At 41.3% G+C, this 141504-nt stretch overlaps 11 protein-coding genes across 15 annotated transcripts; 6 read left to right on the top strand and 5 right to left on the bottom strand.

Moving 5' to 3' along the window:
• Positions 1-25103: 25103 nt before the first annotated feature.
• Positions 25104-34466, top strand: LOC119723541 (neuroligin-3-like). The gene is made up of 8 exons (XM_038194246.1): positions 25104-25503; positions 26976-27067; positions 27548-27641; positions 28086-28234; positions 28846-29147; positions 29865-30085; positions 30475-30622; positions 31338-34466. The coding sequence occupies exons 1-8, from the start codon at positions 25104-25106 to the stop codon at positions 32077-32079; spliced, it is 2148 nt and encodes a 715-aa protein (XP_038050174.1). The 3' UTR covers positions 32080-34466.
• A 1528-nt stretch (positions 34467-35994) lies between these two features.
• On the top strand, positions 35995-42155 carry LOC119723540. 2 transcript variants are annotated; one of them, XM_038194244.1, is made up of 4 exons: positions 35995-36102; positions 37412-39356; positions 40151-40276; positions 41177-42155. In XM_038194244.1, the coding sequence occupies exons 2-4, from the start codon at positions 37440-37442 to the stop codon at positions 41486-41488; spliced, it is 2355 nt and encodes a 784-aa protein (XP_038050172.1). In that variant the 5' UTR covers positions 35995-36102; positions 37412-37439; the 3' UTR covers positions 41489-42155. The 2 variants fall into 2 exon arrangements, with proteins under 2 accessions (XP_038050172.1, XP_038050173.1); XM_038194245.1 differs by having other exon boundaries at positions 36025-36047.
• A 7146-nt stretch (positions 42156-49301) lies between these two features.
• LOC119723538 lies at positions 49302-54644 on the top strand. Of its 3 annotated transcripts, XR_005270552.1 has the most exons (6): positions 49302-50222; positions 50621-50911; positions 51292-51418; positions 51796-51988; positions 53724-54137; positions 54618-54644. XR_005270552.1 is itself a non-coding variant. In XM_038194243.1 (5 exons), exons 2-5 carry the CDS (start codon positions 50641-50643, stop codon positions 53907-53909), a joined length of 777 nt encoding a protein of 258 aa, XP_038050171.1. In that variant the 5' UTR covers positions 49302-50222; positions 50627-50640; the 3' UTR covers positions 53910-54232. The 3 variants fall into 3 exon arrangements, 2 of the variants coding, with proteins under 2 accessions (XP_038050171.1, XP_038050170.1); XM_038194243.1 differs by lacking the exon at positions 54618-54644 and having other exon boundaries at positions 50627-50911; positions 53724-54232; XM_038194242.1 differs by lacking the exon at positions 54618-54644 and having other exon boundaries at positions 53724-54232.
• A 6268-nt stretch (positions 54645-60912) lies between these two features.
• Positions 60913-64027, bottom strand: LOC119723537 (alpha-(1,3)-fucosyltransferase 7-like). The gene is made up of 3 exons (XM_038194241.1): positions 63855-64027; positions 63366-63446; positions 60913-62452 (listed from the first exon to the last, which is right to left on the bottom strand). Exons 2-3 carry the CDS (start codon positions 63375-63377, stop codon positions 61106-61108), a joined length of 1359 nt encoding a protein of 452 aa, XP_038050169.1. The 5' UTR covers positions 63378-63446; positions 63855-64027; the 3' UTR covers positions 60913-61105.
• Positions 64028-68566: 4539 nt separating this feature from the next.
• Positions 68567-75219, bottom strand: LOC119723536 (protein FAM122A-like). 2 transcript variants are annotated; one of them, XM_038194239.1, is made up of 9 exons: positions 75076-75219; positions 74001-74298; positions 73326-73416; positions 72694-72785; positions 71795-71846; positions 70688-70813; positions 69662-69803; positions 69106-69181; positions 68567-68949 (listed from the first exon to the last, which is right to left on the bottom strand). In XM_038194239.1, the coding sequence occupies exons 2-9, from the start codon at positions 74183-74185 to the stop codon at positions 68817-68819; spliced, it is 897 nt and encodes a 298-aa protein (XP_038050167.1). In that variant the 5' UTR covers positions 74186-74298; positions 75076-75219; the 3' UTR covers positions 68567-68816. The 2 variants fall into 2 exon arrangements, with proteins under 2 accessions (XP_038050167.1, XP_038050168.1); XM_038194240.1 differs by lacking the exon at positions 75076-75219 and adding an exon at positions 74860-74947.
• A 3080-nt stretch (positions 75220-78299) lies between these two features.
• Positions 78300-85282, bottom strand: LOC119723533. The gene is made up of 3 exons (XM_038194237.1): positions 85141-85282; positions 80755-83609; positions 78300-79796 (listed from the first exon to the last, which is right to left on the bottom strand). The coding sequence occupies exons 2-3, from the start codon at positions 83597-83599 to the stop codon at positions 79621-79623; spliced, it is 3021 nt and encodes a 1006-aa protein (XP_038050165.1). The 5' UTR covers positions 83600-83609; positions 85141-85282; the 3' UTR covers positions 78300-79620.
• A 76-nt stretch (positions 85283-85358) lies between these two features.
• Positions 85359-100058, top strand: LOC119723534 (glutathione reductase, mitochondrial-like). The gene is made up of 11 exons (XM_038194238.1): positions 85359-85636; positions 87831-87946; positions 88693-88895; positions 90230-90284; positions 90724-90823; positions 92461-92547; positions 93460-93594; positions 94670-94781; positions 95737-95868; positions 96640-96773; positions 97405-100058. The coding sequence occupies exons 1-11, from the start codon at positions 85412-85414 to the stop codon at positions 97552-97554; spliced, it is 1449 nt and encodes a 482-aa protein (XP_038050166.1). The 5' UTR covers positions 85359-85411; the 3' UTR covers positions 97555-100058.
• A 567-nt stretch (positions 100059-100625) lies between these two features.
• On the top strand, positions 100626-104312 carry LOC119723532 (interferon alpha-inducible protein 27-like protein 2B). The gene is made up of 4 exons (XM_038194236.1): positions 100626-100899; positions 101662-101806; positions 102095-102160; positions 103106-104312. The coding sequence occupies exons 1-4, from the start codon at positions 100741-100743 to the stop codon at positions 103441-103443; spliced, it is 708 nt and encodes a 235-aa protein (XP_038050164.1). The 5' UTR covers positions 100626-100740; the 3' UTR covers positions 103444-104312.
• A 264-nt stretch (positions 104313-104576) lies between these two features.
• Positions 104577-110351, top strand: LOC119723531 (interferon alpha-inducible protein 27-like protein 2B). The gene is made up of 4 exons (XM_038194235.1): positions 104577-104885; positions 106157-106304; positions 108787-108930; positions 109634-110351. The coding sequence occupies exons 1-4, from the start codon at positions 104754-104756 to the stop codon at positions 109969-109971; spliced, it is 762 nt and encodes a 253-aa protein (XP_038050163.1). The 5' UTR covers positions 104577-104753; the 3' UTR covers positions 109972-110351.
• A 2118-nt stretch (positions 110352-112469) lies between these two features.
• Positions 112470-115724, bottom strand: LOC119723530. Its single transcript, XM_038194234.1, has 4 exons — positions 115583-115724; positions 114923-115067; positions 113575-114015; positions 112470-112959 (listed from the first exon to the last, which is right to left on the bottom strand). The coding sequence occupies exons 1-4, from the start codon at positions 115601-115603 to the stop codon at positions 112799-112801; spliced, it is 768 nt and encodes a 255-aa protein (XP_038050162.1). The 5' UTR covers positions 115604-115724; the 3' UTR covers positions 112470-112798.
• A 4806-nt stretch (positions 115725-120530) lies between these two features.
• On the bottom strand, positions 120531-141253 carry LOC119723529 (multidrug resistance-associated protein 4-like). The gene is made up of 27 exons (XM_038194233.1): positions 141019-141253; positions 140112-140222; positions 137214-137334; positions 136106-136321; positions 135260-135349; positions 134761-134924; positions 134467-134592; positions 133651-133900; positions 133102-133449; positions 132773-132862; positions 132465-132656; positions 131373-131554; positions 130823-130919; positions 129899-130087; positions 129429-129566; positions 128529-128615; positions 127531-127735; positions 126740-126819; positions 125727-125877; positions 124534-124764; positions 124272-124378; positions 123692-123883; positions 123237-123392; positions 122769-122858; positions 122243-122415; positions 121998-122103; positions 120531-121672 (listed from the first exon to the last, which is right to left on the bottom strand). Exons 1-27 carry the CDS (start codon positions 141186-141188, stop codon positions 121478-121480), a joined length of 4257 nt encoding a protein of 1418 aa, XP_038050161.1. The 5' UTR covers positions 141189-141253; the 3' UTR covers positions 120531-121477.
• Positions 141254-141504: the final 251 nt, after the last annotated feature.

Below are 141504 nucleotides of genomic sequence, written 5' to 3'. Positions count from 1 at the left end.
TGGCGGTAACCTTTAAAAGAAAAAGAAAATGGCCGCCTCCCCAATTGTCATTCATTTGGAGTTGTCAATTTCAATTAACTGTGACATGGATCTCTCCATGATCAGGATCAAGCACTCCAAAAATGAGAATGTGTATTAGGCCTATGGGCCTACAGTCCGCGAGGGGCACAACCTGCTTGCAAGATGGAATGAATCTTCTGTGCTGGATGGATGTGGGACCTGGCTTGTATCAAAGTAAATGCATACGACTTATTCACTCATGACATATTCCAATTTATATTTTTAGTCCAACCTTAAAGTGTGTATTGTCATTGTATTTGCTTGCATTGATAAGTGTGGTTTTGGTCAGTTCTTTTCTTTTCATTTTTTTGGGGGGAATACAGAGACGGAATCTGAGATCTCCGAGCAAGAGTGTTAAAGAGAAACTCGAAGATAGCTTTCAGATACGTGTATCTAAACAGGAAAGTTATAATTGTGTTTTTCTGATGAGAACAAACTAGGGAAAAAAGTTCTCGATACAAGTTATATAACATAATAGAATATGGTAGAGGACCTGTGATGATAATTTCTGAACCTGTGTTTGATTAATGTTTCCGTTGGTTTGTGTAATAAGGCTGTTGAGTTCATGTGTGCTGAGTCTCTCGCAATAAGTCTTGCTCTCTTTTCTGCACGCGTCCGAGCATCTGGCGTACAATCGATGAACTCTCGTAGTCGTAAGTGCTTCTATCTATATTGATCTGGAGCTGATGCATCGTGGTACAGTCTACATCATTATAGCTGTGTCTTTCTGCCTCGGTGACTAACCTGCCTGAAACCTTTGATCAATTCTGGAAATGATTTTGTTATTTTATAAAGATATGGTTTTATCACTTGCCTATTTGCAAAACAAGATGACGTGTTCAGTTAACACCTTATGTTACGAATTTAATGAAGCGAACCTATCAAGTGTTTCAGTTTATAGAGATCAATGTTAACATGTGAAGTTTTATGATGAGGTGCTTTACTAGCAGTCGTTTATCACCTTGAATCTACAACTGCATGCTAGTCTAGGGCCAGACGACATTCCAACTATATGTTCACCCTGGAGGAACGCTAGATGGATACCAAATTGAAGGATTTGTGGATTTATTTGTAAAAGGAGCGGCCAAGTCACGTTTCAGTCTCCCCAATTACGTCTGATCCAGTTGCAATAAGTGCCTCAGTCTCGATCACGCCTTTTCCTACTGACCTTTGTCCTCCACAAGTATAATTTACATATCTTGAACCCTGACGAATGTTCCACAATAAAAAAGAGTGTCGGTATCGTATAATTCAGAGTATGTTCTTGCATATAGTTGTTTTAGGCTACGTCAGAATTACATATGGACTTATTACCACGTAGGTATTCGATAAAATATAAAGGTGACGTGCTGGCAGAAGAAGTACGCGTAGGCTATATCGGTTTCTCTTGAACTTAGATACGGTCTATAATTAAGAAACGCTAGGAGCCAGTATATTGTTTACAGAATATTGTTTACAACGGCAAAAAATAGTCAGACATTGCTAGCGTATGGCTTGTCCTGGATCTTGTGCTATTTCAAATTGCTGTTCAGCGCATTTCAATGTACACACGTTTCACAAAATAACGCACGATTTGTCAGATATTATTTTTAAAGTGTGATACTGTTTCCTTTTATACCACTTTGTGGTTTAATTTGGACTTCAAGTACAACTTATCAAACCAATTCTATATCCTTTAATTTTGAAGGGAAAATGACAACCATGATTGACGATATCACGAAATATCGATCAATCGCTAGTTTCACACGAGCATCCATCGTTTGTGCTTTATTCCTGGACTAAAATTTTAAGAATTTTTTTTCACTTTTGCGGAGGATGAAGTGCGGTGCAACAAATTAAAAAAAAACACCTCATAATGACTACATAAAATGCGACCTGTGAATTGTTATCGCTATAATCAACCTTGCTTCTTACTTTTACGGTCGTATTGGAATTATTCACGAGTGGAAACATTACCCTTTCTCGTAGCGATATTCAGAGAGGCTTGGGGTGACTTAATGGCCTTTTCGCCAATGGCTCCGCTCGTCGTTTTTTAATCTACACAAACGCGAGCGCAGTATCTGCGTGCCCAAAATAACCCTATTGCAGTAGTTTCATCTCAAGTGATGCTTGAAACGTTTTTCGAAACGGCGGTGAGCCGGCTTGCATTGGAACGCAGTTTTGATTCCTTTCGTCGACGTTTGTGAGCAACATTGTATTTGCAAGTCAAAAATAACCTGATTGCGACAACTCGAGTATGGCTTGAAACGATCAATCGTAGACATGCCACTCTTTCGTCCTTCCTTCGCCCGTTGCTCATTTTGCCATCGATGGTGCTCCACCATCTTATATACCCCTGTGTTGTAGACCATGGCCAGTTACCATGCACCCAAAAAACGACGGCTTGGTGATAACTGGCTCCCGGCGGCAATGCAATTGAATTACATACATCGCCCGTCTGGGGTGCGTGCGTGCACACTCGGGCAAAATACGAATATGAAATTAACCGTGCGATGCCGAAGGTTGATGCCTATTGATCGGACGGCTTGGCTACAGTTATTTGTTACTCTGTGCTTGAAATTTGGCACTTGTTTTCCTTCTAGACAAAACAAAACCGAGCATGCCTGCATTCTCGTGCTGTCCTCGTGTGGTAAGGAATCAACGAGAGATATTACTGTTTACGCACGTTTCATTTTTTTTACAAGAACTGCAAGCTGCTATATAAGTATATGCGTATTGTAGATTGTTCAAAACAGCCCGAATAGATTGCTCCTCTTGAGGACCATGCTTCTCTGTCGTCGTATTCTAATCATTTGAAGGGAACGCAATTGGAAAAATTGGGTCGCGCATGTAAACTAGAAGTATACCTGTTCTCGTAACAGAATGTGATTTACTCTTGGTTGTTTGTTCTGTCGGTTGGTGGGTCGGTCGATGTGTCTGGTTGGTTGGCCCAACTGAACTTGGTTTATATCTGGATCGACTTGGTGTGCTAGTGCAATAAACTGGTTGGCTCAATTTGGTTAGTTGACTTGGTCAGGTGGTTCTAATCGATAAGTTGATTCCATTTGCTTACTTGGTTTATATTATTTGGTTCGACTTGGCTATAGTGTAGCTCATAGCTCAACTCGGTATGTGCATTTTACTGGGCCGGTCAAGTCAATTTGGTTTGGTGTTTCAACTCGGTTAGAATATGTATCACTTGTCTTGTTTAGGTTGTAGAGGCTCTTCAGACGTGAAGGCTATAAACGAATGTAAATTGTTGACTGAGAAAAGATAGATTTATAGTTCTGGTATAGGCTGGAACCCCTAACATTTTTACTTGGAGTTTGTTTGCGTTGAAACCGCCGTAAAGCCCTCTTGACCAAACATTTTCCACGGGGGAAAAAAAAGTTTGTCGTTGCTTGAACCCGAAATATGCGCCTTTAGAGAGAAAAATGTAAACACAGTACCACGATATATTGCAGTCAGGTGTCGCACGCGCGTTAGTTCCAGTTGTCACTCAGGACTGAGCTAATTGACTGCAATAGCTCATCGTATAAACAGCGAAATCCACTTAGAACTTGACGACAAATCCTCAGCACTCAGACGCCAAAAAAACCCCAAAAACAACAACCGAGATTAAACCCAAATAATGCAATGAGAGCTATAATGTTAAAATAGGGGTATCAATGAGATATAAGTCTGTAATGTGGCGATCCTGGTGTGCGGATTGGTACATCATCTCCCCCACTCAATCCAGCATAGTTAACGTATAACAACTTTTTCAACGCTCATTGACTGTGTACAAAAGCATCATCCCCATCTATATCCTATCATCTTCCGACACCCTGTTCGTTAGTAAAAAGTCACACACGCGCGCGCACCATTAAATAGCGTCCATTGGATGAACGCTCGAGTTGCGTTAACTTCCGGTTCCAATGGTTCCTATGCTACTTAATGGCAGTGGGCGTGGTATAAACTGAAGTGACGTGACACTAACAACTGCAGCTGGGCCTAATTTCATAGAGCAAAATTAGCTTAAGTACGAAAAAACATTGCTTAGTAAAATTAGGTTACCGGCCAAAACTCCATGTGATGTACATTGCTTGTGAATGGTATTTAGCTGTTGTTTATTAGCATAACAATCGCATGGAGTTTTGGCCGGTAACATGATTTTTATTAAGCAAGACGTTTTTGTGCTTAAGCAAATTTTGTGCTTAAGCAGCTCTATGAAATTGGCCCCAGATAGATGATGGGTGAAGTTGAGAAAAAAATCCTGGTAATCTTACTTTTAGGCGTGGTTTATTAAAAAACGGAGAAGTTCAACATTGGACAGATAGCTTGCAAAAAGAAGTTGTTTGACTGGCTATAACGGTTATGAATTTGACATGTTTTTCTTCAAAGCGAAGCTAGGTCCCAAAGATTGCGTGAACACCCCCGAATAGAAGCAGCAACCAATAGCTGTATACAAACGCCATCGACTGCCAGAAACAACAGCAGCAGCATTTAGCAGCAGCAACCTCCTAAGCCTAAAGGCAACCGCTTTCCAATGAAATAGTTTAGGAAGTCACCTTATTAGGCTGGATGTAAAGAAGAAAAAACTGACAGGGGACTTGTGGTTTGAAGAGCCGTGTCCCTCATCTCAGTTCTCCCGTAGCCAAATCAGCTCCGGCGGTATGCCAAAGAAGAACAGGAATCTGCATAATACCAAAGGGGATGTCATGAGTCATTCAACTGTATCAAAATACCCGTGTATTCTTCTCAATCCAACCACCCTTTAATTGGGCCTGAGAGCTCGCAGCTAGCTCGTGGTGCGTTCGGATCATCACGTCTGTTTTAATAAACGCGGACTTCTTCGCTCCGTGTGTTTATCGAGGCTTGTTTTACGGCCACTCGAAAATGCGAGTATCTCCGGGCGGTGTTTATGGCGTCGCGTGGCACATCATATGGAACTGCTATCGTATCTGGCGTATACGAGACACACTGAAGGCCTCTTTTTAGAGATATTTTTATCCAATAAAGCAGAACCGCAGTCAGTGATATATCAAGACAAGCGTGGTATTATAACACAGTACCCTACAGCCTCCCGTTTTGGCTGCGGCCGTTTCCCCTAAAATGAAGTTACCGCAGGCTTATACGGGCTGCTAATCTAATTGGGTCTACAGGCTCCTGTCAGCTTGTCCCAGCTACCAGACCTTGGAGCAGAGGGGAAAAAAAGAGAGAAATGTTTACTCTTGCCGTCTGCCCACGGGTAGACATCGGGCATCTTTCTCCTCATCTTATCACGGGTGCTTCCGTTCTTTTCCGTTTTGTTTTGGGGTTTTTGTTTTAAGAAAGAGGTTAATTATATAAGACTTGGAACGCGGCTGAGGAGTTTGATTTAGCCTTGGATTAATACAAGGTGAGACAGCGCAGGGGATTCAACCTCGTTTCCAAAAGAGTAAAGGTCGTTTTCACGTTCCAGGGATTTCGCTTGCAGACATGTTTTCGTTTCTGGGGATGTAACACTATTATATGCATATAGTGACCAATCTCAGATTTCGCACAGAGTTGCACACCGATTCAAAACGCGAGATACCCGTTTTCATCTCGGCCATAAAGACGGTTTAGTACGGCAGATAGGTGATGGGATTGTGCCTTTCATGATACAAGCATGGAATTGGAATTAAAGTTAAAAACAAAATGGGGTAGGGGGAGTCCCGTTGCCCCCCTCCCCCTACATTCGCCAATATTTGAGGTGTACACTCCTAAAACTTGTGTTCAAATTGACCCGAAATAGGTCACATTTGACCCGATGACACTTGGGTCGAATTATGAAAGGATGATACAGACATGGGCGGGTACATTTTATGTGCTGAATGATGTCAACTTTAACTTTTACTTTAATGGTGGGAAAACGGTTATTCATACTTTCAAGGACACGGACGAAACACGATGTAATCACAAGTATCTGGTTTTCCAGAGCTCCCCGCCCACTCATTCACTAAACAAGGAAAAGAAAAATAAAATGAGAAGATGGAATGAATTTGACAAACTAACGCACCCGGCCTGATAGGTAATCTGAAATCTCAGCCAATATCCGTTTCAGCGGTGTATGCCAGGAAGCACTTCGTGCAACCGTTCAGGCACTGCATACCGTACCGCAGTCCGCCTGCGCTAGACTTCGCTGGGTGCCCTTATGTCACGAGAGGGAAATTTAATTGATCGAATTCCCCAAATCATTTAATGTATTTGTTCACTCTTGATTGGGAGGGCACCAGACTGCGTTTTAAATGATTGCATTTGTTGGCCTCGCTCTTGATATGACTTTTCGCCCATTGTTTAAAACTATAGCCTTTAGGTCACAATGACGTTAATCTATATTTTAAACATAATTGCATCATATTTTGTATACCCTTCTTAAGTTGCGAAAATATAAACAAGATGTGAAACTTTGCATGGTGGTAGTGTATACTAGTGAGGTTTGTGGTATTGTGTATAGTGAGGTTTGTGGTATTGTATATAGTGAGGTTTGTGGAGGTGTATACTAGTGAGGTTTGTGGTGGTGTATACTAGTGAGGTTTGTGGTATTGTATATAGTGAGGTTGTGGTATTGTATATAGTGAGGTTTGTGGTGGTGTATACTAGTGAGGTTTGTGGTATTGTATATAGTGAGGTTTGTGGTGGTGTATACTAGTGAGGTTTATGGTATTGTATATAGTGAGGTTTGTGGTGGTGTATACTAGTGAGGTTTGTGGTATTGTATATAGTGAGGTTTGTGGTGGTGTATACTAGTGAGGAGTGTGGTATTGTATATAGTGAGGTTTGTGGCGGTGTATACTAGTGAGGTGTGCAGTAACACCATGTGTCTCCTGAAGACGATCAGAGCATACTGATCGGAACGTCAAGTTTCACAACCAACCGGTTCTTTCCAGAGCCACACTTCTTCTCAAAAGATACTGTTCCGCATTGTGTTACCGCAAACCTCACAATGTTTACGAAAATATAGTTTTGCAGATTTCGGCTCGCCTTCGATTCAAGATGGCCGACTCGTAGATGAGGCATTTGATTTTTCTGATGCATTTTGGTTGCAACTTAATACACTCCACTGGTCGAGCATTACAAAACGGCGCCTCGGTCGATCGTTAGAAATAAAAATTAATGTGTTGCTTTTCGGGACGTTACGGGGGCACATTCATCATCTGGCCGCAAATGTGGCACATTTCACGCCCTAATAGCACTGCACTATCGGGCACGGCGATCGATCTGTCATAGCTGAAGGCAGATTGTAAACAAACGCAGTCTCATTCGCAGCTCGTTATGTGATAGATGCGGTAATTATGATGGTAACATTTCAAGACTGGGCGAACGAGCTTTTGAATCGAGGTTTAGAGGGAAGAATGGTAGCTATGATACTTTCGGAAATTGCTCTTTGAATGTTTCGTGCAGTAAAACGTCGCAATGCATTTTGCATTTTAAAATGAAAATCTAGTACGTTTAGGTTTTTTTTCTCAAACGTATTAATGCAATTGGTTTCCATTTTGCAATGACCTCATCGGATGTGTATGTGTTTCTTCCATTGCAAATCGTGAAAAAAATATATATGTAAAAATATTTTGCTAACAGGACTAGGCCTAAATTGTATATAACAATATATCGTGCTTTACTGTTCTTAATTGGAATTTCAGCATTTGACTCCATGTGTCAACTTTGTTAGTTTTATACTTTTGCATTTGATTAAATCATTCCTTTTTTTTTTTTTACTTTTATGTAAAGTCACGTTATTTATGGAAGATTATCTCCCATAAGTAACCGTGTAATTCCACAATATTTGTCATAAGCCTAAACCAGTACATATGACCTCACAACTTGGAAATGTCAATACAGTAAGCCTTCAGTTTTTATATTGGCTTGTTACCATAGTTTAAAGGAAATTCCCTATAATAGCTATATCTTGATTTTCTCATTTTTATTTATACATTCTACTTTATGTTATTTTCTTTATTCATACGGCCATAGTTATCCGACATCTTTATAGGTTATTTAAACCTGAACCAGAATCGCGAATTTATGACGGCTATGACCTTTCAAAAAGTGACAAAAACAATCCCGAGGTGTTTAGCTTTCCGTTGACCTGCCGTCATTTCCCATCTCCAAGCCAAATAGAATTAACGATGATGCCCAGAAATCGGTATTTGCCCAAACTGTAAAGAGATTCTTTCTTGCACAGAGTATTGACACTGTCAACATTGTGTGTGCATACTTATATTGCGGGCAAGACGCATCATGGCGGAAGCACAGGATGTGCGTATGGAAACGATGATGGGCTTTGCTTGCGAGTCAGTCTGCCAAAGTGTACCCTGGACACAAAAAAGTCAAATATTGTCTCCCTCATACGCCAAGAGGAGACGGTGACGTCAGCAGGAGTGGGGGGGGGGGGGGGGTTGAGAGAGACGGACTGCAATAAATTAGAAACGCGTGTTGCACTTCCGCTGTAATCAAAAGGTGATATATGTTCTGGCTGAAAAAATAAAACATCGCTCGTAGAGAGCAAAACCCTTCTTGTATTCGCCTGTGAGCGCATATCATGCTGGTTCAATTATCATTTCTGCGGAGATTGAAGTGCCCCTTAGAGCTAGGAATGAAAAAAAAACCAGAAAGATGCACAGTGATGTTAAATTTAGCATGTATCAATCCCCCATTAATGTAGCCAGTTTAAAAAGTATATAGTTTTGCATATACTGGGTGTCCCCAACAAGTTATGCAAGCAGATATCCTATAATTTTTCAAAAAAACTGTACTTAACATGAAGATTTCATCTTGATGGAGCATGTTAATTATACTCTTATGTATATTTAGCAAAAATGCCATGGAAATCCGTTCAGGCAAACCAGAGATCTAATTACAGATTATAAAAGGCTTTGTTTTTTTCACCCATTCCAATGGGATGGGATTTACACAGGTAACTATATTTACATCAGTGTGAAAAGGCCCATGACAATCTGATGCCCTGACATCACTATTAAACTGTGTAAATCCATTAGAATAGGTGACAACCCCATAGGCTTTTACAATCTGTTAGATCTCTGGTGTGCATGAACGGACTTCCATGGCATGTTCACTCATTATACACACGAGTATAATATATGCTCCATCAACATGAAATGTTCAGTACTTTTTAAGAAACTAAAGGTTATTCTGCTTGCACAACTTTTTCGGGGATAACCTGTATTTTCAACAAAGTATATCACTTTTCCAATAATATTATCCATTCATACCACATGGGAATGTAGTTTGTCCCTCGGATGTGTGACACTTGTTATCATCCTCCACCCCCCCCCCCCCAAATTAAAAAGGAGAAATAAACTTTTCCGTCCTCTTTTTTCCCCTGTTTCTGGATATGAAAATTAGCATTTTCAAGCGATAGACGCATGTTACCTTTCAGCTTATTTACAATTACAAAAAAAGTGTTTGATTCATTGACAGGAATGGCGGCCCGCTCTCGGGTGTATAAAGTCTGTGGCCATCAGCTTAACAACTGAGTTGAAATCTCACAGCTGCCCTCAAGCAATTGAAAAGACTGAGACTTAAGGATAAAGGATTAAGATTGATCCACAATCCTTCATCGTTTCCGTTTCTAATGCAGTGACAGGAACTTAATTGGCTTTGAATGACCCATCGCAGTTAATAGAGCTTTTGAACGTGATAGATTGACCTCTGTATGAGATCCTCACTGTTTGTCTATATATACACTTTCTGGCTGAAAATGAGATCACTGCTCATAATAGAACTCATGCATTGCGGGTGTCTCCGAGGCTGTTCTTTGTTATTTTAAAGGGTTCATGAAGTAATTGTTTTTCTGAGAAACATGTTTTGAGCAATTTTCTACTCCTCTTCTTCGTTAATTTTTATTGAAAAGTGTACTTCTTTATACATTTAAAAAATGTCCATACTTTCCGGGCAGCAGTTTAGTTTAGGGATTTTCTGTTCAAACTGTGAACCCAAAAAAGTGTTTATTGAAAAAACAAATTGTCAGCAAAGTTTGCTCATTGGCTTGCTGCCAAGTTCTGACAGTCTGACGTAACAATGAATCAACACAGAAGAGAAAATGTACGACAACGAAATTCCAGCCTACCAAATAGCTTTTGGTGCTGAAACAGCTGCAACATTGATGTTTCTGCCTGAAATAATATCACACTTTTGCTCGTGAATATGGAAATTCACGTTTGCATAAAAAACAAAAAGGCACCAAAAACACCCTTCCAAATGGCAAAACGAAAATTGACAATGGGGTTAAATGGGACACAAGGTGCATTGCTAAGGATTGCATTGAACAAATTACATTGCATGGCCTCTTTAATTTATGAGCAATGGATGCACAAGGTTTTACTCAAGCCTTTCCAAGTAATACAAAACAATCGCCCTCTATAACTGCGCCTAAACGCATACGGTTTATTTATTTAATGACCAGAATGATGGCAAAGTATAAATACAGCGGCGTATACACGGAGACTTGCCCAAGATGGCGACTTTTCCCTTCTTTTTAAGGACTTCGGAGCGCAGCACTTCACAACCGGAACTGATAAACCCTCACTTCCTTATACACTAATGAAGAACAGATGTGGGTCACCTTTCATTCAGAAATGCACCCATGTTGTCATTCCCCACCCCTCCCCTGACCCGGAAACGCCACTATAAAAGCGAAATGCAATAATGACATAAACGAAAATGTATAATAAATATATTGTTATCTGAATACATTTTATTCACAATGCAGTTTGCACCACATTAACCGTAAGCTCGACATTGTTTTTTCTATGCCTCTCGTGCCCACTTTACCACACAGTTATATATTTTAGCCTTCTGCTCTGACGTGCAGCCAAATTACAGATTATGAAAGCCAATACGCACTTCACTCTCAGATGTAATAGTACCCTCTCCACACACACAGCCTACCGCGGAATACAGGTTTTGTGTTACGAGGACTCATTTTGGGACTGATCGCGGACCTGACAAACCCTTTTCCTTCCACGCCTAGTCATCAGAGCTGGCTTGTGTCCAGGGCTTAGGGCAGCAGGCTGACCTATCCAACTCGGCTCGAGCCAAGTGGGAGGTCTGAAGTACCCTGCCGGATTTCCCTACCGAGATAGTTCACTTCGATTTCGGTTTTCCTGTGTGCGTGGGCACGTCGGGGCTGGGGTGTTTTATGGGTTTATACCTGAAAGAGAAGCACCAGTGTGACCTGGAGTGTCTCTGTGCGTTTCGATGCGTCATCGCTTCCCCCGCGGAACTTATCTTCAAGCGGCCTATTATATGCTGCGTAATATTGTTACATTCTGCCAAACAAGCTTAAAGTTTTCAAGCGAATAATTACCAGCGGATCTAGGAGGGGGTTGGCCCTCGCCTACCCTTTCCCAACAAACACACACCCACGGACCTCCAGTTGCCCTCTTGCGTATTTTTCTGTTATTTCTCTATTGTTTGCTCAAGCATTTTGGAGTTTGTTAATGAGTTCCTACTGTGGACCTGCAACCAATTGTGGACCTGCACCCAATCGTGGATTACACCCAATCGAGGACCTCCACCAAATCGTGAACCTGCACCCATTCGTGGACCTGCACCCAACCGTGGACCTGCAACCAATCGTTGACCTTCACCCATTCGTGGACCAGCACCCAATCATGGACCTGCACCCAACCGTGGACCAGCACCCAATCGTGGACCTTATTGTCCTCTGTTGTTCAAAGTCCAATATTGAATGCGGATACATACAATCTCACACCCTTGATTTTTGCATTATTTATCCATCTAGGCTACTCATCCCTACCCGCGAAATTTGTGCATCGAAAATCTGAAGTAATTAAAGCACATCTTTTGCTACGCTATGTTTAAGTCTGATGGATCCACTTTTGGCGACTGTCAAGATTTCTTAATTAATATGAGTGATCGTCATTTGATTTTACGTTTTTGAGGGATAAAACAAAAGGCATATCAGGGAAGGGGAACAGTATGTTGTCTTCATCAAGTCAGCACATCCCTTGCCATACATGCAACGGAAGTCATCACAAAGCAAGAATCAAGGAAATGCGTCATTTTACTTTCAATAAATATTACTATTTCAATTGATGGATTACTTCCTGTAATACTCTCGGGGGTCTTAAGATTTCTGGGGTTCCCGATATATTCAAACGGCTGGCTTTTTAACTGGGGTGGTTGTTGTTTTGGCTGTTTTGTTTGTTTTCATAATTACATGTTTGATTCTGTAAAAGCTGATGTGATCGTGCGGTTGTGACATGAGAATAGGGGGTATTTTTTATTTTTTTTTATCTTACATTGAAAAGGGTTCTCGTGGATTTTAGGCATGTTTCTGACTCATCGTGTTTGTTTGTCTGTCTGATGTTTTTGGCTGAAAGTAGACATACACATCTATGGCTCCCGAGTATTGTATTCTTTAGGAACCTCTGACCCTCAGGTGAGGAACCTTAACATCATGACACAGAGGCCGAATCCGGGGAGGAGGCCGAGGTTTAGAAACGCCGTATCCCCCATATGATTCATTCGAATGAGCTGATGCATATCTTTTTAAGAGGGCGCTGCACCAGACGGCGCCGTATTTGATGGCCATGTCCTAGTCTTCACATGTTTTCAGCATCAAACGTTCCATTCATTTTCAACTTTGAAACATTTCACGTGTTCGCAGATACCTCGATTTTGAATCTTGTCATCATGTTACCCGTGCACTTGTTCTTTCAGGGCTTGATTATTGTTACCCGGTATCACTGAAATAAATCTAGTGAAACTTCAAACTTGGTGCTGCGGTCTAATGGTTACGGTGTTCGACTCGTGTGCCATGGTACATGGGTTCGAAACCTTGACCGTGGGAACATGGTGCTTGTGCTCTTAAGCAAAGCACTTTACCATTATTGCTTCGTCCTTCGGATGGGACGTAAAGCCGTAGGTCCCAGGTGTGGGGTAATAGTTTCACTAAGAGAAGGGGTTTGCCCCGTGGTCCAAAATGTCTACATACCAAACTTGGTTGGGATCGGATAAGGTAAAATTGGGTTAGGTCACATTAAAGTTTGAAAACTTTTGTGCACGTTTCTATGGAAGTGTCGCCCTATTATGCAATCCAGAGTTATTAGAATTATTATAATTCTTATTGGCTTCATATAGGCTTTTCACTTGTTCATCCGATCCCTTGTCACTGTTTCTACCTTCACTCGGTTTTCCTACGGGGTAAAACATCATTATTCACCCACATGATGGTTTGCAGTCTGTCTGTTTCAATAGTGTACTCGTTCTGTTTCACTGACTTACTTTTTAAGACAGGATGAAGAGCATGTCAAGTTTCATAGAAAGAAGACTCATCAAAAACACAATTTCATTTGTATCTGTGCCATTCCGAACAGGACGCGTGAACACGCTTAGAATCCGTTAATTAATTATTTCCTGAAAAGGAAATGGCAATTTTTCCCGGCCGTGGGCGACAGTTTAGTTCATTTCGAAAGAAAGAAAAGGTTGAATTATGAATGAGGAATATTTCATCTTTTTTTCTATAGCCCCGAGACAAGAAATTTGCACATTTTTGTTTCATTTTCGTCTCGTGTTCAACCCCTCCAGTCCAATGACTGGAATCATCGTTAATTGGAGAGAGCCGGGCCGAGGGCTCTGGCGGGAGATTCCGATGAAGCCAAGGGATGAAGACAGTGGGGCTTTTGGGGAGATGAAAAGGCAAATCGCGGTAAACAAGTGATTGCATATTGTAGTTCTCATTTCGAGCGTGACTCGAACCGGCGTGCCAGGCGGCTATTTTCTGTTGACATTGCTTACTCATATTGCAGACTTAAAGAGACGATGCCTTGCTGGAACTGCTGTACAATTTGACCATAATACTCCCTGTCTCATATCTTTAAGTCGTCTTGATCAAGACTGGATTTGGATTTTTAAATTCCTAATGCAGCCAGTCCCAAGCGCGGTATAAAGCCCCCAGGGCGGTAGAGGTCCATGCTTTCAACAAGATGAATCAATTCCACTCTTAGGAATTTCGGCAGCGCTACCCAGGAATTCGATTGTTGAAAGCGGCCTCTACCATCGCGGCGGTCTTACCGCGCTTGTCTGGGATCGGCCGAAATTCAATGCAGTCTCGGACCAAGCATGATTTTGTCACTGGTTGAGCTTTCCGCAAAATATTTTGTGGACGATGTAAGCGTGAAGTAGCTGCCTTTCTTAGAACGGTGGTTTCAAGGGAAGTCCAGCTCAGGCACCTTGCGGCTGCATAGAGCATAACTGCATGCTGAGGAGATTGGGCAGTTCCGCCCCAGAACTAGATCCAGAGCCAGAGCCAGAACCACAACCAAAATCACAACCACAACTACAACTACAACTACAACCACAACCTGGACAACCACAACCACAACTACAACCACAACCGCAACCTGAACAACCACAACCTAAACAACCACAACCACAATAACAACCACAAAACCACAACTACAACTACAACCACAACCTAAACAACCACAACCACAATCACAACCAGAACCACAACTACAACAACAACCTAAACAACCACAACCACAACCAGTACCGCACCAGAACTAGATCCAGAACCACAGCCACAACCACAACCACAACCACAACCACAACTACAACTACAACCACAACCACAACCTAAATAACCACAACCACAATCACAACCACAACTACAACCACAACCACAACCACAATCACAACCAGGGCCACAACCACAACCACAACCACAACCACAACCACAACCACAATCACAACCACAACCACAACTACAACTACAACCACAACCACAACCACAACCACAACCAGGGGTACAACCAGGGCCACAACCAGGGCCACAACCACAACCACAACCACAACCAGAGCCACGACCACAACCATAAGTGAAAACTGGCCCCCCTTAACAACCTCGTCCCGGCGCATTGGCGGTTTTGTTTGTCACTTCCCAGACTGTGTGAAGAGTCTGAGCCCATGACACGTCCCCAGGGGCCGATTTTAAGGAACTGTTAATCACACAATTTCGATCCGTGCACAAAAATATTTTACCGAGCAACCCCAAAAAAGGTATAAGCAGGCCTTTATATTAAAGCAAATAGTGTGACCGGTTCTTGGCGTTTTTCAGTGTTTGTTCACGTGTAATATATCACCGAGCTCATTTTCCCCATGTCTTGTATTGATTTAACCATAAACCACACTTTTAAAGAAGTGAACTGTTCTCAAAGTTGTTTTAATTTTCTTTTTTAGTGTAATGAAATTGGCAGTTGCTCGGTTAAATTCGAACCTCCAACTTATCGGTTGAAATATTTCGTCTCGCCTCAGTTTAATGGCAAATATTCCAATAACTGAAAAATATTTGGGAAACCAGTTAGTCGAGGCTGGCAACACAAATGTCTATGTAATTAGTGACGAGGCTACGGCTGTTCTATGCGCATTTTTGCGAGGAGAGCATTTTGTTGCGTCGTCAACTGATTATCCTTCCAATCAGTCAATAAATAAAACAGTTAAGCCACAGACTTATATACCAACACGCGCCTATCACCGAACGACAAGGGTATTTAATCATGTCACAAATCTCCGTTCCATTTTCTGAATTCCTCCATTGTCGGATTTCCCACGGCGCCTTTAACATGGAATCTTTCCTCCGGAAATTGATTTCGGGGCTTCCTGCTTTATTGCTTCCATGCGTCAAGGAGGGAGAAACCGGGGAGGAAAGATGAGAAGCTCTCGGAGGTATCTTAAGAGCCGCGGCATCATAAAATGCAGGCGACCATCACGACGCGCTCTCGTGAATTCACCATCGCCAGAATTCACTAATAATCCACGTGAGGCTTCACTCTGAAATTAGCTTGCCTGCGTTCGTCGCTTAATCCACGGCCTACGCCAGATCCCCGTTTACCCCCGCCCGTTTAGTCGCATGGTTTGCCCTGAATTTACTACGGATGTCGCGCACCAAACTCCCTTTATATCTTCCTCTCTTTTATCTTGCTCATCAAATCCTAGCTGATTAAGCCTGTCCAGGCTCTCAAGGGACCACACCTGTTTATAACGGGAAGTGCTTTGGGAGCTAAAAGTTCACGTCATTGCACTTGGGAGCGTCCAGCAGAAGTAGAAGAGGTTGGCGGCTTCCCTTCTATCGGGGTCAATCTTCCGGCTGCATGGTTTCAATTTTGAGGGAATTTACTCACCGCCGTTTGGCGCACCGTCCTTGTTTATCCGCACATGACGGTCAACAGAAAAAGCTTTTAGAATACTAATGTTTAGTTGGTGCAATTATATACTGCCCATTGCATGATGGATTTTCTTTAATGTGGGAGATGGACGACTGAAGTTTTGAAGTCCGGGATATTTTAAAGGGGGGTGACCGAACTTTAAATCAATATGCCGAGATGTAAGTGCTATAAGCAATGATGTTGCAGGAGATTGCATGCAATCTAATAGATATTTAGTATTTCCAGTATATAGTTTGCCGAATGGCGGAGAGACGGGGGAGTATGGTTAGCCATCTCAATCCAAAGCTAACCCGTGGAATGTGCCAAAGACAGCTCGAAATTTTCAAGTGCATGTTAAAGTTTTCGTTTCCTCGATACAGCAATGTATACTTGATGCAACCATCTTTGAAGCATGATATCATCTTTTCAAGCCCTTTCGAGATTGTGTGGTTCTCTTTCTTTTATTCGAGTGATATAGGACCAACGTTTGGATTTGTATCTGTTTGCTATGAGTTTACACGCGAGAACCTTTTCAAAACCGTTCCACATTTTGCATCCTTAATTACCGTGGGGAATGTGGCCTAGTGGTTAGGGTTCCGGGCTCAGGATCAGCGGTTCAGGGGTTCGAATCCAGCCTGGGGTCATATGTTGTGTCCTTGGGCAAGCCACTCTACCCCCACTTGCCTCTCTCCACCCAGGAGTGGGTATACCGGCATTAGCTGGGGAGTAACCTGTGATGGACTAGCATCCCGTCCAGGAGGAATAGAAATATTCTCAGTCGTTTCATGCGACTGAAACCGGAGATAAACGCCGGCCTGATGGGCCAGATTGGCTCGTGACAGACTGTACTTCTTTTTACTACCGCAATCTACAAAAGATACCAACCAAACACTGAAGCAGCGCCTTTCAACTGAGCAACTCGTAATTAAGCACAAGATATTATCTGAGATAATAATAATAATCCAAAAAGGCTCAAGGCGTTCCCGAAGCGTAAGTAACAGAAAGGACTATCCAATGCGTGTTATTTCTGTCCTGAGATCTGTACCAAGGATGAAACTTCGCCTTATTGCTGCTTTAACAGACGCAAGAAAGAACGAATGACTCAGCTTCTGGGGCGGTCGAAGGAATTCCTTACCGCGGTGTATCCGCGAAATGAGGAAACGCGCGCAACATCGGTACGTCGCCTGGAGCTTTTGAAGTAGGTCGAAGAAGATGGAAATTATTGCAAGTTATGAATGTTATCCGCGTGGATGCATCGTGACCGGTTGGAAATACGTAACCCGCAGGGAGCTGGAGCGAGCCAAAATTAACTGTACGATTGCTACAATTTCATTGTTGATTGGCCGGGACATTTTCCCATCTCTCTGTCTCTCTCTGCTTTATCTATCTCTTCCGATCTTATCGCATTTGTTGGGTGCCCGGTTTGAGAAGTATTTTATGCGATTTCCCCCGGTGTCGATTTGGAAGTGCGAAGTTCCTCAATTGTTGGCCAACAACATCGACGGAGTGTTAATTAAAACGCGTCGTGTTCTGCTGCGTGGAGCGTGGAATTACATGGAGCGCGACGGAGCACGATGCCTGCATAGAGGACGTGATGTGAAATTGAATTTTTGCAATGAGATGTAGGTCAGCGAATGTCGGCAATTTCTCAACAACAAAATATTCTGGCGGATGTTTTAATATCAACTCCCGTAATCCATTTGAGGAAAAGTTCACCGTCTGTTGAGTGCTGCATCTTCTGGGTTGATGCATGTTTTTTTTTCCCAAAGACTTAGCACAAGATAAGGTTGAGGTACATTTTTAAAGCACACCTGGGACGAGCCGTGCAAGTGTGAATAGCCTGTATAAGTAGATTTATTGCAATAAGTGGGTTCAAAATAGATAGAAACAAACTGTATAGAGGAAAATTGCGAAGGAGATATAATAATATTTTGAAGGTAAAGGATACCAGAAACAAATTGATACTTTTGTTATTATTTCGATATATTATATTAAAATATTTTTCAAAATTTATATTTTTTCGCCCTCCGCGATAACCCTTGTTTCAGGTTGCTTGTCTCTTCAAGTTTCTTTAGGCTTTCAAGCTTGAGCGTCTATGTACATTTCAGGAACCCTTTGTTTCAAAAGCAGAAATTATTAAAATGAATGCAATTTACATTTCCACATTTACTGACACTGATTCTTAAGCAAATTCGAACCTTCCACCTTGGACCTAATGTTAAAGACTAACGTCGGTTTTTTTTCTCAAATATTTTCTTTCTTTTTTTCCTGATAAGCTTGACTTTTTTTACCCAGACTGAGCCCGTCGGACGGAATTTGGTAGAATTTATTTTGTTCGACAGTCCTTTTCTGGAATAACAAATATTGATGGATGTCCTCATATTCGCTGAGTGGGCGTTAATGTACAGTTCGTGCTCATGGTAGGAATCGAACGACAGATTTTGTTTTTCAATCTTGAAATATATAAATTAGCATCTCGTTGCCAAGGGAACCCAATGTATCCATGGTAACAATTTTCATCGACCTGATTTCCTTAGCATCTCTCTAGTGGAAGCAACACCTCATTATCATTTTTATTCCAGCGCCATTTTTGGGTCTGCTGCGGCCTTGGGCATTTGGTGATAAGAATTTCCATTTCATGCATCATTAGTATTTCCATCAAACTAAACTATATTCAGAGGATGATTACATGTATGCACTTTATACAACAGTTGCGTTTGCTGTAATTTTCAGAAATGGATGGATTTGGGGGTTAGTATTTTAAAGCAAATGTTGTTACACTGACCTGTTTAAAGTTAAGGTTTGAGTTCGTAGATGTTGGAGAAACAAAGAATAAGAGCAATTTATAGACGTCGGGAAATTGTCAGGTGATGGAACCAGACTACATGGCTTGCACCCATTCACAAATTATGTAAACGAATGCAAACAAAATGTTGACTAGCTAAATATGGTACATTGGGGGCAGTATTTAATTTTAAAAATTCAGTTTTTGCCAATGATGATCGGTCTTTGGAAATTGATAAAAAAAATACTTTTCTTGAAAATGACAGTACACCAGGTGCGATTTCACAGGATGCTTGAGACTATTACTCACTCATACAGTCAAGAAAGGTATTTCATAATGATTTGGTAGTTTTGTTTTTGATGTTTACCTTGAAACTAATGCACTGTTATTGTTGGCGTGTTACCGCTATAAACCACTGTGTTTAATTTAATATATATAAGTGCTACAGACCTAGCACTTACATTAAAATAGGACCAATGGTTCAAAAGTTCTATAATATGTAGGCTTTTATGAGAATGTTTATTAAACACACTCAGTATCTAAAACGGACTAATTTAACCAACTGTAACAAAATTACGTTGTCAAATCAACACCATGTAATTATCTGGGACAACTTTAACAGCGTCTTTTATAGGACCAATGGCCCTCTTTATGTACCACAGTGAGACGGACAATGGTCCGACAATGGTGGATAGGTAGACCCACGACACATTGTCAATTTAACACCGTGGCTTCTGCAGTGTCCTTAAAACACAGATGATTGTGCTAGAAAAGTGAAGCTTGTACGGGACCAATCTGGTCACTGCACGAACAGAATATATTGTACAGAATATTGTGTAGAAAGGTAATCTTCAAAGTTCCGCACATTTGAACAAGCCAGTATCATTCAATATACATGTACTGTTGTCAAGAAAATGCACGAGAAATATCCAACTGGTATTCCTCGTCTTGCCATTCCTTGTACATTGGAGATTGTTCTTTGTCAAACCCGGCAGTTACTAGTTCGAATTCTTGATGTAGAATGCAATGCTAATGTTATGAGGCGAGTTCGAATCTGAGGAAATCCGACCAGCCACTCGAGTTGGCCCTTAGCCCCCGGCCGGCCGAGTCGGGGCACGCGAGGCAACACAGTTGACTTAAAAAAAAAGCGGCCGCTCGCAAAAGCCCCACTCGACAGCGAGCTCGAGTGCGTGAGGCTAGTTAACGCGCATCGCCGTGTCACGCGCGGGGGCCTCGCTCCTCGCCCGATCAGACGTATCATGGTACGCGAAATGGGAGAACAAACAAACTGAGGGGCGTGCGGATGAAAAAAATGCTGAAAGGTGAGCCGGTGTCACCGCCGAATAATGACGGCGACATTACCGGCGCGCTCCCCTTGCGACCGACATAATGAGATACGATGGTTGTTGTGACTCAGTGGATGATTATACGGTTACGCAATTGGGAAACCCAGTGGATATGGATGTTACACTGAGAACAAGACATGCTACGTTCATACTGTCTTAGGATCAACGAAATTCCTGGACAGCTTCTCCTTAACTATTACCCTCCCATCTAAATTTCGAGACTAACTTAACGTAGGGCCTACCTGTTTGCTGTTGTAGTTTACCATCCATATTTATAAACAAATGTTTAGGAAAAGTCTGCATGTGTGAATACATATGCATACTTCCTTTGTAAATCCTATTTTGAGACCAAGTACCTTTATTTTACTCATTTCAAGTAAAGTTATCGCCTATGGTTTATAGGGCCTAAACCAAATGTATTAGTGTGTTCGTTACTTATGGTTCTGAAATATATAGCAACGAAATAGACTGAACCACGTAAACTAACACACAAATGAAGCTGTACATTTCTAAATTTTTTTCACAGGTGTGGTATTTCTTGAATAGCGAATGACAATCCATGATTATCTCAAAGCAAAATGTCCAAGCCCTGCTTGTTCGTGACTTCTAAGTGTGGGGCGCCTATTGCGACCTACTCGTGATTTTTGACAGAATTGATCCAAACATGCATGCTCTTGCAACATAACACCAAATAAGCCAGCCCTTGCTGTCTGTCTTTATAAAGTAAAATCACTCGCTGAGGATCATCATTCCAGAGTGCAAGGTCTCAAAGATGTTGTGCATGGCACGTCAATACTAAAAGTGCAGGAAATCAGTCCAGAGTTGGGGAGAGTGATTGCTGGATGTGTGTGCCAAGAATTCCAATTGAAGGAAAACAGCCAAAGACTTCATTTCTATAATGCACAAATCTCGGTTGTCAAATCAGGTCACGGATTGTCAAAATGGACAGGAAAGCACCTGCCTAGAGGCGTTATTGCGGTGATGCACTTGCACTTGGCTCACATTTCGGTTCAGGAAGAACCAAATTCTCCAGGGCATGAAATGACTCAAAAACGACACGGTGTAACAACTGGAACAACATCAGTCACATGCAACAAAACACCAAACTCTTTACCAGGTCCAACGCAAGGGCTTAGTTTGCCTGCATCAAACATGACACGTTCGGAACTCATGTGTAGTAACCAAATTAATTGTTGAACTCAGCGATACCAGAAAGGGAAATTAATATTAACTGATCATTTTAGTTGGTAAATCAGGCCAGTCTCTCTCCGGACCTATCTGAGGCTAGCTGGCTCGCATGCTGTGTTTCTATGCGCGACAAAATGAATGCAGTCTTGCATCGTATTTCTCGAATGTTGTTGTCAACAAGAAAGAATACAAATCCAGATTTGCAGCTATTTGGTTAGGCTTTTCACTTGACATGAGACTGGATGGCTTACTTTTGATTGACTTACGAGGACTTTTGAGGAATAGACTGCGTTGGCTATTTCGGTGCCAATATTTTAACATCATGCCCACAATTTCTGTAAGGCTGATGTCCCGGCCGCACCCATTTGTCGTCTTACGAAGTGATGCACATATCTCTTCCGCAAGGAAATACACTTTTGCGTCTACTTTAGACTCAAGATTTGCTGCGACGATGAAGAATTGTGGTTAAACTATATGCTTGAATTGGGTCTTGGTAGTGTTGTAAAATTTGCAACATTTTAATTCCAGGAGAAAGGCGCCAAGTTTTCGGAGATAGAATCCGAAAGAGGTGCCTATATAGAGTCGTGGGGGTATAGCAAAGGAAAGGGAGAAGTGTTCAATCAGGATTTATTTTTTTTCTTCTTCAGTTTCTCGAACTGAGTGGCAGGTTTGATTTTGCACGCGTTCAACTCTAGGTGGCGCTGTAACCCTTCGACATCCCGTAAAGATGTAAATTTATACATAATTGGTTGAATTTGAAAATGCAGGTTAAGATTCGTAATGTTATACGAATAATGTTTGAAAAAAGGTAAATTGTTGATATGCACAATACAAACCATGTCAGGTTATTGTGCTAAAGGCGCTAGCACATGTGATTTGCCTGCTTCTGTTGTTGCTCAACTTTACCGTTTCTTGCTTCTTGTTGCTACTGCTGTTTAACTCTGTAACCAATACTGTATCTGCTGCAGCTGCTGCCAGCTGCTATGTAGACCTACGATGCAGCATGCTGTTACTGCTGTTTAGAGTTGCTAACTGCCTATGCATTTTACACTACTGCTGCTGTTGTTGTAGGTGTTAGTGCATGTTGCTTATTGTTTGCTGCTGCGTGAGCTGCTTGTTGCTGCTTGTGCTGCTGTTGTCGCTGGTGTTGCTGCTGATATTGCTGCTAATGTTGTTCCTTTTGCTATAGCTGCTTAATAGCTGCTGTTAATACTACTATTGCTGTTGCATTTGCTGCTGTTTCCACTGTTGATATTGTAGTCGCTTTTACCCCTCCGCTGCTGCAGCTGCGTACTGAAATGTCCTCTCTCGCTGAAGATGTTTTTGCTGTTGTTATTATTATATACTGCTGCTGTTGTTCTTGGTGTCGCTTCCTGTTTGCTGCTGTGTCAGCTGCTTATTCTGGCCTTGCAGTGTTTTTTTTTATGTTGATGCTGCTGTTGTTGCTGCTAATGCTGTTTCGTTTGCTGCTGTTTCAACTGCCGACTTGGTAGTTGCTGTTACCCCCTCCTTTGCTGCTGCAGATGCTTACTGAAGTTTCTTCTTGCGCTGCAGGTTTTTTTGCTGTTGTTATACTGCTGCTGCTGTTGTTTGATTGCTGTTGTGTCACCTGCTTATTGCTGCGTTTGCTGTCCTGGCAGTGTTGCTGCTGTTGCTGCTCAATGTTGCTGCTAATGCTGCTATACAGCTGCTGCTGTATCAGTAGCAGATCTTTACTACTGCAGCTGCTTACTGAAATATCTTCTCTCGATCGCTCAAACTGTTTCTGCTGATGTTGTTGCAAATGATGCTGGTTTTTTTCTACTGACGCTGTTTAAATAGCTGTTGTTTCTTACCGCTTTGTCTACTACTTGTCAATTGCTTGTGGTGCAGATGGACTTGCTTCTGAATGATGTCGGCTCGTATTATAGTTTGTTATTACATCCTAATATCGTCTTGAACAAAAAAACCTGAAGGAAAATCCATAGCCACACTCTTTATAATCACGGCAATTGTCAGGTATTGCTCACATTTCAACACCTACTCCAGGAAAAAGTCTTACATTTCTTATGACAATGTTGCCTGCAGCTGCATGAATTGATTGAAAGATTAGAATGTTCTGCCCGGCGTGGGACCGTTCCGGGATCGTGCACGTCGAGCCGGCTGCGTGACTGCTGAGTTGCCGGATCAATAAATCTCATAATGTCTTATCTGGGACGTGAATTATGCTCTTCTGCCCGATGCTATATATTCTCCTCAGCCGTGGTATGCTACGCATGAACAACGGAGAGAGAACACTGTCTGGAGAATGACATTTGCACCTAATTAAATCAGAAGACGAATGAGGAGTAGTACTATTGAATTTTCATTCTGCGATTGTTTTTTTGTCATTGAATTCTGCCCCTTTTTGTCAAACAATGACCATGCTCCCTTTGCATTTAATACACGTTTAGGGTACGGGGATTCGGATACCCAGATTCGATTTTAGATGGCGGTAAGAACAATGGATTAAATGTCTTAAATTGTAAGTTAAATACAGACTATTACCAACATGAGCCATTCATAAAAACTTAAGACAGTTTAGCCATTCATGTTGGTCGAGAGCCCGTCACGTGACCGGTTTTAAACGATCGATAAAGGCCGGCTGCCTGGTCTTAAACACTTTTCCAGTGTCGCATGAAATTTGAACTCCTGTGGAATCCGGCGCATTTCACTGTTATATTGGTTGAACGGTCACAATGCTCACGTAGGCATGCGCAATACTACCAGTGAGTCAGTATTTCGTAGTCCTAAATGCACAATACACCGGCACAGCTGCGTTCTGCGCCACATCGCGCAGTACGCGCGACGCGCGCGCCAATCTCCATACTCGCGAGTGGGATAATTCATAATACTGCTAGAGGATGTTCCAAAAACAAAATCGTTGGAAATTGATAATTGTGGACCTTTTTGACTTTTGGACCGAAAAGTTTTGATATTTTTATACCGATATTGATATTTCGGCTCGGGTAATTATCATCATCAAGACTCCAACCGGTCTTAAACAGATTATTTTAAACCGGCCAAGCACACATTTATTCCCTTATTAAAAACAAAATCCGATGTTTTAAAATATAGGTCTAAGCAAATTATAATAGCCACTGATCAAAGATTAACTTTTAGTGCTTCTGAATTGGCCAGTAAGCTGAAGTACTGGAGAGTGAGGGGGAAATGTGAAAGTGTTGATTTAAATTCATCCGAGAAACTTTGAAGCTCGTTTTCTTAAGCAAGACACATTACTCGTATAAAGCTTAAAATATAAAAAGTGTCACCTTCTTTCGAGGACAGGAATGACAGTGTTTCAGAGTTTGAGTCGAGTCAATCAGAAGTTGATTGCAAAAACAGCAAATGGACAAAGAAAATTACATTTCAAAAACTTGCCACTTGAATGGAGACTTTATGGCTCGTGATTTAATTGCTATAGCTAGACCTAACGTACAAACCTGAAGTCTACATGAGAGCCTGGATTAGGATCAACAGGCTGTTTTTATTCAACTGAATGTTTCTTTAACGAATACATATTTTACAGAAATGAAACCAAGAGATGGCGATGGAACCGAAACAGACACAGAAGGAAGCGTCAGTTTCGCCGGCGACGCGCCCCCGGTGACCGGCAGCGAGGACCCGGCGGGCTCTTGGGACGCCGAGACGTGGAGTGAGGCCGGCAGCTGGAGCCAGCAGGGCTCGGAGGCCGAGGAGCAACCCGCGGACCAGCCCGGAGGTACCGGCGACCAAGAGGGCGGTGACCGCGGCGGTGCCGAGGAACCCATGGGGGACGACACGGGCCCGCCGGTCGATGGCTACCCGGTCATGGTCTTCATTCACGGCGATGGCTTTAAGGAAGGATCGGGGAGCATGTATGATGGCAGCGTACTCGCCAGTTACGGGGACGTCATTGTTGTCACTTTTAACTACCGTCTCGGAATTTTAGGTAAGTGTTAGCAAAATTGGCACATCACCAATAGCCTACTTGAGCAGGTGGCACATTAGGGACAGCGACCCCATTACAGCAAAAGTGCCCCCACTGGCAGCAGGAAATAGCAGTGAGACTCTTGAAATAAACTGCTCTCTCATCATTTTGTCAATGCAGTTCAGGGGCATGGATATAATATTTGCCGAAATTAGGTTTTATTCAAAAATTAATTGTTTAGTCCAATGTTCCCAGCACGAAACACGCAAACTTCTGTAACGATTTTAATAGGCCCTGGCTTCGTCTTTCCCCTTTGCCTCAAATTGTTCAGTTTTGTGTCATTAGGCCTACCTGTTTAGTATGAGTTCTTGTTTCCTTTCTTCATTCGTTGGGAGCTAGATATTTAATGACCTCGCTATAAAAAAAAAGAAGAGGGTCACCATAACTTCGCTCCGAATTAACGACCAATGCATGTTCCGAATGTGTAATAGATGATGAAGTCAATTAGGATCCTGCAGACTTAACTGTCATTCATCATATGTTTCCCAACCGCGATCTTGTTTATGCTATAGGTATTTATTATAGGCCAGATGGGCCCATCACGCACGATGCATATACCCTCAATCGCTTGATCTACTTATGTCTGAGTTATATTGATGTCAATAGGTGCGCATTGTCGGCCTAGTCTGTCCCAGCAGGATAACTGTTCATTAGAGTGGAAGAATGTATTCATCAATTCGACTTTTAGAAACTGCAGGCCTACTTGACATTTTCCTCTAGGGCAGCAAATGTGGCTGTACATAAATTATCTCTATTATTAATAGCGATATCTCATTTTTTTTTATGTAAAAGAGATATCAATATTTCTAATAGAGATATCTCTGTTTCTAATAGAGAAATCTGTATTTAAAATAGAGATATCTCTATTTCTATAATAGAGATATAGAGACATCTCTATTTCCTCGGTTAATACAGATGTCTCTATGTCTAATAGCGATATCTCTCCTCTATAGGGTACTAGGATATCTCTCCATTAGAAATAGAGATATCTCCATTTGGGACTAAATGTCAATTATACACGCCATAATAATGCGACTTTCCCTGGATGTGGGATTGACACGCTACTACAATGGATAGCCGTATAGTCACAGTTATGCCCTCACGATCTCGGTATTGAGGACTACTCAACCCAATAAAATGAGTCACAAGTCGCCAGGAAGACGTTTGAGTGTTCTCTTTTTTTGTACAATGGAGTTCAGTAAGAACAGTCAGGCGTTTTCACAATAGGCCTTTTAAAAAAAATGTAGATGTCAATGCCAGACTCCTTTCGTGTGTTCCGGTCACGTTCAGTGTCCTCAGAGATCTCTGTATTGCTAGTGAGGTCTGTCTACTGTCTGTCAATAATTTTTATTGCAACGAAACCCCGCTCCAATATATCCTCACCGTGTTTTGTATAATAATGAGACCAAACACTGCCCTTTTGTATATTACAGGTTTCCTGAGCACAAATGACGGGGCGGCAAGAGGAAACTACGGCCTGCTGGACCAGATACTGGTCTTGAAGTGGATCAACCAGAACATCCAGGTCAGTTCCTCTCTATACCAATACGATGAATCATATTATCCAGGATTAAGGTTGCTTCGTTTCTTCCCATGGAGTGTCTCAGATATACGCTGTTGTAAGGAGTAACTTCTCGATAAATCAACTTTCTGCCACTTTTCAAACGGTGGACATACGTATTACCGTCTAAAGAAGCAGAGCCTTTAATACTTGTTGAATCCAAACAAATGCTATTTCACACATGGGGTTTCAGTCCTGGATCTTCCTACAACATACCTCAAATGTTTGACAAATTAACTTATTCGTTTAACCATATCCAAGCAAACACTTAGACCAAATTATTTCCCCGATAAGTACTACCACAATACCTCGTCAACAATTGTGATGAAAATTGAATATTTCTGGTGACAATTTCTGGAATTGAAATTCCTTTCTGTAATCTGTGTTCAGCACTTGCAGACGTTTGAAACGTTAATCTCTGTTTTTCCCCTTCTTTTGGCCTAGAGTTTTGGTGGAGATCCCCGTCGCGTGACTGTGTTTGGCGTCGGCTCAGGAGCAGCGTGTGCTGGAATTTTGATGGTGTCAAATATGACTTCAGGTATACCTCTGTTTTAGAATTATGATAAATTCGATAGTTCTGTGTTTTTTTGACAATGGATAATAGTTTCTGGGCTTTTCTGGCTTTCAGAGCAGTTAGGTTAACAAAAGCTGCCTGATTTGTCATCCCATTGTAAAATAATATGTTACCACTGAAGAGTCCTAACATTTAAACGTCACAGTTAAACGATATTTGCTTTTTTCCTGGTTGAATATTTAATATTGGAAAACGTTGACACCAAAAGTACAGAGACGTCAATCACTTTGAGCCAGTGACGTTCTATCAGATACTATGGATGAAAAATGCGTCCGAGAAGCCTAATTAAGCCCTTTTCACATGAAACTGTAGCGGCAATAATGGTATAACATCTTTAAAACTTCAATCACGGTTTGCAGCTTTAATTGTAAATGTTTTTTTCTGATTATAACTTTTTTAACTTCACAGGTCTTATATCTGGAGTCATAGCGCACAGTGGTTCAGCCATTGCCCCGTGGGCAATCACGAGAGAACCTCGCAAGTTCGCCAAGATGGCGGCCACCGAGATAGGCTGCGAAGCACCAACCACCTACCAAATAGTGGACTGCTTACGACAGGTATGCCTCAGCCATACATGTAGCCTTCACTCGTACCAACGCCTTTTTATCCAATGGCCCTGGTGACTGCTAATTAATCTCTTTCACAAAAATTTGTGAAGAAACGCATTATACAAAACATTATGGGTAGTTTCAGCGCCATGATCAGTTCATGTACATTAATACGCACGCAGAAGAGTGTTGGCTCTGGGTCGCCAAGTCACCGATGAGAGCTTATGAGAGGATCATTCGTGATTGTAGTATCTGGCGAGGTCGTATTGTGTCATGCATTGGTTATTACAAAACTTTCGGGGGGGGGGCCAAGAATACAGTTGTGTATCCAGAATGTGTCGTACCACGAGGCTGACCGACCGGCCGTTTTTTGCAAATTGGTGAAGTGAGGGTGGGGAGGGGTTATGGCTCGACCTTTGACGCATGCATGGAGGCTCTTTCCCTTGCTGGTTTTCCTTCCCTCTATTAAATAATATTTCGCAAATTCCTGGAGGGAAAGGGGACGATTATAGACCACAGCATCGACTTCAATCGGTCGTCTTCAAACCTCTGGTTAAATCTATTTTCCAAGCTCCTCTGCCTTAGTACATTTACAGTGCGGCTCTACGTTTCCGCTTCAGGTCCGAGCCGAGGAGTTCCAGCTCCTGGACGTAGAGGCCCCGCTCTACTACAACGCCTTCGCCCCGACGGTGGACGGCGGCGTGCTCGAGGACCACCCCGCCGTGCTGTTCCAAGAAATCTCCCGCGGCCAGAGGAAGATGAGCTGCGCCGGCTGCTCCTACATGACGGGAGTGACCAGGAGCGAGGGGTTCATGTACGTCGGCGAGGACGCGGACGGGGCTGGTAAGCTGGACCCCGAGGTCTTCAATCACATCCTGGACGGGTTCGTGCAGAACAACTACGGTAGCAATATGCATGCTGGGTAGGTATTACAGGTTGCTCCCATTCGGAAACAAAGACTACTCCAGGATTTTGTTGCCTAACCCGGGGACATAAACACAAACTGAATCAATAATGCTAGAACCAGAACCTTCAACAACAGTTTCTTCCCCATGACAATCAAGGATAGGAATGGTCTCCCACCTGGTAGCATTGAATCTGGGAAAACATCTCACTGAACGTTTAGAGCGGAACTTCTCAAATTGTTCAGTGGTTCCAAATCTGTTGAAAATACGTCCAGCTCCATGCCCCAAACTAATCCAACAAGTTGGTTGATGTTTTCTGATGGATGCTTTGCCAACCTCATCCAGATTGAGATTCAGATAACACATGCTGGTCCGGAGCGCTTAAGCTGCTTCAGCGGCAGAGGGCGCTATGCATGAAATATATCCAGCCTTGGAAATTTCGGCACTCTGGTGCTAGATATTCTGAGCATATCTCACGTGGCTCATTTTAAGCTAATGCGTGCACGTAAAATGTATGCTCGGAATTTATGGGATCCATAGTCCCTAAATTTCTAGACTGTACAATTCATTTCACTCATCTTGTTGTTTGGCCTGGCTACCGTTAGCGGTGTACTAGGATGGGAAGACAACTAAGATGTGTATTCCATTGAGACTGTAAGCCAACAACTTAGCTTTGGAGGAACATTAATTCTATAATCTCAATTATTGCCTCCCCCCCCCAAAAAAAATGCCAGTAACGTCATCAAGAAGGCAATCTACTACGAGTACATCGACTGGGGCGGCGGAGAGGGCAACCCTTTCACGCTGAGCGAGAGCGCCATTGACATCATCACCGATGACCTCTGGGTGACCCCGGCCATCAGGTCACTCAAGATTGCCGAAGTGATGGGACTGGACACGTACCTCTACACCTTCGGCCACCGCTCCAAGATGGACGCCCACCCCAGATGGGCAGGTGAATCTCTTTGGCAGTTCAGTGATTGTTGTGCAGGGGTTGCTGTATGATTCCATGTATATATACGAAGTGTTGATAACTTCACATTCACTCCAACGTTTACACAAAAGTTGGCTGATCGTGGAGAATTTGAGGCAAGACTGTCTAAATGACAAGCCAGATCTTAATTCAATCGAAAGTCAAATCACAAGTGAGGTTATACAAGAAACACGAAAGAAGGTATATTGACAAAGTCCTTTAATTATCTAAGTTACGGTTTCAATGGCTGTCAGTTAAGACTCAGTGGCATATGATTGACTTGTGGTGACCTGTGACGACTTGACTGATACTCTGCTTGTTGTAATGTTGATAAAATCATTTTACTAAATTTATGATTTATTTGTTACCAGGATCTGTTCACCTGTCCGACATGCCGTTTGTCTTTGGTTCCCCGTTGATACCCGGCCCTCTTGGTATCTTCATGGAGAACTTCACTAAGGGCGACGCTTCGGTCAGCCTGGCCGTCATGACTTACTGGACCAACTTTGCCAAGACAGGGTCAGTCGTTCTTACAGGGGCAAACATCAAATTTCCCTGGGCCGTCAGTTTCGGGTCCAACCAGTCTTAGATTGCTTCAACCTTGTACCGCTTAGACTTTTATACACACTCGTTACAATTTTTTAACATAAGCTTTCCTGAACAAATACATAAACCAAAATTTTTTGACGTGTTAATTGGCTGGCCTCCTGCAAAGAGGAGTTATTCCGGTTCGCGCAGGTTCTGATCCCGGCCCAGCAGTTTTCTCTGATCAACATCATATCACATATATTTTGCTATTTTTGGCTTTGTATTTCAGTGGTCACCAAAGTATAAGATAAGACAGAAAAAAAGACCACGGGAGTTGTGCTTTGAAATGAAGGCGGATATGTATTGAGACGTTGTTACATAATGTTTAGATATCTTTAGGTAGGTGGTTCTGAGGAGACCTACTTCTCTATTTAAGGTAAAATCGCGTCCGATTATATCCGCAAACTTCTACAAAGTTCAAAATGATCAGGCTTATAAATTAATGTATTACACGACGGTGTATTGATTATCGGGAAAACATTCTGTATATACAACTGATTTGATTAAATCATTTATGCCTGAATCACCACAATGGGCAAATGGAAAATTCTTTGTAAAAATCCTGTCAGAAAGTAAACATCGAGAGTATCGTCTTTGGTTAACCCAGACCGTGTAACTTTTTATATTTATTTCATTTTTCCCGAAGGAACCCAAATAGACCAGTGCCCCAGACTCCTAGGAAGATCCACCGGCATTACAAGGTGGCATTCCCGTACGAGACCCTGGATCCCTGGCCTACGTACAACGACGGCTCGCAGCAGTTCATCCACATCGGAATCTCCCCGAGGATCCGAGACTTCTACCGGCTGCACAAGATCTCCTTCTGGGAGGAGCTAGTGCCAGAGATCAGCCGCGCGTTCCCGGCCGACGTGGTGCCGCACTACGTGGCCCCCACCCAGCCCGCACCAACCGGCATGACCACCATTTCGGATCCCGGCCCACTGACCACTTCAGCGGCGCCCCGGACCACTGACGCTAGCAATGAGATACCGAACAATGTACCCACCGCATCGGCGGCGGTATCACAGGGTAACGAGATACCGGTGGGCCCTGTAAAACAGGACGAACCGTCCGAGCAGAACTTCAAAGTTGAGCTCAGCGTCGTCATTGCGGTGGGAGGCTTTCTCTTGCTTCTTAACGTCCTCGTCCTAGGAACTATATATTACATGCGGGACCGGCGGAAGCTGGAGACCAAGTTGGCTGCGAAATACCTGGCGCAACAGGAGGAACGGAGGCAGCAGCAGAAGATGTCCGAGGGGGCGGGAAGCCGGCTGGCCGCCGCCAACAACCACGGAACGGCCTCGCCCGCACACCGCGGACTCAATCACAACATGAACAGGAACAGTGTTACCTTCGGCAATGATGGGGTCATTGAGTTCCAAGTATAATCTCTTCCAGCAGTATAATCGCTTCTCGTTCACACCCATCACCCGTTGGAATCCCTTCTGATGGCGGCCAGAGCATACTGCCTGGAACGATGAGTTTCCACCGGTTTTTCTTGGAACCAAGCAAGCTCACCGAATAAGGTTTCATGTCAAAGAGTGCAACCGCAAACCTATTCTCTTACTGGCTTTACCATGCAAACCTTCAATTCATATACCCAGAACGATGCTTATCTAAAACACCTCCATCACCAACACGGACCTATTCAACACTTGGAGGCAGCAAACACGTTTCCATGTTGGTTTTAGCAAACAGAGTTCTGTATCGAGGGGTTCTAAACACCAGTTTTTGTCTCCTGAATTTGCTTCCGGCTCAAGCAAATTCATGATGATAGACCTCTGAATAACCACCTGGAGGTCCAGTTACTAACGCAGTATCCAACAAGGTTTGGAAAATGCCAGCTGTTCAAAATACTCATCAAAATATAATTTGGTGCTGGATAACCACAGAAGGTAACTTAACAAACTTCATCAAGACCTGTATAAGCCTTAAACTCGGTAAGGGCAGAACGTTTTCGCTTACAAAGTAACGAAGTTCGCTATCATCTCACGATCAGTGTTTGTATTATAATAATGCTAACTGTGCCACGACAATAATACATGTGATGTAAAATTTCTCATATTTTGTGATTTAATATTATACCTGTAAGGACTATAATGCGTCGGTATTGATGCATCATTCTTGGTACAACTTTCCTGTTGATAGGAAAAGGGGTGTGACATCCGATAGTGAATAGGGGCAGAAAGGCGCCGTGCTGGTTTTTTTTTGGGGGGGGGGGATACAGCCAGTCGAAATGTGAAAAACTACAATTCAATCAAATAAACTGTTATCGTCAAATTTGTAAGTTTAGGATTAAACTTAAAATGTAACGTGTTACACTCCCCGTAATTTCGGATTGAACACTCGTTTTAGAGTTTAGTTCAGTAACCAAATGGTCAAATCGAACAACAAAATTATATCTTGCCCTGAAGCCGTCACAGTCACAGACGTTCCGGCCATTAATGAATACGGTTGGTTGTTATGCATTGTCGTTATGGTTTATGGGGCGTTAACTGTTTTTTTTTTTTAAATAATTTTGTACATAATTGTGTAGATAAGTTGTATGTAATCGCGTATACTAATTAATGTTTTGCATCTCATGGCAAGAAAATTATGTCCTTTTTATACGTGCCGATTGAAATATCTGAAAATGTTTCTATACAAGTTTCACTAAAAATGGTGTACCGTTGTTTGTATATCTTGATAACTACTTTAGTAACTTTCCAATTTATAGTGTATGTGTGTAGTCAGTAGGCCTAGAAGGTAATTATCATAGCCTCTCTTGCCTATAACCGTAACCAACCTAGCAGCAAAATCAAAATTAACTCCGTTCACATCTGTACTTACGTTTAAACACGTGTCCATGCTTGATGCTAAAATATCAGATGGATTGGCATTGCAGACGAGGGCCCCAGTGCTTCATGGTCTGTGGCGAGGATGAAAGGTTAATCTGTACTGAGAGGTTAGTCAGCTATGATGTACTTATAATCCATGCAATCCAAGCTGAAGCTCTCAGAAGCCTTGAGCATCAAAATATCATTTGATGCTCGTCTGTCATCATCATAATAATCAATATTAGTTTTGCCCTTCACCGACGTATAAACACTGTATATACTCAGTGTGTTACCTCCCGAGTGAAAGCTTGGAAAAAAAATCACCTGCATGGGTGGGACTCGAACTGTCTCGAACCCATGACCTCCTGCCTGATCTAGTGCAGACGTAGACGTCTTACAACTGACCACCGAGCTTGCAAGATGGGTTGGCTGGTTCGCATCTAGTGTAGCAGCGGGTACCGCAATTTAACCACCTATAGGCTTATTTATCATCATAATTTTCATCTCCACCATCGCCTTCGTCTTTTATATCACAATATCGCTACCTTGGGCGTATTTATGAAGCGCACATGTCCATCAGTATTGGTGCTCAGGGCGCTACATCATTACCCCCTGCTGCTTGCATGGACCCATGAAATATTCCACAGACCATCTCAGTATAGTAGCCTACCTGTCCGATATACAAGCTCGAGGTGCTGGCATTTCGGCGTAAAACAATGAGCTAAAAACTCAGTCATATAGTATAACCATCTGCACGGGTACCCATTCACTCCTGGCCGGTTGGGGAGAAGAAAGTAGTAACAAAGTGCCTGGCCTGAGGACACACGTATACCACAACCCCAGGCTGGACTCGAACCCACAACCTGCAGAATACCCCACAGAACTTTTACTAACCTCGAGGCCACGGCACTTCACCCCCTCCCCATTCATCATCATTCGAACTATCGTCATTATCCTAATTCTTAATAAAGCCCGGTTCATACTTCACGCGAAAGCTTGTGCGAAGCGAAATTCATGTCGTCAACAATGGTAGACGCGCTTCGAATGTATTGTTGACATCACGAATTTCGCTTCGCTTTCGCTTTCGCGTGAAGTATGAACCGGGCTTTAGCCGTCATTCACTGTATATCACCACTTTGACCGCTACCATCACCAGCATCCCCATCTAATCATTCCAACTCATCTTCACCACCATGCATGCTGCACATCACCATCACCGAAGTAGCCCAACCCCACACTAGTCATCACCGCCATATTCTGTGACCATCACGCGAATGACTGCCGACACCATGTAGTCAGTGCTGCACTAATGGACCGATCCAGTAAGCTCCGCCCAGTGCGCACGTGGGCAAATTAACACGTGCTCTGCTCCAATGCCACGCTGCGTTTTCCTTCTGCGCGCATCATACGCGCGTGCACGCATGTCGGACTTTTGTGCACGCACGTCGGACATAAATCACTGCTGTGATTGGTCAGAACACCATGGGGCGATGCTTACTGGATCGGTCCATTACTCACCATGCAAAGTACCTCTCGTCAATTTTGTAAAGGCAAGCTTATGGGCCTTATTCACGAGTCGGCCATATTGGATTGAGAGTGTGGTCAATAAAATCTTCATTTTTGGAACTTGTGTACAAAAACGAAAGCAGTGACGTTACAAATTAATACCAGTCTGCTCTGGTGCAATAATTTAAACTTTGTGATTAAACATACTCATCTAATTTTTAAAGCCACATAAAAAAACCCCGAAAGTGAGGCTATAGAGTGTAGTCTGCTACCATCCCATTCAACAGTTCACAAATTATGAAATACGTCCAGGAAACACTACAAAAATGGCCTATTTGTGCATAAGTCCCATAGTCTACAATTTAACACCCGTATGGTCATTGTGTCATAGCCGAGATTGGTGTTTCAGCACATGACTATGTGTGTTTACTAGATTTCATTGATTTATGCAACTTTCTTTCGTTACTTCAAGCTTAAAACAGAGAGTTATAATAATATTAAACTGTTATACCACATTTCCCAGGTTTCAAGCAACAGGACATGCGGTATTTTTTTAAGCTATGCAAAAAAAAACTTTGTGAAATGCTTCGTGTATACATTTTGGATGTAATGTAAATGTAGAAAATAAGTGTTCGGCGGTTTCATCTTTCCCGAAAGAGCTTTAATAAAAAAAAATGTATATGTATAGTTGTATGCATCTGTGTCCTTACTTTAATCCTTCAAGACACACTGGATATTGTTGGTGGATACAGAATATTAAGCCGCTTGTGTTCCTGCTAAAAACTGGTCCAAGAGTGCACACATTTCTTTTTATTCATAATGGATATAAATTAATCTTTTCAGGCTTTGGTCTGGGGGGGGGGATGTTTGATCCAATGTCCCATCACCCTGTTCAAAAAGTGTGTGGGGTATATCCCCCCCCCCCCCCCCCCCCCGGACAGGTATATCCCCCCCCCCCCAGCTCGACTGGCTTTAGTGAGTCACATGGTGGCGCTTTTTTTCAAGATGGCTGCGTAATTGTGCTGACGATTGACGTACGTACGTATGACCGACCGGTGCTGAGTCAAATTTCAATCGAGTTCACTGAAGGTAAAGACAACTTGTGTGAGCTGTCTTGACGTATGACATTTGTAAACTGTCTATTGCACAGTGTAAATTGCATAGGGGAGGGGAAACAATTGATAATCATGAATAGCCTAGGCGCTAGCCCCATTATGTAGCCCCATAAATGTGGCCAATTTACTGGACTACCTCCGTAAACATGGTAAACATAGGCCACACTTCCACATAAAAACGTGTCGCACTTTGTCACATTTTGATTTTTACATTTAGGCTTAGTTTGTAGGTTTTTTTTGCTTTAGAAGCATACTCACCCTCTTTATCATGTTTATAGGCTAATGAGAAAGTGCTGCCTTTTTCAGATGTCTAATTTTTGTGAAATTTCATGTTGAAATTTTGATACGCAAACGTGTGCAAATGAATCTGGAAATTTCACGAAAAATAGACATCTGAAAAAGGCAGCACTTTCTGATTAGCCTATAAATTATTAGAGGGTGAGTATGCTTCTAAAGCAAAAATAAACTAGGCATACAAATTACAAACTAAGCCTAAATTGTGAAAATCAAAATTTGACAAAGCTAAATTTAGTTTGACATGTTTTTGTACATGTATGTAGGCCTACATGGTGGAAGTGTGGCCTTTAAGGCTTTATTTATGGAGGTAGTCCAGTAAATTTGCCACATTTATGATTCTAGATAAGGCCGAATATAAAAAAAACCATGTTTCTTGTCCAGGTTTTTGAAAAAAAGGAGGAAGAGGGGCTTTTGCAGATTGTATACCCAGCACGATATGGGGCTGCACATGGAGTTTGTTTATCGACAGCAGGTCATGGTCGTGTCCCCTGGCCCTGCGCTTCACGTACATGTTTGTATATGTACGTGCATATAGACAATACATTATCATACTCACAGCCATAAACGTTATTGAATGATCGCTGTATGATGTCATCTGCGCTATTGTGGTTGAATTTTCACGGATTAGTTTGCAACCCAAAAAATAATCGTGAGTATCAACTATCATAACTATCATTGATGCCCCATTTTTTTGTCTCTGACATGTGGACAAGCCAGTAGGTGCTTTCAAAGGTATTTTTGTCAAGTATTTTGTGTGATTTTTGGCAACTTTTGTGGTGAACTTTGAAAATTGCAACATTGATCATTCTTCCTTATAGTGGGACGCTAGTACCACAGGCTAACATCCCAAATGTCAAAAGTTCTAGCGCCCCAGTAAGTGGGACTACACTGCCAGGGTTAGGGTCAGTCCGTGGAAATTTAGTGTACAAGACCTTACGTTCAGCTGACCAATGCATTTGATATTGTACATGTCTTTTCCTTTCTAGGAATTGCCTTCAACTATGATCAACGAAAATGGGCAATGCCAAGATGAGTCGGAGCTTATGCTTGCGGCACCGCGTCAAAATTATTGTGCTGGTGATGATATCTGTGTGCACTGTTACTGCCGTGCTGTTCCTCTACAAATCGGAGGAGTTGCATGCCAGACGTCGACCAGGCCTGATTCCTTTCACAGAAAACCACAACCCTCTTGCCACCAAATTACTTCAGGAAGGGTTTGTCATTGGGAGAAACGGCATCCGAGTTGGACCTGGGGACCTCACGGAAGGACAACTCTATGGAAAGGAAGGGCGGGAATTGCGTAAAGAGCTGGAAAGGTTAACCCTACTTCAACAGGCCAATGTGTCCAAATACAATGAAAATGTCAAGGGGAGTGATAAGAATGTCGGCGAAGGTAGCCGAAAAAAATACATGATGAGGTCCGAGGTCCGAAAGGCTCTTCAGCAGAGAGTTGTCAACGGGACCAGATCAGATAGCAAGAAGCAAGCTTGCGTGGTTCCTGAACTCAATCCCTTTGATGAGTCCATAAGGGAACACATCAGGGAGCCGGAACCCCTGAAGTGTGAGGGGATCATGCTCACCGATGTCAAGAACAAGCAGCTTGTGCTGCGGAAAGTGTTATCCCAAAAGATCAAGTATGAGACCTGCTATGTGTCGACTATCGAGAGAGTGTCAGACTTTTCCAGCCTTGTTTCGTCACCCGTCAAGGTTCGTGTTGATAACCAGCATCACTCAAAGCCGGAAGAAATTCCGCTAAGGTATAATTTGACCTCAGACTTTACCGCCGTGGTTTGCCTGGATGAAAAAAGTGACATTAGCAACTCGGAGTTTAATGACGCCTTCACTGATATAAGCAATGAGGAGGAATTCGATGCCTTCTACAGGGCAAGTCCTGGACTTTTTGGTCTGCATGCCAGTGTAGTTCCCAGGCCTGAGGTACTGCAGCGGTTGCGCAAAATCAAACCGCCCAAGGATGGTCTTGGAGTTAATGTCATTATGCTTGCCATTGAAGCCACCTCCAGGATGAACTTCATCAGGCAGCTTCCCCAAACAACTGAGCTCCTTGCAAAGTTAGGGAGCATAGTTCTGGAAGGATATAACATTGTTGCCGATGCCACAGCAGGCGCAATGATCCCGATGCTCACAGGTAAGACAGAACTTGAGCTACCCGAGATCCGAAAAGGTGAACCGCGTTCCAAATCGGTGGACACGTACCCAATGATCTGGAAAGAGTTTGCCAAGAGCGGGTATGCCACAATGTTTGCCGAGGACAGTCCAGGCATGGCCACCTTCAATCTGCGATTCAACGGCTTCGAGGAACAACCCACAGACCATTACATGCGGACTTTTTGGAATTCTGCCAAGGACAGGCGCCACTGTCTTGGTCCGCGGCCTGTTCACAATGTCATGCTGAACTACCTGTTTGATTACATGACCGAGTACAAGGACAAGCCCCACTTTGCCTTATCATTCCTGGTTGGCCTGACTCATGCTAACATCAACCCACTGAAGTTGATGGACGACGACCTGTACTGGTTTCTCAACAACGCCCACAACCAGGGTCTCCTAAACAACACGATGATCTTCATGTTTGGCGATCACGGGTCGCGATACTCTGCAATACGCAAGACTCTACAAGGGAAGCTCGAAGAACGCTTGCCCTTCATGTCAATCACCTTGCCGGACTGGATGCCCAAGCGTCACCCAGACATGGTCCAGAACCTACTGATGAACGCTAAGAGACTTGTTACACCGTTTGACATCCATCAGACTCTGCAATCTGTGCTGCACTCTAGCACCAGGCCTGTTAGCGTGAAGCAGCGTGGAATAAGCCTTTTCCGTGAAATCCCACTGGAGAGAACATGTGACCACGCCCATGTTGCCCCTCACTGGTGTTCCTGCATGACCTGGGAACCAGCTAGTGGGGATTGGGTAAGGAGACAAGGCAAGGCATGCTGGCTGGCTTATGAAAAAAAAAGTTAAGGGCGAACCCTGTCTTGCCGGCAAGACAGGGTTGACCCTTAACTTCTTTTCTTTCATAAGCCAGCTGGACTAGTGAGGAACCAGACTATTCCATGTAGCTCCTCAGGCTTTTTCACTAATCCGCAGTAGAATTTTTAAATTCTCGCACCAGAATGTCATGAACAACAATGTTATTTCCAATAATTTAGACTCGCCAGGCGGACTACTTAGGGAATGGTTTTGACCAGTCCGCCACTGTTTTTACTCTCATTTGGCGAGTGGACTTCAAGTCGAACCCTGCACAAAATTGAAGTTTAATTTAATGTTAGGCCTGCAAAAACAAATGGAAACAAGTGCATGTACTGAATGTACATAGTACAAAAATGTATGTGTATATTGTACATGTATGCTCTAACTGTTGTACATGTACATATTTATTCACAGGTCTGTACATGAAGTTGGTTAAATCTGCACATAGGCGTTCAACTTTTCCGAGGATCCACCGATTTCCTTTTTATTTTCACCTCACATATTTTTCACTTCACAAATCGTTTACTTCACAAAAACGTAAAACAAAAATGTAGAAAATCCGGAAAAGTTTGGAATTTTCATTTTTTTGTGTTTACTTCCCCGTTGCCTGCATTTATGACATTTAGGTCTATAGGCAATAGATATCACCAGCAAGCTTCATTGAAATTGGGACTATATCAAATGGGATTGCACGGGACAAGGATAAATGTATTTCATTTTCTACTTGTTCATAGGCAAGTGATCTTGCATCTGCTGTCCTTGATGATATCAATGCCAAGACGGAGGTGGTCCGACACAAGTGTGCCAAACTCCGCCTGAACGTGGCCCTACACGCTGAAAAGATGGTCCCAAATGAACAGGTACAGATTCTGTTGTTTTTCTCTTAATGAAATTTGACCTAGCTTTTGGGTGTTTTATGTTAACCAAAAAATTACTGCTTTCTATTTTTGGTGCCTTTAAAAATCTGCAAAAAGTTTTATGTGGGGTTTCTTTTGTAAGTAAACAAATCCGGTGTGCAAAAAAGTACTCTGGTTCCTGGCTCCTACATTATTGATTTTGAACTGGGGCAGGAACCAGTCTACCCTGTGAGAACAGAATTCTTGATGGGCCGCAATTTCATATTTAACATTTGTCAAGCATACAGTGGTCTTCTTTTTTCATTTGATGTCCTATTCCAAGGCTTATAACTTTGGTATTGCTAGGGAAAAAAAACATTTTGAAAAGGGGCAGTTTTTCAAAAGCCATTTTTTTTTTCAGTTACTATTTCCATAAATGGTTAGAGAGTAGTAATGTGAACAAAATACAGAAAACCCAGCTCCAAAACCATTACAATGCGCTGTAAAAATCGACATACATTTTGCAGTATGCATTTAGTTTTGAAGAGTGTCTGCATTTGGAAGATTGGTACCAGCCACACCCCCCCCCCACCCCCACCCGTTTTTTAAATTTTATGGAGGGCAAGCGTCTGGAGACAAAAACAAATGTCTACCTTTCAGCGCAGATGTGCAAGTGCAGTTGCCCCCACTGACATCTAAAGCTGGATACACCACTGCTCGTGCCTTTCCACCAAATACTTTACAACTGAATAACTAAATGTACGCCCTCCAACTGCGAAATGTAAAACAACATTGATTCATAATTTTCATCACACTTTTTTTTTTTTTTCCTCGTATCGCTGCCTCGCTTTTCTTGAAAAAAGTGAGTGCAGCTTCTGAGAAGGAAGTTCCTATTTGATTAACAAATCTACAACTTTCGTGCAGGTTTTGCGATTTAAGAACACAGATGATGACCATAGAGAAGCGGCTTTCAGCGACAACTCTACCGTTCAGGTTGATGAGCTGCCTGTTCTCTACCAGGTCACCGTGGAAACCTTGCCTGGTAACGGCCTCTACGAGGGCACGGTCAGAGTGCTGCCGCAGAGCAAGAATCAGTTCATCGTCTACCAGTCTACCGGGGACATCAGTCGTATCAATAGGTATGGTAAACAGGCCGACTGCATCCGGCGATCCCGGCCCAACATGATGCCGTTCTGCTACTGCAAAGACAACAAAAAGCCGAAACGGAGATTGTAATGTATACCGGAGTTGTGGTCAAGTGCATCTCAAGTCAAATCACAAGACGGTCACTAGCCTTGAATGCAAGGCTGCATACGTGCTTTAAGAGCTTGCGCACATTCGGCTCCATCCACACTGCGAAACTCCGATCCAAAGGTACACACAAAACCCACAATGCATACTGCAAACACACTGCCGCTGTGCAAGAATCCCAAGCATGTACTCTGAAGCAGTCTTTACAGCCTTGCATTCAAGGCTATATACAGCCTTGCATTCAAGGCTAACACAGCCTTGCATTCAAGGCTATACACAGCCTTGCATTCAAGGCTGTACACAGCCTTGCATTCAAGGCTTTACACAGCCTTGCATTCAAGGCTTTACACAGCCTTGCATTCAAGGCTATACACAGCCGTGCATTCAAGGCTGTACACAGCCTTGCATTCAAGGCTGTACACAGCCTTGCATTCAAGGCTGTACCCATCTTGCATTCAAGGCTGTACACAGCCTTGCATTCAAGGCTATACACAGCCTTGCATTCAAGGCTATACACAGTCTTGCATTCAAGGCTAGATAGTCACAAGTGAGGTTACAAGTGACTGTGGGTCAATTATGACAAATAATTCCTTCACAATTCATTTGAATAGCTTGTGACTTGATATTGAAGGAGTTATCATTTTCCATTGTTTTTTTTTTAACAACTCATCAAAAAGCTACACAAAAGTGTTTTTGTTCAACTTTTAGCAAACATTCCTCTTTTTTGCCGATGCTGCAAACATAGTGAGTTCAAAACTTTTGTGAAGGGTCATGAGAGCTGGTATCCATTTCAAATGGTGCGCAAAAACGGTATGTGCATTCAAGAAAAGAAACATGGATCCTGTCATCGTGTATAAGGCCAAATAAAAAGAAAAACTTGATTAGCATCCCCGCCCGCTTCCTTTTTGGAGGTTGCCTTTTTTTAACAAAAAAATTATGAATTTTTAACAGTGACATCATTTTGGCCGCTTTGTCTGTTGCATCTAGCCCATATAAAGCTGTTATGTCATTTCCTGACTCCAAGTGGCGGCCATTCAAAAAAAAAAGCTGGCGGCCATCTTGAAAAATAGCCCGGTCGGGCGGCCATTTTGGAGGGGGAAAGAAAGGGCCTCCCTTTTTTTTTTAAAAGGTAGGACGCTAAACATTTTTTAAAAATTTGGCCTAAGCGAAACGATGTTGAACAAGTACAGAGGAAAAGCAAGATTCACATTTGTTCTTTAGTTTTTATCATTTTTTTTTGGGGGGGGGAAATGGAATCAGAGTACTTTTAAAATAACTAAGCAAATTCAGTACTTAAAAGTTTGGAGGATATATTCAACTGAAGTGAAATCTTTTGCTTTTTACAATTGGCAAGATTTTTTAATCCATACTATGAAAAAGTGACATTTCAACTCACAAGAAAAAAAACCTTAAAGTTTTTCCCCAAATATATAGTACTTATAGATAAATTATAGTGCCATTTTATTTTATTATTCACTTAAATTGTCTAATGTGTTAATACGTTAACTCTTGCTCTTAAAGATATTTATTTCTTTTTTTTAGGTTTTTGTTTTGTTTTTGAAACGGATTGCATCCCTTGTATTTACAATTAATAGAGGGGCCTGAACCATTGAGTCCTAGATGCATACTGGTTCTGAAGACCATGCAGTTTTAGTGTACGTAGATACCTGGATGTGTCTTCCTAGGAATGCAGCCTGAGCACGAATGGCATGCTGCTCAAGCGTCCATCTTGAGGGGGTATTGTGCATGAAGGCCATTTTTGTTTCGTTTTCCCTCTGCAGGAGCAGTTGTTGGACTTGTCATTCTTGCTTTGACTCTCATTTATTGCCTCTTTCTTTCTGAATCCGTTCTGGCTGCTTTTTCTCCTTGTTCCCTCCTTTTCTTTTCCTGTCGTTTGCATTTTAGCTTCAAAAATTTCGTCTGAGGTTATTAAAGTACCAGGCTTGCGTCACACGTTTTGCATTTCCAGAATTCACAACTTTCTTGACAAGAGGCTTCCGGAAGACTACCCAGTCTGAGTGCCTGCGTTGAAAGACGGGGTAACTCTTCCAGGACCACTTCTATAATGCTGCGATGGCCATGGTTTGACGATTGCCTCTTTGTACATGTATCTGTGTCAACCTTCATTGAAACATCTTCAGATATGGAAGCAGAAGCATCTGTATATACCACAGCGCTAAAAAAAAAAGTTTCAACGTTTTATATTTTTTAAAAGTTCTGTTGTCGTTTCAATTTTGTTTGTTAAATTATAAAGTATAACTTTAATAATTTGTACTTTCAGGCATGGGCGTCGCCAGGATTTTTTCTACAGGGGGGGCAAAAAATTGTTTGGCCAAAAAATGCTTGTATTTCTCAACACATTCTCGATTTATCAGTTTAAGAAGGTGGCAGGGACATTTTGCCCCCCCCCCCCAACTCATTAAATTTACACCACTTTGTCTTCGCGCCTCTTTTTTTTTTTTTTTTTCTCTCTTTTCCAGTGGAGGGGGGGGGGGCAAGTGCCCACCCCCCCTTGTCCCCTCCCCCTCCCCCGCGACGCCCATGCTTTCAGGTACGGTTTGAGTACATTAATGTACCAGACATTAAACTTTGTTATGTTAAAAAATGGAAGGTTCATAAGTTTCGAATTTCGATTTCTTTATCATTGCCTTAAGTTGCGATGTTTTGAACCCTCAGAATTGTATTCTTTTTTTTGCTGTTTCACCATTGTTATTTCTTTCCCTCGTCATTTGGTAATAAAGCACTCAGTATTCAGTCAAGGCGTTGTATTGTGATCTTTCCTGCACTCGGTGGGCGGTGGCTCCAATATTGTTGCCATTTCTTTGTAACTGATAATCATGATTCCTGATCGGAAAATTAAAATTACCACACAGATAGTTCCTTCCGACTGACTCTTTTTTTTTGTTAGCATGAGTCGGTTTGAGTCTGGTATGACTTGGTGTGACAAATTGCTTTCTATTTGGGGTTTCCGTCCCCTCTTGTTGTTGCGCATTCCCCGCCCTTCCCCTCCCCCACCCCCCCCCCCCCCCCAAGAAAAAAATCGTGGGTGAATGACAAGAATGGTGAAATCGTTGCAATTGATGTCTTTATATTTATTTTTAGCTGGCTGATTGGTTGGCTCAATTTGGCTGGCTGCCTTTACGGCTAGGACACTCACTATATATGAACATCTTCATCCCTTAAAAATTCATTAAAAGTCAATTTCTTCGTGAAAAGAATCTTTAAGAGATGTTTCACAGACATTTCCATGGGGCTTATATAGGACTAATCCTGTAAAGGTATCACGGGTTTTTTTAATAACCCTGGCCACAGAGGATCTCCATGGGTGTTTTCACGGATGAAAAATCCGTGAAAATTTAGTTAACTGTAATTTCAAGGGAAAATGGCTCTTTTAACGAAGAAGTCTTTTAGGTGCCTTGAATGATAGTTTTCGGTCGCCGACTTGCCGTTGCTTCACTTGTTTTGGCTAGTTTTCCTCAGTAAATTTTCGGCTCGTGCCATATTTTCAATGGGGAGCGCTGATAAAATCCTACAATCAGGCACACTATACATGTATTAACTAAAAGTGTACAAATGCACCCTTTTCACGACTATTTTTTTTTACGGGGGAGACCGTTCGCTTATGTAGGCCTACATTCTTACCTTTTGCTAGTGCATTTTTTTTAATGGAATTTTTGGGGTTTTTTTTTTGGGGGGGCTAGACAACAAAAAAATAGCCCCCCCCCCCCCCCCCAGCACCCCGCGCCACTGGTTTATTGTTAACTTAGGAGTTTCATCTATGAGTTTTAGGTTAGTTTTGGGCTACGATCGGCTTCATTCGTGTGTTTATTTTTTAAGTGTGAATATCGGTTTCGTCTACTTACTTACATACATTAATTGAAGTTTCTTTTATCCCCAGAACATTTTTTTACACATAATGATAAAGGAAATCATAATCTATCAGCAGTTTTGATAGATATCTGAGCCGTCTCTATCACTGCATGTGTTCGAGGGGCGAGGAAAAAAATGATACGAAACTTTGGGGCTAGGTAGAGGGCGCTATACTTCCTTAACATTGAGGCTGGTTCCCTCTCTTTTGCTCTCACAACGTACCTAGACGTCTCGAATAATATCACGCGTAGGCCTAGAATTGTGTTGTTTCCCGACACGAACGAAGTTCATGAACGTGATTATTTTTGTCACAACTGTCATCGGCGAATTTCATCCCAGATCGTAAGTGATTATATAGGGTAAGAATCTAGCCAACAATTCCCACACACCTGCTCAGGCTGCTGCAGGACACACTTTGTGACGCGCGCTCACTCGGTCATCATCATATCATTTTACGAAGTGGCTATCGTTACGGCACTCGTTGTTTAGCGCCCTCTACGATATTTTTTTGGTACGCACGCAGGTATATAATTATTTGTTTCCACACGTTTTATCGAGCAGTGCGCCAGCTCAGCCAATAGAGGGTAGGATTTTGCACCGCGAGGTTGCGGGTTCGGATCTCAGTTTTGCACTCGAATTTGTTTCCTTTTCTAACCTGAGGCTTTGGAGGATTTTTTTTAAAAGGGAAATAAAGTCCGAATTTCATAAAGTTCAAATTCACTTTTTTCCTTCTAATTTTATATTTTCTTGTCATGTTTTTTTATAAAAGTTGCCAGGTTGCAGTCTACCGTAACGATAGAAAATGGGAAATGCATTACGGCTGCCGTAACAATAGCCACTGCGATCATTTTAATTCAGCCAACTGACTGAGAATTGCACACGTGTACGTGCACATCAAGATATGACGATTTTTCTTTCGTGCAATTTTAAAAGCGTAGCGCTAGCGGGGTACTGGTACCAGCAAAATTGAGTAAATGTAATTACTGGGGCGCTAGGAGTAGGACTCCTGTTTACGATTGTTGTTTTTGGTCGGTTGTACTAATTGTGTCTTTGGTCGGTCGTACTATCAGCTGACTATAGCTGCTACTTAATGCAATCGATAATCGACTGAAGACAAAATTCGTACAGTAGAGTTCAAACGCCCAGTTACCACTTACTGGGTCTACTCTAAATTTTACTTTGTGATTTTTTGTCCTAACAGATTGTGGCAGTGGATTCTCACTCTACTGACTACTTGGCCCCCCCTCCCTCCTGGATAGAACCCGTCCCCCAACTTGACAAAAATTTTGTTGAACTTTTTCTTCGTACTCAAATGGTAACTCCAGCACAAACATGCGCCAGCTGAAAGGCAAAGTGAAGGAGACGAGGAAGGAGAAGAGACAACGCAAGCTGGAGAACGTGGACAACAAGAGGAACATCCTGTTTGTGGTCCTGCCTACCCTGGGGGCACTCTTCCTGGCCCTGGTGATGTTCGTTTACTTCAATTCGCGACCCAAGAACTGAAGGATCGAACCAAGCATCTGGCCTTGCTGTAATGGACTGAGTGATGGCAGAGCAAGAGTTTGATGTTCATGGGCGGGGCCAGATGAATCTTAAGAGTGGGGAGGGGCCGAGGGGTGTGCTGTTACTTGCCCTGGTGATGTTTGTTTACTTCAATTTGCGACCCAAGAACTGAAGGATCGGACCAAGCATCTGTCCTTGCTGTAATTGACTGAGTGATGACAGAGCAAGAGTTTGATGTTCATGGGCGGGGCCAGATGAATTACAAGAGTGGGGAGGGGGGTGCTGTTACTTGCCCTGGTGATGTTCGTTTACTTCAATTCGCGACCCAAGAACTGAAGGATCGGACTGAGCATCTGTCCTTGCTGTAATGGACTGAGTGATGGCAGAGCAAGAGTTTGATGTTCATGGGCGGGGCCAGATGAATCTTAAGAGTGGGGAGGGGCCGAGGGGGGTGCTGTTGTTTGCCCTGATGATGTTCGTTTACTTCAATTCGCGACCCAAGAACTAAAGGATTGGACTGAGCATCTATCCTTGTTGTATATGACTGAGTGATGATATTTGATATTTTTGATATTGTCGGATCTTGTTCGTGAAAAAGAAATAATTCGACCACCGCCCATAGATAACCCCACCTCCTTGAGTCAAATTTGGACCCGCCCCTTTATGCATGGTCTATCTTAAAGGGAATATACAACATTTAAAAACATTGAAAAATAAAACTACTAAGTTTTTACGAAATACCTTACTAGGATGTTGGTAAATGACAGTCTAAAGCATCCTGTAAAATTATGGCACCTGGTGTCAAGTCATATTCAAGGAAATTGTATTTTTGTATACATTTCCAACGGTGGTCGGCCGACCACCGTTGGAAAAACCTAACTATTTTTCAACTACTGTTCCAAATTTACAATATTTTTTCAGTCCAAATTTTGTTTGCTATTGGTTACATGTTCATGAACGGGTGCAGGCCAGCTAGACTGGTTTCCTTACCTTACAATTTTCTGTCAACTATAAATTGATCCATTTTATCTTTAGTGGAGTCCAGGAACCAGACTACTTAAACATTTTTGGTTTTTCTTGGTTTTCCAGCATTTTCGAACACAAAACTTCAAACATGTCAGTGTAACAATATTTGATCTATTATACTAACCCCTCAAATAGTTCATTTCTGAAAATTACAGCCAATGACGTACATTCCCTTTAAGTTGCACTGGAAGCCCAGATAACTTGCATTCACTGACTGAGATTTAATGCATGTTAGATTTTGTGCAATAATTACACAATGTTGCTACCTCCACCATTTTTAGAAACACGTTGAGTCCTGGAATCCCTTGGTCGATTTGCCAATGTAGACATATTTAATTAATTCCCTTTTTATTTAAATCATGACCTTTATTTTCAACTGTATTATGTGGCTCGTATCTCCGATTCAGTGATGAAGTACCCAATGTTGATAATGGAATAGCCTCCCCCCTCCCCCCAGTGAAGGTCAGTCTGTGCACACACACCGGCCAAATCTTTTATGGGACAAATGGTTAATGTGCAGCTTTTTTGCCTCTTTTTCGAGAACCGCTCATCCAAACAACTTCAAACTTGACACTGCACATTCTGGGGTCCCGAGCAATTCACCTGCCGATTTTCAACTTCATTAAGTGCCCGGTTCTGGAGATAATCGACGTACAGACAGACAGACAGACACAGAGATTCCTGAAATTATGTAGGCTTTTCTGGGTGATTGCAAATGATCCTTTCTGGCTTTATATTATATTTTAATGTTTTATATCTGTCCCTCATTCTTAATTCTTCTTGACCCTGGTTTACAGGGATTTTATACTTTTCCGGTTAGGTAATTGCAGGCTAAAACAATATTGTGTAGTTTTACAGGCATGCAACACGAAATTCGTATTTTGTAATGTTTACCTGTCCCCATGCGTATATGCATGTGGCACTAAACAAGGCTGTAGATGCAAAATGGTGTGCTTATAATACGTGATATTGAGTATTGAATTAAAAGTAGCATATAAGCGACCCAAATGTAATCAAACAATAATGGTAGATTGAGGTGACCTTGTGTAGTGGAAATTCTGTGATAAGTTGGAATTAATTTATAGGGGAGCATATTCTCCTCAATATGGCCGTTAACTGTTTCCTTTTTAATGTTCTTCACATGTTTTTAATCTCTCGTATATTTTCTTCAAATGTAATAAATAATAATAATAACGGGTTTTTATTTAGCGCTTTTAGATCAAAGCGCTTTACATTATTATTACCCCTGATCATTGGGCCAATTAAACATTCCAAATACCATTTCAGCTCCATGGGGAGTATACAGCTCGATGCAGCCTGTTAGGTGCAAGGAAGCTAAATCAATCACAATAACCATCTCTGCCCTCACAGGTTCCCATTTTACTCCTGGGTGGGGAGAAGCAATGAATGACAAAGTGCCTTGCCCAAGGGCACATGCCCCACATCCCCAGGCTGGACTCGAACCCACAACCCGCAGAATTACCCGCAGACCACGAATTCAATTCACGGGGCCACGGTACTATCCGATTTTGACCCTGTTTTTTTGGTTGCTTTCAAGCCATACCTTTGCGTATGTACCGATAAAAAGCAAGGGCAGAGTGAAATATAAAGAGGAAGAAAAAATGCTGTGCGCAGAAATAAACTGCAGGCAAAAAATTGTTTTTAGTGTGTACACATCTAGGCAGTTTCCCCTTGCTTTGTTAACACCCGGAGTTCAGTTCACTGATTATAATTATAAATGCGCATATATTGCTGTGCCACTCATGCTCAATAGGCTATTACGACAAAAGCTTTACCAGAAGCAACGTTTACAGCAGAAGTGACCTTGTTTGGCACATTGTTGTAATGTTTATGGATGGCAGTGGTGACCTTGTTTTGCACATTGTTGTGAACCTGAAAGGCCCATTTTGGCCTTGTGTTGCGATAATAGGCTGACTAGCGCTAGCCGATGCTGGCAATACCGACAGTGTAAAAACCTTGAAGCAGCAGCAGTAGATTTGTTTCTGTTTCTGTTCCATAAACGTACAAACACCTAGAAGGTTGTCGACGTACGTCTGTTTCTGTTCCATAAACGTACAAACACCTAGAAGGTTGTCGACGTACGTCTGTTTCTGTTCCATAAACGTACAAACACCTAGAAGGTTGTCGACGTACGTCTGTTTCTGTTCCATAAACGTACAAACACCTAGAAGGTTGTCGACGTACGTCTGTTTCTGTTCCATAAACGTACAAACACCTAGAAGGTTGTCGACGTACGTCTGTTTCTGTTCCATAAACGTACAACGATTTGAAGGGGAAGACTAAGAATACTTCACAACAGGTATTTGATTTTGACATCCAACATTTTGAAACGTCCGGGTATCGAGTGAAGTATAGGGCAGAATGAATTGGCCACTTGGTAAAATTTCGCAGAAACTGACATCGACCAAAAAACAGGGTCCTGTTTCACGCCCGTGTCGCGTACAGCTGAGCGTGAAATTTGGATTCTATGAAATTAATGCGAATTTGTATGTTTTGCGTATCCTTGAGTGCAAGATAGAATGAGATCAGTGACGTGTGAGGTTTAGAATATTAGACTACATACAGTACAGGAACGAGATGTTATATAGGCCTAGGAGTCATTCTCACATCCACCAGAAAAAACTCCCTGCTAAAAATTACATACAACATCACTTCAGAACAACGCTGGTATAGTTTGTAAGCTTGTAAATTTGAAAGTTTCAGATCGGCACGCCAACATGTCATCTCTGAGGAAGAAAAGCATCAAGAATGTCCGCAGTCCGCGCCGCATCGCGGCGTGTGTTGAGCATCTCCCCCAGTCTTTCGTCGACCAGCTGTTGGCCCCTAAACGCAAGGCCAAGCTGATGAAAGTGGCCGACACCGCGGAGGGAGGCGAGAGGGAGCTGGCGGAGTGGCTGTGGGAGAGCAGCCAGGCTCAGGCCCAAGAGGCGCTCGATACGGGTTTCATCCAGGGGATTAAGAGTGGCCTTCTCGATCCCACTGATTATGGTGAGTTGCAATTGGATTTTGTGTTGGCTGGCTGGAAAGCTGAGCTGCCTGGCTGGCTGGTTGGTTGCGCCGGACTGGCTGGTTGACTGCATGGTTGGCAGACTGCATTGGTTGGTTGGTTGGATGGCTATTAGTTCAGTGGATGGCTGGCATGGCTGGTTGGTACGTTGGCTTTATAAATCAGCTTGAATACTTGGGTCTTAAAAGTTTTTCTTTAATTCCGTTATGTTGTTGAGTCTGTAAACTACGCCTGGCAAATCTGTTTATCAGTGCAAAAATAGTGGCTCGAGTACACTTACATAACAATAGGCCTATACATATTATAACAATATTCCTTTATCTGAGATTTGACGATTGTTTTTTTTTTTACCGACTTCCAGGTGGATACACCGTTCAGGATGCCGTGTATTGCTTCAATGCAACGAGCTACTACGGAATCGCATATGAAAAATGCAAAGAGTCTACTCTGAGGGAGTTCATCCAAGGACGCATCAAAAGTTACGCAGGGTAAGTGATTTAGTCTGAATCATTTTTTGTCGCATAGAATTAATTTACTAATAATGGTCAGTGTCGTAGGTCTCAAGTCCTGGTCCCAGATTGTGACTTTCTCCGGTTGCCAAATTTCCATTTTTGGGGAGGTGGTGGGGGGGGGGGGGGGCGCACTGGGCGTGCCCCCCCCCCCCCACACACACGCCCCCTTAGCTTCGCCGCTGCTAGTACGTATAAACATAATTTTTGGTCATTTCTTATTTTTTGCATAAAACATGGATATATTCATTTTTTGTGAGTCAAAATCTATGCCTTTTTTGTTTTGTTATTGACACTGCTTAGTCTGATTTTTTTCTGTCGGTTCTCACCAAATAATTATTTATTTTTTTTTGTAGCTACACAGAAGAGATGTTTAAGCAGTGGTACATCAAGGATCCGAGGGGTATTGCCATGGGAACCGCCGCGGCCTCTTACTCTTCCTTCGAAAAGGGCGTGGCTACGAACTCCCAAGCAATCTATCTGTTGATTGCCATGCTGCCTTGCGAGCAACTGTGGGGGTGGCTTGCTGAGCAGATTCAACCGGGCATCGTAAGGAGCGATTTCTGTTACTTTTATGACATTCCCGTGTCATTTGCCAGGGTCAAATTTACCACAGAAAAAAAAATTGTAAACGAAACAAAACAAATAAAAAACAAAACAAAAGACCATTTTGATATTCCCCAGGCCCTGCTTAGTATTATGCAATAATTGTCACTTTTCAAATATTTTTTTTAAAATTCTCTTTTCGGTTACAATTTTTATTTCGAAATTGCCTAAGGGAAGGGGCGTAGTTGAACCCTCCCCCCAGGCCCGTGCCCACCCCCGGCTGTGCCCCACTAAGAATGAGAGGGAAGGCAATTTTTTTTAATTTTTATATTTTATCCCCATTTAGTGCCCCCTCCTGGAAATGAGGCCCCCTAAGTGCCCCCCCCCCCCACCCCGCGAATTGGACCCCAAGTTTATGTTACGTTAATAACGAATGGCTGATTTGTTTATTGTGTATTTGTGTATCTCGACCAGGTGGCCAGCTGTGCACGGTAATCGAAATATTTCTGCACCACTAATAAAGATTGTAGCCTACATTTGATTCTACAGTGTGTCCCCAAAAAGTGTCCGTCTGACTATTTTTAAATAACTACGAACCCATGAGGTCAATTTTGAAAATGCTTTGATGTGCAGAGCATTGGCCTCAACCCCTACGAGTTTCATTTAATTTCAGTCACACATCACTGCACAATTGAGCACAACATTTTTGGACACTGTGACCAAATTCCTTGCCATATTCAATTGCAGTATACGTACATGTGCATGTGCTGTGTTATGTAAGCTGTGTAAAATCCTTCACGTTGTGAAAAGGGCTGCAGTTGGGATTGGAATCATTTGCCTGGCTAGCTATCAGTCATCATTGGCAAATGATTCCAATCCCAAACCACACCAGCCTTTTTTCTCAACATTACGGATTTTACACAGCTTATTACATTATAACACCGCACCGAAAGGCATGGATCTTGGTCACTGTGTTCAAAAATGTTGTTGTGCTCAATTGATAATTGTGCAGTGACGCGTGACTGAAATTAAATGAAAATAGGGGTTGAAGTGAGGCCACTTGGCTCAGGATTATCTGCACAACCAAACATTTTCATAATTGACCTCATGGTTTTGTAGTTATTTTAAAAACAGACTGACACTTTTTGGGACACACTGTATAGGTCTACATGCTCAACTCGAATATGATGTTTGAATGATCTTTTGCTAAAGAAAAGGGTTAAAGTGGTCAGAAATTGCCTCAGATCGCACCACAGAGCATCAAGAATCTTTTTTTTGGGGGGGGGGGGGCCTTAAGCGGGTCCCGAACCCCACGCTATAAGGGCTTCGCGCTTGCATAGTTCTGATCAAGGTATATACATGTCCCCCCCCCCCCATACACACACACACTTTTAAGAAGCGATTGACACCCTAGTCAAGGGCGGATCCAGGAGGATTTTTTTTATGTGACATCGCAATAAAGGCAGGCAATGAGTACACCACCATCTTTTCCTCAAAAAAACATTGGTTAAAATGATCAGAAATTGCCTCAGATCGCACCACATTGCATCTAGAATCCAACATTTTTTTCGGGGCCCTTAAGCGGGCCCCGAACCCCACGCCGTAATTTTTTTGGACCCACTTTTTGGGGGACCAAATTTTTTTTGGCCCCCCCCAAAAAAAATTGTGTTCTGGATCTGCCCTTGGCCCTAGTCACCGGCCATTGATGTGTTTGTATGGTTTTTTTCCCCGATGCTAGAATGACACGAACGTGTACAGCTTCTGGATCGAGGATAACCTTGGCGGCAGCCACAAACTGGCCAACTTCATCAACGAGCATACAGAGAGCTACGGGGTGCGCCCTGAAGTGGCCAAGGGGATCTACAAAACAGCTATGCAGTGTGAAGTGGAGTTCTTCAGATCAGCCACAATTGATGTGGTTTAAAAACCACTCCATTCAGTCACTATTCTGGCAAAGGGTGCATTAATTTTATGCAGGATAGATACAAAGAACAAAATGAGTTCCTCGAACCAACTACGTTATGTTTGAGCAATTGAATAAGACTTTGATAATGTACCGTGCCCAATTTTGACGAAAATGCAAGGTTAACCCGTTACAATTTAAAATTTACCAGAAAAGTCAAATTTTGCCCGATTTTGATGCAAATGCAAGGTTTAGGCCTACCCCTTAGAATTTTAAATTTACCAGAAAAGTCAAATTTTGCCAAATTTTGATGAAAATGCAAGGTTAACCCCTAACAATCTGAAATTTACCAGAAAAGTCAAAATTTTGCCCAATTTTGATGAAAATGCAAGGTTAACCCCTTACATTTGAAAATTTACCAGAAAAGTCAAATTTTGCCCAATTTTGATGAAAATGCAAGGTTAACCCCTTACAATCTGAAATTTCTTAGAAAAGTCAAATTTTGCCCGATTGTAATGAAAATGCAAGGTTAACCCCTCACAATCTGAAATTTACCAGAAAAGTCAAATTTAGCCCGATTTTGATGCAAATGTAAGGTTTACCCCTTGCAATTTTAAATTTACAAGAAAAGTCAAATTTTGCCCAGTTTTGATGAAAATGCAAGGTTAACCCCTTACAATTTAATATTTCCCAGCAAAGTCAAATTTTGCCCAATTTGATGTATGCAAGGTTAACCCCTTGCAATTTCAAATTAACCAGAAAAGTCAAAATTTGCCCAATTTTGATGAAAATGCAAGGTTAACCCCTTACAATCTGAAATTTCCCAGAAAAGTCAAATTTTGCCCAATTTGATGTATGCAAGGTTAACCCCTTACAATTTCAAATTTACCAGAAAAGTCAAATTTTGCCCGATTTTGATGAAAATGCAAGGTTAACCCGTTACAATTTAAAATTTACCAGAAAAGTCAAATTTTGCCCGATTTTGATGCAAATGCAAGGTTTAGGCCTACCCCTTAGAATTTTAAATTTACCAGAAAAGTCAAATTTTGCCAAATTTTGATGAAAATGCAAGGTTAACCCCTAACAATCTGAAATTTACCAGAAAAGTCAAAATTTTGCCCAATTTTGATGAAAATGCAAGGTTAACCCCTTACATTTGAAAATTTACCAGAAAAGTCTAATTTTGCCCGATTTTGATGAAAATGCAAGGTTAACCCCTTACAATTTAAAATTTACCAGAAAAGTCAAATTTTGCCCAATTTTGAAGAAAATGCAAGGTTAACCCCTTACAATTTAAATTTCCCTGAAAAGTCAAATTTTGCCCAATTTTGATGAAAATGCAAGGTTAACCCCTTACATTTGAAAATTTACCAGAAAAGTCAAATTTTGCCCAATTTTGATGAAAATGCAAGGGGAACCCCTTACATTTGAAAATTTACCAGAAAAGTCAAATTTTGCCCAATTTTGATGAAAATGCAAAGTTAACCCCTTACAATCTGAAATTTCCCACCAAGGTCAAATTTTTCCCAATTTGATGAAATGCAAGGTTAACCCCTTACAATTTCAAATTTACCAGAAAAGTCAAATTTTGCCCCATTTTGATGAAAGTGCAAGGTTATACCGCTTACAAGCTGAAATTTCCCAGAAAAGTCAAATTTCGCCCAATTTTGATGAAAATGCAAGGTTAACCCCTTACAAGCTGAAATTTCCCAGAAAAGTCAAATTTTGCCCAATTTTCATGAAAATGCAAGGTTAACCCCTTATTTAAAATTGCCCAGCAGTCAAATTTTGTCCGATTTTGATGAAAATGCAAGGTTAACCCCTTACAATTTAAAATTTCCCATAGAGGTCAAATTTTGCCCAATTTTGATGAAAATGCAAGGTTAACCCCTAACAATCTGAAATTTACCAGAAAAGTCAAATTTTGCCCAATTTTGATGAAAATGCAAGGTTAACCCCTTACAATTTGAAATGTCCCAGAAAATTCAAATTTTTCCCAATTTGATGAAATGCAAGGTTAACTCCTTACAATTTCAAATTTACCAGAAAAGTCAAATTTTGCCCAATTTTGATGAAAATGCAAGGTTAACCCCTTACATTTGAAAATTTACCAGAAAAGTCAAATTTTGCCCAATTTTGATGAAAATGCAAGGTTAACCCCTTACAATCTGAAATTTCTTAGAAAAGTCAAATTTTGCCCGATTGTAATGAAAATGCAAGGTTAACCCCTCACAATCTGAAATTTACCAGAAAAGTCAAATTTAGCCCGATTTTGATGCAAATGCAAGGTTTACCCCTTGCAATTTTAAATTTACAAGAAAAGTCAAATTTTGCCCAGTTTTGATGAAAATGCAAGGTTAACCCCTTACAATTTAATATTTCCCAGCAAAGTCAAATTTTGCCCAATTTGATGTATGCAAGGTTAACCCCTTGCAATTTCAAATTAACCAGAAAAGTCAAAATTTGCCCAATTTTGATGAAAATGCAAGGTTAACCCCTTACAATCTGAAATTTCCCAGAAAAGTCAAATTTTGCCCAATTTGATGTATGCAAGGTTAACCCCTTACAATTTCAAATTTACCAGAAAAGTCAAATTTTGCCCGATTTTGATGAAAATGCAAGGTTAACCCCTTACAATTTAAAATTTACCAGAAAAGTCAAATTTTGCCCAATTTTGAAGAAAATGCAAGGTTAACCCCTTACAATTTAAATTTCCCTGAAAAGTCAAATTTTGCCCAATTTTGATGAAAATGCAAGGTTAACCCCTTACATTTGAAAATTTACCAGAAAAGTCAAATTTTGCCCAATTTTGATGAAAATGCAAGGGGAACCCCTTACATTTGAAAATTTACCAGAAAAGTCAAATTTTGCCCAATTTTGATGAAAATGCAAAGTTAACCCCTTACAATCTGAAATTTCCCACCAAGGTCAAATTTTTCCCAATTTGATGAAATGCAAGGTTAACCCCTTACAATTTCAAATTTACCAGAAAAGTCAAATTTTGCCCCATTTTGATGAAAGTGCAAGGTTATACCGCTTACAAGCTGAAATTTCCCAGAAAAGTCAAATTTCGCCCAATTTTGATGAAAATGCAAGGTTAACCCCTTACAAGCTGAAATTTCCCAGAAAAGTCAAATTTTGCCCAATTTTCATGAAAATGCAAGGTTAACCCCTTATTTAAAATTGCCCAGCAGTCAAATTTTGTCCGATTTTGATGAAAATGCAAGGTTAACCCCTTACAATTTAAAATTTCCCATAGAGGTCAAATTTTGCCCAATTTTGATGAAAATGCAAGGTTAACCCCTAACAATCTGAAATTTACCAGAAAAGTCAAATTTTGCCCAATTTTGATGAAAATGCAAGGTTAACCCCTTACAATTTGAAATGTCCCAGAAAATTCAAATTTTTCCCAATTTGATGAAATGCAAGGTTAACTCCTTACAATTTCAAATTTACCAGAAAAGTCAAATTTTGCCCGATTTTGATGAAAATGCAAGGTTAACCCCTTACAATTTCAAATTTACCAGAAAAGCCAAATTTTGCCCGATTTTGATGAAAATGCAAGGTTAACCCCTTATTATCTGAAATTTCTCAGAAAAGTCAAATTTTGGCCGATTGTAATGAAAATGCAAGGTTAACCCCTTACAATTCTAAATTTACCAGAAAAGTCACATTTTGCCCAATTTTGAAGAAAATGCAAGGTTAACCCCTTACAATTTAAAATTTCCCTGAAAAGTCAAATTTTGCCCGATTTTGATGAAAATGCAAGGTTTACCCCTTAGAATTTTAAATTTACAAGAAAAGTCAAATTTTGCCCAATTTTGAAGAAAATGCAAGGTTAACCCCTTACAATTCTAAAATTACCAGAAAAGTCAAATTTGCCCGATTTTGAAGAAAATGCAAGGTTAACCCCTTACAATTCTAAATTTACCAGAAAAGTCAAATTTGGCCCAATTTTGAAGAAAATGCAAGGTTAACCCCTTACAATTTAAATTTCCCTGAAAAGTCAAATTTTGCCCAATTTAGATGAAAATGCAAGGTTAACCCCTGACATTTGAAAATTTACCAGAAATGTCAAATTTTGCCCAATTTTGATGAAAATGCAAGGTTAACCCCTTACATTTGAAAATTTACCAGAAAAGTCAAGTTTGCACAATTTTGATGAAAATGCAAGGTTAACCCCTTACAATTTCAAATTTACCAGAAAAGTCAAATTTTGCCCGATTTTGATGAAAATGCAAGGTTAACCCCTTACAATTTCAAATTTACCAGAAAAGCCAAATTTTGCCCGATTTTGATGAAAATGCAAGGTTAACCCCTTATTATCTGAAATTTCTCAGAAAAGTCAAATTTTGGCCGATTGTAATGAAAATGCAAGGTTAACCCCTTACAATCTGAAATTTCCAAGAAAAGTCAAATTTTGCCCAATTTTGATGAAAATGCAAGGTTAACCCCTTACAAGCTGAAATTTCCCAGAAAAGTCAAATTTTGCCCAATTTTCATGAAAATGCAAGGTTAACCCCTTACAATTTAAAATTGTCCAGCAGTCAAATTTTGTCCGATTTTGATGAAAATGCAAGGTTAACCCCTTACAATTTAAAATTTCCCATAGAGGTCAAATTTTGCCCAATTTTGATGAAAATGCAAGGTTAACCCCTAACAATCTGAAATTTACCAGAAAAGTCCAATTTTGCCCAATTTTGATGAAAATGCAAGGTTAACCCTTTACAATCTGAAATGTCCCAGAAAGATCAAATTTTGCCCAATTTTAATGAAAATACAAGGTTAACCCCTAACAATCTGAAATTACCCAGAAAAGTCAAATTTTGCCCAATTTTGAAGAAAATGCAAGGTTAACCCCCTTACAATTTTTAAATTTACCAGAAAAGTCAAATTTTGCCAAATTTTGATGAAAATGCAAGGTTAACCCCTTACAATCTGAAATTTCCCAGAAAAGTCAAATTTTTCCCGATTTTGATGAAAATGCAAGGTTAACCCCTTACAATTTCAAATTTACCAGAAAAGCCAAATTTTGCCCGATTTTGATGAAAATGCAAGGTTAACCCCTTATTATCTGAAATTTCTCAGAAAAGTCAAATTTTGGCCGATTGTAATGAAAATGCAAGGTTAACCCCTAACAATCTGAAATTTCCAAGAAAAGTCAAATTTTGCCCAATTTTGATGAAAATGCAAGGTTAACCCCTGACAATTTAAAATTTCCCTGCAGTCAAATTTCGCCCAATTTTGATGAAAATGCAAGGTTAACCCCTTACAAGCTGAAATTTCCCAGAAAAGTCAAATTTTGCCCAATTTTCATGAAAATGCAAGGTTAACCCCTGACAATTTAAAATTTCCCTGCAGTCAAATTTTGTCCGATTTTGATGAAAATGCAAGGTTAACCCCTTACAATTTAAAATTTCCCATAGAGGTCAAATTTTGCCCAATTTTGATGAAAATGCAAGGTTAACCCCTAACATTCTGAAATTTACCAGAAAAGTCCAATTTTGCCCAATTTTGATGAAAATGCAAGGTTAACCCCTTACAATCTGAAATGTCCCAGAAAGATCAAATTTTGCCCAATTTTAATGAAAATACAAGGTTGACCCCTAACAATCTGGAATTTCCCAGAAAAGTCAAATTTTGCCCAATTTTGAAGAAAATGCAAGGTTAACCCCCTTACAATGTTAAATTTACCAGAAAAGTCAAATTTTCCCCAATTTTGAAGAAAATGCAAGGTTAACTCTTTACAATTTTTATATTTCCCAGCAAAGTCAAATTTTGGATTTTGTTATGTTCAACATGCTGAAACTGTCAATAATATCATGGTGCATGTGTTACAAGGCCATTTCTGGCATGTCAGTTACATCACTTGGTGCTCAGTCATCCTTGACGGAAAAATGGAGTTTGTGATGTCAAGAAAAAGAAGACATGGTTATGTAACAGATGGTGGTTACCATTTTCCTAAACAATTAGTCATACCCATTGATCTCCATTAGTAAGACATGGAGGTAATGCTCATGCCCGAGAAATCAACAAAATAAGCTCGGTTTTTTTTTTTTTTGAAACACCCTGTATTATGTCACTTTATAGGCGATTTCTAGGAAATTTCAGTTTTGTGGGAAAGTTCGACGAAAAAAACCCACATAAATGTGCCCGAAGACGCATTTAAAAGAACTTCTCGGTGTGTACTTTTTCATTGAATGATTAGAATCATTTTATGGAAATTAAAAAAAAAATGAATTGAAAAAGTTGTTAACAAATAAAATAATTTAACGATCTTGGAACTTTCAACAACTGAATAGTAAAACTGTAATACATTGTACTACATACGCAAACAAAACTGGAAAACAAATGTTTGTAGCGCGTCAGAGAAATGCAATTTTCATGTCTAGGATATTAGCCTTATTTTAAGCTCTGTCTCTTCTTAAATGTAAGAATAAACATTTTAAACTTAAACCGATGGAAATTAAATTCCGCTATCTAATAACTGACTTGCAGACAGCTTTATATTGTGTTTGTTCACCCTGGTATTTCTCCAAATTATGAAGTATAATTTGACCAATATTGAGCAAAACTACATTGAAGATTCGTTTTACAAGGGAGGCATCAATCACTTTTGAAAGGTTTGGTGTGACTATTATTTTGTAAAAATCACTTAAGATTCATTTAGGCCAAAAAAAGTCTCCGGTTTCTGGCATGCACGCGCGTCGCCGTAGCCATGCGCGTTGGCAAAATGATTTTTTTTTCAATGAAAGATGATGTCTCAAAACCGCCAAACTCACTGGTTTGACTGGAATCCTGCTGCTGCACAAGTTTAACGTGTTTTTAGATGGGGTTACGATCTAGAATAAGCTTTATGTGGCCTCTTTGGACTTATATATTTGCACTAAGTTTAGTCGGGCACCATTTGCAGTCATCAGCCGACATTTGAAGGGGAAAAAACCGGTAAAAAAAAAGCCGTGTCGCCGCACCACTAGTTTTGGGCAAGCTCCATACCAGAAACCGGAGACTTTTTTTGGCCTTAACGGAGCAGGGACATCTATTTTACAAACACTAGAGTTAAAGTTGCCTTTTATTCTGTAAGCTTGATTTAAAATTCGTTTATTGGAGAAGGGATTAATATATATTGTACACAGTCCAACGTAACCTTTATTTTGTACAATTTTATTTAAAATTTGTTATTGGAGTTCTAAGTGATGTAATTCTGAAAGTAAAATCTACCAAGGATTCCATTTCCCCAGTCCAAAAGTTGAGCTGTAATTGTCTTCCTTATTTTCGCGACCTTTTCTACACGTTTTCGAAAAACTGCTTTCGCCCACTGGTGTCCGTTTCAACTGGCCCCGCTTCACTTTGTCAATGAAAGGAATCAGATTGCAAAACAGGGCTGGGTCATAGGACTCGTGCATAACCTGATGAACCCCTACGCTGCCTTCGTACTGCCATTTCAAGTACTCGATGTACATTTCTGGTTTGGAGTCCAAGAGTTTCAAATAGTCTGCCAGCTCCTTTATGCTTTTGTAATCCCCAATGTAAATGAATGACTTGGGAGGCAGCAACTCCTCATAGACCTTCCGTCTGGGGCCGTACACGATGGGGACCACCCCTTGCATCAACGGCTTGTTCCAGAGTTTCTCGGTAATGTAATCCTCGCATTCGGCATTCTCCAACGACAAATAGAACTTGTACTGACGCACCAGGTCCACCGTGCATTTAGTCGACCAACTGGGCGAGCACTTGAGTTTCCCGCAGGCTCCGTACACATCGACTGGGACGTATTTCTGGAGTTCGCGTACGAAGTCACTTCTCGGCCAGAAGGTACCTTTGCAGTTACTTGCCATCCACAGGGCGAGCTTGGACTTCCCCTGAAGCCACTCGTCCGCCGACTTCGTCTCCTTCGCCATGGGTGTCCCGGGATCGTAGAACCCATACGGAGTGGTGATATCGGATCCTCTGTAATACGTCCACACGGCATTGACCGGTAACTGGGCTATGGGTGATACCTCGCCACGGTTGGACCGCGGGGATTCCCACGAGAAGTATACCCAGGTCTGGTCAGGGTTCATGCTAGCTGGGGGCTGGGGCTTCGGGATCAGATTCTTCATGAAGTGAAAGACCACGGCGTCCATTCCTGCAAACTTGTTCTTCTCGCCGGCAATCGAGATCTCCACGATGCAGTCGTTCAGACAGGAAACATTGGCTCTGATGTCTGGGCTCCCTTTTGACTGCCTTACAATGCTCTCTAGTGCTGGTCTGTGCTTGGCAAGTTTGTCTCCTTTGTCGTACACTTGGATCTTGTAAAAACAATGACCTGGGGACGGTTTGCTCAATTCCCGTTTTCTGGAGACCACAGTGACATCATTTCGCATCATAGTTTTGTTCGACGCTTCCTTGACATTATCTGAACTGTGGAGTCGTCCTTCTACACGACTGATATTGCTCAGCATAATGCTTCTCAGTGGCGCTCTCCTTTTCGTGTTCGTAAGCTGGATCTTTGGCACATAATCCAGTACAAGACACACATACACAATGGCGGCAATTAATACAATCAACAAGAAGGCCCCTTTCTGAAAAGAAACAGAAATCAAACAATAAGCTTTTAAGTTAAACACTTTAAACAAAATTGTATTCCTTTATAATGTATAGTCATGGATGAATGCAGGAGCACCATTGATGAACAGTACGTATAGTAACGACCACCTTTGGCTATAGTTGGTCTGATTAAAAACCGGTTATTTATTCCCAGCCTACAAAAAGCAGGATTGACTGACTGTGACTGTTTAAGCAACTTGGTATGATGCTTTGACTCCGGGTGCATACGAGTGATAAAACAGCTGCATATCATGCCAATGTCTAAATTCGAAAGAGTGAAACTATGGACAAGACTAGTAAATTTAGTTTGAAAAATCACTCCAATTTTGGATTGAAACACTTTGAAAGAGAATCACAGCATTCGAGACTGGAGCGAAAACTCGATATTTTCTATTGAATGAATTTCACTGTAACTCGGCAGTTGAACTCTGATCACTGTTCAACTTAAAACTTAAAAGCAACATTTTAGGTCCCAAGTCTTTGGTTTTCTTTGTTTTCCATTACTGTTAATACAACGTACCTGTTATAAACAAGGTAATTTGTAAAGTCCCAAGGACCTTGTTATATAAAGGTGTTCGACTGTATAGATTCAGTCGGTTGGGGTGAATGATTATTCATTCAAGTTGAGTGGATTTTCGCTCGAAAGGAGTGGATGTACATTCTGTGAATGATAAGAGACCAACGTTGTTTCGAAATCGGTTAAGTCAGCTCATATAGTGTTTGGTAAGGTAACCTCACCATATTTTCTGGTAGTGGTACGAGTGTTCGAGCCATTGATTTAGGACTACATGATGTACGTATGGGCCTAACTTTTGTATATGCCGTGTGGCATCAAGAGAGTGAATTTCAGCCCGATTGATGGCCTAATAAAAATGAGCAAATACTTACCGGTCCAGTCATATTGCGGTATCCCCTTTCTTCAAATAAGGATAACGATCAGTCGACTACATGGGCTCCAGTCTTTCATATCTATCGGAAGAATCATAAAGTAGTCATAGTTCAAAAATTGTATTCAAATCTTCACTCATATCATCACCATTCTTTATTCTCCAGTAAATCACGCTAAGAAAATTGGTCCGTTGAAAATGCGTTATTCCTGTGTCGCGTTTAGGACCTGTAGATCGTCTTTGAGACAAAATGTAAGTAAACTTATAATCAACTGCAAGAAACGATCTGGTATCAAAAGCTTTTACTAAATGGTTTGTGAATACAGGCGTTGGCCGGACACGTAAAAATGAGAAAAATATGGTACTGACACTATGAACACCTTCATCAGATGTTCATAGTGTGAGAGTATGAAGTTGATGAGCTTGTCGGCCAGTTAACAGAATTACTCGAAACTACACAGCAGTTATAAATAAGTAATATTTCACTCACCTTATAGGCCTGCAGTTATATTACGAAAGCGGAGTTGTGTTTTGCACTTGCATAGAACGGTGCTAACAGCACATGGGAGTAAACAGAGTTTCTGCATAAGCGATACTCAACAGAAGATTCACTTATCATCATGGCCACGTCTTCACCACCATCTACACGTATACCGTTAACCAGTCTGGTGCACACGAATGAATGAGAGCGTTGTTAACATGACAAAAGATCTGAAGATGCTTAATAGGAGGCAGTACAATGGCTTGTTTTGGTTGAGCAAACTACGTACGTGGCTAGTCTTGATGCAAGTCGTTCCTTTTGTAAGGATCATTTACATGTATAAATTATGTTTAATAAATACTTCCATAACAATGGGCGTATTAAAATCTTAGGGATGGGGGGCCAATTCGCACAGACAGTAAATGATATAATTCTCTCTCACAATGACTCATTAAGATCCAGATTTTTCTCCTCAATCAATTTATTACTGGGTCAAAACTCTAAGCCGGTATTTAATAGCTTTCTGCAGCTGCTCTGCATGCATACCTTTACACAGCTGTTTTGGTAACTCATGCACATTTCTGCTAATCAATGTCAGAATGCAACCAGATACGGCCAACAAGAGTTATGGAAATTAGATTTTTTGAAGACAATCTAACCCTATTTTCACGGCATATCGGAAAGAGATAAAATCTGTCGACTATACTTCATGGTCGCACATACAAATGATTAACTACTTTCTTGCGGAATGAATGGGATTAAGTCTCTTGGAGTTGCAATATTCATTAAAGGGAAAAAAAAGCGATTTGAAAAAAGCCACCTAAATTAGCATTACACTAACACTGTCACGGCACACCAGACAATTTACAGGCAACTTATTCTGGGCGATCTCCAAGAAAAAAATAAGGAATTTCCTTAAAAATGTCAGGAAAATGTAACGTGTTCTTCTTGAGGGTTTCTTTAGTTCGTAGTTTATTTGGTTGTCTCCAGGTTTCCTGTAAACATTGACTTATGTGACTTGGCCCTAATACTTGCAAGTGCATAGTTATTTACTTTGTTGCGTCACTCTTATTATTATTATTTTTTTTAAAGCAAACTACATGTTCACCCTGGAAGCTTTCATAGAATTTCAAAGAGCTGTTAATAGAGCTGCAACCGGCCATTACAAATTTGGAAAATTCGACCTGGCCCCATTGCCCTCCAGCCCCGACCCGACCTCGCAAGCAACTATATCTTCTTTGCCAAAATAATTTCTGTGTTTTGCAGCTCCTGGAAGTTGGCAACAGCAGTTGCCGTGGTGCGTCATCAAAATTATTGTAACTCAGAAACATACAATGCCTGAATAAATACCCGTCATCTGATTGGTCGTTGATCACATTTGTCCCAACCCACGGCCTGGCCGCACTGCAAAAATAGAAGTTTTATTCCACGGTAAATTGAAGTCCCATTGCACTGTCACACTGTTTGTGGCTCTGACAAATCGGATGACGAGGATATATTCAGGTGTTGTATAAAACAATTAATGAAGGTGTCAAATTTGTACAATTGAAAGAACAATTTCATTCCGTGACAGACAGAAAATGTTCCATTCCACGAGGCGAACTCATGAAATTACTCTTACCATTGCACTCATAAACGTTCATTATTTGTATGATAACAATTACTGGGCACGCTTTAGAAGACTATCAAGTATTGACTCATAGGCTTATCCAACTCAAAAACGCAGCATAATGTACAGCTTGTGATATACAATATATATAGCCCTTTCATTTTAAAAAATATTTTTACCCTTGATTTTTCTCAACCACATATTGTGGAACCTAGGCTTCATCTAGTGGCTTCGGCTTCATCTGTTAATTCAAAATCATGTTAACCAGTTCGCGCCGGGCGACGTGTATACACGCAAAGGTTTTGCGGTATTCGGAACAGATGACAGATAAACACGCAATGAGCGAGGCCGGAAATATCTGTCTGCGGCCCGCTCGCAGATAGCAAGGCCGGAAATATCAGGGTGTGCTACCCGCAGATGACGGCCTAACCCGGCGTCTCAGGTCTGGCATCGAGGGTCGTGAAAAAAAATGCCAAGATAGTTCCGGCGCGAACTGGTTAAAAAACTTTGGTGTATAAACCATGCATCTAATATTTGGTGCTTTATTATTAGATTTGATATTTCTGAAGCAGTTTCTGGAGCCAGTCAAAGACGAAGCGTAGTTTCGAAAAACCTCTTTACATGCATGAACTACATGCTGATTACCATTAATATTTCATAACTGCTCAACGTATAGATCATGCAGGCCATCTATGTACAACTACTATCTGATTATAAATTATACATATCATCAACTCTCTGAATAGTTTGAAATTTACATGATTAATATACACTGTATTATCATTATCTACATTTATACAAGCATATTTGTACAGTTTGCACTATCCCTTTAATAACTATACAGTTGCGTTTACAAAAAAAAATCAAAAAAATTCAAGACTTTCTTTTAAACACTTCATGATTTTACCGTCAATAACGCATTAAATGTGTAATTATGGGATTTATATAAGGTTGCGCGACTGTAAAAATAGTTCTTAAAGTCTAATACTACCGGTATGTTTTGTGGCAACTACATGTAGCCATCATGTGACCTGTCATGTGACAATAGCCAATAAATGAGCCACAAGATTGGTAATTTTTTACTACACCTTCAGACTCTGTTGATAAGTTTTGCAAAATGAGAGTGCTAGTATTTGATATTATTTATGGACTGATTGCTACATTTTTATTGACACTCGCTTAATATCTTGTGTAAAATTATATCAATGCACTGTGCAATCCTTTCAAACCAAAGCACTAAAAGACAATGGCAAAACCATAGCTCTAAATTAAAATATACTTATTATTAAAATATATCGGTTTGGAGGTTAGACCCCCAAAAAATAAATAGTCGGTCTCTGGTCAGCGCGCACGTCGATTTGAATCGTGCCCGTCAACCTTTTTTTTTTCTTCAAAATTGTCTGCGGTAGCTACAATAGCGCCCTCTATTTCTGCAACTTCTCAATTTTTTGTACCAAGGAATGGGGAAACCGCACCAAGGCAAATGATGGAGGGCACCAAGGTAAATTATGGAGGACACCAATGTATATGAGGACACCAAAAAAGCAAAAAAATAGTACCCACCTTGTATGTACAATCCATGCTTTAAAAAAAAAAAAAATCAATCAATTCTGGAACTTTGGTCTGACCAGAGACCGACTATTTTCATTTTTTGGGGGCCTTAGGCCTCTGAAAGGGCTTTTAAACACTAAACTGCAGTGCTGTGGTCGAGTCAAACACAAGTCTTTAATATCGAAAGTCCGGTCAAAAGTAAGTCAGAAGTCCAGTTACAAGCAACAACGTATTAACAATACAGACATTTCTGAATACAGTGAACCACCAAGAGGATGCCATGGAGGGTCCTTTTTTGCAAGTTTACGGTCGGCAAAACCATGGCCGACTCGCCATGATTTGAACAAATGTCAGTAGACAACTTTAGGAAATTTGTTGATAGATCGAGCCAAAGCATTTTTTCCGCGTCACAAAAAACACCATATCTTGATAAAAAAAAGAGAAGAAAAAGATACTCGAATCATAAGCTTACGAACCTACTGACCCGACAAATTTGTCGACCCTCTCCCACAATGCACTGCGAAAAATGGACTCTCCGTGGAAACCTCTCTCGGCGCACTATATTGGGAATCGCCCATATTATGACTGACTAAGCACCACCCATTTGAACTATTGTGACTTGAATTCAGACTGGAGGACTTGTGATGGTCTTGCAAAGACTTGTGATGGACTCGACTTCAACACTGCTAAGCTGGCTCTAAATTATTTCAGCTAAACCCTCGGCACACCCTCTATGTACATTTACATAACGGTTTAAAGGGAAAATACAACATTTGCAAACATCACAAAATAAAACTACCAACTCATTTTGAAATACCTTGCTGGGCTGTTAGTGAATGACAGTGTAAAGCATCCTGTAAAATCATGGCACCTTGTATACTGTCATTTTCAAGAAAAGTGGTATTTTTGTATCAATTTCCAAAGCTGGTCGGCCGACCAGCGTTGGAAAAAACTGGCTTTTTTTCAAATACAGGCCCCAATTGACCATCGCACTTGTTTGCAATCGATTACACACCTATGAACGGGTACAAGCCAGCTAGACTGGTTCCCTGACCTTACAATTTCCCAATGTTTGTAAACTGCTCTGTTTCTTCTTATATGGAGTCAGGGAACCAGACTACAGGAAAATGATTGTTTTTCTTGGTTTTTATAGCATTTTCGAACCCAAAACCTCAAAAAAGTCAGTGTAACTATATTTGCTATATATTTCCAACCCCCCAATTCCATCCATTTCTGAAAATTACAGCAAAAGCAAATGATGTATATTCCCTTTAATCCAAACACATTATTCTTACCACTACCAGACTGCAACAAATACAAAGATTTCTTAAGACACACACGGACACTAGCACGTTTGTTTATGGTGAGAATCGAGGATTTCCTTTTGTTCCTCTTCCCTTTTCCTTTGTTTGTACTAACTTTTTTGCAACAGCTCTCATTGGTTTTGTACACGTTTTCTAATCGAGGTCGTCCTCGATTTGGTTCCTGTCCTCAATTCACCGATGATGTTGCGTGTGTGTGTCCTCGATTTACACCATAAACAAACACACACAAGTGTGTATTTGCCTGCAATCGTGAACCCCCTATTGTCCCTCTTTTGTTTGTACTTGAACTTTTTAGGAAGACCTACCAAATTGGGGACCTATTGGGAATTGAGGACCCTATTTGTCCTCTATTGTTCAACGTCCCCTACTGATTGCAGAAACAAACTCACACACAAAATCATCTTGGATGATCAAAAGAAACAAAGACAACCACATGTGTATACCTAGACTTTCCCCCTTTTTCAGTTAAATGGAACAGGCTTACTGTCAAAGGTGCGTGTCACTCATAGCAAAAGCAAAGACCGATCCACTCGTGGATACGGGGATGGCCAAGCTAGCCGAGGGGTCCGGGATGTTTCTCTGTGGGGGGCTGGCATCATCAGAACTCAAACTGCATAAACTAGGTATAATAAACGCAATGATAAAGTATATGAGATTGACAATCACATAATATTCAAAATGCCTAAACGCTTAAAAGATTGAGAATTTTTGACTTTTGGTGACTTGTTTCTAAACCAAACCGAAAAAATGAAAACTGAGACGAGGGATATATTACCTTTGATTACTGCTGTTGTGAGATGGAGAACATAGAAGTTGTCTCTTTGGTGGGGTAGCATCACTGTCACTGTCATCTGTATTTGGAGAGAAAAAAAATGACTGAGTCTATAAAAGAAAATTCCCACGCCTTCCAAAACTTCCCAAGCCTTAAAAGTACGCTTAAGCGGCATGTTAAATCCTTACATCCTTTTGCCAGGAACAAAATTGGCTTTGCGTACCCACTTGAGTGGGACCTTAGCGCGCTTCGAACATTTTTGATACATTAGTATTACACGTTAACGTCCTTTTGCCGGGCACAAATAATGAATACCCTCCTTCCGTCTTTTGTTTACTGTTAATTATGTCACTATGATGTAGCCCCTTGAGACAATACATATATCAAATGAAAGATATTTCCAAGCTCTATCGATTATACGAAAAATCCAAATTGGACCTTTTGACCCAACTTTCGACCTTACGACCTTCTTCCAGGCACCTGACGATTTACAAACGGCAACTTCAATCAGGGTGAATACAGATTGAATGCAACTACGCTAAAAACTTGACGGACTTACATTTCCTCTTGAGGTTAAGTAGACTTGGTTTAAGTACAGGGCTCATGCTGCGTCTTGATGTCTGTCTGGTGGGGCTTGGTATCGGGCTGGGGGTGAGAGAGTTACTGCGCATGGAGATCTGCATCGATGGTGAAAAGCATTGCTGGAAGGGGGGACAAAAAAGGGGAATACTCATCCATTCCGTCTGTGCTACCGGTATGCATAACTACACCCTAAGAAGTGAAAGTTTTAAACTTTTAACATTACCACACAGTGCTGAAGAGGCAGATAGGAATTAGGTACCTTAGAACCTGACCGCTGATGTCAGGAACTGGTTGGGATCAGGTACCCGTAACCAACTTTACACATTACTTAGTAACTTTTCAGACACAGGCATGCAGCTTGGAAGAAACAAAAAAACGAGGGAACTCCAATCTTTACAAGACTTCGTTCAGTGTTTTTTTTTTCAATTTTCAACGGTATAAGTTTGAAGTGAAAAGCAAGGAAATCAGCTGATCCGAGGAAAAGTTGCATGCCTGCAGACAATGAAAAAGAAAGCTTTTGAATGCCATTTTGTGGAGAATCTTCAAAATGAAAACCATTCTACATGGAAATTTACATTTTATGCAACCCCGCGCCAGCCAAGAGTTGCCTTTAGAAGGTGCGATGCCCTTAAGAGTCTCTGTGTGCACGCATTGTGTATGGGACAAACGCCTCTACATGTACATATTGCCCCATCATATTTAGATCCTTAAAAATCTGCTCAGTGGTACGGTTTGCAGAAAGTACATCTGGAGCCCAGTTATTGTACATACATGTACATGTTACTTTACATAAGTTATGGGGTCGTACACAACTCTTAAGTCTAAAGCACAAGGAAAGTGCCGACAGGTTCCCATGCAAAGGTGGATCGGGGAAGGTTTCTGCCAAAATACACAGGGGATTTAAATTTGGGTCGAAATTCATTCTTCTGGCCAAAATGTTTCTATACTACACTGTACTGGCCCTGTTTGATGGCATTTCAAAAATTCCAGCCAGTCAATTCACCTTTCCTGGCGTCCGGTCTCTGTTGGGTGAGGGCGTAGATGGAACAGGAAGGGATGAGGTCAGGATCCGCAGCGGCTCTGAGAATGACGTCTTACCATCCGATCTTAGAGCCTTGATGCTCTCACCCTGAAACACAAGGCACAAAACGTTCCGTTATATATTTTGTAAATCTGTCAAAAACGATATACTGCTTACTAATACAAAAAAAACAAACACAAAAATTCAAATGAAACGAAAGTGGATGTTTACACAAGGCGAGTACCAGAGATTCCTTCTTTAAATAACCATCCCTCTCTGGCTGGCAATTTCAACAAGGCCAGTCCAGCGGTCAAAATAAATCAGGTGACTATTTTTAAAATTGTGTGCTCCTTGCCTTCATAAAGCAGGATTGACTGGCTGTGATTGTTAAGAAACCTGATATAGCTACATGTACGCTTTGACTGTAGGAGATTGATAAGACAGCTTTGCCTACCAGTCACTTGCTTTTGTCTGTAGATGGAATTTGACTGTTGGTGACTAGCCTGTGTAAAAAAGGCATGGCAGGGGAACAGGATTGAATTTTTGACTGTCTGTGACTGTACAGCAGATGGAATTTTTGCGTCAGGGTGATGTAAATCAAATTAGGTTTGCCCTTCACCGATGTATAAACACTGTATACTCAGTGTGTTACCTCCCGAGTGAAAGTTGGAAAAAATCACTCGGGTGGGACTCGAACCCGCAACCTCCTGCTTTCAAAAATTCCATCTGCTGAATAGTTAATGCGGTACCCACTGCTATGTACATCTGATTCGAACCAGCCAACCGATCCCGTTAGCTCGGTGGTCGAGTGGTAAGACATCTGCACTAGAAAGCAGGAGGTCGTGGGTTCGAGTCCCACCCGAGTGAGTTTTTCCAACTATCACTCAGAGGTAACACACTGAGTATACAGTGTTTATACGTCGGTGAAGGGCAAAACCTAATTTGATGTCTGTGACTGATCAAACAAAGGGAGGATTGTGAAGAACTGAATGTGCACCGAGTATCTATCACTAAAGATATTTTTAAATTACTATCACAAAGATATGCCCATTTAGTTTTAAAACTGAAGCATATAACAGTTGTACTTACCAACTTCATTTCATCACAAGAATGACTGATCTGAAAGGCGGACTGCACTTCTCTGTAGACGAAGATGACAAAATTCAAGAGTGTGATACAGCTGAGTAAAGGCCCGTCTCAAAATCGTATCCGGACAAGTTGCGGGTAGAATCATTCACTATGTCCGGAAGAAGCTCTGCATTTGTCCAGGATATGTTCCGGGAAAATTTTCGCATGAGCAACTGCTTGACTCATCAATACTTGTGACTTCAATGCGGGAAGATTGCGGGGAATTTGTTCAGAACCCTGCAACTTATACCCGATACAATGTCCAGGACTAATTGTCCCGAACTCGACCCAGATATAAATTGAGATGGAACCTAACTATCAAATAAACCAGCATGGATGCATACAACTGACACTGATTACGTTAAATCAATGTGAGGTTGAACAATGAATTGGAGTGGGATTTGGACCTGCATTCTCTAGAAAGTTGTTCGTTGCTCTACCAACTGGCCTTGTGTTGATAACCTTAAAACATGAATCGTTACAAAGCATTAATCCTAACCTTCCTGAAACCTCCAAAGTCCTCTGGGTGGTTTTGGAGGATTATGGAGGATTGTATGAGGCTGAATGGTGTTTGAAGAGGAGGATTTTTGGAGGATTGAGGCTAAATGCGTTTTGAGAGGAAGGGCTGTTGGAGGATTTTGAAGGATTGAGGCAGTGGGTATCCTTCATTGGAACATAAGTGCAACATTTTGGAGGATTCTGGAGGATTGAGGATGTTTCCTAGCAAAAAGAACCCACGGGGTTTAGGTTAAGGCTGCCTACTCTCTTAAAAATCCCTTAGAGCACATCAATTACAAGAGAACTTTGGGATCCATGGTTATCTAAGACTTTATAAGTCCACAAAAATCTGAGGAGCTAACCTTTCGTGCTCTGCTTCTCTGCTGCGAACATCCAGACTCTCTTCCTGTTGTATCTGTCGGATGCGCGATGGAATGCGCACCGGGGTACTCGCCTGGAAATCAATTCATCGACTCTATTTAAGTCCAGATCATAAGTTACACAAACCTTATTGTTGTAGAACAAAGCTTGTTCTTTGAATTGTCACTGTGCATTTACATGTTAACAAAAGCGAGGTCCTACAAACTTGACTAACAGCTAGAAATTAACCCTAACGTACCTGTCCATCAAAATCCACACCCCTGTTCGGGAGGATTTCGGCAGATTCAGAATACCTCCACTTTGAAACAGTTGGGGATTTTGATGGATTCAGGACAGTAAGCCAAGCGGTAAACGAAAGTTCATTGAACTGCTTCAACTGCTTGAACCTAGCCAGTTGCTCAAGGTGCATTAAGCTTTGACTGTTAAGTTTGGCGTTTAGAGCAACTGCGTTCGTATGCGACACATTGCCGTACTCATTTCGATTAAGTTTTGGCACGGCAGTAGCATGGCGTCTAGTAGCACAAGCCTTACGTTTGATTGGACTTGTGACAGAATTTGTGATGGACTCGACTTCAACACTGTCGTAAACAGGAAGAATGCGAACTGTACTCACATTGGCAGCTTTGCCATTGCCGGACAAGTTGGCGCTGAATCGTCGCACTCTCTGTCTCTCTCTGATTGGTTGAAATACGGGCGACTCATCACTAAGAGAAAGAGAAGAAATAAACACATAAATATACAAACATACAACTCTTTAACCTTAATCTTCCCAAATCCTCCACAAATGTCTTTGCAAAACGGAGGATTTTGCAGGATTGTGGCTACATGGCAAAACTGTACAGCCGATTTTGGAGGATGCACTGTGTCAAGGTCTTAGGCTGGACCTTGTGTTGTTTATGCTCAGCTGTGCATACATTTAGGCCTATGTTATCCTCTGCACTGCTCCAGGATGTCACTGGCTCTGCCTCAGTCAACATATTAAAACAATGAACATGCATGTCATGCCCATATGTCGTACCCATGTTAGGCCTCAACAGCGGCATCGTCCCAACTACATGTAGAGTTAGGTTTGTTTCGACTATAGTTAGGAATTCCCCAATTTTTGTTAATTTGGACAGTTTCAACTACAGTTGGGGCCATTTCCATATAGTTGCGGTGTAACACCTAGTCACCCACAAGAAAGTGCTGACCGCTGGTCACTGGCTTTACAAAATGTATCCAATGCGAGTACAAAGATATATTAGAGGTCACCATTGCACTGGGGAGGAGAGAAGCTAGGATCTAGTACCTCATCGTTGGTCCGTCAAACATGGGGGCGCTGTTGGACCTGCGCAGTATCCCCGTCTCCCTACTGTCGTCCGGTCTGGCGTGGCTGTCCCCGTTGGGGCTCAAGACTCGTTCGATCTCCATCTGCCCCTCGTCAGCAGACTCATCGTGACTGCAAATTGAGTCCTTATCTCCCATCGTGTACATGGGAACATAAACCAGTGTTTTTTGTACGACGAACTCAGGAGCTGAGTTTTTTCAGGAGCGCGATGAACACTCTTTTGACTTTGTCAAACAAGTATGAATCTGTTGTCTGGGAACTGAGTGGAAAACAAAAAGAAACTGTAAATTTAAGCAAAACATGTAATTGTATTGAATAAAATACAGAACATTTGGAGAAAAAAATTTCCAGATTTCCAGGGCATATATTTATTTCGAAAATTGAGGTCGTAGAATGACATGTGTAAGTGTACAAACATAACATGGTTTGAGGGTGGACAGTCGATATTCGCTCCCCGAGGACTTTGAAGTTGGCAAACTACTTCCTGAAGCAAAGAGTTTGTCAACTCCCAATACTGAGAGGTGTTAACAGCACAGTTCCACGATTGTTTTGTAAAACACATGCGTAGTAGACTGTCGTACGGGTAAATATTTACTGCCTTAGCAAAATGCCTTTCAATGCCATGCTTGCCTGAGGCTGGGCTGGAGATGGAGTCTTTCCTTGACATGTTTATTTCAGGCCTTGTCTTTTTTTCTTGCATTTTGCATGTATCTAAATTGAATCAGCAAGAAGTTCAGTACGACTAACATCACCAGTAATCACTGCAGTTGTTTCAGTGTTCACATTATTACTTTTTGAAAGAAAACCTATTTTTTTATACCAGGCAACTTGGCGAAACTTTTAGCCCCGACACTTAGTGACAGGACAGGCACATGCTGCCAACACTTGTTTTGGTTGTGCTGAAAAAGTCAAACATATCATTATCAAATTATAAAGCACAATATCATCAACTTCTGTTCCCGAAATACTGCTTAATTACAATTGGCACCCACGTAACACTCACAGAAAAGGTGTTGAAACTGGGGGCAATACTCACCAACTAAGGAAAGGAAATTTTGAGAAGAACTAACGACCCCATGTCAAAGTTTTTGGTGACATTGAAAGCGCCTAGCAATATTCCCTGCTGCATGCACAGTGCAGCAGTGCAGTACGTACACAAATGTACGTACGTACATTCTGTATTATATTACTATACTAATAATACCAAAATATGAAGAAGGTCGGACAGTCGGTGTAAAAAGTGAAACAGGAAGTACTTGCCCAGAGGTCATGATGGGGAAGGGCGCTCCCAGCGTTAGATAGGTAAAAGCAATTATTTTTTGCTCCACGCACTCAACTTGACGTGATAATTAAGTTGTGCAAAGCTGCTAATAAACTTCTTGATAAAATCATCATTTTGCAGAACTGAACATTTTAAAGTAGTTTATTCTCTGAATATTTGAACAACTTCAGGAAAGTTGTAGACTTTCGAAGCACTCGACGCTGCCAGTTCCAGGTTACCTCCTCCCGCCCCCCCCCCCGGCAGTCGAACACCTTTATAATTGGGACTTTACAAATTACCTTGTTATAAATATAATAACGGATACCTTGTACTATCAGTAATGGAAAACGAGATAAAACAAAGGAAAATAAGACTTGGCGCCTAAAATGTTCCTCAGTGTTTGTATAAGCCTTGACATTCTTATTCCTCCATGCAATAACCAAGTTTCCCTGTTTTATGCATGATGACCAAATCTCAACATGTCACTATTTTATCGGACAGGCCTAGCTTTTATTTGCCCCTTTTATTCGTTCATTTATTTATCCCTTTATTCGTCTCTTCATCTTTGCAAAGTTGATTTTCCCTTTCATGAAAACCCGCTTTAGTTGGCAGATTAACTTGAAATTATTTTACGCATGAGATTATATACATGTACTACGTAGCCTTACGCGCGTTCACCTATCCAACGCTAGGGGCGCCCTCCCATAGCCCCATAAGTGACGTCTTGTGTTTCATGGGTCACTGTACAAAAAGATGTCAATACTTTTTTGTACACAGGTCGTACGCTGTACTACTACACGTACAGACATAAACGGAGCCACCATGCGCCGCCGCCGCGCGCGCCGTGTAATAAACACGTACGTACCGGAGATATCGAGAACGTCAAAGAAAGAACTTCTTTTGATTGGTCCCCGCCGAATTTGGCTGATGACCTCCTGTGAATTTTCTTCACACTAAAGGCAGTTTGACACAAACTTTAAGTCATTTTTGTGCGTAAGTATTTGGTTATACATTGTACATAAATATAAACTGAGCGATTTTGATGAGATTCTGAATTTTTAATAATCCGCTGGCACAATAAAACAAAGTTCGGGAAATCACAAATTAACGCCAAACTGCCGAAAGAGGGCGCTCGACGCGCGCGACGATATTTTTTCTTGGACAGTTGAATTAGTAGGCGTGGCCCAGCCGGGATGGCGGTGAGACTGTTTGCACAAGTTAAAAATTAATGCAAAGTTCTAAGAATGCTTTTCACAATCAGTCGTATATTTATACATTCTTAAGAATTCATATGCTCACAATGGATGAAATATACCTCTACATAATTATTACATTGTAATTCAATGCACAGCACTTCAATGTCTGTAAATGTTTAGTGCAATTGCCTGAATAAATAGGGCTTTTACAATCCATTGGACCACGTGTAGGCTACTTTTGCTACGCATCTGCACTTCTGGATAAAACAAATTCAAGATCTCACAGACTCTCTTGGGAGTTCTTTTTAAAGGATTATCAATGTATGTCTGACCAAGCAAGTAAATTCAAATACTATGACACTTCTATTACAAAGGTTATTATTTACTTACTTTAAGTTAAGAAACTTACTGTTTTTGCCGCACGATTACATGAAACTATCTTCAGACGTTTATTTCAATGTCAAACTTTCCTACATTGCTGACATTTGCTGATGCTGATTTTAGGCGAGTTGTACAGAGCACGGTATTACATTCACACAGCAGTGAAGACTCATGCACTTTCATTTACTTTGTAGGGCTTTAAAAAAATACTGGTATTTTCTTCTAAGACTTTCAAAACTTAAACAAATACATGCAACTATTTCAATAAACCTACATAAATATATTCCCTTCATCATTTACGTATTCACTTTTCCCTGGGACATTGTTCACACTTGTGCAGGGTGTATAAAAAAAGGTAATCAAAAAATAATGGTAATGTTAAAATTGTGATCTTAAACACAGTCAGTATACTTTATGGTTGCGTGCATATATTTTTTGCATAGGGACCGAGTTTACCAGAGACTGAGATGACTTGAGACCGAGTTGCCTTGAGACCTAGATGACTTGGATTGAGTTGAACAGGGACTGAGCTGACTTGGGGCAAGATGACTCGGACAGAGTTGATTTGGGATCGAGTTGACCTGGGGGACATCTCTATAGTCTAAAGTACATTATTACCATCGGTCCGACGTCCCATTGGTCCGACGTCCCATTGGTCCGACGTCCCATTGGTCCGACGGCCCATTGGTCCGACGGCCCATTGGTAGAAACGTCCCATTGGTAGAAATGTCCCATTGGAAAGAGTTGGTTTGGGACCGAGTTGACCTGGGGGACATCTCTATAGTCCGAAGTACCATTGGTCCGATGGCCCATTGGTCCGACGGCCCACTGGTCCGACGGCCCACTGGTCCGACGTCCCACTGGTCCGACGTCCCACTGGTCCGACGGCCCACTGGTCCGACGGCCCATTGGTAGAAACGTCCCATTGGTAGAAATGTCCCATTGGAAAGAGTTGGTTTGGGACCGAGTTGACCTGGGGGACATCTCTATAGTCTAAAGTACATTTGTACCATTGGTCCGACGGCCCATTGCTCTATACGTTCCATTGGTAAAAACGTCCCATTGGTAGAAAGGTCCCATTTGAAAGAGTTGGTTTGGGACTGAGTTGACCTGGGGGACATCTCTATAGTCCGAAGTACCATTGGTCCGATGGCCCATTGGTCCGACGGCCCACTGGTCCGACGGCCCACTGGTCCGACGTCCCATTGGTCCGACGTCCCATTGGTCTTAGGGTTAGGTTCAGGGTTACGGTCAGTCAACCTGAACCAGTGGAACAAAACAGTTATGGGCCTTGTGGCTGTAAATAACCCCCACCTTCATCTGGGTTCATTATCGGCAGGCAAGCCCCTAACATCACGTTTAAAACTGCCCAGTCACACTACATGTATATCCCCTGTTTTGAACAGGTTTTCTATGTCGCGATAAATCCAACAATATCAAGCGGACCTTTTTGACCTGCGCCATGAATTATAAAATCTGTTTTCTAGAAGCTGGATTCTATTGGAGGTAGCAATCCTTAAAGTTTGAATTTGGTGGCTTTTGTTTGATTCAGCATGGTGCCTACAGATATCCTAAGGGGCAAGCGGCATTGGCAATCTGCACTTTTGCTTTTGTTGTAACAACTTTGGAGTTTGTACTTGCTCACTATGTGCCTCCTACAGAGCAAAAATACTCAAGTGGTAACTTGACCAACAGCCTTAAGTTAAGTTGTAGCAATTTTACACGCAAATACTTCTCCCTAAATGTACATTCATTGCATTCCACTTTCATTGTGGACTATTGTAAAGAGATCACTCAATCATAATACTGATAATTTCATAAATAACATAATTGATATAAATAATTCATTTACATGCAGTTAAAATGTGACAGAAGCCCAAAAGTGCATGTACACACATACATTTGTGCTTTATGTGTAGTTTATACATGTACATGTACAAGCAATTTTCTCACTGTTTTACCAAAACAAGGCAAACCCAACATGCCCAACAGTGACAAATGTCAACATTTTACTGGCTGGCCAATCAACATATAAATGCACACATTAAAATCGTCACCCGCTACATACAAACATTATAAAAAGCATATTCATTAAATGAATTTGCGTTTTGAATTCATCTAAACATGTATGAATAGTTTAATTACGGTACCCGCTGCTGGCTACATGTACATCAGATTCGAACCAGCCAAGCGATCCCGTTAGCTCGGTGGTCGAGTGGCAAGACGTTTGCACTAGAAAGCAGGAGGTCACGGGTTCGAGACCTACCTGATTGATTTTTTCAAACTGTCACTCGGGAGGTAACACACCGAGTATACAGTGTTTATACGTCGTTGAAGGGCAAAACCTAATATTGATTAAAAAACATCCATAGATCATTACGTTTTGGTTACACAACCCACAATTTTGTTGATGTGGGCTACGTCTCTAGGCATAAATCTTCATTCACTTCTTTTGTCACCAAGTTTGAGAAAAAGTACCCAACTACATAGCACATGTACTTGTATGTACTATATGTAAATTGGGATTTGGGGCTGAGATCTTACCAAATCTACCCTTGGTACCAGTTATAAAAGACTGTGTGAGTTAAATAGCATGAATTAAAAGGGTGCCCTCAACTAGGAAGCTGCCACATTTGAGTCTGAAGCAAAGAGCTGTCAGAAAAATTTAAAGTGCAATTTACTTGCAAATGCTCCCATGTTTCAGCTTTTCTTTCAAATTTCATAAGTTCCTGAACTTCAATACTTAGTCTTCATCTTCCTGCACCGTTTCCTGTTTGATTGCTATGGAAACATCTTGCACACTCCCCCCGTCTTCTGTGGTCGAGCCCTCCTGAGCAGCTTGGGATGCCTCTGATTCCTTGACGGCATCGTTGTCTGTTTCCATGGCAAGAGCATCTGGAGGTTTTGGACCTTGAACTTCTGCAAAATGGCAAAAACAGGATCCATTAGAAGGAATTTTCCGATTGCACAACACATCATCAGATGTAAATATCACAACAGAATGGGTTCGGAGAGCTCTCAAAATTTTGAATCTGAAATAACCCTCAGTAAGAATGTCTTAGAAGTACTTTTAAGAATAAACGGAAAGGACAATTTACTTTTTAAAGTGAACATGCAACATTTGCTTTTGCTGTAATTTTCAGAAATGGATGGATTCGGGGGGGAGGGGTTTACAGCAAATGTTGTCAGACTGACTCATCTGAAGTTTGAGGTTCGTAGATGCTGGAAAAACCAAGAAAAAAACACTCAAGTGCCTGTGGTTCCCTGACCCCACTTAAGATGAAATGGAGCAATCTATAGGCGTCAGGGAATTGTAAGGTCAGGGAACCAGTCTAGCTGGCTTGTACCTGTTCATACATGTAGGTGTGTAATCGAATGCAAAACATATGCGGACTAACTAAATATGGTAAATTGGGGGCAGTATTTGCCAAAAAATCCAGTTTTCTTTCAATGCTGGTCAGCTGACCAGCGTTGGAAATTGATACCAAAATACCACTTTTCAAAATTACCACAAACCAAGAGTTTGCCACAGAGAGTTCATTTTTTCCAGTGCATTGTGGGAGATGGTCGACAAATTTTTCCGGTCTGCAGTTTCGTAAGCATATGATTCGAGGATCTGTTTGCCTTTTCTTTTTTTTCCAATATGGTGTTTTTTTGTAAGGCGGCAGAACGCTATGCTCCAATCCTTAACAAAATAGCTCAAGTTGTCTACTGACACTCATTCAAATGGGCCATGTTTTGTTGACCATAAACTTGAAAAATGGACTCTCCATTGCAAACTCTTGGTGGCGCACTGCATTGTGAAACGCCCAAATTAAAGGGGCAAAGACTTTTCCATTGAGCGGTATGCCAATGACATGGATTACCAAAACAGTACCTGCAGCAATGGTGTGTGTGTGGTCCACAGAGCATTCAGCTTTTCCACTGTCATCCATGTCTACAGATTTCCCATCAGCGCCACAGATGACATGCCCGTGCACGGTCTGCATGTGTAACGCCACTGCAGTCACCCTGACTGCCGTCTTGCAAATCTTGCACTCCGTGAACGAGTTCTTTTTGGACGCAGCAGAGTGCTTGTCGACAATGTGTCGCTTCAAGAGCTTGTAGTGCAGGGTGCAGTAACGGCAGACAGCACACCGAAAGAGCTGGCTGGTTTCTATGTGCACCCGCCGATGGCTTAGAAGCTGGGCTCTGGAATGACAAACCTTTCCGCAAATGTCGCAAACACGTTTAACTTTGGAGCTTTTCCTTTTGCTCGCTGCTTTTCCCCGAGCCTGTTCGGCATTCAAGAAGGCAATATATTCGGCACTTTCTTGTGGTTCACTGATACGTCTTGTTAGCAGATGATCAACAGTTCGGGCAGCATCAGCCCCGAAGTAAGTAGATGAAATAGGTACATTGGATGAGCTTACAACTGAAGTCTCTGCGAAAATGGGATGTTCATTATGTGATGAGGATAAGAATGGTTGTTTTGGCCTTAAAAATGACATTCCAACTTCACCTTGTCCATCCCCCATCTTGTTTTGTCTTACGCTTCTGATGATGGCATCTCCACGTTTCACCTGGTTTACTATGCCTGTGTCAATGCCTAGACCTCTTGACAAAGTCAATTTCCTGTTCACTGATTGCATCTGATCATCCTCATTATCCCTTGGATCCGACCGGCACCTTTCTCTCCCGAGGTAACCTTCATCATATTCCTGAGCAGAACACCTGCCTCTTCCACATCTGCCACTTCTATTTGTCAAACACTGCTCCTCGCATGATTCCGAGGGCAGATTGATCTCGCAGACATCACAGTCGACCAAGTGGGCTTTCAACAACTTTCTGGCAGCGCAGCACATGATCTTGTTCAAGTCAACCTGTATCGTCAAGGATGTTCTTGCAAGGCTTGCGGGAGAATCCTTAGGAAGACTTCCATGCTGCAACCTTTGATTCCGGTCAACGTCAAACGTTGTGTTCGGGTATTGTTTCCTGACTGGAGTCTTTCGACCATGGAAATTGGAGCTTTCCACTCTTTCTCCTGTCTTGTTTATGAATGAGGAATGATCTCTGATGTTCAGTTGGCTTGTTTTTTGGGGGGACTGCTGCATTTGATTTCTCTGACCAGAAATGTTGGGTGGAACTGCTGTTCTAGAAATCTGCTCCACCATGATCACATCTTCTGAAGCCATTTGGCCACTTCTGCCTTTATGTTCATTAACTTTACGGGCCGAGGATGGTTTCATGGTGGAAACATGTCTATGGCGGAACATGCTTGTCTGAGAGGGCAGAATGGCATCCACAGAAGGTGTGACGTCCTCCTTTGTCCCACCTGGAGTAGTATCAGTTCCAGGATAGTAAACAGTGTCTGGGCTCTCTCTAAGATGAGAGAAGGCAAGCGGTTCCACTGAGGAACCTCCATTCATGCTTCTCGGACTGAAGTCCTGGTGCTTACCCACACCCGATGGGGCAACTTGGATATCCATTCTCTGTCTTCCTTCCAGAACTTCCTCAAGATCTTCTTCAGTCTGGATGATCTTTATCCCTGATCCAGTTTTCTCAAGGTGGTCCACAGTACTTACATGTAAGCTTTTGGAGGAAACTGACGGAGGACTACCACAAGCTTTACTGCCAAGCACCAGTGGACTATCTAAGATATTTTTCAGGGTCGAGTGGCCAGCGGGTCTGCCTTGCTTCCTTTTGAGAGCTCCTGTGATCGGTTCTTTGTATATTGCTGGCTGCAGAGGACTTTCTGGTTTGATAACTGGGGTTCTGTCTGGGGATATTAAGTTTGGTACATGTATTGATGGAACTTCGTTACTTACAATACTAGTTTGGGTTTGAATTTTCGGGGTTTCCTTACTACTGTCAAATTGGTGATTGAGCACAGACATTTGTGGTGAATCAACTTTAGGTGATGGAGACGATGCAGTGGCTGCTCCGACGCCACCGGCGAATATGAATCTGCTGCCATCTGCGTAGTGTCTTGTTGAAAATTCAGTGATGGGCGTTGAGTTGTTTGCGGGTAAAACCTCAACAACATCCTCTTCCTGGCTGCTGCTGGTGGCGCTTTCACAAGGGAACACCGGTGTTACATGTGGACTTGAGGAGGCAGCTTCAGATACAGGGAAGCTCCCCCGGTCCCTGCCGACAATCTGGACCGGATCACCGTCAATCAAGACCACATCTTGAACATTGCCGTACACATTTTCAACCACAGGCATCCGTTCCTCACCGCTGGACCGGTTTCCGATGGGATATGCACACATGGCCGGGGTGGAACCGCACATGGTCACATGATCGGCTTTGTGGACTGTTGCCATGTGCCGGAAGAGGTTCTGCTTTCTTGCCGAGGCATAGGAGCAGGTGCCACACTTGTAGGGCTTCTCCCCCGTGTGTATCCGCATGTGGATGGACAGGTTGGTGGCCGAGGGGCAGGAGAACGTGCAGTATTTGCACTGGAAGGGTCTGCGCCGCACCTTAGGGAACATGAGATTTGTTACCCTGGAGCGACCTCCACTGCTGTACAGTGCCGATTTCATCGATCCTGAACTATGATGGGAGACGTCTGAGCTATCGTTACCCTGGAATACCTGTCTGTCGTGATCGAGGGCCGACGTGTAGTCCAAATGGGATGGGAACTCATTCAGATTGATGTGATCGTTGGAAGTGCTGGGAACCGAGGCTGTAGGTGAGGTCATCTCCACGTGCCCATCGCTTTGATCTTGTACATGCTGCATGGTGGCCAGTCTGCCAAAAGTAATTCACAAGCATAATTTCTGAGTTCAAATGATAGACAACAATTCCTATCAATCAAATCAGTCTGGTGAGTGGCCATAGAATGGGGCCGGCATTAGGTCCGATTTCCCTCCCCTGAATTACATGGACAGCCAAGCCTAGGCCTAGTCAATGGACTATCCCCTTGCACAGCAAGGGTCTATGATATGCAAGCAGATTCGATGATTAATTATGCAAAACTGTATACATATATATCGTGTCCTCGGTTACCCATTGTCACAGACATCTATAAATAACACCTACATGTAGACACGTCTATTAATATGATGCTTTTATGCTGTGAATTGAGCAACGAAAGGCGGCTTCACGCGGCCTGTAATGATACGTTACATGATGCACGAACGTCCTGTGGCTTTGAATGATCATCACACCATATTTCAAATACTGTGCATTTATAAGGACACTCTCTTGTGGCATTTTTTGTGCATCATGTCATTTTTTTAGTTAGAAAATTTTCTTGATTCTCCATAGACTTCGTAGGCTACACAATCGCAGAAGTGGCGTCACGTCAGGTTGCAACATTTTTTTCCAAATGAATTTCTATTTTACTCATATTTTTTTAAGAGTTGCCGAACAATTCCAAAGAAAGTCGGACAAAATAATTTTCAAAATGGTGGGCTGAAGTGATATTTGCGAATGAACAAATTTACACACAAATAGCCGTTGTAAATGTTGTTTTTAACCTCGTCCAAGCCAAGTTTGGTGAAATCGATCGTGAGTTTATTGCGAGATGCGTAACAAATTTGTTGCGGAAGTCTTACGCATGTGATGGTGCAAGCGACGCACTTTTTCGTAAACGCAGTGGCTATTGTTACGGCAGCCGTAACGCATTTCCCATTTTCTATCGTTACGGTAGACTGCAACCTGGCAACTTTTATAAAAAAACATGACAAGAAAATATAAAATTAGAAGGAAAAAAGTGAATTTGAACTTTATGAAATTCGGACTTTATTTCCCTTTTAAAAAAAATCCTCCAAAGCCTCAGGTTAGAAAAGGAAAAAAATTCGAGTGCAAAACTGAGATTCGAACCCGCAAACCTCGCGGTGCAAAATCCTACCCTCTATCGGCTGAGCTGGCGCACTGCTCGACAAAACGTGGGGAAACAAATAATTATATACCTGCGTGCGTATCAAAAAAATATCGATAGCCACTTCGTTTCGTAAAATCGGCTGCTGGCCCCATATTTGAAGTCCGAATGACAAATGGCACAGAGAACCGACTACCTTTTTCTGAATAGCCTAAACACTGCCTATTGCTGAATACCAGATTAGAAATTGACCACTTCATTAAGTTCAAGTGACAAGTTCAAGAGCCCATCCATTCCAATTTCATGAATTTCCATGCCCAGTGTTTGTTGACATCTATTAAACGATATTTCAGAAACAATTGTATAACACAGCTATGCTATTTCGAAACACATTAAACAAAACTAAAGGATTCTGAATTGTATAAACAAAAAAATGCCAAATTCGTGGACTTTTACCAGGTTTTTAACGATAATTTCGGCACTCGGTCGAGCATCGCTCCAATCTCTTGACCTTTGACATGCTTCAATCGCTGGTGATCCACTGATACATTATCAAGCTGTGCCGGTTGTGAAGGAAACCAGGGAAATTCACTCTCTGATTGGGCGCTTTAAGAGCACAAACCTACTCTCTTCAAGCCCAATTAAACCCGCTCCTCGTGCGTTGAAGTATACACGATTGGGCGCTAAGTGCTCTTTTGTCGGTCCCGCCCGAACTGCACGGTCCGCAATGTGCAGAAACTTGGTTGTAAACATTGTTTGCAAGAGAAGCTTCTCAATCTCAGCTCTTTGCCTCCGGAAAAGGACATTCAGCAGCATGCCTCCCGTAACACCGAAGTCTTTCGATTACCTGGTAATAGGAGGAGGTTCTGGAGGAATTGCCAGCGCTAGACGAGCTGCAGAATTTGGTGTTTCTGTGGGTCTGATTGAGTCAAGCCGGTTGGGAGGGACGTGTGTGAGTGAAACTGCCTAGCCGTACTGTTTACTGACCAAAGTTTAATCTTTGTTCTAATCTTAAGCTTTAACTAGGCTCAGGCATTGTCAGGAAGGGCTAGAACGGGACCGGTTTAAGTTGGGGAACCATCTCACAGCCGGGGTCGGGATTCCGACCCCCCCCCCCATGCCCCCCTCAGAACTTGGGCGTGAAGCGACAAAATGCAATGAAATTTGGCACACATCATGCACATGGGGTGGGGGGGGGGGGGGGGTGGAGGGGAGGGGGCGAGGAGGGGGTGGGGGGGGGGTTATATTTTTCAATAAATCAATTGTTGCTTTCTTGTTTTGGAATGTGAACATTATCCTGTTTATGTTACATGTAGGCCCTATGTTTTGTTTAAATTATTTTGTGGTTTTCATTTCGTCCTGGCCCATTTCTTGGTTTTTGTTAATTTTTGTTATAATTATTAATTCTTACTCCATATATAGGGGTGGAAAAAAAATCAAGCGCAAGTGCACAATAAGCGCTGGCCTGGTTCCAAAGTGTCTCACTTCATATGCAAAATAGAGGTGCATGTGCATCGATCGAGACAAAGGGGCGTGTTCCGAAAAGTTTGGCAAGAGTGCATTTACTGACGACGGCATTGCATTTGGTCCTTTTTTTGGTGAATTGGTAGAATTGACCCAAAACGAGCCCCGTAAGTTTCTCATAAAATATACATATTATGGGAAACTTAGGGGGCTCATTTTTGGTCAAGACCTACCGGTACCAACCGACCAACCGACCAACCATGAAGTGACCTATGTTGAAGCTCTAGTCAGCCAGAGCTTAAAAACATTAAAATTGGAGGATTCATGATGGTTAAGGTTAACATGGTTAACTTCAGATTGCATCAGCTACATGTACATAAAACACAATTTGAAGTTGTACTTTGTAGCCTTGACCCATAAAAAAGAGTAAAAAATACCACATTGTTTGGATTTGGCCCACAATTTACAATGTACCGGTACCTGCTGAATCTGCATGCAAATTTACATTACAAATGACAAAGACGCTGTGAACAATCATTGTGTGGCAGTTTGTTTGCAGTTTGTTTGCAGTCAGTGTGAGTTGGCAGTTTTTTTCATTTGCACTCACAAAAAGCTGGTTGACTACTTTTGGGAAGGTCAGTGAAGCACACAGGGCCTATGGGCCAAGGAGGGAATTGCCTTGTCATGGACATTTGTTGAGTACACTAAAGCAAAGTGGACTGGACTAAAGTAGGCAGATTATATAAGACTAAGTAAATAAAAATAAGTAGCTTCTCGTCCGGCCTTTTAAAAAAAATGAAGAAGGCAGGCACTCTTTTCTTCTTCTTTTATAATTATTCTTCAGATTTTTCAAGATGGCAGATGGATTCTTCAATTTTCTCGATTATTTTTCTGATACAAAATTGTTTCCTAAGGAGCCATAAGCCCTTTCTACATACTAGCTACACTTTTGTTGGAAACAAATAAAAAGACAAAATTTTGAAAATATGTGTTCAAAATATATTGCAAATGTACGGTATGAACCCCCCAAAAATGGGAGGCGGCCGGGAAGAAAGGAAGTGGGAGGGGGCGAGAAACTGATTTTTTTTTTTACTTGGCCTAATAGTGGCACCAACACATTGTGCATGTGCATAGTCCACTTACCTCAGTTCAGTGCAGTTAAAAAATTATTAAAAAAATATCACCACTTTGCCCAGCCTTGTTATTGACACTGGAATCAGTTTTCAAAACAGGCTCCAATTTTAACCATGATTTGATGAATTTGATGATGGTATTAGGCCAAGTAAAAATGAAAACAATTTTCATCCGGGCTTTTTTTTTTAAGAAGAAAGAGGAGGCAGCCCTTTTTTTCCCTTCCAAGAGGGCAGGGTTTCCAAGATGGCGGACGGATTCTTCCATTTTCTGCACTCTTTTCCTTTTGTATCCAAAGAAGCTATCACCCTTTCTACATGTGCTACCAGATTTGAACTTAAGTTTTGCTGGAAATGATTAAAATGCTGAAATAATATATTGCAAGTGTATGATCAAAAAACCAAAAAAAAACGGGCGGGAAAGAGGAAGCAGGCAGGGACGGAAAAGTAAACTGGTTAAATTTTTTACTGAGTCTCATAGGCGTGATTTATCAAAATGGCCATATTAGTTTAACAAATACATGTTTTCTTTTCATGTATTTCTACCACCAGGTAAATGTAGGATGTGTTCCAAAGAAGGTGATGTTTTTGACGGCAATGCACTCCGAGTACTTGCACGATCAACCTGACTATGGCTTTGATGTAGAGAAAAAGGGATTCTCTTGGAGGTACAATGTACATGTGATTATAAATAGCTCATCCTTACCCCCATCCCTTTGAACCCCCTCCCTGAAAACCACATCCCTCCCCTAAAAACGTAAAATAGAATGAACGTTTCTTTTTGTCTTTCGCCAAGCTTGATCTTAATACATGTGACTCAATGTAATAATGTATGATTTTTTTTCCCCCGGAACACTGTGCATGTATAGAAACAACAGCATGCAAACATACATTCTGTGCAAATTAAGTTGTCCTTTCAATCAAAAACAGTCAAGTGAATGTTTTTAACAGTTGAGTTCTCCCTGCCTACATGTACCAATACATAGAGTAGGATTAGGATTAGATTATTTAGAGTAGGGTTATTGACCTAGAAACATGTGTGGTGATAAAATCCTCCATGTGGTTACTCCGCGTAAATGTTTTGGTCTCGCAGCTCCGTTAAATATGATCTGACTGTTTGTGACTAGCCTGTACATGTTAAAGGCAAAGCAGAAAATGAGGAATGAGGATTTATTTATTTTTTGTACTGTCTGTGACTGTTCAAACAGCAAGAGGGTTAATGCCACCATCAGATGTCATGTAACTTGTACATGTGCTTGAGTCATACTGGACACCCCCCCCCCCCAAAAAAAAAATTAGAAATAAAAGCAAGACAACAATTAAATAAAATAAATTTCACGATCCAGTACCTTTAGGTTTAAGTTGTAGTTTTTGTCTTCCAATTGATTTCTGCCATTGTTCCAACTCATCTCAGCATGGTCAAGCAGAAGCGGGACGCCTACATCAAGCGCCTCAACGACATCTATTTTGGGAATCTGGAGAGGTCAAAGGTCGAGTACATCAAAGGTCGGGCCAAGTTCACCGACAATCGCTGTCTGGAAGTGGACGGGCAGCTCTACACGGGCAAACACATCATGATCGCCGCTGGAGGACGGCCGATCATGCCGGATATCCCTGGTAGGGGTGCATTGGTATTTGTGACCTGCTCCAAAAAAAGGGTATTGTTGATGTACCCTAACGTGGCGCAGCCCCTAACGTGGCGCACTTTGATTTTTCGCCTGTAGCGCCTACCTAGAGCAAAAGTTTTAACTGAAATTTCCCAGAAAGTGAAATTTCATCAAGTTCTAAACACTCCTGTTCATAAACCGCGAGTTTATTTACCCGTAACAAAGTTAGAAGAAAAAATTATTTTGGCGTGATTATCAGATTTTATTTTCAAGTGCAAAGTGAACCCTTTGAAAATGCCCCGAAAAATTAGAAAATAATTTTCTGACAAACATCTTGCTGGGTATGTAAGTAGAGATCATAATTATTTATCAGAATTTATCAAGTTTACTGAAATTCTTAAATGTTAATTTGGAATTTTCCGAGATTTATTCAAGTGCGCCACGTTAGGGAACACTCCGCCAATTTGTGCCCAATTTCGGGACGCCACCGTTTTTGAATTTCGGATTAAATTTTATGAAACTGAAATTGTTCACAGAGGTTAAAAAGCAAGCATTAATAAGGTAAAAGTACTAGTGTTTTACTGCATGAATTTGAGGTTTGTCAACAAAGAGGTTTGGCAACACTACACGAAGAAAGCCGGGTAGGCTTCGAAGTGCGCCACGTTAGGGAACGCGACTATATTCTGCCACAAAACAGTGAAAATTGAGTTATACTGTGTGTATCAAAAAAAATGCAAACAAAATATAACGGAATGCCAGACGTAGAACGTGTAACCAACATAGATAATATATGTATGGTTTAAAAGATACGCCTTTTCACTTTAAAATGAGACATCAAACATCAAAATCTGATAATTTTTGACAGCGTTATGAGAAATTTTCCAAGAGAGGTCAGATTGACCATAGGACCAAGTTTTCAGTTTCAGGCATTGGGATGCGGGTAGCCTAATGCCTCTGTGGGGATAATTGCCTGGCCTACCCAAAAATGTGATTAGCGAGTAAACACAATTCTTAACACTGTCTTGCTACCAGTTTGTAAACATATTGTTTACATGCTAAACATTTTTAGCATGAGGTTGATAGCAAGAAGGTGTTTAGAATTGTGTTTACTCGCTATCAGTTTGTAAGCATGAGGTGGATAGCAAGAAAGTATTTAGAATTGTATCGGCATTTTGATAGCATCATACAACAAAAATGACAGTATTTTAAGAAGGGTTTTAGACGGATCAGACGTTGTGTCCCCCCCCCCCCACATCTGCTGCCACCCCAAACAAAACAAACAAATTAGACAAAGAACAAATGGTCTATTCTAATGCTTTTCCCCCCCTTTTCATCTGTTTATAGGTTCAGAGCTGGGAATCACAAGTGACGGTTTCTTTGAGCTTGAGGAGCTGCCAAAGTAAGCACACAAAATAGATCTGCAAATTATTAGGTTTTTATATTGATTTTGTATTTTAAGAGTCTTCCACCTAAGTTCCCTCAAAGAGGTCAGATTGTTACATTGGGACTTCTTCTCAATTGGCAACTTCGGCGACCTGCTTTGGACCCAATGTGGAGCTTTGTGGATTTTTATTCCTGTCGGTCTCTAAAACCCCTGGTGAATTTTGTAGGGTGTGAGCGTCAGGCATTGTCAGCAATGCGTTCTCTACCAGTGGTCTCCCCCAACTGTCCCTTTCTTACCGTTGAGGGGGTACATGTGCACGGAGCCTGTATAATTTTAAAAGAAAGCTCTTTAGAGGGGAGTTGGGTGCTTGAGTTAGGAAATGAAAAGTAATTGCCTGGATTTGTTTGGGTAAGACTCGAATTCATTTCACTCGACAAATTGGTTTCATTTTCAGGAAAACTGCGGTGGTTGGCGCTGGCTACATAGCGGTGGAGCTAGCAGGAATCTTGAATGATCTCGGCAGTGATGTGTCACTTTTCATCAGGAAACAGCAGGTAAATAATTTTGCAAAGTTCCCACAGTCGTGGAAAAATGCTGGAAAAATCTTGGAATTTGAAGCTGTCATGGAAAGTCATGGAATGTTATTTTACAAGGATTCATGGAAAGTTGATATTCCAAGAAAAGTCATTGAAAAGTCCGGCCTATGTAGTAGACCATGGCGAAAGCCATGGCCTGTCATATGTGAGCAGATTCACTGATTAATTATGCAAGACAACCGCATCTTGACCTCTAGATTTTGACCAATCAGCGGGCCCTTTCTATATCGGGTCTTCGGTCATTCACCCATTGCGTGTCATAGACATGGATAAAAAATACCTGTGTCACGCACTCTGTATCATGTTCTGCGAATGTTCACTCGGCTGTTGCTATATTACAAAACACTGCATTTGAATTGACCAATCAAACCATTAGTCCTGAATTTGGGAATGAAATGATGTCACGATTTAGTAAAGTCGACTCCGATTGGCTGGCGTGCGGCTTGCATATATCTGCATGTTTAGACATATCAGACGTTATACAGGAGACTTGGCTCTGTGGATATCGGGTGATACTCAGACTAGGAAAAGTCATGGCATCCTGCACAACGCATGCATGATGATACGTAATATTTTGCTATGCAATTACCCTATATGGCAGTCTTTCAGTTTGCATTCCAGTTTACGGCTATATGTGACCTGTTTTGTCCAAAGCAGATGCTTCTGGGCAGAGGTTGAAATTGAGATAGGGCCAAAAAATGCTGTGGGGGTGATTTTTATTGATTTTCAAATTTTTGAGTATTTGTAATCCTGAACATGTCTAAAATATATTATAAAAGTTTGAAACCCTAATTTGAACTCTACATATACTTTTTTTGATGATTTTGATAAGGTATATCAGATAAAGAAATAACTGTTTTGTGACGTTCGTGGCCATTTTCTCCCTTTTCTACTTTTCGACACAATGAACTTCAAAATAGCATAACTCTGCCCAGGAATGACCGGTTTCAAAAATTAAACCACCTATTAAAAGGAAAAAGAACATATGTTAATATGTAAAAATATCATTTTCGACCTTATGCCCAGAAAAGTCTGATTTTGACAGAACAGGTCACATATCTTCCCTTCATGCAAGTATGTTTATACTTTTTGCGTGTGCAATTAATGCACCATTGTGATGCTTTTGAGATGCTTTTGTGGCGCTCAGTGGTCGGGTGTAAATTCCTGGAAGGCTGAAATTTAAACTGGTGTGGCACCCTTTTCCTCTGTGTGAGTACTGGCCAGTGTATTTTTAAAAGGCTCCTTAGATGCCAAACCAGGGTAGGAATCGGTCATGAAAAGCCCTCATTTTGTCTTGGAAAAAATGGAATTTGTTTTGGAGATTTCTGTGGAAACCATGAATTTATGGCGAAAATCTGTTAATTTTCAGTGTGCCACTTTTCTGTATGGATAGTAGTATGTCTTGCGTGTAGCATTGAAGTTTGGAACATTTGGGGACATTTTCTCAGTATTCCTAGTAAAAAATACTATAACCAAGTACAAGGATTAAAAAGTATGGACCTCGTATCATTTCTTATATCGGAGATTCTTGTCAGTTATGTTTTTGTGATATGATATGAAAAATAAACCATAAACCGTGTTGTGTTTGTCTGCAGGCATTAAGGAACTTTGATTGTATGGTCAGCGAGAATGTCACAGAGACCATACAAGCTTCTGGAATCACCTTGGTGACAGGCAGTGTGGTTAGTAGCTTTTCAGAAGTTATCATATGGTTTATTTTACGAGTAGTTGACTAAATTTCATCTGGACATGGTAGTGGACAGTTAACCAGTCTTCTGAGGTAACTTGAAATGCAAATCATCAAAGGATGGTAAATTTTTTTCTGCACTACTTGTAAGACATTAAAAAAAATTAATATCCTGTACACAAAGACATCTAAACCTAACTCTTTTTTTTTCAAAATGGTAATTTTTTTTCTGCACTTTAAATTCTTGTAAGACATTTTAAAAAATAATATCCTGTACCTGTACACAAAGACATCTAAACCTACTTTTCCTACTTTTTTTCTTGAAATTCGTACTCTTTCTTTCTTTTTCCTACTTTTTTCCCCACAACTACAAAAATGAAATCTCATTGAATATTTGTCATATGTAAATCACAAGGGCTTGGTGTCACAGGTGTATTTGACCTGTACTTCCAAGAACTTATTAGTTCATTATGGAGCACAGGTGTTGTGAGTACAGAGCGTACCGAATGAGGCTTAAGATGCTGTGGACAACTACTCTTGCAAGCCAGTAAACATCCTACTTTCATCCTGATTTTGTCCTCAAGAGTCCTACTTTTGACCTGTTTTTATTAATTTTTATAATTTTGAACCTACTGTTCTATTTTTCACCTGGGTCTGCTTGAAAGCCTGTTGCAACGAGATTAGTTGAACCATCTGCCCGATCAAGCTTTCTCGTAGATCCACAGTCTATAGCTATCCCTAAAAGTCCTGAATCCTCCAATTTTCATATGATTTTGCCCACCACTAGGGAGTTAGGGTATTATCATGTTGCATTCACCAGTGGATTCACAAGAACAATTACAGATACCGGTGCTAGTTTCTTTTAATAAAATGGACGTTCCTTTTATATTTTTGTCTAATTTCTCAGTCCAAGTCACTAGTGAAATCAGGGGATGGCACTATGACGTACGAGACCACCGCGGGCGTCTTCTCCGGCTTTGACTGCGTTATATGGGCAGTCGGCCGAACTCCAAACTCTGACATACTGGACCTTGATAAAGTAGTAAGTACCATTCGCTCGTACCCCCCACCCTGCAAACAGGGTGCTGTTAAGGGCTGATGAGCTTCACAGAATCTTGTGAAGGAAGTACAGATTGACCTTCGCATGCAGCTAGCGCGCGCTACGCATGATGGGCACCGGAAGCTAGTTTGTGTGACGCGTTCTACGTCACAGGTCACGCAAATCTATCCAATGAGAGCTCAAATGACGTCAGCCCTTACCAGCGTCCTGTTTGCAGGGCGGGGGGTACGAGCGAATAAGTACCAGTATTCTGAAGTTTTCATCTTTGTTTGCCTCGGTCAAAAGTGTTTTGAAACTTGGAATGCCCTGCTTACTTTCCCAGTGCATATTTTGGAGGAAATAAAAAGTGTTGTAGTCAAATACTTTTATCCAAGTGCAGAGTACTGCGGAGTACCAAGGTATCGAGTACCACAAGCATCAGATGAATGGGAACGAGTACAGGAACTTACTGTTAAAGAACTTGGACCTTCGAGTACAAGTTTTGAATAATAGCAACCGTGCACGCGTTTGCGTCGTGTCTACGCTTGTGCGCACACCCATTTACGGATTCGCCGAATTACAAACGGAAATTTCCCAAAATGTGCCACTTCTTTTTTTTGTTTCCTTCAGAATGACAGCATACCGTAAAGAATAATTTCACAGGAAGTTTATTGCCATTTGATCTTTAAACCTAGTAAGCTTTTGAACAATAATTTTATCAGTCACTTTTTGGATACCTGCAATTGATCTGCAGTTTAAGCACTATTTCATGGCGTTTATGTGCTAATGGGTGCACGCGCATGGAGATTTCTATTGTCACATCACTAATTTAAGCATCTTTTTCCTCTGAGGTAAGCGTGCCTTTTGGTGTGCTTACTGCTTATGGTCTCCATGAAAAAATAGACGGAGGCTCTGTTAACAGAAAATCATGTGCTTTGCAGCGCCTTGTAATTGGGCACGGGCGTTGTAAAGCAATGCGTTTGGTCTCCCCCAACTCCCCATTTGAGTGGGTACTGGAACACAGAGCCCATTGTCCTATTAAATTGTAACACTGAAATACCGCCTGTGTTTATTTCAGGGTGTGAAGACGGACAAGGCCGGCAACATCCTAGTTGATGAATATCAGAACACAGACGCCCCAGGGATCTACGCTTTGGGAGATATCTGCGGCAGGGCACTGCTTACACCAGGTAAAGTGTGCAAAAGTTGTGATATTATACCAAAAAAAGAGGGCGAAGATTTGTTTTGAGGACTAGGGGATCGATGATGGTGAGAGAGACCACATCAGTAATGATCAAGTCTATGAGATACATGTTGTAACAGACAACAGCCCCTCTCCATCACCATTTACCAGCGGCAGCTTAAATAGCTTGGACATACATCTATGCTCAGGAAACCAAAAGACGACCAGGTCAACCTCTATGCCCTCTATCAACCTATCCACGGGAACCGTAGGAAAGGCAGGCCTATTTTGTTGTACCCACAGTACATTGCCAGACAACTTTCTACAGATGTAACCCTTACATCTAAGGAGATCCATGAGGCTGCCCAAAATAGAGCCAGAAAAAGCCAGATAGATTGGCAAAAACCTTGTGACCAGCTAAGCTTCTGCGTAGCCGACTAGTAGTAGTGGTAGTAGGAGGGGAAAAAAATGCAATCATTTTGCACTTGCTGGAAAGTTTAATTTATATATTGATACAAAATGCTCTTAAGGTTTGCTTTGTTTAAATTGAGGAGTTGCTTGGATCCTCTTCTTTTTCTTTATTCTCCCTTTTTTTATACAGCTACCCTGAACTTCTTTTTGTTGTCATTTGCAGGATAATGCTATGATCATATTTCATTACAAATATACTGGGGTGATCTTACAACCTATTCCCCATCTTCCTGTCAAAAATGGATAGGATGGGCCAAAATATCCCCCTTGCAACCTCTAGGCCAAAAAAAGTATTCCCAACCTTGTTCAACATTCTGACATCATGACATGAAACCTCACACTTGTATTTAAAAGCTTTTTTTTTAACCAAATGTGGCAAAACCCAAGTGCTTTTTGTCACTACCAGCGACCAGTGTCTACCAGATAGACAGTATGTACTGTCTTGGGTGTTTTCAAACAAGAGGAGAACTTTCTTTTCATTCCTCCAACAGTCGCCATCAGAGCTGGCAGAATGCTGGCTCATCGTCTCTTTGACAACAAGCCAGACTTGAAGATGAACTACAACCTGATCGCCACCGTGGTCTTCTCTCACCCACCTATCGGGACAATTGGTCTCACAGAAGGTAGGATAATTTGCAGTTTCACTCACTCACTCACTCACTCTACCGCATAGACATCTGGGGTCCGTCGCGCTGATTTCCTGTGTCCATGGTTTGAAGCCTGGTGCCAGAGCCTGTCAACCTTGCTGGGCGGTCCCAGTTGCTCGACCCAGGATGTCCTTGGTCCGCCTCGGGGTCTTGACCAGCCAGGTGCCGGGGGAATTCTGCCTCTGCCGTTAAATGGCGATGTTAACTGCCTTCTTTGCCGGGATATTGTCGGCGAGGCGGGCAGTGTGACTGAAAACAGCCTGTTTCAGAAGTCTGAAACAGCCTTTGTTTTCGTTAAGATTTTTTTTTCTCCTTTTTTTTTCTTTTTTTTTCTTTTTTTTTTAGACTCCTGTCCATAGCATTTGTATGCGTATTATTTGTTACTGGTACTTTGCAGTTGGGCACTTTTATCAATCGCATTGACTTTAAAGAGGTTATGGAATGCTCGAAGACATGTCCATCATAAACAGGACTCCTGATGCAGCGTAGTATAAACGAGTCTATAGTGGTGCGCGTGGCACGTGTCATGTGCTCAACATTTACTCCTTTGGCAGTATATTTCTTCTTTGTATTATTATTGAACATCACAGCTATTTTATCTTTTCTTTCAAACGGTTTTATCGGTGCCCTACTTTTCAAGTAGCAAAAAAACCAAACATGTTTAGGCCCATTTCAGGCCAAAGTTCCCCCCTTCATTGTTCTTTGGTAATAGAATGTCTTTTTCTTCTCACTTTTTTTTTCATGCAGCTGAAGCGGAGGCTAAATACAAGCGTGAAAATCTCAAGATCTACCAGTCGACTTTTAACAACATGTACTTTGCATTGACAGAACGCAAAGAGAGGACCAAGATGAAACTAATCTGTGCTGGACCGGAAGAAAAGGTACAATTAGAAGTCCACGGAGAAGAAAAACGATTTTGTGGTGATTAAAGAAAACAGGATTCACAATTTTACTAGTATGCAATTGTATTTTTAATAAGGGAAGACCGAGCACCGAGGGGCTGGACGCGGATTGGCTCGGGCCATTATCATTCATAAATACCGGTACCTTTCGGTCAAAAAGTCAAAACAAGTCTTAAGTTATACTTTTCCAACGATTTTGTTCCACTATTGTACATCATGTTTTTGCGAAACACCCCTCTAGCTATGTTTATGGTTGGTGCCTCTCGTGAGTGGTACTAGTATTATAAAGATGTGACGCATAATGCAGCTGTGCAGGTGCAGTATGAATTTAGGCCAAGGAAATACGAACTCATTGGTGGGTTTACGCATGCCTTCAGGTATTGAAGATAACTAGGAAACCCTGGGAACCCTGAAAACCTTGGGGTTTGACACCGGTAAGTTGGACATCGTGGGTTTGAGTCCCACCCAAGGGAGGTTGTGAACTCTTGTCTCGCTTGTCAAAAGTCCGATGCCAGTGCTGAGAAAAAAAGTGCTTTAAAATAACATCAGTGAAACCCAGTATTGACACTGTGACAGTCTGTGAACAGAGAATCTATCTTGTTTGTGTTAGGTGGTTGGTCTTCACATGCAAGGCATGGGAGTGGACGAGATGCTGCAGGGCTTCTCCGTCGCAATCACCATGGGAGCGACCAAGAAGGACTTTGACGCGACGGTAGCCATCCATCCGACCTCCGGAGAAGAGCTGGTAACCATGCGATAGTTTGTATTGGAGACATAGCAATTGGTAGACGGTCACCAGTTATGGCTTTGCCTGTGGCTGCGGCTTTAAGATATTTAGGGCCTCCAGCCCAAAACCAGTCACTTGGACCAACTTTTGAAAACTAGAAATTTAAGCTCACTAGAAACGACAATGTATATTGATAAGCTTTCTAATGATGCATAGAAAATGGGAATCAGACAATGATGTAAAGAAAATGGGAATCGTACAAAATCTGACAGAGTTATAGGTATTTCAGTTCCCAACGTTCAGCCAGAAAGTAGAAAAGTGAGAAATTTGACGTTAAAGTTTCCCAAATTAACTCCTTAGGAAATTTACAAATTGACTCCATTGAAAGCGAAATCTTTTCGTTAATCTGGCTTCTATCTCAGAGTTTGAATAACTTTTACCTGTACAGTGTAGAATGTGTATAATATGCTGTTTCTCAAAATACTGCCAGGCAATTTTGAGTTTGCAGATGAAAGTCTTCTTAATAATTCTGCAGCAAGTCAAAAGCCCATATGCTTTGGGGAAATGTTTATTGGTAACCATGCGACTGTGGCGTTTAGGCCGCTATTTCCATAAAATTAGTGGTTTCCCTTTGTAGGTAGAGGTGGTTGTTATTTTTGTTTCCCTCAAATTTTCGAGACAGAACTTTGATATTGTAGAAACACGCTAACTCAAACAGTATTGATGTTCTAAGCCCACTATAAATATGGGTACTTAACAGAAATTAAGACTTTTATAAATTTTAAGTAATTCTAGGATTTGGCAATTAGAAGTGTCTCAAGAAATTAGCAAGAATAGTGCCTGATGGATGCTTGGAAATTTGGAATTTCTTGAGTCCATGTCCGACAGTCCAAAGACAGAATTTGATTCATCTTATTAACGACCATTTTGGAAGTTATTGTCACGCAATTTGCAAATTAACTTTCAAGAAGCGTTTCACTTTTGCACTGCATGTATGAGTAGGAGTTATTGACTGTTGATATCAACTGTCGAATGTTGGCAATTTAACATGGAAAAGATGCTAAAATGTTGGATTGTTCAAAGTTGCCCGTCATCGACATCGAGAGGACCCTGTGGCACTGAGATGATGTGCTGGCCAAGGACTCTATTGCAACATTACATTAAGTCAGTCTCAGATCCAAACTAACTTTGAATGAGATCACTAGGTAGACAGGGTCTTTTAGGAAGTATATTGTGTACCGGTACTAGTTTTGATAATTTTGAATTAAGTGATTTGTTAATATTAAGTGTGTTTCACTTCTCCAAATTTTTTCATTGATATATTTGTATAATAATATGATAGATTAGATCTTTATTCATGTATTTTCATAATTTGAAATTTACAATATATAAAATGACGTTTGTGAAAATTATTCATTTGCGCTGCTGCTTATCATGCAATATCCATGAGTTTTTGTTTGTATGTTTTGTTTCCATGATATTTTTTATATGTACTTTAATGTCGTCTTTGAAATCTTAGTAAACATACTTCTCACTATTCGTTCAGTTATTGAAAAAAAATTATAACCATAACTTTGAAAGGTTTAACCATTCAATAATATACAACAATTAGGTGCACGCACTATTTTTGCATTTTAAACAATAGTTCAGGAAGTTTTGGTGGGGGGAATTTCTATATTTTTTTTAAGTTTGTTTGCGACCACCATTAAAAAAAGAAGCTAGAATGGAAGATGAATAGAAATAATATGAATATTTGATATTGCTTATCAAATTAAAAATTTAAATAAAATCACACCATTAATGCAAAGTTGTCTGTTTCTCATGATGGTTTATGTTGGTGCACATTTCACCCATTATGCATCGACCGTGGGCACGATCATGAAGAAGGAAAGGAGTTAGTCCAAATTAAATTTCGCCCTATTAACGTGGCTATGTGAAACTGTTACGCCCCAACTACAGCCATTGCCCCAACTACAGCCATTGCCCCAACTGTAGTTGGCATGGTTCCAATTATACATTGTATAGTTGGAACGGCGTATAAACTATCGCCCAAACTATAGTTGGGATTGTCCCAACTACAGTTGGGACGACGCTACATTTGGGGCACTAAGTCGGGGGAATTCCCTCATGCGTTTTGATTTTTCAAAACCCCGGTTGCGTCTCCAGGTTCGGCTTCATAATTGGTTTAACATTTTCGTGCCACTCAAACTCTATATGAACATACTCCAAAGTATGCTCTGATATCGTAAATTATTTTTATAATTTTATGAAACATGGTCATGCATCATTGAGTCAGAGTTCCCTGAGACAACCATTTAAAAAAATTGTAACGGTAAACCTGTATACATGTACATTCATTCGTTGTTCATCCTTTGATTGTGTTCATGTCCTGTCCATCCAAAGCCTCCGTAGAGCTGACATGTATGTTGCATTGTGGGATCGTTTATGATTATGGCATAGAATCAAGATGGCCGCTAATCACGTTCAATCATCTTTAATTTAAGTGTCAATAAACCAATCATAGTTCATCGCTCAAATCCTGGAAATCCTGTCAATCAATTATCTGGACATCAATTAATAACAAATAAGTTGTTACAAAATCTCTTGCGGCTGTGCCGAGTCCGAGGTTTGAAAACCCTGCTGATGGAATTCCAAATGGCGGCAACGCGGTCGCGATCTTTGGTACTAGATCAAAGATCATAGACACTGATATCTTTATATAAAGACTGGATAGCGCATAAAGAGCCGCACAATGAATGAATTTGACGCCATATTGGTGAGACCGGTGAGACCGGCTGCCGCTGGTGATCTACAAAGGACAAGTTGCCGTCTTTATAGACAGCATGATTTCTTTTGTAACATCGCGGTTCACTTTACTTCTGGTTTGGCCTCCACCACTGACGTGACCAAGGTTTAACCATTTTTCTAACGTCGTGGTTTACTTTTTTAATGCCGCAGTTCACTTTTTCGGCGTTTTGAAAATGATAATCACTTCGGAAATGTGTCCTTTTTAGAACATCATAATTATTATGTGTACGTGATCAAAATGCGCTGTATGGGGCGAATTGGTCAATGTGCAAAGTCTACTGTGTGAATGGCGTATGAATATCCGCTATCCAGTCTTTACATAGAGATCAGCGGCAGTGGTTTAGATTAGCTAGCGGCTAGGGCCGGGGACGGGTGGATACAGTTTGGTAGTTGAAAACGTACCCGTTTGCCATGATCAGAAGTGCAACCACAATGTGGTGGCTTTCTACTTCTAGGACCTCTGCCCAAGACCGAGTGATTCTGACCGTGAACGATAAACCAGTTCGTGGAGAAAACGGTAAATTCAAGCAAGTCGTGTCGGTCAAGTCATATCGGGACGGAAGAGTACAGGTAAAATTGCGGAGAAAAATGAACATTGCAACCTTCTGCGAATGTGTACAAATTCTATATGGCATGTAGCCCCACTAGCCGGTGGCCGTGATATTGCACGGCGCAGCAATATCGCGGCCACACTTTTGGGGCTTTTTAGTTGGCATGTATGGAGAGTCAAGAAAGTTTTGTATTGATGATACTCAGTCCCAGATTCATGTCTTTATAATCATTTTTGCAATGAATGACCTTCATTAAGATGATAATTGATATATGAAGATAGTGGCGTCAGGTTGCACCATTTTTTTCCAATATTGCAAACATGATGGGCGATCATATCGCAATCATACCCCTAAACCAAGCTGGCTCTGTATGTATTTTGTGCGGACCGACATTGCCAGTAATGGTTTCAGAGCGGGAGCGGGGGGGGGGGGGGGGGGGTCTGAATAAGTTTTAAAACTACTTTCTAAGAAAAAAATAATGTTTGACAGGTGGGTGGGAGTTGGGTTGACCGCCAACCCCCTGTATTAGTGAATTAGCGCATACGATTTGCCAGTTATGCTCATTAAAACTTGATGGTGGATGGGACGTCATCATCCAGGCTTTCGAATACAGTGTACATCATCTACATGGCAATAACGACACATGACGATGTACATCATTTTTATGGCCATGTTTACGGGTCTATAGATCGGCACGTTACTTGTAAGTTATACCAATGTCAGAAGTTGGAATTCTCTCTTTTCTCCCTTGAAAATTCCTTTCTACATGTATTTTCATCAGGTGTGTTTTGATGACGGAAGCACCAGAGAACTTCTGCTTGCCGATTACAGTGCAGATGGTACTACACCTGATAACATGGGGGTAGAACAGTTTGCCGAGCATTTGAAGCGGCGGTTCCCTACTTTGACAAATGCCCCTGTACAAGGTAACATGGACAACGCGTTAGATAGTGGAATCCGGTCACCAGAATTAGAAGCACGGTTAAGGAAAGAATGTTCACCTGCATCCTTACGCCACTTTTGTTTTGAAGAGCGGAGGAAGTAATTGTGAAGCGCCTTAAGACATTTTGGTATAAAGCGCTATATAAGCACCATACTAAAGTATTATTATATATTATATTATCTAGAATGATTTAATAATAAGTAATTATGGTGATAAAAGTTATGTCTTATTTTTTTACATTATTTCTGATAAGTGTGTTTGTTGCATGCAGGAACCAAAATGCCACACAAGTCATCTCCTTCTACCCCAGCTCAACCATCGCCACCAAAAAATGAAGGTATGCCAGAAGTTCGTACCGATACTTAACTTCTACAAGCAATAAATGGCTCTTATTCCTGGATCTTGCTCACGTTCCCTACATTTTTGTGTTCGTTTGTTCATGCCATGAAAGAACATCAACCGTGCCCGCTTTATTTAGGTGGTAATCTCAAGAGAAAAGAGACACAACAGAAGTAGAGCTGCATGCCATCATGCCATGGTGATTTTGAATAGATTGCGAGGTTCTTTCCAATCCAACAATTTAAATCGGGAATCATATTTTCCTATTTAAAGATTGGAAGCCACTTTAGTTTGGTAAGCGTTTGGCCAAACATCCACGCACGGATCATTGTCTGCCAGCCAATAATTCTGAATTGTAAAAAATAACAATTCAATAGCTTGTGTGCCTTTTTTTTGGGTCGATGTCCCATTCAAAGTGAATAATAAGATTTTAGAATTTGCATGGTTGAGTATGAGTATCGTTTCGCGGTAACACCTTGTAGTAATAACTACTGCTCAGTAGAAATTGAGTTCTGAAAAAAACTTGTCCTGCTTATTATGAACTTTCGTTAAGTAGTTTTAGTTCTGATGTGAACAGTCCTGCTTTAAGTTATAAAAGAACTTGTCTTTTCGTTTCGACTAGCCTGCTCTAGTCATCGTCAGTAGACTGAGGAGAGTTGGAGATGCTGCTCCTTAAGTAGGCTGTGTTAGGAGTGGGAGTGCTTGTGTTGGTAGATTCTGATTGGTTGTCTGTTGGGCGTTGCGTTGGAGTGGGATGCCCTAGCCTGCTCGCTCAGTGTGTCAGTTGGCTGTGAGCCGGGAATGTGACCAATTTCAAAAAGACAAAGTGAATACTGTTGGTGTTGCTAGAAAAATAGCAATTAAGATATCTATTTTAATCGTATAAAATGACACTTTTCTTTATGAAAGTAATGATTATATTTTCGCGTCATGTTTCATCCAGGACATTGGAAGCGCAATCTATTGGTGGGGCTAATATGTGCACCACTTGCCGTGGGCGCAGCGGTGGTAGCTCTACCGGCGATTGGCTTCACGGCCGGCGGCATAGCGGCCGGATCCTACGCCGCCGGCATGATGTCGTCCGCGGCGGTCGCCAGCGGTGGAGGAGTGGCTGCTGGTTCATTGGTGGCGACCCTGCAGGCCGCCGGGGCCGCGGGCCTCGGCGCCGGCGCCACGGCAGCTGTGGCCGGTACCGGCGCTGCCGCCGGGGCAAGTGCTGCGTACGTAGCAGGCAAGGTTGAGGATCAACTCAAGAAGACCAGCGACGAAAAAAAGAAATAAGCAAAAATATCTCAAGCCGAAAGTATTAACATGAGATATCAGGTTATATGGTCCTTGAAACAATTTATTGTGCTTAAAATTATTTCCGTGATAGGAATCTTCTAAAAGAGTAACATTTTCTGGTGAGGTCAAGAGGTGACCAGCAGTTTTAGAGTAAACCTGCTTATGAGTGTTACTTGTATTGAATGGCTAGTGTATGAAAACACTGAATATGGGAATGTGTGCTAAGATTTAAGTGCTTATATTGAACTATAATTATATAAAACTGTAATTTCTTCCCATTGTCTTCTACAGGTTTCTTTAGGCTTTCGAGCTACTTATGAGGAATCCTTGGCTTCATTGCCAGAAAAAAATTATATATAAAAAATATAAAAAAACATAATAGCACTTATATTTTTAATTAATAATTGTTTACATTATACATGGTGCTTACAGTGCTTTGATTTTCTCGGAGGGGATCATTGAATCGCGATTTATACGATTCCAGATTCGTCGGACTGGTTCTTGACTGTAGTCCTAGTTTTTAGCAGTTGTCATTTTAGATTTTTGTCGTAAATGCTAACGAGTGCTTTAAGTTTATTCAAAGAAATTGTAAGCCTTAAATAGTACATTTTGGTTTTTGGATTCAAGTTTTCACTAACTGACCACCACAAAATTATTTCATAATTTCACACCACGTTCGCGTCTACTTTGGATTTCGGAATTGAAACAAGTAAGAGGTCAATTCTTGGCACGATATTTCTGTTTAATGTCAGCCGATTTTTCAGTTTCCACAAATTGAGATGCTAAAGTAACAATTTTACAAAGGCCCTTTTTTCGAGGGTGATTTTCATAAGAAATAAATTCACCCCAAATTAAGTGATTGCAAATTTTTGAATTTTTTGCTAATTATTTTTCGTATACAAAGGTTTCGGAAGTGCGCCATCAGGGGTTACTTTCACGCAGCTCTTTTCCAACATGTGTCTTTAAAAACTGGTATCGTCTTCATGTTCGGCTTCATATTTGGTTTTAACAATCGTGTACGTTCAACTCGGACTTAAATGAACATACTCAAAAGTTTGCACTGATATAATATAGTTTTTACATTTTTTTGTTGAAGCAAAGTCATGCCTTAATGAGCAACAGCTTCCCGAGACAGAGCCATTGTTAAATCTTCTGAGGCTCAGGCGGGTTGAACCCGAGGTTTGGAATCCGCTGTTGGGATTCCCATCGCGCGTTCTTGCGTGGCGCAGTCGCATTGACTGATAACACGCTGGCCAGTTCTTCACGCTAGGAACACGTCTATATCTACATCTGCACAGTCAGCCATCATGTGGTCGTTTTCTAGGCCCTCTGCCCAAGACCAAGTGATTCTGATCGTGAACGATAAACCAGTTCGTGGAGAAAATGGTCAACTCAAAATCGTCGTGTCGGTCAAGGCATACCCGGACGGAAGAGTACAGGTAAACTTAACACAGAATTATACTTAACATTATTTTGTTGCTGTGCAATGATATAGGCCGTACCCCGGTAGCACACTTTTGATTTCCAGAGTATTTCCTCGGAATTTCATGACATGTTTCCAAATCTAATTGTTGATAAGCTTTAAATTAATGAAGTTTGCTATATTGATATGCCTATTTCTTTCAAACCACATGAGCAATTAATCGTAGAACTTCGAAAATCTAAAAAAGAAGAAGAAAAAATCGAGTCGCGCACAAACAATTAAGCCATTTGCGAGTAACCTATACCCTTTTGGGATTTAAATTTGAAGAAAACATCTGGTACACTGACGAGCTCAGAATGTCTGGGCACATTTCCAACTTTGAATTCCCCAGAGCAAAGACACTGCTGCTAATCACAATGTCATGATTCGGGGCAAGCGCTTGCAAGAGAGACGCCCATCAGCAGCAGTACATTGTTCACAATGGGAATGGCACAAAGACGGAGACCATGCCGGTGTGGAAGGTAATTCTGTCCCCTGGTAAAACTGTCCGGGGGACAGAATTACCTAGGTAAAAGTGTCCTCCCCGGCCCGTTAATTCTGTCCCCCTCCAAAAGCATAGTAACTGCGCATGTTCAGTGCATATCCGGCAAACTAACGTTTACTAAAGGTTTGCCGTCTCCGGCAAAATACCCGCTGCCAAGTTAAAACGTGCAAAGCATTGGATTTAGTCAGCGCTCCAGATTTTATTCAAATTTAACTCGCAAATGTCGAGCGCTGTGGCCTCGTTGTTAAGGATTTGTGGTCTGCGGGTAATTCCCATGTTTAACCTGTAGGATTATGTATGACGGTTGTAAATTACAACATAAAGCCATTACATGTTTAACAGCTCTGCATGCTTAATTACATACATTAACCTATCTTAATTAAGGAAATGATTTTGTTATTTATTTCGCATAGGCCTTTAAAACGAAATATGACAACGTCACGTCAAAGTAACATCTGTAATCATGCTGAAATAGCGTTTTGTTGCGATTTTGTGCAATTGGTGGTTAGACAGTAAACTCACAATTTATGAACTGGATGTGTAAAGCTTTCGCAGCGCGCCTTGGCGTACTTGATCACACCCATCAATAACTGCCTGTGAAGGTAGGCCAACATGTTGAACTGGTTAAACCTAATTGCTGCAATTAAATCTTGGATAGGCCTATAGCTTAAGTATATACCAATGTAAGAAATTGGAATTCTCTCTTTTCTCCTTTGAAAATTCCTCAATAACATTTTCATCAGGTGTGTTTTGATGATGGAAGCATCAGAGAACTTACACTTGCCGATTTCAGCGCAGATGGTTCTCAAGATGTTATGGGGGCCGAAGAGTTTGTCCAGCATTTGAAGCGGCTGTTCCCAGATGTCACTGTTCAAACATTAGATCTAAAAGGTAACGTCATTTATTGGACAGCATGTCTCGCAGTCAAGTCAATCACACTCAAATTACTACTTCACAATGACAAATAGGTAGCACGATATGTGACAGAGGGAACCCCGGTGTTTGCCATTGTGTTACCAGTATCTCGGAATTTCTTTTGAGATATCTTGGGAATATGTTAGGTAACAATAGTCTATACGGTGTTTATAGGGTGATGGGGGGGGGGGACACCTCTGTCACATACCATAAAGGGTAAATAATCAGTGGGAACATTGACAAAACTTTAATGTCAATGTCCGTGCATTGAGTTAAGACTATAAGACTTGTAATTGGCTTGTGACTGTGAGGACTGGACTACAAATAAAGTAGTTCTCTTGTAAGGACATAAGTTCCAGTGCAGGAAATGAGGCAACTTTTTTTACCTGCCCAAACCCAACGACATTCTTGAAACTTTCCATCATAAATAGGAGAGGCCTTGAAAAAGCTGAATTTAAGTTCTTAATTCACTATTTTTGAGGGAGTGAACTTTAAACATTAAACTAGGCCCTACAACAATTCAAATGCATTGCACAATTTCAAAGTCAAGGAAAAGAGCTCTGAAAAAGGGGTTCCATTAAGTAAAAAAAAAGGGGGTAGCTAAAGTGTTGATGTAGGAGATAAATTTGAGAAAGGAAGTTTTGGCTTTGTTTGATAATTTCGTTATATTAGCCGGATTGAGGGGCCCGTTAGCCAAGGTTATCATTGTGACTTTCAAATTGCTCCTGCATATTGCATTATGTAGAAATATTTCCGCATGTTTAACGATTTGAAAACCAAATAAGCATCAAAATTATATGTATTTGTGTTGTTTTTTTTCTTGTGATATACCCCTTACAATACGGCTGTGGTACTGCGGCGAGTGGGCTTTTTTTGGGCTGACTTGTCTGGTTGCATATATATTGTTTTTGCATATATATTGTTTATTGTTGAAGAAAAGTACAGGAAGTGACATTTGTTTCTTTTGTATACTGTACAATTTTGCAGTATAATGAAGAACTGCTGTATATAACTGGTTAATTAGTTCTGTTTGTGTAGCGCATATGGCAGTAATGATATTCACAAATTTCGGACTTTGGAGTTCGGAAATGGAAATTGTAATCATAAGGCCCTATAATAATTTTGTTGATAAATCATAATTATGACACGTATGTGTATTATTTTTGAACTATTCATGTATTTCATGCTCGAAGGGCAAGACCATATTTCCCAACTAGATAATTCTATTTTGTTTTAAGATTTAAAATTTTATGTTTTGATGGGTTGACGATGACCAGGAGTCGGAGATACATTTAAGTTTTGTATGTCAATTTAGGCTATTTTTGGAATTCTGTGGCTTTCGACAACCAAATTAAGTGCGTTGTGATATGCCGTTCATATCTATCTTTCAAAATCAAAATGCAGTTCAATTATTAACTTTCAGTTTGTAAACACACTATGAGCATTATTATGAATAAGGCGTAGGCCTCGGCCTATTTACTCAGGAAGACAATGTTTTATGATGCGTAATCATGAAATAGCAGTCAAAGTGATAAAAAATAAAGGTTTCACGAAGTACTATAACACTTCTGAGGGGCCTCGTAGCCGAGCGGTTAGAGCGTGGAGCTACGGAGTGGAAGGTTGGCGGTTCGAATCCCATTCGAACCCAAAACTGGAAAACTGTCTCTGACGACCCAACAGTAAAATGGGTACCTGATTCTTTCAGGGAAGGTAAGACGGCGAGAGGAGAGGACTAGGCCCCGCCACTCATATATACCGCGTCCAAGCCTACGGCCAGTAATGGCTATGGGATCTTTACCTTTACCTCTTATAACACTTCTGAAAACCAAGCATCTACTTCGCCCTTGTATCAGGAATCATAATAATTTTATACAAGCCTCGATCCTGTGTTCAAGCCAAAAACTCCAACTTCGGCTTCAGCACTCGTACCTGATGAGAAGGCCCCAAATATACTGAGCTCAATAACCCCAACAAGGCAAAGATAAGAAAAAATCAGCTCCATACCGAAGCTAAAGACCAAAAACTGAACTTTACGAAGAACTGGCCTCAATAACATTTTTACCCAAGAGTCCAGCATTCCAGCGGTGAGGAAGGGTGCCGATTTGAAATAGAATGACATTGACGATTTCTTTTGGTCACGGGAACAAAGGAATGACTCTGACCTTTTGGAATTTTTGTCGGGATGGAGATGCAAATTTTGAAAGTAAGCTATGTTCGTAGTATGGGAGAACTTCCGAACCAAAAACATCCGTCTACCTCGCTCTTGGACTCGGACTTATACAGCCTTCCGGTTCCCCTTCGTCCTGCACATACAGGTCCTGAGTTCGAATCCAACCCAAATAATTATTGATTTTGGTGCTTTCTTTCGCAACCATTACCGCACTGCATATATCAAAATATATTCATTAATAACCAATACGAAATAATTGTGATCGTAAGATAAGTGTGTTTGTTGCAGAAACGCAAGTTCCAGACGAGTCCTCTGCACCTACCACCCCGAGCGACCACCCGAGGTTGAGACAGGCGGGGAAAATAACCGATGAATCAGTCCCTGATGAGACACCACAGGAGCAAAGCAGCGGAGAAGAACAAAGTAGTGGAGGTAAACCGCAAATTATACCACTTTTGAAACCACTTGCACCAGAAAAAAGTTCTTTATTTTGGATTTTGCTCACCACCCAAATTCTTTGGTCCCTAATTCATAGTACCAATTAAATGGAAAACAAAAAGATCAACCATGCCCATTTTTGCGCTGATGGTTTTAAGAGAAAGAGCCACAATAGAAGTGGAGCTGCCGTGCTCAAAGGTAGATTTTGAATACATTTGCGAGGTCTTCGGTTCCAATCCCACTATTCAAATCGTGAATCATAATAAGGGAATATATGGGGTCTACCCGATGTAGAAAATACCCATGTTACCCAAAATCCATGGTTAGGGTTAGGGTCAGGGTTAGTATTGGGGGACATAGGTATTGGGGAACATAGGTATTGGGGAACATAGGTATTGGGGAACATAGGTATGCACCCGAATACAAATAGTGTGGCGGAGCAGTCTTAAAGGACTGGTTTCGGCGAGTGTCATTATCGGCGACCAGGTCCATAACCGGTTTAAAGCCGGACGTTTTAAACAAATCCCAAAACGAGGTGCTACCCCTGTTAAATAGAAAAACACAAATTTCCGGTTTTTTTAATGTTGGCTTTTTTAAACGTTTGGGAAAATGTGTGAACGGATTTTAAATTTGTTCCATTTCAAACCGTGCAAATGTTTAAAGTGCCGATTATGTTTTCATGTTATTTTTCATCCAGGATATTTGAAGCGCAATCTATTGGTGGGGGCAATATGTGCACCACTTGCCGTGGGCGCAGCGGTGGTGGTTCTACCGGTGATTGGCTTCGGGGCCGGCGGCATAGCGGCCGGATCCTACGCCGCCGGCATGATGTCGTCTGCTGCCATCGCCAACGGTGGCGGGGTGGCTGCTGGTTCATTGGTGGCGACCCTGCAGGCCGCCGGGGCCGCGGGCCTCGGCGCCGGGGCCACGGCAGCTGTGGGCGGTGTCGGCGCTGCCATCGGGGGAGCTGCCTCGTACTTTGTAGGCGTGTTCCAGGATAAATTCAAGAAGAACAAAGAAGAAAAGGAGAATTAATCACTTGAATAATTTTAAGCCGAAAATATTAATATGAGATTTCAGGTTTTCAATGGTTCAATTGTGCTAAAGTTTTTCTGCTCTGGGACAGCGGTAAAGGAAAGCATCCCCTTCCGAAACACTGAATAATAGATCCGAGTCCGTGCGAGGAATCCTCTAAATGGGTAAAAAAATTACTCACTTTTCTGCATGGTGAGATCAAGAAATGTTCAGCCGTTTTGTGAGTAAACCTCTTGAAGTATTACATGTCATATTGAATGACTTTATATTTATGGAAACTATAAGTATGCGGGAAATATGGGCTTAAGCTACTTATGTTTCTATGTTGGTTGGTTGGTGGGTGGGTGGGTTGGTGGACACTTGACTCGGCCATATATTGTATTAATTCAACTCGAGTTAATTAATTCAAACACTGATGCGCATGCGTCTAATCTGCATATTTTTGCATATAAGATTCTGTACTCGCGAGGTACTGGTACGGCCCGTGTGCATACACAGACGGTGCCGTAAGCCATCTTCACACGTTACCCGGCCGCTGTGGGTTGTACCACTTGGTACATGTTTTTTTAAATTTTTTATTAACAACTAATAATAATTATTATACGAACAGTTTAACTTTTGTTTTGTTTCGTTTTGGAGGGGATCATGTTATACTCATTATACAGGTAGTCACAACACTAATATTCACATGTTAATGTGACTGTTTAAAAAGGGAACTGAATCGTGGTTAATGCTTCCAGCTTTGTTTTTAAAATTTGTAAATTAATTTGCAGTATTTAGTTTGATTATCTGAATTTCATTGATGTTTTCAAAATGTGAGGGGGAGAGCAAACACGGTACAGAGCATGGCATTGCGCGTACAAAGTGTGCAATGATACTTTATTGAAAACAAATAACACACATGATTAAATCTGAATGTACAAATATTGGTTTCGTGCTTCTTGTTTATTTTTTTTGACTCCTAAAGGTACAGGACAACAAGCTACAGTTTAGATACAGAAATTCCAGTGAATGCCAAGCTGACGATGCTGCTCATTGTACAATGTGGGACTTTTGAGACGATTGGTGGCAGCAAACACACGGTTCCTTTTCCAACGCTTACGTCGTTTAAACTAATGTCGCATGCTAAAAATAACGCAAATAATTGGCAAGGGCCGGTGTGTTTGCTGCCACCTAAGGCTTTCAAAAGTCTCCCATTATAGACCTTTATCATGCTGCCACAATTTCAGTGATGATCCCTGTATCAAATATCAGTACTGAATGTTAATGTTTCTTTGTGCAAAAAGGAACCAGACTATTTTCCCTTCCAGCCTCTCTTTGGTTACGTTGATTGGAACGGGGGAAAATCAAGATGGACGCAGCATGATAATGGTCTATAGGCTACAAGTGTCAGTGCATAATGTCATTTCAAATGTGACGTCACAAAATGAGGTCTGTGCACATTTAGTAAAACAGGTGAGAAAGGCTCGGTGACATCTCACTTAATATGTTATGGAAATTAAAATGACAAACCATGGACATGACATTATTGGAAACAGGAACTTCTCTTCATTGCTACAAAAATGTATAGCTGTGTTATCATAGGCCAAATTGATTCCCGCATCATACCAGAATCGATAATGTAGGAACCGGCCCTATAGTCTACTCGCATCTATTTACGCGCATGAACAACCCAATTTATTATTTTTTTTCAGAGGGTTGCAGATGGTAAAAGGTATCCCCCCAAAAAGAAGAAATATCCGCTTTTAGAAAGGTAATCGATTTTTTTTCAATTATACAACTGAAAATAGACTAATGACGAAGTTTACGGCGGAGCCTAAAAGGAATAATCTTTTATAAACACTTGCCATATAATTTCGTGTATTTTTTTTCTTATCTTAATGGCAAAGTTTTAATATTGCCTTTAAGTTGTACACAAAGTTCAGATCACTGTGTAATCTTTGTTGGAAAAATGCACCCGGTATAGGTAAAGTACAAGTGTCTACATAATTTCAACCATCTTCTGAGACAACCGTCTTCGGAGTTGATGTTACATTCCAACTGTGTCAACTGCTCCAACTATATAGCTCAGCCATAGTTGGGTAGTTCCAACTACAGCGCGGCTATTGTTCCGCATACCCAACTGTATGGTCAAACTATAGTTGGAACTATAGCTACAGAGCATGGCATTCTGTAATTTGTTTTTATATTAAACTAGCACAAAAGAATGAATCTGAACTCACAATCATTGGTTTCGTACTTTTTACTGTTTTTTTTGTTTACTCCTGAAGCCCGGTTCATACTCGGCGCGAAAGCGAAAGCGAACGCAAATTTGTGACGTCATGGGGAGTATTCGTGCTGCGAATTCGTAAAAGTTGAACACATTTCAACTCTAGCAAATTTCGCAGCGAATGTTTCATGACGTCAAATATGAATTGGGCTTCAGGCGAAATGAAAACACAAAACATTTAGCGTCCCGGCCCGCTTTCTTTTTGGAGGCCATCTCCTTTTAAAAAAAATTTTGATACATGAAAAAATGATAAGTTTCAACTGTGACATCATTTTGGCCTCTTTATCTGTTGCATCTAACCCAAATAAAGCTGCTATGTCATTTTCGGAGTCCAATGGCGGCCATGTAAACAAAACCTGGCGGACACTTAGCCCGGTCGGGCAGTTATCTTGAAGGAAAAATAAAAGGCCGCATCTTCCTTCTTTTCCTTAAAGGCGGGACGCTAAACATTTTTTTTTATTTCGACCAAAGGCAATTAAGCACAAAAAGCCACAATTCCTGTGAACATGGCCAGCTCAGTGTCGAGGCTGCTGTAATCTTCGTGCTCGGTAAATTTTGTTAATAATTCCAAACATGTCTTCCCATTACAAGAATTGCTGATACAGTTACTTTGATAAGAGTATATTTTCCAACCGCTATTCCGCCGGCACCGATGGCAGGGAGTGCGATAGAGACGCCACCAAGAGCCAGAGTCGCTGCAGCTAAGTCTGGCAAATAATCTGTGAAGAATAAAAACAATTGCACTACACGCGGTTCTTACAATCTGAAATGAAAATGACTATGCAGGGCAAATTGTTCTCCAGGGCTTACTTTTATTTTCAACCTCGTTTCCAAAAGTAAGCTCTGGAAAGGAAACTCCTTTCCAATGTGCTTATATGAATAATGAAATGTGATACTGCATATTGGCTAGATGAGATATTGCAACATTATAACTTCGAAAACAATCGTGTTTTCGTAACTCACGGTGCGAGGAATTGATCCTGTTTTTAGGAACTTGAGCATTCATTTGAATTCTTTTGGTCTCCAGTTTTGTAACATAAGTCAGTATTGTAACATAAGTCAGTGGATGAAAGGGATTTTTTCTTGGGGGGGGGTGCAACCCCAGCCCTCCTTTCTATTTGCGGAAGCCAAATGTCATCAATTTATAAATCCATTTTTGAGCTATTTGTGTTGACTGTAATTCCGATTGCTTCCTTGTGCCTTCAGACAACCATTATCCCCCTTACCATAACATAACGGAAGGAGTGGTGTGCTCCGGCTTTGTACTACAATTAGCAGCCATTAATGTCCATTTTGTTTTCCAAAAAAAAAATGGAAGTAACAAAATATCATACCTTTGATGTTATCAGAAGCAAAGCTCGCTGCAACCAAGCCACCCTCCAGGATAATACCGACGAGGAGCTCTAGTACCTCCGGTTCTACGTCAGGGAGCACACCTTTGACCTTTTCAGTTGCAAAAGTTGCTGCATCCGAGCCGCTGTCCCTGATCGTTATGATGAGGTTCGCAAGCACCTCCGGTTCCACGTCTGGGAGCATACCTTTGATTTTATCAGAAGCAAAAGCCGCTGCACCCCAGCCACTCTCCATGATGCTTTTGATGAGGCTCGCTTGTACCTCCGGGTCCACGTCAGGGAGCTCATTAGCGTCGATGCTTTCCCCCATTGAGCCAGACTTTTTCACGATATCTTTCGATGACATCATCGCTTTCGTCAGAAGTATCCTTGCGATAAGTTTAGCTGCCGTCAAGCAAATTCTTCGGGCTTGGCTCGAATCTCCTGACAATGAATAATTACGAAGCCTTGCTTAAGTATTACATTGTACCGTCAGCAGTTAGAATAGGAAGTCAACGTTTGGATTCATAGTCCTCATTCTGACAACCTGGGAGGTAGCAATAACCTTTTTCTTGTTCGAAAATTGATGGTGGTGTGTTGGTAATTGTGACAATTACAAAAACAGACCTGACGCGCCCGAATATTGCGGTCCCAAGTTTGAACGCACATAACCATGAACGTGGACGCGTTCGATTTGCTTACCTGGCTCGATTCGGGTCAGTCCCATGTGTCGTTCGATTAGTCTTGACGTGATCAGACCCTGCTGCTCGCGGCGCGGGTCTGTGGTGGAATAACGTCACACGCATGCGTTTTGTTTTTTCATTCCAAGTATTGAGAAGCTGACAACTTTTTGTAGTAATTAGTAAAATTCATTCCGAGGGCGTTTGGCTTGCCAAGGCTCCAGTTTCGGGCGTCGTGTGACGCGTGATGATCAAGATGGCGCACGGCCGCGGCGTTCGATAAATTAGCCAGCGGTTGTTATAGAAAATCCGTCTGCCTTTACCCGAGTTGACTCGGTGAAGCTACTCGAACGCCCACAATAGTGTAACATGCATGGCGGCTGCAGGACGCAGTGTTTGGGGGCCCTAACACAAAGTATTCAACGGTATGATTGGCGCGTCAAACCTTAATTAAGATATTATTATGGACTGGACACTCAAAGTGGCGCTTTTGATGCTGCATGATTTGTTGACGGGCATACGATTTGACAGGATCACGATTTATGAATTAAAAAACATGTATAAATTCGTGAATTATCACCCTAAACGTGGCTCTAGTGACGCCCCCGATAATAAGGCAGAATTTAAATTAACAGGAAAAACGCAAACAAAACACGAAGAAAGAATCATACCACGTGTTGAAGTTGAACCTGTTCCTTTGTTCTTCATACGTTTGATTGATGACATCATAGATGTGGAGATCGCAGACCCACTTTGGACAATCTTGCCGGCCGATCGCAAGGCTAGACCTTTGCCGAGTGCAAACAAGACCGAACCCTGGAGAATGGTCGAATAAAGGGAAAAGACCGGAGAGAGCCTATTACTCAGCAATTCAAAGGTTAAGCAACTCTGGATCTGCATACTAGTTGATATCTAAACAATTCATGTCCCATCGTTTGTCACGTCATGCAATGATCTTGATATAAGAAATCTAGCTGGGTCTATTGTCCAAATGTAAAAGGTACTATAGCTGTTGTTAGCTGCTAACTACAGTCCTATAGCATCATATCTGATCGATGCGGAGCTAGCCCACCGGCACCGAAGCGTGTGTCTACATCTCATTTATTTGTGGACGCGTATACGTATGTGGACGTTTATACTGAAGTCGAACACACTTCCCGTTCGGCTGCTGTGCATAGATACGATTGCATTAAAAATGTTCAACATTACACACAATATAACAATACCCCGGACAAATAATGGCGACGATCACCGTAAATCATAATACGCCTATAGTAGTGTTCAATCATTCAAAACATATGTGCCCGGTTGACGGTATAGGAATACTTTACCAGTATAGGCCTTGCAGTCATTCTGCCAAATGAGGGGAAAACAGCTCCGTGGAATATAAACACGAATTCTGGCAAAAGTTGAAGCAGAAACAAGAACGGTTTTGTTTTGTGCTTTTCTGGTAGGGCTACGGTATATCTCTTGTGCGTTATAGGCCGTCAGCTAGACTGGAAAATTCGTTCGTTTCGCTCCAGCAATCCTGGGTCTAAATTTTTTTAACAGTTCTACCGAAATACACTACCAAAGAATGATACTACAAAAGTTCTCCACATTTCGTCCAGCAGTATTTTGATAATTTGACTCGAAAAAGCGAACTATTTGTCCATTGTGGACGTTCAAAAACGTAATGCGCCTACGTTAAAAAAAAATCCGCCGCGTATGACGCATCGTACCACGTGACGTGAACTGTCCAATTAGACACCAGATATGAGGTCGCAGGTCATGGTTCACGGTTTAACTTGCTCTGTGTTTTAACCATTGATCTCCATTTTACATTGATCTCCATTAGTAAGACTTAAATCAATGGTATTAACCCATGCAGCTCTAAAACAAGTAGATACAGTACCGCACCGATATTGGAGGAGGAGGGGGTATCGAAGGTCGCGTGTACGGCAATAATGGGCCGAGTCGTAACATTGCACATGTTACACCCGGTACAATTACGTACGGAACCCTTGACATGTATGGGTGACCGTGCTGGTGGGCCTGCTCATGCACACGACGATCACGCGCGGACCGACGATGTACATAATTCATAAGTTTGATGACGCTGTACTGTTCCCGGCATAAATTATGATAAGTGTACTGCTGGAGTTGTGATACTGGCGCATGATAAAAACGCAAAGCTGGTGGTCACCACGATGCACCGTGAATGCACAGAACCGCATCGATTTGGATGGCGTCAACTGAAAATGCATAGGAAAATTTTATTTTCTTGCAAAAGATACCATTCAAAATGATAACAGATTCCTGGTTATAAAAAAACACATTTTCTTTCTCTACGGCATGCGATTGTTGGGTACGTCACTTGTTTACCGAATGGTTCTTGGACTTTACTTTCCTTTTAAAAAAATTCTCTAAAGTCAATGAAGAAAAATGTCTTCAATGACAAATAGATCTTATTTGAAAAACCCAGTAAAAAAGGGTTATTTTTTTTTAGTTCCATGATTCAAACCGAGTACCTCTGGCACTGAAAATAAATGTCTAACATTAAGATGCCAAAGTACAACGGGTACTGCACAAAATCCCATAATAAAATGTTGTGCTGTCTCTTTCTCCATTGTTGAAGGATACTTTTATGGAGGTGTGAGGGTAGTCTTTCCCTTTGTATAAAATAGCAAAATAGCTTTTATAGAATTTACTATTTGATTCTATATATATATAGGCCCTAAAGGATGAACGTCAGGAAAAGGGAGATGTTCTGCAACTGACTGTTCAACCCCGATCAACAACTAAGTTTCATGAGAATGTCCCAGCTTACTGAACTGTTGGAATCATGAAATGATTTAGAAGCCGAAGGAACTGGCCTTGGATCTTTATATCGGTAAGATGTTTTGATTGTTATTCAGAGTGCAAACAGAAATACATGTAAACTTTAATGGAATATTCAAAATGAAAACTTCTTGATATTGCTTTGGAAGCTGAAAAGGTTGGTTCTCAATAGCTACCAATGTTTACATATTTACAGTGGAAGGCAAAACGATCGGCCACATGATCTTTCTAGTAATTTAACTCTAGATTGAACAAGTTGTTTTCTTTCTTCTAAAGCACGTCCACAGTAATCATTGTTTTTGATCATCAGATACTAAACCTGTCTATATTTTACTATTTAATTTTTTTTACAGAACTGATAAGTTGACATATCAGCTTAGAAGAGAATATCCACAAGTCTCTTTCCTTGAATATATGCGACATCATCTACACCGCTACTTTATCTGCTGGAGGTGTGGTTGAATCTCTGGCGACTTCAGAGGAGGATTCAAAACTGAAACTTTGGCTTAGAAAGCAAGATATACGCTCCATCCTGTTGTTATGCCGTTACTGCACAAGATTTGATGAGAACTTTGATGTAGTGATAACATTTACTTGAAGTTGTATCAGCACGACTAGTTAGCATTTGACATTATAATGAAAATAATGAGTAACTCTAGATTTCAAAACTACATAATTGTATCCTTCTGTTCATTAGTGTTGGTTTTATTCATTTTAATTCTTTTCATTTATTAAAAATTAGTTCCAGTAGAAAAGCAAATTCTGTGAATTTTAACAGTGAGACTAGCCACATATGACAAGCCAAATCACTCTCTTTAATGTGTAAGCATACAAAATAGCATGAGTTATGGTTTTGTTTTCTTTTTATTGATATACATCCAAACATTTTTCGGTGCTAATCAATGTATCAATAAATAAAAAGCTGAAATTTTCTTTGACAAAAGACTGATCTTAAGGCTTTTCTCCAAACCAAGATGGCTGTTTTGATTAGATAGCAAATAAATGTACAATGGTCGATTTTTGAAATTATTAAACCAGACTCTGACTTCTGATGGTCCTTTGATTTATAATTGTATTTAAAGCCTGTTTCATTCCAAAAAAGGTGGTCTTTTTTACAAGTAGTAGGTTCTTTAAGTGACGTACCTGGTTCACCACAGCAGATCCAGAGGGTTTGGGGGGCATAGCAACCATTTATTATTTTTTTTACTTTTTTTTTTTACATGCGTTAGTTTGCTTTGTTTAAAGGGGCATGTCTCGTCTGCTTTCCTGTTTCTTCTGCTGTTACATGTACCGGTATTTATTTACTCTAAAGACACCTCCATTTTGGGCACCCCCTCACTTTCATTAATGATGAGCTGGTTCCACCACTGCATTATAAACCTTCAAAATAAAGGCATTGTTTTATGCTGCCAAATAAGTTAGATTACAGTGAAATATTTTTGGAAGAGGGACTGTGGTGATGTCTACCAGATGAGAAAACAAAGGGTAATGTTCTGTGTGACCCAATTGCCAATGTACATAAAAAGATATTTTTTAACTCTAACATCTCCTGGGTCAGATTGACCCAGAATCTGAATCCAAATTTGCTCAGTCCTTTTCTGGGTAAAATAAATACACATTTCAGTCAAAATGACCGAGAAACATGTCCTTTTTTTTTTACTCCAAAGGGGTCATTTATGACTCCAAAAGGGGTCAATTTTTGACCCGGAAAAGGACTGAGCAGACTGAGTCTGACCCAGGAGTTTCTAGAGTGCAGGATGTGACAAGATATAGTGCTGTAGTTTTGAAAATGGAAGTGCCAACGCAAGGCCTCAAACCGGAAAATGTGGGTTTTTAGCATACATACATGTACACAACATTGGCAAACTTTGATGAAGTGTAAAAAAAACTGCAGCAGATTTGCTGGAGAACTTTTGACATAGTGTTTGTGATGTACTGAACCCCACATATGTGCATTAAAAAAGTAGACCCAGTGTTGCTGGAACGAAACTCATTTTACAGCCGCGGTTTTTGAGTTTCAGCTGATGGCCTATTAATCATTGACGTAAATGTACATTATTCATTAAAGGTAATATTCAATAGGCCTATGTTCAAACATTGAGAACAATGAACTACCAAATAATTGTGAAATACCTTAAATAACTAATAGTTTAAAGCATTCTGTTAAATCATTGCACCAGGTGTACTGTCCTTTTCAAGAAAAAGTGAAATTTTGTATCATTTTCCAGCGATTGTTCGCCCAGCATCATTGCACGAAAGCGGCTTAATTTTTATAAGTACTACCCCCAATTGATCGAAGTTAGTTAGTCCACATTTTGTTTGTAATCGACAACGCACCCGTGAATGGGCATAAGCCAGCTAGTCTGGTTCCCTGACCTGACAATTCCTTGACGTCTATAAATTGCCCCGTGTCGTCTGCAGCGTAGGGTGAGGGAACCAGACTACGAGAACAGCATTGTTTTTGCCGGCATCCATGAACACAAAACTTTTAACAGATAAGTGGAACGATATTTTCTATAAAATACTAACCCCGAGTGAGTCCATTTCTGAAAATTACAGCAAAAGCAAATGTTGTATATCACCTTTAACATTTTGAAAACTTTGACCTTGGTGCAATGTACACCGCTTCATTCACAATTAATAAACGATTATAGGGCACAACCAAGAGTGGCGGCTTTAAATACGTGAGTAGGGTGCTGAGATTAATAAAGTGCTTGGATATTTCCTGAATATGTCTACCATAAGTGTCCTACTTAATAGTGAAGTAGGCCTTACATGTATTGTCTTAAATATGAGTTTTGTGAATACTGCCGCGTCAGTAGACTATTTCGCTGTGCGTGGTGCCGTGCGCATAAGCAAGCACAGATTGACAAAGAAGAGCGAAGATGCCACTATTTTAAAAGTTTAAACGCTTTTAAACTCAGAAATAGCAACAGATTAATGTGACAGAAAGGGGCTGTTGTTGCGGGGCTGGACTTGTAAAATGTAAACACACCAGGCATATACTCTGCTCCATTGGTAAATTTCCTTTTATCATTGTAACCAGATCAATTACTGCTGAAATTGGAAGGTATGTTCTGAATTATAAAACAAAAAGTGTATATCAATTTGAACTGCGTAAATAATCAGTAATCTAGTTGTGTCACAGATCACCCCATTGTACTCAAAGAGTCCAAACGTTTCGTAATTAAACAACAGATCAATTTCTGGTCACACCCAGAAACAATTTTCCAGTATCCTTTTGAAGTGGTCTGCTGACATGATCGTCAGGATTAGAGAATGGGAATGGCATGGTCTTTTCAGAGATTAGTGGCAATGTTGAAAGCTAAGCAGTATAGACCTTTATCATGCTGCCACCATTTTAGTCATGTTCCCTGTACCCAGTAACAGTACTGAATTATTATGTTTTTTTGCAAACATGCAGGAGCCAGACTATTTTTTTTTTCCAGCATGGCTTTGGTTACGTTGATTTGAATGGGAAAAAATCAAGATGGCCGCAACACGATAGTGGTCTATTCTCAGATATATTTTGCTTTACAGTGACTTAAAACATTTATACTGTAACTTTTGTGTCTTGCGTGAGAACGGCAACCTTCCCATGTAAGTTCGGATTATAGCATTTCCATGATTTTGATAGATGGAATTAGTGAGTCTGACTTTGACAGATCCGTCCCTGGCATAAAAGTAGACAATACGCCGATCTTAACGATTGCAAATGCGCACTGGAAACTTTCAAGTACTTCGAAATGAGTCTGTTTGTTTGCTGTATTTTCGGCCCAAATGGTGCAGTTCATTTAAAAGACCTTTGCTAGACCTTTGCTGAGTGCAAACACGACCAAACCCTTCGGAATGGCTGAATAAAGGGAGAATACCGAGAAAGCCCATTACTCAGAAATTCAAAAGTAGCAACTTTCGATCTGCAATCCGCATGATCGATATCTTAACAATAATTGATACGATTATCGTTTGCCACATAATACAAAGATCCGGATATAAAACAGTTCCAATATATCTGCGTCTATTTTCAAAATGAAATGAAAGGTACTCTGTTGTAAGCTGCTTACTAGTCCTGGTAGCAATCTGATCGACGCGGAGCCCACCCGAGTATCGAAGCGAGTGTCTACATCTAGTTTACTTCTGGATACTATCCCTATACGTATATTTTCATCGAATTATATAATTGACGTTTATACTGAAGTCACACACATAAACAGTTTTCCTGCGGTGCAAATTATGATTGCAATGAAAAAAAAGTTAACATTAAAAACAATATATCAAGTACAACACCCTGGACATAATGGCGACGATCACCGTAAATCATATACGCCAATACTACAGTGTTCAGTTATTCAAAACATATCACTGATCCATCATGTGGTCCGTATACCCAAAGGGTGCAGTTCATTTCACACGCAGATTGGTTCATCCAAGGATTTGAGTTTGTGGTTGGCACTCCTGTGGTATGTATCATCAGCAATCTGCAGAAGGTTAGCCATCTCCGCCTTGCCAGTCTTTTGCACCATCTTGTTGAAGATGCCGTCTTCCTTCTGGAGCAGAACGTAAGGCTCGTCAAACTCGACAAGCCGCCCTGCGTCAAGCACCTGGATGAAGAAGAAGGAGCAATCTGCTAACATCACCAGGATCGAAAGAGACAATACCTAAAATTTGATTCATGAACTATATGAAAGAGTCGTATTTCAAGTCCTGACAAGTGCCAACATTGATCATAAAACGCCCATCAAACGTCACCAACCGTTGTCAAGTCATTTGACAGGTTTTTCATGTGTATTGATAAAGACATTCCCGGTGTTACTGGCACCGTAATAAACTTGCGATTTGAATTGTGATTTGACTGTAACCGAGTTAATGAGTAAAACTCTGCAATGATTCGTATGGATAAACTAGCTACCGATTATTCAATTTTACCAAGACTCGGTCGGAGTCCATGATTGTGTTGAGACGGTGAGCTATGGTCAGGACTGTGCAGTGCTTGAACCGCTGTCTGATGGTCGCCTGAATCAAACGGTCAGTTCTAGGATGCAACAGAGGCAAAATAAAGGAGATCAGTCTCGTCCAACATGCAGGCAAGGAAACAAACAAAACTTTAGCTGTTAGTAATGAAGTCTTCAGCAAGTCTTCAAAAGACTCTATAGAATCAACTGCATGCTAACCTGATGTCCACGTTGGCTGTGGCTTCGTCCACTATGAGGATCTTGTTCTTGCGTAGGATAGCCCTAGCCAGGCACAGTAGCTGCCTCTGACCCACGCTGAAATTGGTGCCTCCCTCTGTCAAGATTACCTCCAACTTGTCTGGTAGCTTCTCAACAACCCTTTTCAACTCCACCTTCACATTTCGGTTACCAAGAGAAAAAGAGTCCAGTGATAATATAGGGGCACGCTGCACACAGTAAGTGTTGGGCAGACAGGGCAGTGTATTTGTGATCGGACATACCCTCAAAAGGTTTCAAAAATACACGTTAATTTTTGACCAAATTTCTCAATTGATTCCGAGCATGTACCTTCTAAAGGTGAAATGAATTCTCTGTGTTCTAGACATTTTGCTATCAAATGCCTATTAAAAATTATACCTCATTGTCGGCGTCTGAAGAAGCCTTGAAGTTTTGTTGACTCAATTATGCAAGCCTTTATGGACGAATTAACACAAAAAAAATGGTGTACTGAGAATACTTAATATACCTCTTCAATTGCTCTCCATATATCAGCATCGGATTGTTCATTAAAAGGATCCAGGTTCCTGCGTAGCGTTCCGCTGAACAGAACTGGGTCCTATATGGGGTGAGGAATCAAAGGACAGTTTACTACGATAACTACACTATACCAAAAAGCAGGTTTGAAAATCATGTAGGCCTATGTAGTGTCAACAATGGACAGCTATAAACGAGGTTGTTTCGCAAGTTCTTGAGGATAAAGTTTCATGGACACATTCTAAAACTTCCGAGGTCAGATATGAGCCGGAATCTGGGTCGAAGGTGACATGATACTTTCAGGTTCAAGATTACACTTTTCGGGTCCAAAAGGCTCTGGATCATTTTGTGGTCAATGTGCAGATTCCTGGTAAAAGTTTGAGAAGATGCAGGCTATATAGCTTTGCTTGCAATTCGTGTTATCTTCTGACTTATCAGTGGGACATTTCTTTCTATATACCTGTGGGATGAATGAGACTTTCTTGCGGAGGTCGTGCAGTCCTATCAGGGCTGTGTTGATACCGTCTATCATGATGGTACCTGTGGGTTCGGCCAGTCTCATCAACACTGTCATCAGGGTGCTCTTGCCGGCACCTGTCCTCCCCACAATGCCCACCTGAAAGCCAAAATGTTTGGAAATGATCATTCACAAGAAAGGCCTCGTTCGACATTTCCCCTGATCCGGCTTGATGAAGGGTTTGGCTGCTGCTGCTATGCATAAGTCTCAGCATTATTTGCTGGTTTCATGCGGGCCATCCTTTAGTCCTCTGTGTGCCCGACTGACTGACCGACTAACTGACTGTCACTTGTGACGTAGCCTGGTTGTTGAGACTGAAGTCCAGTAGAATTGCTTGACTAATGACTTGCCAAAGAAGCATAAAAAAGGTTGAATGATTTTCAATAATTCGATCACACCTTTTCTTTCGGCTTAATGACGCAGTTAATGTCCTGCAGTATCAGTGGCCCGTCATCGTTGAATCGCAGGGAGGCATCTTGTAGCGTGATGCCGCCATCTTGTGGCCAGTCACGGGGAGGCTTATGATCGGTTTCCAGCGGAGCCTCCGGCCTGATATCGATATACTGGCACACACGCTCCACTGATGTCATCTGAATGTACATTAATGATAAAAGATACTACTGGGTTTTTTTAATTTGTGTGCAACACCCAGAGTGGTGGTTTCCTAGGTGCTTGCCAGTCCTTGAGTTATTGACGTTATCGCAACAATAACTATTTTAGAAGGTGCCCCTTTTGTAATGATGCTCCAGAAGCATGTCCACATACATGGTTCTCGATGACCTCTGATTGAAAAATTATCTCAAAGTTATTCCAATTAAATTCTCCATCTTGTGATTATATTGTAATGTATGCACGATATTCTTCCTCAATTTCCACATCATAAGCTGCCAGGATCCATGATTCCAGTTCATCTAAAAGACTTAACTGCCTGTACATTGGAAAATAATCATTTCAATTTCTGCAGTAACCAGCACTTGCCAGGTTTTCAATCGCTGCACTTTGTCGAACTGCCCACTGGAATGACCCCAAGAGGCTGATGGAATAGGTCAGTGAGAGCCCCACAATGCCAGAGTTGAGATTCAGAACTTAGAACAAAAAGACGAAAACAAATAATTACGAAGACTGTTGACATCTAGTGAAACAATAACAGATCTAGGGATTTTACAATCAGAGTTTGGTCAACAGCAAAGCAATGAAGATTGTGAATTTGCATTGCCTCATTTTCCTTTGACAGACTTACGGTGGGCAGCCATGATGCTGGAGAAGCTGACTCCAGAGATGAAAAAGATGCTTAAAAAATCCAGCTGTAGTCCGATCCAGCGAGACGAAGCCAGGAAGAGGGACCAGGCCCTGGTGTGGCCGTCCAGGAACCTGTCAAAGTCCGCTGTGAATCGCTGCTGGGCCTTGAAGGCTCGGACCGTGCTGAGACCACTCAGAGTGGCTGACAGGTGAGAGAATATGGGGCTACGAGCTGGAAATGGGATATAGGAAAATCGTTGTGCAACATCCACTTTCTAAAGATGGGGCATCACATTAAACACATTGTAAAAACAGAAGTACTCGTACTCGGTACTCGTACTCGAGTACAACTCGAGTTCCTTTTCTGTAGAGTATTCGTTTTCGTACTCGAATGTGAAAGTACTCGTACTCGAAATGACGGTACTCGTACTCGGGCAGCAAAGTACTCGTACTTGACATGACGAAAATGAACTCGATCATCAAAGTACTCGTACTCGCATAGCAGTACTCGAAAAAAAATTGGTATAGCTCAGTTTCCTGATTTCCTCTGTCCACGTCCGGACCAACACATTTAGCAGCTAGCTGTGAGTGGGTCTGTATATCGGTCTGACTGGGCCTGGGCCAGTTACGCAAAATGAACCATTTGCCGTATGGCCGTATTTGGAAATAGAGGTACCGGTGCTCGTACTCGTACACGGAAAACAAGTACTCGTACTCGGAATACAAGTACTCGTACTCGCACTCAAACTCGGAAGTACAAGTACTCGTACTCGGAGACCAGTTCTTGTACTCGGAAGTACAAGTACTCGTGCTCGTACTCGTACTCGGTAACCTAAGTGCTCGGCAGTACTCGGTACTCGGAAAAAAGTACTGGACTACTACAACACTGTGTATATAAAAATAGCATCGTCTTAGTCAAGTCATCACAAAGGTGAACATAATTATGTCAAATAACATGTCAAGTCACAGATAACAAGGGATGAACTCTATCCAGGTTAACTTCCGTATGTTAACATTATACTTGATTTTAGACTAGGTGACGTGTGATTGAGCTAAACCCGTAATCACTTGACTTTTCTGAAAGACGTACAGCAAAAGGGTTTCGGGCAAGTAGTTTGCGAAAAGAGAGTAACTTTATCAACAGAATACTTAAGAGCTGATGAAACTTGTTCTACTGTATCACAATGGACCTACCTATCCCCTCTAATCTTTTAACGTCTCGTGAAGACGCTAAGTAGAATCGCCTCGCGACGACAAATATGAGTAAAATCGGCGTGGTGAAGGCAAGGCAGAAGGGATTGAAGATGGAAACTAAGATGACAACGGAAATGGCGTTTATAATGAGCTGTAGAAAAGAAAAGAAAAATAATAAACCATAAGCACTCTGTCGTGTGTCTTACTTTCGGTTGTTAATTTCTAGTTATTAGATACGATTAAAATACAGAAATATCAATCAGGAACTACCAACAATTTTCGACTGTATGAAAAATATGTATCAGGGGGATTATATTCAAGTATCAGTCGATATGTTTTTTTTCTTCGCTCATGGATCAGTTTTGTAAGCCTTCATCATCCATAACACTGTTTGATCGTTTTTACTTTGTATAACATCATGTTTGAAATTATGTAATTTGACTTTTGCAAAGCGAACAAACAAGTGGTTCGCAGACCGCATGTGCCGCCTTTTTCCGCGGTCGATCCCTATATGTTTTGCGTTCTTAAAATAAGTAACATTTTGTGCATTTTTAAACAACGACCTCAAATGAGTACATGACCTTTGACCTCCAATTTCGGAAGAGTAGTGATGAAACCCCCCTTCAAGGATCACTCCATCCAACTTACATTTTAAAAACCCGTCAAATTATGTGGACAACGAAACATTTGAAGCATATTTGAACAATGACCTCTAATGACCCCTCCATGAACTTTGACCTCAGTAACCCGATAAGGAAATGTGTATTTCCACCCAAGGATCGTCACTGCATCCAAGTTTCAGCAAAATCCATGAAAGCATGTACAAGTTGTACATAATTTTCAAAAAACTTAACCTAAACTTTAACATACGGTGATACGGAGACAAGGAGAAACAGAGATACGAAGATACATACTTTTTTAGGACTGGTAAATGTCCCCAAAACTTTGTTTAGGCGACACAAAAATTGTGTAATCAAAAATGTGTTTTAAAGGCTGTCCTATAGTTTCTTTACCTGGAAAAAGAAGGTGAAGACAGCAGGTAATAGATCATCCATATTGCCGATATCCTTGGCAAAGCGATTCAGAATCCGACCTGCGACCGACAAAATAATACAAGCATGACGTCTTTGCAAATTGGTACTCTGTTGAAAAACACACAATCTGATCATTCTTTGAAGGTTGGGATCGTGGCATGCGCAGCAGTCCGACAGACGTATTAGGTGCGCAACTCAATGGGTAATTATAGTCCTATAGGGATCTACCAAAAACCGCAAGATTGTTTCTACAGTATGATCAAACCAACACGTCATGAGATACCTAAAAGTATTGGCTATAGCATTGTGACAGCTTTTTCATGTGTAAAATTACAGTCACACTGATTAAATATTGCAAACCTATAGTACAGCTAGTCCCACACTGCATAAACAACAGATTGAGTATGGCTATTCACTGTAAGTCTTTACATGATTGGTCTACATAATGGACGGATTTAGACCATTCATAATTCATTGACATTTATACGGGGTAATCCTATACGATTGCACTGCCCGGCTCACATGTTACAATGAGTCAATCAGGTAAAAAAAAAGAGGACACCCTCTGGGACCAGCAAAAAAAAAAATAAAAATAGATAGTTGCCTAATTTTGTGTGGTTATCCTCTAAGGCAATTTTCGTAATCGGCCAATATTATAATGTGAAACATTCTGCAAATGTTGGACTTATAATAGGCCTGTTACATCTATTGCTAAAAGTGCAACAATTTAAACTTATTAGGTACTTTGAAATAGACTGACTGTGTCTCACCAACTGGATTCGTCTCGAAGAACTGTATGGGTGCTCTGATGATGGCGGAAAACATTTGGTTGTGAAGAACCTTGGAGGCGGTAATCAACAAATGGAAGAACAGAAAGCTACGTAGGAAAATGGCGACTGTGGTGGCTCCACACAAAATGGCGTAGATCCTGATGTAATAGGACCGGTGTTCATACTCGGTAGCGTTTTGATAATCCTGCAAAGTGTATGGAATACACAACAATCGCAAGTGAAATAATATAAAAAAGATGTCCTCCAAGATGGCCGATACGCATGTCTACGCCCTGAACACACTCTAGACTTTTGTTACCTAACACCCTCGAGATTCCTGAAAAGAATTCCTGAGATTTCGGGAACTCCATTACCAACAGGTTTCAGGTTTCAGAGTAGTAGGCGAGGCTTAAATCAGGCCTTGTTGGAGGATCAACTTGAGGAGCTGTGAGGAGGGTTGAGGATCAAGTCGAAGATCAGGTTGAGGATCAAGTTGAGGATCAAGTTAAGAAATGATCAAGTTGAGGATCAATTTGTGGATTGATGATCAAGTTGAGGAACTGGAGTGAGGATTGTAGGCCTTGTTATGAAGTGACTGTAATGGGAAAGATCTGCACATGCGTAGAAGATTTATTTATAGCTTGAGATAGCAATTTTCGGGCGTATTGCGTGTGTGCAAGGAGTTAGGATTGGTTGGGGACAATAAGATTGAAAAATTGGTTCTAAGTTTAAAAGACGTGAACAACCGTAACAAAACCAACCAGGACAGTTCATATACTCTCCAACTGGAACAACTTAATACTCATAATTAACACTTCAACCAAACAATGTGAACAAGGTAAACGCAATCTTACATAATTATTGAACAAGGAATCAAATACAATGGATACAATTGAGTAAGTTTGATGGTTCAAGAAGCGATGAAGTTCAAGAAGCGATGAATTACATTTACACTTTTTGTTGTTTATGATTTAAATTTGATCTCAATCATAACCAACCTGAATCGTAAGATTCCTGACTGCTAAATCCTTCTCTTCCTCGTTCGCCCACATGGCCAGCCAGAGATCCGTGTAAGATAGAAGTGCCTGGACAATTTATTTGTTTTACTCTTTCAAAACGGCTTTTAGTATTATTGGGAAAAAGCAAGCCATCATATTTCTCTCAGCTTAATATTATTTGGGACATTAATAATAGAAACATCCAAATGTCCTGTCATCGAAAGTGTCTTGCAATATTGAAATAATTAGTCAACAGCTTAGAGTAACAATTAACTGTTTGTTGACTTTACATACCTCAGCCACCTCCTCGAAAGATCCTAGACTTCAACATTTAATGCACATCTGCAGTGGCGTAGCCAGGATTTTTCCAGCGTGGGTTGGGGCAAAGGGGCACCAGCATTTTATAAGCGGCCACCAAGGGCGGAGTGTCATGGCCTAGCAGTTAAGAGCACCTGCTCATGCTCTAGTGTTTCAGAGGCAACCATGGCGTGGGTTCGAGCCCGGGCACGGAAACTTGTGCCCTTAAGCAAGGCACTTGACCATTATTGCTTTGTCCTTCGGATGGGACGTAAAGCCGGAGGTCCCGTGTGTTGTGTAATGCAATTCACGTAAAAGAACCCAGTAACACTTAACTATAATAAACATTCTTTACAGAAAAAGAATTCCTTGGCAAGAAGCAAATTTCTTAGTTTTTGGTGGGGGCACCTGGGGGCACTGGATTGTTGTGGTGAGCACGTGCCCCGCTTGGTTGCGCCACTGCGCATCCGTCTTCAAACTTACTTGACTTTAACATCATTCAGACTGTCTCCTTGGAAAAATCCTGCAACGGCCGCAGTGAGGAATGCTTTGGTTATAATATGATTAGAGTAGTATGCTTCTTAGAGCAAATAATAATCCTACCTGTGCTCCGACTATGACAATGACCCAGAAAAGCAGAATCAAGAATCCACCAACGGCCCTGAAGTACCGGATGTATACCATCCATTCCACGATACCGACCGCAATCTCCTCTTTGACAATATCAACAGGTGTGTCTACCTATCCCAGAAAAGACAATACATTGTTTAACTGATGTATCAATTTACGAATGGGGTGTGCGAACGATTTCACGGGAATATCGATCTCTTCTTTGAAAAAGTGACACGTTGGTTGTAAAAGAGCTCGTTGCGATAAGGTCGTGAGAACAAACTCTTACAATTAACGTTTTTTTTTTTTTATTTCAGAACCAGACAAATTGGTACAACGTGTCATCTGCAAGCTAGCCGTACAAAGTTTACATACAAAGCTCACACAATTCATCACTGCACTAGGTTGAAATAAATTAATACTGTCAAGTTCTCAGATTGTTTATCTATACCCGAGAACCGCACCTCGTTTTGGTCTGGGCAAAACGAAACATCTGCGCTGATGGACATCTTGTCTTCAAGCGCCTCTGGATTTACATCCTGCTCATTTGCTCCATCGTAGTCACTGTCTTCAGACTGTTTCTTCAAGAGAGCAGCGAAGTCCACGCCATCTTCCTGCAGCTCCTGGTAGGTCCCGTAGCCAGCTGCTTTGCCCTGGCAAACAACAGACAACATGTCCAGCTATATTGCTCTCTCTCCTAAATAATAATACCTTTGATAATCCATTCTTTATTAGTGCATTATTAGTAATGAGCTTCGCCAATCTCAGGATTCGAAGTTTTGCATGGTGAATGGCAATGATAAAGCGTTCATTTGCACTGAAACCGAGTTGCAGCCGATCCCTCTAATAACAATTAATAGTAATTGTGCTATGGCGCTTTCCATCGTATCAGCAATCTCAAAGCGCTTTACAATTATTAATACCCCGTTCATCAGGCCATTGGACCACGCGGCAGCCGATATCAGCGCTCAATCAGTCATCGACCCTCACAGGTACCCATTTATACTCGTGGATGGAGAGAGGCAATTGAAGTTAAGTGTCTTGCCCAAGAGCACAATCACCATGTTCTTGGCCCGGTTCTAACCCACGCACCTTCGTACACGATCTAGAAAGAGAACCGATGGAACTCAACATTTCAGACAGAATTATGCTCTGCCTGTCGTCTTAGACTGATTTTGAGAACCATTTTCAACTTATAAACAATAGGCCTAGCCTTAACGCTGACAATGCCGGCCCAGCAGTGTGTATACTCTAAATATATAACCATGTATGGGCGAAAATTCTCGAGTAACTTAAAATAATTGGTTTTTGGGGGCTCTGTTGCAGAGATGAAAAAATATTTAGACCAAGAAAAAAAAAAGGTTTTAACGTTTCATTTGCCCGGGTACCTGTTTAAGGATGAGAATCTTGTCAGCCTTGTGTAGGAACTGAAGCTGATGGGTGACGAGAATCCTAGCTTTGTCCTTCATTTGTTGTAGAATGCACCTTATTAAAAAAAAACTCTTTCAAAATTGTGTGTTTTATTGGAATGTGATAATATTAATCATGGATCAAACGAACTGTACTATGTTGACACCAGGACTATTCTAAAACACTGAAGATTTTTAACGGCGAATGCAAATTGAGTTTAATTTGAACGCAACAATTTGTGTCTTTATTTGCTGCGTTACAAAGAAAAGTGATGTTATCACAAATGCCAACGAGTGGAACAAAATGAATATTAACAAGGCACGAAGACATTGATGGAAAAGCGTCATAAAAATGACAATTTTAAGACTTTCACCCATCCCAGACACGTACTCCATTCGAACTGTACAAATGGAAACCTGTACTATCAACATTAAAGACAGGAATTAGGGAAAAGAAGTGAAGAGATAAACTGAATCGTTTGAGGATGCCAGCGAGGCAAACTAAGCCAAGCTGCATTTCTGTTTTTACTTTTGAAAGAGGTGTCGACCAACTGCAGGATCTACAGCACTCAGAGGATCATCCAGTAGATATACATCAGCGTCACTATACACGGCCCTGGCCAAGCTGACCCTTGCCCTCTGACCTCCGCTAAGGGTCACGCCACGCTCACCGACCAGCGTCTGATCGCCGTCTGGTAGTAGCTCAATATCCTGTCAATACAAGTTTGCCAGTTTCACACATCAACGTGAAAAGATTTTAAATTTGGCTTAGAAAAAACACGTTATTTACAGGCATCTTTAAACATGGCGAAAGTTTGCTGAAGGTTGCAAACCAGTAATTAAATAAACTGCCATAGACACCGGCAATAAATATACACCCACTTCCGAAATTCAGGAGAAAACTCGACTCACAACTCTCGAACGTGTTTGAGCCACACATAAATTTAAAGCGTGTTTCATCATTTCATCATATGTCATTTTCTGTTCAATTTTGTTGGGGTTAACTAATGACTTTTGGGAAAAAATCCATCCAATGATAATTAGCACCCCTAAAAGTAGTCTTGCCCATCGCCATTTTGAACAATGATGCCTGCGCTCCATTGCAAAATAGAGCAATTGTAGGGCCAAATTTCTGAGTCGTCTGAATTTCACGGCAGTCCTGTGCACGGCTTTCACCCTTCTTATTTTACAAACAATCCAGGTCATGGCCCACATAATGCTCTTCGGCTTACACCGGAGAATTTCAGGGCATGCAAATTGCGATTTGGCCGGCGTACAGGCAATTTCGGGCCTTTTTACTGACCTGCTCCCTTTTATATACCAGAACTTTGCTATGTCCCCATTCCTCATTTAAGGTAAGAGGAAGAATCCATACATCATATTACATCTAAAAATAGAAATACCATCTTGGGTACAAAAACAGGCCTGAACATTTTTCAACAGCTTGTACGCCTTGTCTGCCTGTGCAACGAATTTTAAATGTATTTTCCCTTTCCAACAGTCAATTGCAGTAAAAAAATAAATAAAAAATCATCAATGAACAACTGTTTCCTCTCAGTGACGAGGCTTATAGACTACAAACATAGATTTCTACTGATATTTAACTCCCTAACAGACTTACTCTGTTAAGCGCACACTGTTGGATGACGTGCTGGTACTTTGCCGGCGAATAAGGATGCCCAAAGAGAATGTTTTCCCTTAACGAGCCAGACTGAATCCAGGGCTGCTGCGCCGTATAGCCAACCCGACCACTCAAGACGTTGACTCCTGATACGGTAGGCAGCTCACCCAGCAGGGCCATCAGAAGGGACGACTGAAAGGTGATAAAATGCCAATAATGATGTGAAACTTAATTCTATTGCGTGGACAGTTTTGAATTCATACCTGGGATGGACATCACAATGGAATGGAATCATCTGTTGTACTCACCTTACCACACCCAACGGGCCCGATGACCGCAAGCAGCTGCCCTGCCTCAACACGGAAACTGATGTCTTGCAGCACTGATTCACTGACATCCTGTTGTTCAATGATGCAAATAATGACGTTTCAGATGTCAGATAACTTTAAACCATAGTATTTTTGTGGATGTAAAAGCGTTGATACACCGGGGAGTGCCATACGTATAGTAAATAAATACATTAATTAATGCACATGATAGTGCACAATTTGTACAGTTAGGAACGAGTTAGTTATCCTTCGTAGGCCTATAAATGAGGAGATCGTAAGGTACTGCTTAGTCTCATGGAAAACAATACCTTGTTCCAGGATCCGTAAATATTCTTCGCTACAATTCTTGTTCCATCATCCACGTCGTTATTAGATGTATAAGTTTCTTCTTCCTGGTACCCAGCGGGTCCCACGAACCCCGATAGCTCATAATCGCTCTCGGCCTCAATCAGGCAAGCTCTGCTTTTTGGCGCTTTCTCCGGGCGTTCCAAGATGTCTGTCCCATCTCGCGAGGAGTTTTCAATTTGACCTTTGCTCGAGGAAAAGATGCCGTTCGCGGCCAAAGGAATGGCGGGGTCTTCCATGACATCATTGTCACAGGCGCCCTCTGTAGGCCCGCCAACGTGTCTTTCAATATCTTCCATCAGTAAGAATTTCTGGGTAACATAAGAAAAATATCATCATTAACCTAACAGGAAGCATGGTTTATTTCTGTTTGAATCTTTTGACATGCATGCTGTACTTTTAAACGCGGACTACAGGACTCTGATGTTTCGGCGGTTGACTCCAGTGGCAACGTGGGGCTTTGAGTGCTGTGATTATCTATTTGGAGATAAAGCTCTACCTCCGAAGCTTACCTGAATTCTACGAACGGAAACGAGTGCTTCCGAACTCGCCAATACCGCGTTCGGGAAGAACCTTGTCAGGCCGAGTCTTGCGCCGAAGAACAGAGAGAGGACCGGGTAGACTTTAGTCGGTGTGATGGGGTTGCCCAGGGAGGCGTAGACCACGAACGTCACGAATGTCGTCAACAGAGGACCGACGAAGAGGAAGGCTAGGATGAAGGCGCGTAGGTATCCACTCTGCAGTATCTTGCGTATCTCCTTGCTGAAAACAAGAGCGAAATCAATCAACGGGCGAATTAGAGTCTCTACCGTCAAACTACGGCCAAAAGTTTTGGTCGCCATTAGGAGAGTTTTAAGCCACAAGTAACGAGACATCTAGCTCGTTTTAAATGGTCACACTTATAAAGGTATTACTTTTTGAAATCTTAGTTATAGGGCATGCATGTGCTATACCAGATCAGTTGCCTGATTTGTTACTCCTAAAATTTTCTTGCGGGATTTTCAGGTGGTTGAGTGTTGCTCCTTAGAATTTGAAAAATCATTCCATGCGAAAACTTTAGTATCACGAAGAAACATTCTACAGTACCAGATCCGTAGGTCGTTGTTAGCTTGCGAGCCTGAACAAGTATTAAGGAAGGAATCTAACGCATCGTGTTCGAAAGCTGAGAGACGTAATGACGCCACGCCTTGTTTTCACGTGTCCTTTCGCATAGGACGTAGAGAGGACGGGATGCCATTCCCATTGCTCGGATAGGTAAGCGCACGTGTAAAGATAAAGTGACGTCATATACGTCTCATGTCTGTGGAATTATGACAGTCAATCTATACCTCCGCCTTTCAGAGACAAGTTTTCCAAATGAATGTTCCCACGCGTAGATCTTGATAACGTGCATCCCAGATATCACTTCATTCATGATGTGGATCCGTGCATCCGACAGCAATGCCGTTTTTGCTCTGAAAAGGGAAAAAACGAGTGAACAATACATATTTACCATCAATTAATTTGACCCTTTGTTGACAAAAAAATGTATACTTTCGAAGAGGTTCCAAAAAGGGTATACCTTAATAATTTAACATAGAAACAACTGATCTCCTCTTTCAGAGAAAAGTATCGGGCCTTACCTGAATTTTGAAAACAATTTTCCCGCGTAACTCTGAAGGGGCGCCATCAAGATCAAAATTGAGAGACCTGCCACACAAGAAACACCAATCTCTCTCCACGTTAAGACTGCCAATACAACCAACTGGACGGGGGCTGTCCAAAGGTAATGTATGAAGTCGAAGACCTATTAAAAAGCGATGCACTTACGATCATTAAGCATCATAACTGAAACGAAATCGTATTTCATACTATAGGGGAGGGAGTGGGGTTGGATCGCAATTTGCCTTAAAATATCTAAAAGCCACTGTTATAGAATGACAGCTGCTAAAACCGTGTACATCTACTCATCAACGAAAATTCTTAAAGGTTACCAGCCCAGACAGAACCTGTATTTAATACTTCTGAGTAGTTTATTTAATTAGGTTTTGGGGCTGTGCTTATCACCCTTTGGTTTTGTCTTCGTTGTTTGTGTGATGGGGCTGCTCCCAACACCCGAATTATTATTCCCGATATACCTACAACATCGAATCTGTTGACGTCATTTGATAAGATGTTTACCACCTGACCAATTGTTGTTTCTGCCAAAGCAAGGTTGCTGAGCCGTAACGCCTAAAAAACAAAAATATATATAATAGCTAGAGGTATAACACTATATCATGAAATACAGCCGAAACAGAGAACGTTACGTTGTTAAATAAGTTGGTGTTCTCGAGTCAATAATATCATATGCTGAAAGTAACTCATTCTGAAATCACGTTGAGCTAGTGAAGCATGGTGGGGAGTGAGTCAGTCAGGGAGTTAGAGGTGATAGAAGGAGGACACCAAGCTTGCCCTCTGAGAACATCTACGATTCGGGCGATTCACAATGCAGTGCGCCACCAAGAGTTCATTTGTCCCAGTGCATTGTGGGAGATGATCGACAAATTCGCAGCGCAGGACATTTAAAATTGTTAGTGTTTCCGGTCAGTAGTTTCGTAAGCGTATGATTGGAGTATATGTTTGCCCTTTTCTCATCTTTTTATTAATATGGTGTTTTTGTAAGGCGGCAGAACGCTATACCCTTATCTATAACATAATTGAGCTCAAGTTGTTAACTGACACTGTGGGCCTTGTTTTGTCGACCGTAACTTGAAAAATGGACTATCCAATGGCAAACTCTTGGTGGCGTCCTGTATTGTCAATCGCCCGAATTGCAACTTCAAACATTCAACGACCCGTGACTAAAACACTAGTCGACCCAAAACATTACATTGTGGTTTCTGTAGTTTTCTCATATGACTAAACAATATTAGCGAATATGAAAACCAAAAAGCTGTGATATTGACCCTGGAACGTGTGACGATTCGACTTGGAACGACGCGTTACCTTTCTGAAGATGAGACCGGAGCAGGCAATTCTGATCCTCATGCCCATGCTGCTTAAGACAAAGAAGCTATAGTGGTGGATCGAAAGGATGAGGAGGGCGGCAAGGGAGATGCCAGCCGCTTGCAAATAGGCTTCCGTGGTCGACACGGTGTCCGTGGAGAAATACAGAACCAGACGAGTCAGCATCAGCGGCTGGGCCATCTTCAAGATGACCTCCTATATCAATAATGTATCCATAGGAGCTGAGACAGTTGGAATGGTTCGAAATATCCAAATTGCCACTTGATTAAACGTTTAGATAATCCGTGTCAACTTAGCGAAGTGGCAAGGGGAACAGTATACATGGAATATCTTTGGGGGCTCGAGTCAAAAGGCGGTATGCTTTCTTTCATTACACATCAATGATTAATACCCCCACCTCAAAACAAAAAATCGGGAAAAACTACTCACAACTCCTACCTGTAGGTGATCATGGCATACATTAATTTAAGTAAGAGTACGCAGGATCATTTGCATTTGGAGAAGTACTACGATACTGATTTACTGCGAAACCCTTACTTCGGTCGAAGATATGTTGATCTCAAACACCCTGTAGAAAAGAGTGCCCGCGGTACACTTTTTACGTGCCTTAGCAACGGAATCTATAGGTAAGAGACCTTTAACAATTAATGTGCATACTCTTTCTCTGTTTTTCAAAATGTGTATAGTATCTACTTAGCTGAAACCTCAAAAGGTTATAGCTATGTGCCACACATTTTTTTTGTAGATTCAAGGAAATCAAATGTACGAAAAGCTAACGATCCTATACATGTACCTTTAAAGCTTGACTGATCCTATTTCAAAGCTTTCCATTCAAAAAACTGTGGACATGCACACTGCACAGTGGTAATTTGTTCGGCGTATAGGCAACTGTGGGCCTATTTACTGGTCTGCAACCTTTTGGAAACTCATTATTATGATCTCTTTTGAGTATTTTCCAAGAACACTAATTTAAAGCACACTACTGGAACATTTGGAAAAAAACTAATAGCCTCCACGACATTGTGTATTACATCTTATTGCAAGGTGTTTCCGCAAACAGTAACGATATGTTTGCCCTAACAGTTACCTCCAGGAAAACAGGAATGCCGAAGATCATTATCTTCCGACCGAAGGCTCTTAGTAGCGCCCATCGAAGAGACGGAAGCCTTCCAGTTGCTTTACTTTTCTCTATTTCTTTATTCCACTCCCTGAATGAGGAATATTAACCACGAGTATTTTCGTGAGAAGATAACCATTCGAGTCATGTAAATTTGTAACGCCTATATATGATATTTCCCTCATTGTGTGGAGGGAGGCTGTATGAAAACTCCTATCTACGAGAAACTGGTTTTGTTTTTAATAAGAAGAGTTGAACCAATTCGTCGGTGACACCAGTAAGTAGCACGCACTTACATACAAGTAAAAACTAGCAATAGGAGAAAACGGCATCTAAAGGTAAACGCTTTCGAGAACAACACTTTCCTTCAAACTGCAGAGTATTTACACTTGGGTTTCCCGTTGTGGACACTTGATGTATTTAATTTAATACATTTGCTGTTTTTGACCAGTTTGTATATTAACTCAACAAAAAATAAGGAAAAAAAGGTGATCGAGTGCTAGTTCGCGAAACCAAGTAGTACGCATGTATTACAACACCACGTGAGTGCTACTTCGTGGAAATGGAGGTCAGCGCGCGCGCTCAAACAAGGAGAGATACTTCGTGAACATGTTTTTGCTCGCATTTTGAGCACAGTGCGCGCCATGCATTACAATGGTAAATGGAACTTGAGTACTACTTCGTGAAAACAAAACTTGTAACTTTTTCGCAAAAGTTGCCATGAATAATTACGTAAAGCTCTTGAAGCTTTGAAACTTCTTGCAATGGTAGGCCGTGATGAATAATGTTTAAAAATGTAAAGAAATGAAAACCGAAAAAATTAGGTTGAACACGTGGAGTGCTACTTCGTGGTGTTGCTGACGAATTGTTTCAATACTGAGCTGTGTGTGAAACTCTCTTTAAGTTAAATCAATCCGAGTAAAGGGTTATTTTAATCATAACGTATAGACTATAATACGACCACCACAATAATGAAGGCATTATACCACAAAACAACTAAACAACTAGAGCTATAACTAGAATACATTCGTATGCGCCACCCGTGGAGCATCAAATGATTTGAAGCAGTTATTTTAACATCTGAATTTTGATAGAAATAAACTCCAGCTTCCTTGGAAGCAGTTCCAGACTTCCATTTTCTTTATTTGATTTTTAAACTTGTCAAAAGAACGTCCAAGTTTTTACACGTCCAGACAGGTTTCTTTAGGAATACAGCTGCTGTGGAAGTGCACCAAAAGGTTTGACATCACATGTATCTAGATTCAGCGCCGAGCCAGTGGCGGATTAGGAAAGGAGGCCCCATATACGTTTTGCAGCACCCATTCCAACAGTGACTACACAAAAGCTTGGTCAATGCCTTTCCAAGCTATGCAAAGTCCTTGCCCTCGAATATCACCTGAACAGATGAGATTGTATTATGGTTATCTCTAATTCATAGTGGACGTGCAAGCACGTACAAAGCGAGGTTGTGCGGCCTTGAACCCAGCACAATGCTATTTGCTTTATTCGACTTGAGAGGAGGGGTTTGGATGAAGTATGGCATTTTAATGGCATACTGCAAACTTCACGGCCTAAGAGTTTGCTTTCATAATAGAGCTGATCGATCGTTGGAAAAGGTCGAATTATGTATACAGTTGCACTCTACTTTCTACTCCACTTCAGGCGCGGTTCCAGAGCCAATATTTTGGGGGGACTAGCAGGGTGGATCCAGACATTTTTTGAGGGAGGCGTGCTGAAAATGTAAACCGGTTATTTTCTCCGGACACTAGGCTCGTGCCATATTTTCAATGGGGAGTGCTGATAAAATCTTACAATCAGGCACACTATATTAACTAAAAGTGTACAAAATGTACCCTTCTCAAGACTATTAAGTTGGGGGAGACCGTTCACATCTACGTCACATTCTTACATTTTATTCTGAGAATGTGCAAGAGTGGAGCATGACTTGCGCCTGAAATGCATATTTATTTCCACACAGTTAAACGTTGGCAACGTAGGGATGATTGATTAAAGTAAATATATCATGGTTATTTTTTTGCATTACGTACATAGGCGTACTGAGAGCGAAGCAAACTTCTTTACTCGATTGTATTTACTGACCTGCACTCCAAAACTACGGTTGTGCCCCTTCAAATCGGTGGTATATTCTCACAAACGAAAGATACAACGTGATCCTTATTTCTCTTTCAACTCTACTATTTGTGTGTGCACAATAGTAAAATATACTTACACTGCTTACTAAAGTAACACGCACGTAATTGAAGAATGAAAGAGGTGATAACTAACGTGAAATTTTGAACGGATATGTTTTAAAATTGATTTATGTTTTTCATGTACTGACAGTACTTACTTCGTGGGACCGATTACGGTACTGACTGAAACAACGCCAAATACTTAATGTGTGTGTGCTATAATGACAAAAGGTATAAAATATTTTTTTTTGCGTAGTTCTGGGACATTTTTAAATGTTATTGAAATGGGTGCCGAATTGGAAGTTAATTATGGTATCCTGTATGATATTATTGGGCAAGGTTATAGAAGTGCCAACAACGAGTTTCTTGATTGATAGGCTATCCTCTGACATTAGTAAAAGTTGAACAAAATTCATCCAACTTTACAGTGACATGTGCTAATCCATATCGAAGTCTTCCTAAAACATCAACCCCCTTCTTTTTTCCGATTTCTGGAACCGCCCCGGCTGTTGTAGCCCTACTTCTGTATGAGTCTTCTTTTTTTTTGCAGTTGCTTAAATTAAAGTTGAAGCTTAAAGTTTGCTTTTAGGTGTATACTTGCAGATCTTTGATTAGGTTATTGGTAAAAATAGACTTAATTTTAAGATAAGGTGCAACTTGCAGTTACGCTACTTGCCTCTCGAGTTTACCAACCAAAACACCAGCGGAGTCCTCAGGAAGAACGTCATACAAGTCTGCTTCGACGAGAGGTCTCTTGTAGCCTCGGCGGAAGAATCCAAACATCCAACTAAGAGACAAAACATATATTTATTGTTCGTTGTAAAGTAGCGGAATGGTTGATAACTTGTCCTAACATTGTAAGAATGGCGGTTGGTAATGCTTGTTCGACGTAAAGTAAAGTTACGAGAAGAGTGAATTGCGGTTTGTTCTTACACCATGGGCGACAGACTGTATGGGTAGATGTACACGTTGAATCAGGGAAACTTTCTTTTCTGAAGCAAGAGACGATTGAGAATCGTGATCCGGCGGAAAATGCAAGAACCTGCAGATTGCTCCTCCTCCCCTCAGATATTTACACTGTAAAAAAGTTGGGCAAAATGGGTTAACTATTCGACCAACGGTGGGCGAATAGTTCACACGTCCAACTATTGGGCAAAATTGCCTATACATATTGCCTTGTTTATATTTTGCCCAACGCATTATTTGCCCAACATTTTACAGTGTACGTTGCCTTCAGTTTTCATTGCTTCCAGCTGGCAGAAATACATTCAAAACCCTCGGCTGTGTATCAGCAGAGTATCTAGGTTTTTCGTCCAGGAGTGACATTTTTTTTAAGATGGCAGGTTTTTGAGAACATAGAAATTGTTATAAGCAGGATCAGGTTTTACTTTAAGCGGTTGCAACTAGCGAGCTACTGTCGCAATTTCTGTTTGTTTCCACACGAGCTGTCTATCTTTTTCATGAGAAAAAAGTGGGCAAATGTCGTCATTTTCCCCCTTGCTCGATCTCCTCTCGATACCCAACTGCTGATAACCATATCAATATCTGCTCAAAGGAAGGAAGCTGCTAAAAACTTATCTTACATGAAGAATAACTTCGAGAATAGGCCGGCCTTCTTTAGTGGGTGTGGTTCTCTGCTGTCTTCGCATGGCACCCTCGGATGCCCTCTGTCAAACCTCCTAGTATCCCGAGCATCACCGGGCTGGTTTTTGCCTGAAGCTGTCGGATGGCTGTTGATCGTTTCTGCCGCCATGTCCAAGTGCGAGTAAAGCTGTGCCTCACCTGTCCAGTGTGGTTGGCACTGGCACCCAAGCCCCTCTTTACTACGCGTTCGAGGTCACATGAACACTGAAGCATGCGAAATCCACTTCTTTGGCCATTGTTTGCCTAATGGTCAGCGCGGTTGGATATCGCATGTACTGAAGTTCACTGGAAGTTTCGTCATTCGGTTTCCATGAATATGATCTGTATGAGTGCATTTTACTATTGTGTTTGGTGTCATCATGGTGCAAACAAACGCGTTCATTCAGCCCAACATAATAGGCCTTATACAAAGCAGATGTGACGTA

This window comes from Patiria miniata, unplaced genomic scaffold (assembly GCF_015706575.1).
Source record: "Patiria miniata isolate m_02_andy unplaced genomic scaffold, ASM1570657v1 HiC_scaffold_17, whole genome shotgun sequence".
Taxonomy (NCBI): Eukaryota; Metazoa; Echinodermata; class Asteroidea; order Valvatida; family Asterinidae; genus Patiria; species Patiria miniata.
The sequence above is the reverse complement of the archived record's forward strand: the minus strand, read 5'-3'. Positions and strand labels throughout refer to the sequence as shown.

What these genes read in the sequence shown, in the direction of transcription:
- LOC119723541 (XM_038194246.1), top strand. Translation starts at nt 25,104, where the DNA reads ATGAAACCAAGAGATGGCGATGGAACCGAAACAGACACAGAAGGAAGC. An exon ending in GGTAGCAATATGCATGCTGG is followed by an intron (nt 29,148 to 29,864) that starts GTAGGTATTACA and finishes AAAAAATGCCAG; the next exon opens with TAACGTCATCAAGAAGGCAA. An exon ending in CGCCCACCCCAGATGGGCAG is followed by an intron (nt 30,086 to 30,474) that starts GTGAATCTCTTT and finishes ATTTGTTACCAG; the next exon opens with GATCTGTTCACCTGTCCGAC.
- LOC119723540 (XM_038194244.1), top strand. Translation starts at nt 37,440, where the DNA reads ATGGGCAATGCCAAGATGAGTCGGAGCTTATGCTTGCGGCACCGCGTC. An exon ending in AACCAGCTAGTGGGGATTGG is followed by an intron (nt 39,357 to 40,150) that starts GTAAGGAGACAA and finishes ACTTGTTCATAG; the next exon opens with GCAAGTGATCTTGCATCTGC. An exon ending in AGATGGTCCCAAATGAACAG is followed by an intron (nt 40,277 to 41,176) that starts GTACAGATTCTG and finishes ACTTTCGTGCAG; the next exon opens with GTTTTGCGATTTAAGAACAC.
- LOC119723538 (XM_038194243.1), top strand. Translation starts at nt 50,641, where the DNA reads ATGTCATCTCTGAGGAAGAAAAGCATCAAGAATGTCCGCAGTCCGCGC. An exon ending in TCTCGATCCCACTGATTATG is followed by an intron (nt 50,912 to 51,291) that starts GTGAGTTGCAAT and finishes ACCGACTTCCAG; the next exon opens with GTGGATACACCGTTCAGGAT. An exon ending in CGCATCAAAAGTTACGCAGG is followed by an intron (nt 51,419 to 51,795) that starts GTAAGTGATTTA and finishes TTTTTTTTGTAG; the next exon opens with CTACACAGAAGAGATGTTTA.
- LOC119723536 (XM_038194239.1), bottom strand. Translation starts at nt 74,185, where the DNA reads ATGTACACGATGGGAGATAAGGACTCAATTTGCAGTCACGATGAGTCT. An exon ending in ACTTAACCTCAAGAGGAAAT is followed by an intron (nt 69,182 to 69,661) that starts GTAAGTCCGTCA and finishes CTCCAAATACAG; the next exon opens with ATGACAGTGACAGTGATGCT. An exon ending in CACAACAGCAGTAATCAAAG is followed by an intron (nt 68,950 to 69,105) that starts GTAATATATCCC and finishes TATTATACCTAG; the next exon opens with TTTATGCAGTTTGAGTTCTG.
- LOC119723533 (XM_038194237.1), bottom strand. Translation starts at nt 83,599, where the DNA reads ATGCAGCATGTACAAGATCAAAGCGATGGGCACGTGGAGATGACCTCA. An exon ending in CACACACACCATTGCTGCAG is followed by an intron (nt 79,797 to 80,754) that starts GTACTGTTTTGG and finishes GCCATTTTGCAG; the next exon opens with AAGTTCAAGGTCCAAAACCT.
- LOC119723534 (XM_038194238.1), top strand. Translation starts at nt 85,412, where the DNA reads ATGTGCAGAAACTTGGTTGTAAACATTGTTTGCAAGAGAAGCTTCTCA. An exon ending in CAGGGCACTGCTTACACCAG is followed by an intron (nt 94,782 to 95,736) that starts GTAAAGTGTGCA and finishes TTCCTCCAACAG; the next exon opens with TCGCCATCAGAGCTGGCAGA. An exon ending in GTGCTGGACCGGAAGAAAAG is followed by an intron (nt 96,774 to 97,404) that starts GTACAATTAGAA and finishes TGTTTGTGTTAG; the next exon opens with GTGGTTGGTCTTCACATGCA.
- LOC119723532 (XM_038194236.1), top strand. Translation starts at nt 100,741, where the DNA reads ATGATCAGAAGTGCAACCACAATGTGGTGGCTTTCTACTTCTAGGACC. An exon ending in ATCGGGACGGAAGAGTACAG is followed by an intron (nt 100,900 to 101,661) that starts GTAAAATTGCGG and finishes TATTTTCATCAG; the next exon opens with GTGTGTTTTGATGACGGAAG. An exon ending in ATCGCCACCAAAAAATGAAG is followed by an intron (nt 102,161 to 103,105) that starts GTATGCCAGAAG and finishes TGTTTCATCCAG; the next exon opens with GACATTGGAAGCGCAATCTA.
- LOC119723531 (XM_038194235.1), top strand. Translation starts at nt 104,754, where the DNA reads ATGTGGTCGTTTTCTAGGCCCTCTGCCCAAGACCAAGTGATTCTGATC. An exon ending in ACCCGGACGGAAGAGTACAG is followed by an intron (nt 104,886 to 106,156) that starts GTAAACTTAACA and finishes CATTTTCATCAG; the next exon opens with GTGTGTTTTGATGATGGAAG. An exon ending in AGAAGAACAAAGTAGTGGAG is followed by an intron (nt 108,931 to 109,633) that starts GTAAACCGCAAA and finishes TTTTTCATCCAG; the next exon opens with GATATTTGAAGCGCAATCTA.
- LOC119723530 (XM_038194234.1), bottom strand. Translation starts at nt 115,603, where the DNA reads ATGACTGCAAGGCCTATACTG. An exon ending in TGACTGCAAGGCCTATACTG is followed by an intron (nt 115,068 to 115,582) that starts GTAAAGTATTCC and finishes ACCATTCTCCAG; the next exon opens with GGTTCGGTCTTGTTTGCACT. An exon ending in TGCTTCTGATAACATCAAAG is followed by an intron (nt 112,960 to 113,574) that starts GTATGATATTTT and finishes TATTCTTCACAG; the next exon opens with ATTATTTGCCAGACTTAGCT.
- LOC119723529 (XM_038194233.1), bottom strand. Translation starts at nt 141,188, where the DNA reads ATGGCGGCAGAAACGATCAACAGCCATCCGACAGCTTCAGGCAAAAAC. An exon ending in CCGGTCTCATCTTCAGAAAG is followed by an intron (nt 135,350 to 136,105) that starts GTAACGCGTCGT and finishes TTTGTTTTTTAG; the next exon opens with GCGTTACGGCTCAGCAACCT. An exon ending in ACAGCCAACGTGGACATCAG is followed by an intron (nt 122,104 to 122,242) that starts GTTAGCATGCAG and finishes GTTGCATCCTAG; the next exon opens with AACTGACCGTTTGATTCAGG.